The sequence below is a fragment of the Molothrus ater genome, chromosome 10 (assembly GCF_012460135.2).
Source record: "Molothrus ater isolate BHLD 08-10-18 breed brown headed cowbird chromosome 10, BPBGC_Mater_1.1, whole genome shotgun sequence".
NCBI classification, from domain to species: domain Eukaryota; kingdom Metazoa; phylum Chordata; class Aves; order Passeriformes; family Icteridae; genus Molothrus; species Molothrus ater.
This window is the reverse complement of record NC_050487.2, coordinates 2,712,706-2,855,912: the sequence shown is the minus strand read 5'-3', so window position 1 is coordinate 2,855,912 and position 143,207 is coordinate 2,712,706. Positions and strand designations below refer to the sequence as shown.

Genomic DNA, 143,207 nt, shown 5'->3' with positions numbered 1-143,207 from the left:
TTTTTTGGCTTTAAGTGTAATGGAGATCTGCTAGTCTGGTTCAAATTAAGGGTACAAAAATTTGAAAATATTTCTAGCAGCTAAAAATGCTTTTGACTAATTCATGATCATAAGACTTATTAGAATAAATTGCATATTCAAATTATTACTTCCTTTTTTTTTCCTTTCTGCTAGCAGGGTGTTTGTGGGTTTGACATTAATTTAATTGTTAGATTAATCACATTGTGCAGTGGGAATGTGGTGCTGTAGTATTTGAAGGCAGTAAAAAATAGTGTGATTATTTAGGTATTTCTGCACAGAAAGTTGGTGCAGCTTTTACACCAAATACAAATTGCTGATTTTCTCATTTGGTCAATAACATTATATTGTGTTTTACTTTTTTTAGATCACATTGAGGTCATCTCGTGGAATCTTCTGAAAAAACAAGAGTAATAGGAAGAAAATGTTTAATAAAAGTATCTTCTCTACACAGTCAAACTGAAACAGGGAAGGTTCATTGGAGTAAGTAGTACAGGACTGGGGTTTTCTGGGGTTGTTTTCTATTGGCTTTTGCTTGTAAAGTCAGCATGATTGTTAGGCTTTTATTGTATTTAACTTTGTTGTAGTTACATTAAAAATATAAATGGGTGACTCTGTACTCATTTCAGTTGATCAGCTGGTAATGGACTCATGGATTCTCACTGAACTATCTTCCCTCTTGGAAGTACTTGTATCTTGTGAGGTTGGGATGGGTTTCAGGTTTTTCTCTTGGCTGCTGTGTATGCTGCCTGTGGTTTTGAGCAGAGGGTTGTCTGGTATAGATGTCATTACATATAAGCCCCTATTTGCTGGAAAAAGTTAAAGCACTGCTTGTATTTTCCAGGGAATTTGAAAATACACTTGTTTTTTTTTTTGGCCTGTAACTATCCAGTCATGGCCCTTATGACTGACTTTATTTTGTTGTGTGTATTATTTGTCCTGTATTGCAGTTCCATCATTCATCAAACTTGCTTAGGTTTTCAGTTTCTGAATATCAGAGACATCTTTCCTTCACTGTTTGTAGTTCACTTCCAGCTTTTGTGAATTCTGGGCTGACACATGTGTGTCTCATTTCTGATAAAAGGAGCTTCTCTACCTAATGCAGGTACTGTGGATGGCACTTTTTGCTACCAGATAAATAAACATTTGTATCCTGATATAGTGTAATTCTTAATTTCTGTATCCTTCATGTGCTTGAGATGAGAAATGTAATCATTTCTCTGCCACTTTGCATTGGATTGTCAGATGTTTAAACATATTCTCTTTAGAAACTGGGAAAAAGCTGTATTTGTCTGATGCATTTTAAATGCATATGTCTGATGTAAAATGTAATATGCAAAATGCATGTGTCTGATGTAAAATGTAATATGCAAAATGCACGTGTCTGATGCATTTTCCTCCTGCTGTGTGGTTGTGTGAATGTAACTCTGCAGGAGTCACTGGGAATAGTCCTGAATGCCTGGCTGGGAGTGAAAAAGATCTGGCCATTAGAACTGAGAAGGGTGAGAAGTCATTTTACTTTACAAGAAGTATATTTTTGCATTTTACTCTTATTACCAAGAGGAAATGACTCCTCTTAGCTTCTTCTTTGAACACAGATGTGTAGGGGGTGTCATAATTTGGGTAGAACAATGTTTGTGGAACCTAATCAGACAAGAAAAGCTTTTCATCCTTGGTGTTTTTAACAAAGTGTGTTTAACTGACAGAATAACGTTTGGATTGATTGATTTCCTGCCTTAAAGAAAAAAATTCGATAAAATTTTCATTTCAGTGTGGATTTAAAGAAGTTGATGTGCATTAGTTCCCTTTCTCTAGGTACTTGAAAGAAATGCTACAATTTTTAGTCAGCACATTTAAATTTCATCAGTTCCTGATCTAGGCCAAATGTCAAGTGACTGGTAAATACTGATATGCAACATTCTTGTGGCACCTGACTCTGAATTCTGACCCCTGAAGTGTTCAGGAGCTGTGTTATGTGGAGTTATTTGTCTTTTACTGCCTTATTAGATGACACAGAGGAAACACAGGCACCTGTTCACAAGGTCCCAGTACAAACAATAAACCAACCTATTTGCCAGCTGCACACTCAGTTTGACAAGTTAATTCTTGACTCTGGTAATCAAGTTACTAAAACAGATAAACAATAAAGTTACAGCTGAGCTCCCCAAATAAATAAAATGAAGAATGTCCACTTTAGTCATTTTAAATCACTGTTCTTAGGCCTGTGCCAGACACAAAACTTGCTCAGGTGTTCAGTAGTCAGTAAACTTGTGTTTCTTCCCTCCCTCCCACCCTTTTTGTTTTTTTGTTGTTTTTTTGTTTTAAGAGACTCAGAGAATTCCATTGTTACAACTTAAAATTAATTCAGATTTTTCCTTTTTGGAGAAATGTTTTGCAACCCGTTTGTTTGTTTGTTTGTTTTTAGTTGGAGTTCGTGTGCTTGTGTGTGTTTGGATCATCACAAGGTATTTTGCAATTGGACTTTTTAAATTCCAATTAGCATTAAAATAAAGTGCTCTCAGCATCTCTATTCACAGTTAAAAAGCCAGATGGAGTTCTTGTGAAGTCTTAGAAGCAGATGCTGACTCTCACAGCTGGGGAAGAGTAACCCCAGGAGCAGCCAGGCCCTGCTGAAGGGATGCTGAAGGCTCCAAGGGCTGCTCTGTTTCTGGGCCACTGAGCCTCCATCCATGGAGAATTGCAAAATTATGTGTGCAGACCCTAAGCAAGGTGCTTTAACTTCAGTGCTGGAGCTGAGCTTGGAACCAGCTGACTCCCAGGGGTACCTTTCAGGCCAAATAATCTGTAATTCCTACTTAATCTGAAATATTTTTTGGTGCTTGTGATGAATGGCCAGGGCTACTTTTGGCTTTATTACCTTTATCTTCATGACAAAAAGGGTTTGTAGAATTGTGTTTTTCTACCAAATGGCATTGTATTTCAACTTGTCTTTATAAGTAAGTTTTATGAAAAATATATATAAAATATATCTAAATATTTGCATTAGAGTTGAGTTGTTTGATTTCCTTCAGTGTTTGCTCAGTCCTTGACCAGTCCTGTCCATGTAACAAATGGCTCTGAGCAGCCACCTCTGAATCTGTGGTGGGGGCATTGAAACTGGTGTAGGAAGAAAAATAACTGCAAAAATCCAGATTATGTAAGAAACAGACCCCATCAGGAAGGATGCCTGGTCAGATGAAACATGTAAAATCTATATTTTTTTTTCCATTAAAACTCATCTTTCTACTTTGTAGGATGCATGGCATCTCTGTATGAGACTTAAGCACAAGCTGCTTGTGTGTTATGGGCTGTGTGCCCTCCTTGTAGGTGAAAATTTCACTCCTCCTTGATCCTCAACTGCTTTTTATTTCACTGGTTCACCTCCCTCTGTAGATACAAGCAATCTGTCTGCTGGAGACTAAATCCCCTTTCCTAGAGGTTTTGATCAAAATCCCAGAATTAATTAAAAGGTGAATCTTTTAGTCCCTGTGTGACAAGGTGTCCATCCACTTAGAGAAAACCTCAGTTTCTGTTTTTAACTTTTTTTTACAGTAGAATGTTATCTAGATGTAACATCTTAATAGCCAGCTCCTGGTGAGATTTGGTGCTCTAGGTTCATTTGTACAATTCCAAAGGAGAGGAAATATGAACTATTTATATATTTATATGTCTTATAAGTGGAATGTTAAGGAAATCCCAGAGAGCAGAACTAATCCTGGTTTATTATTTCCTAGTTTTGTTGTTGGACTGTTAAGAAGTCAGGTACAATTCTTGTTGAGCAATGGGATGACAGGGCCTCTACAGTTTACTTAACAAAGAACTTTTATTTACAGTTTACTTAGTACAATAAAGTAATAAAAGCTCAGATTATTAATGCATCTTTTCAGATTCACGACAGACACTGCAGAGTAGTTTAATAATAGCTTGGGCTCTTAGAAAGCCAGGTCCTTAGGCTGTGGTTTTGCCTACAATTTGTAATGATCTTAAGAGCTGTCAAGTGGCCAGGCAGCCCCGAGGCTGCGAGGAGCTGTCCCTGTGCCACTCCTGTGCCACTCCTGTGCCACTCCTGTGCCACTCCTGTGCCACTCCTCTGCACTCCTCTTGCTTCTCCCTGCACCCTCCCTGTGCTGGCACCCGCACTGGTGCTGCTTTAGAGGAACACCTGACTGCCTGGCCTCAAATCACGTCTTTACTCTGCTTCAGCTCCTCCTCCTCCTCCTTTCCCATTCAGTCTGACTGTCCAGTCCCCCTCCTGCCCCCTCCATTCACCTGTTTTGTTAAGCTTGGTTTTGTTTGTTTGTTTAAAATATCCAAGTGAGTGTGCCATCATTTCAATGTTTGGTCTATTCTTGGAACTCAACATACCCTAACATGTCATGCTGGCCTCCTGATGCTGTCTGGTTTTTGCCTTTTTTTCTTTTCTTTTTTTTTTCATGATTTTTTAACATGATCTCTCCATAACTGCCCCTGAAGGCCTTCAAATAAAGATCTACTCTTATGTTACCTCCTTACTAAAATTATTTCAAGTTTCATTTCCAGGCTGGGAAAAAGGCAGCACTCCCTCTAGTTCATGAAGTATCTCCAGTGCAGGGTCAAAAGGGCTGAGAACTCACCAGCTCTGATCTGTTCCCAAATCTTCAGTCTCTCCTTTCTGCACAGGAACAGCATCTGCAGATGCATTGCCCCTCGTGCCAGGGCCCACTCTGCCCGCTGCTGTTGAAGTTTTCCAAAATATCTAAGAGAGCTGGTTAGAAATGCCTCTAAAGGTGATTTCTACCAGATGTTTTCTCACAGCCCAATTGATATAGAATCCTGAATAACTGGCCTGGGCTTTTTTCTTTTGAGCTTTTCTCCTTTTTCTCTCCCTGACTCTGTTGGTGAAGGTGTCAAATGAACTGTTCCTCATATGACAGTGCTTTTCTGAGCTGCTGTTTTCTTCCATTCCTTTATACTCCTTCCTTCTCAACCATGCAGAACTGCATTCCAGCCAGCTGAAAGGGAATGTTTTCCCATAGTGTCCCAGCTTGTGTGTGATCTGGTGATTGGATGCTTCTAAAGACAGTTTCACATGGCAATATGGAAATGTGAAAGGAGTTTTTCTTCTCCTTGTAGCTCAGTCTACTTGCACAATTCAAAAGGATGGCCTGAACCTGTTCCTATTTCCATGTGACTGTGCAGTGATTTCAGGGTAGAGCAGAGGATGCCTGTGAATTGGCTGTGAGAAGCTGCTGTGTTCCTGTTTGCTGTTCCAGAATAACCTCCTGCCTGGCCATTGGCAGAAGTCTGTCTGAAACTGGGACTGAAGTTTTATTCACTTGTTCAGTTCCTCCTGGATATTCTTCAGAGGGTGCAGCAGATGTGTGTGCTTGCCTAAATATAAAGTAACAGGAAGTAAGATTTTCCTTCTTGTGCCAGCCAAGTCCATAAGTTCCTCTGAGTCTGGAATACCATTTTAGTAGTGTTCTTCTCTATATGTAGACTTGTTTTCCAGGAAAAAAAAATCTGAAGACAGTCTTATTCACAGTTATAATTGAATATAGTTGAATATATATTTAATGAATATATACTGAATATATGAATGAATATATTCAATATATATATATATAATATATATATGAACATATATAATGAATATATGAATATATATATATAAAATTGAATATATGTTGAATATTCAATGACACAGTTGTCATTGAATTGTAAAATAACTTTTGTAAAAAGGGATGACTACAGGTAATCTCATCTAACCATCTGTTCAAATGAAGTTACTTAAATTAAATTTTAATTTGTAACCACTTAACATGTTTGCATTTTTTTCATATCTCTGAGTCCTGTGTAAGTCAATTGCAAATTTAGGTGGTCAGCATTTCTTGAAAACTGGGCCACTTTTATTTAGAGGCATTAATATTTGAGTAGAAACTGCATTCATTGTTTAAAAGCCTTAATTTAATCCGGGGTTTAAAATCCTGATTTCAGTTTTTAAAACTTGGGGCATAATGTTATGGGCACGCCAGAGGAATAACGCTACAGGAGATGAGCAGGCAAAATAATCAGGGACCTGGGATAAAAAAAACTCAAATGAAATTATCTTTGTTTGTGGAAAATTAGCTGTATTTCATGAGGAAAATGAGACAATCTAGGCTTGATGGCTGAGAGACCATTCTTGGTACCAGTGTGAGCACTGTGAGGGAAGGAGGCCTTTGAGAAAGGCCTTTTATGTTTTCTGTACATAGATATTTTTATTCTGATTTCTGGAGAAACCCTGACTAAATGGACATTTAATTTTCCATTCCATAGGGCCAGCTCATGTGGCAGTTGAACTAAACTGCTGGGAAATATTTATAGTACCACATGATCTTTAAAAATAACTTTCCAGTCTACTTTGTAGATGTCTTGAATTCTTAAAACCTTTGGTATTGTAGGTAGATACCTGTGATATTTGTGGAGTGGAAATATCTCTGCTTTGCTGATTTAGGCATTTGTATTTATGATCAAGTTGCTTGTATTTTATTTTTAGATTTGGAAGCAGTTTGGCTGAAAATTCACCCATGCAGCTGTAGAAGGCCAGAACCTTGAGTGGGTTCACTGTAGGGCTAAATGAGAATTGCCATAGAGGGTCTGCAGGGTTTCCATGGTCTGCAGTGGTGCACATGTGACTGTGTTCACAGGGGTCCAAGGATGACTCCGTGTTTCAGAAGGCTTGATTTATTATTTTATGATCTATATTATATTAAAACTATACTAAAAGAATAGAAGAAAGGATTTCATCAGAAGGCTGGCTAAGAATAGAAAAAGAAGGAATGATAACAGAAGCTTGTGTCTGGGACAGAGAGTCCAAGCCAGCTGACTGTGATTGGCCATGAATTAGAAACAACCCCATGAGCCCAATCCCAGCTGCACCTGTTGCATTCCACAGCAGCAGATAACCATTGGGTACATTTTGTTCCTGAGGCCTCTCAGCTTCTCAGGAGGAAAAATCCTACGGAAAGGATTTTCAGAAAATATCATGGCTACACTCACTCACTGCTGGAATAGGCAGTGCTGCTTTAAACTTTTAAATCAAACTCCCCTGCAGCTCGCTCTCTGCAGCTCCTGAAATGAAAGGAGGCTGTGCCCAGGCGGGCTCGGGCTCTTTCTCCAGGTGACAAATGACGTAGCCAGAGGTCACAGTCTCAAGTTGTGCCAAGGGAAATATTGGTTGGATGGTAGGGAAAAGTTCTTTACAGAAAGGGTGATAAAGCACTGGAATGGCTGCCCAGGGAGGTGCGGAGTCACCACCCCTGGATGTGTTTAACAAAGCCTGGATGTGGCACTGGGTGCCAGGGTTGAGTTGAGGTGTTGGGGCTGGGTTGGATCTGATGGTCTGAAGGTCTCTTCCAGCCTGGTTATTCTGTGATTACTGTTACCCTTGGTGTCACCCCGTGCCCCTTCCGTGGGTGAGGCCCGCGCCCTCACCGCGCCCCGCTGCACGCCCAGCCTGCCGCGGCAGGGCGAGGCCACTCGGGCTGTGCCTGTGCCCGGTGTTAGCGCTGTGTGCCCGGTGTTAGCGCTGTGTGCCCGGTGTTAACATTGTGTGCTCCGTGTTAGCGCTGTGTGCCCGGTGTTAGCGCTGTGTGCCCGGTGTTAACATTGTGTGCTCGGTGTTAACACTGTGTGCCCGGTGTTAGCACTGTGTGCTCCGTGTTAGCGCTGTGTGCCCGGTGTTAGCCCTGTGTGCCCGGTGTTAGCACTGTGTGCTCCGTGTTAGCGCTGTGTGCCCGGTGTTAGCGCTGTGTGCCCGGTGTTAGCACTGTGTGCTCCGTGTTAGCGCAGTGTGCCCGGTGTTAGCGCTGTGTGCCCGGTGTTAGCGCTGTGTGCCCGGTGTTAACGTTGTGTGCTCCGTGTTAGCGCTGTGTGCCCGGTGTTAGCACTGTGTGCCCCGTGTTAGCACTGTGTGCCCGGTGTTAGCGCTGTGTGCTCCGTGTTAGCGCTGTGTGCCCGGTGTTAGCCCTGTGTGCCCGGTGTTAGCGCTGTGTGCTCCGTGTTAGCGCTGTGTGCCCGGTGTTAGCGCTGTGTGCCCGGTGTTAGCCCTGTGTGCCCGGTGTTAGCGCTGTGTGCCCGGTGTTAGCGCTGTGTGCTCCGTGTTAGCGCTGTGTGCTCCATGTTAGCGCTGTGTGCTCCGTGTTAACACTGTGTGCCCGGTGTTAGCGCTGTGTGCCCGGTGTTAGCGCTGTGTGCCCAGTGTTAACATTGTGTGCCCCGTGTTAGCGCTGTGTGCCCACGGCGGGACGGAGGGGACGGCAGGAACGGGGAAAGCTGAACAGCGCTGCGGGCTGCCCTCAGGGAGAGCTGCCCTCAGGGTGGGGGAACAGGAGCCATGAGGGGAGGGACGGGACTGGAGCGATGAGGGGATGGAACGGGAGCGGTGAGGGGAGGGAACAGAACTAATGAGATGAAATGGGGGCGATGGGGGAGAGGGAACGGGAGCGATGAGGGGATGGAACTGATGAGGGGATGGGACAGGGCGGCTGAGGAGATGGAATGGGACTGATGAGGGGAAGGATGGAACGGGACTAATGAGAGGATGGAACAGAGGTGATGAGGAGAGGGAATGGGAGTGATGAAGGGAGTGAAACAGGAGCATGGAACGAGGACATGAAACGGGAATGATGGGGGCAGGGGATAGGAGCCGATGAGATGGAACAGGAGTGATGAGGGGATAGAACAGGAGTGATGAGGCCATGGAGCAGGAGTGATGAGAGGAGAGGGTCAAGCAGGTGCCCAGAGTGCCCCTGTCACAGCCTGTGGCAGTCCCAGGCAGCTCTCGGGCACTGCCCTGGGCTGCAGAGCAGCTCCCAGGAATTTGGTACAGATTGAGGAACAGAAGAGAATGTAGTTCTACAGAGCTGTGAACTGCCCCTCATCTAATGCATATATTTGTCTTTAGTGTCTTCAGAAGAAATCAGACTTTTTTAATCTTATTTAAAAACTTTTTTCTAAAGGCCTTCTAAGTTTCATAGGACACAAGTCTTCCTGCATAGTCAGACTCCTTTTCCATCATTCTACTAGGTTCTTTTCCCTTGTTTCTTCTCAGCTATTTCATTTATAGCTTGCTCATCCTTTTATAGTACTAGATGTTTACATGGTTAGAAAAACGATTACAATGGTTGTGTTGTGTGAGTGCTTAGTGTTTCTCCTACTTAGACTACGTGATGTGCTGCTGCCATTTCCTAGAAAAAGACTGTGGTCAGATTGTCATCTCGTCTGTTCTGGACAGTGAGATACTGTTCAAACACTGTTCTTGTGTGTCTGCATGGGCTGGCCCTTTTCACTACTGCAAGACTTCTGGTTTTTTTTAGCCCCTTGACTGCCACATGACAGAGCAAGCAGTAGATAAAGAGCCGTATTGATCACAGTGATGATTGTCTTGGATGTGATGCTCAACAGTTGTAACAACTTATTGCATAAAGCAAAAATGTGGATAAGCAGAGTGCCCTTAGTTTTTATCCAAAACAAGTTTGCTTCTGATACTCGTCCTTTATGTCAATATTCATAGGTTTAGTGAAAAAGAAGAACAAATCCAGCTTTATATTTAACTTGAAGAGCTGTAGATATTTATGTGCCCTTAAAATGCACCTGAGTTTCAAAGAGGTGGTGTAAAGGAAACTTAGGGAAAGTTACTTTTCAATATATAAATGATCCTCCCCTCCAACTTTTTGCCATCTGTTTGGGATGATAGCACACTGATTTCATGCTGAGAGAACTGACCACATTTCAGGGCTGGGTGACATCATTTCAGATGGAAGATAGCTCTTCTAAAGACTTCCAAAGACTTGGTGCTCAGGAGAATAAATACTACGAGAGATAACAGGGCATCAAAATTTTCCTCTGGCACTGCATTATATGCGTGTTTATAATTACCACCTTCTTTGCAGCTTCTTTTACTTCTGTTTGATTAGTATTCTTCTGGATTATAGTTCAAGATAAAACATTGAACATTACATTGGTTTTTATGTTGGTATTCTTTTAACAACAGAAAAACATCTCAGAGGATGAGTGATAGGGGATTTGTGGTGAGTTCAGAAGTAAAGGATTTAATGACACAGTGTGAATTTTCATAATTGCTGCATTCTTCAAAAAGTTGGTTTTGGAAGAACTTATCTGACTCAGATAAATGTTGAGTGTTGATGACAAAGTGGATTTGGTACTTTTTAATGTCTAAGTCTTTTGCTGATATGATAAATTATTTTCAAAGGAGAGTTCATTGCAGTTATTCCATGTCTCATTTTTTGCAGTGCTCCAGACAGGCTCACTGTGAGCATGTTCTTGGGCAGCTCTTAATTTCAGGGTACCCTTACAAACTCCCTCCCATACTTGTCCTTTGTATCTCCTTGGTCAGCACTCTTTGATATTTGCACCTTTTAGATTTAATTCCTGTACATGTGCAAGTTAACTCCCCAGCCCAGGTACAATTGATTTAATTCCTGTATGTGTGCAAGTTAACTACCCAGCACAGGTTAAATTGATTTATTCCTGTATGTGTGCAAGTTACCTACCCAGCCCAGGTTAAATTGATTTAATTCTTGTATGTGTGCAAGTTAACTCCCCAGCCCAGGTACAATTGATTTAATTCCTGTATGTGTGCAAGTTAACTCCCCAGCCCAGGTACAATTGATTTAATCCTGTACATGTGCAAGTTAACTCCCCAGCCCAGGTACAATTGATTTAATCCTGTATGTGTGCAAGTTAACTCCCCAGCCCAGGTACAATTGATTTAATCCTGTATGTGTGCAAGTTAACTCCCCAGTACAGGTACAATTGATTTAATCCTGTACATGTGCAAGTTAACTCCCCAGCCCAGGTACAATTGATTTAATCCTGTATGTGTGCAAGTTAACTCCCCAGCCCAGGTACAATTGATTTAATCCTGTATGTGTGCAAGTTAACTCCCCAGCCCAGGTACAATTGATTTAATCCTGTATGTGTGCAAGTTAACTCCCCAGCACAGGTTAAATTGATTTAATTCCTGTATGTGTGCAAGTTAACTCCCCAGCACAGGTACAATTGATTTAATCCTGTACATGTGCAAGTTAACTCCCCAGCCCAGGTACAATTGATTTAATCCTGTATGTGTGCAAGTTAACTGCCCAGTACAGGTACAATTGATTTAATCCTGTAGGTGTGCAAGTTAACTCCCCAGCACAGGTACAATTGATTTAATCCTGTAGGTGTGCAAGTTAACTCCCCAGCCCAGGTACAGTTGATTTAATCCTGTACATGTGCAAGTTAACTCCCCAGCCCAGGTACAGTTGATTTCTCCAGCTCTGGCTGCAGTGGTGGGAGGCCCTTGGAGCTGGGTGCTCCTGGGCTCCCAGCAATGTCCTGAAGGAGTCACGATGGATTTGAGTTTGGCACAGGATGGTCTTGCCTGCCTTCAGGAGAATGGGTGGGTGGTTTGGAAAGAGAGCACAGCCCCAGTGTGTAACCACAGCCTCTGAAATCCTGCTGAGCCTTTGGTCTGAAGAATTGGTCTGAAACTCCTGGGGATGTTCTGAATGTCTGGGTCTCGTTAACTGGTACTGTGCAATGTTCCACTGCTTCTGCTGGTGGCCAACACTTGCTGGAAGTGTTGCCAACTTTTTTTTTTTTCCAAACTGGTTTTTTACCTGCTCTGTATAACCTGGACATATGATTTTAGTTCTGTTATGATTAGGGAGAAAACATGATGGGGCTGCAATTCCCATAAAAATATCTGCAGCTTCCTTTGGACTGTGTCTGTCCTTAAAGTAGAAGCAGCCTGCTTCTGGTAGCTCTTTTTTTTCTTTGTTTGTTTTTTTTCCATTTTCCTTTCCAAGTGGTCTTGTTGATTAAATGAGGAGATGTACTTTTGTTGGGAGGTGAGGGAAAAGCTGTAAGGTCTCCTGGATTCTGGAATGAGGCTGTTAGCACCAGAGCAAATTCTTTTGTCTGCCTAGAGATGGAAAGTCCTTTAAAAACCACAACAGCAACACCCAATTGAGTAATCCTGTTTTAGGGCTTCTTCTTTGTGTACATTAAATAAATGAGTGATAAATTTCCTTCTTCTGCAGATGTTCTACTCATCTGTATTCCATTTCTTCCCATTAGTATAAGCAGCTCTGGCAGAACTGCTGGTACATTAAAATACAAATTGATTAGGAGGGAGACACATTTGTGGGCACACACAAATCTATGAATCTGAAATCTGCAGGTTAAAGCTTAGAGAAAATTTACACTTAGATGGGAAGGTTTGAATGCTGTCAGAACTACCTGTACCTTAGAAAGGCGTTTTGTAGTGGGCTTTGCTCCTGTGAAATTCCAAGTCATTGATTAGACACTTGAGGAGCCAAGGTTAAGTGCTGCTTTAATTACTTCCTTCTTTTGTGAGTGAGGTTGTTGTTACTGTGGCAGTGGGCAGGAATAGCTATGAGGTTAACAGCCTGAAATAGCTTTTTATTATTATTTGAATTGTTGGTTTTTTCCTTTAGCTGGAAGTTGTTTAAAATGTCTCTGCTGCTGGTACTCCCAATCCAGATGGCTTTTTGCCTTTGTTTCAGTTCCTAGATGTGATATTGAGAGTTAGTCACCACACATGGCCCAGCTGGGGCCGTGACTCATCCCCAGAGCTGCTGTGGGTTGGCAGTGCTGAGTTTCTCAGGATAAAACCTGCTTCTCTCAGCCTGTGATGTCAGCTCTTGGGGCAGGAGGGGTGCTGCCTGCAGAGCACACTGACCTGCTTCCTTGAGGAAGGAAATGTTAAGTAAGTGCCTGCAGGCAAGAATAGCTCCTCAGCATGCCCAGATTGGTCAGATGGCTTCTCTTCCCTTTTTAGCTGAAAATGCAAATGGAATTGTAAAAGATTCTGGTGTCTGTGCTGGGAATCTGTAATTATAAACAAGTATCTTACAAGAACTTTATAACTCTCTGCTGTGGTGTTTGGGCTCCAGGATATGGAGCAGCATTTTTAAGTCATGTTTCTTTGAAGATTTTAAACTCTTGTTGATGCACTAAAGTGTTTTCCACAACTGCAACTGTGGAAAACATCTGAAAGAGGATGAAAATAGAAAAGATACACTGAATTAAAGCAGGAATGAACTATATACAAAATAACTACATAAACCAGATTTTCTTGCTGCTGTACCTGTCCAAGTAACACTTTGTAATGGAAATACCTCTTTATTTTACCCTCATGACCACAGAAAATAACTGCAAATGTGAGTATCCAAATATGAAAAATGTACAGTATTAGTATTTTTTACTGACTGCTAATTTCAGTTCCAACAGAATTGCAGCCAGCATTTTATGAGTGCCAGTAACTGGATGGAGGAAAACAAATAGTTTCCCATTAAACAGCAGCTTGTGGAAAATATACTGATTGGTAATGAGGAATTAGACATTTTGTCTGGGTTGGTTTTTTAGGTAGATGTTGTGTTATTCCAATAACATAGTTTGTGCTGGGTGTAATGGGGGTGGGGTAATATTTTATTGCTTTCCTTTAGACAGCTTAGAGCTCACACACCATGCATGTCCAGTGATGAGTGGATGGATTTGTAAACTGTGGTAATTCAAATAAAATATCTTCATATCTGAGTTGTTATTTTTACCATACTACCACCTCTAATTATGTTCAGTGTAGTGGATTTTTTTTTTGGAATGAAAATGTGCACATAATGGTGGTAAAACTATTTTAGATAGCAATGATGGTAGAAGCTCCCTAATTATTGCTTCTATTGAGAAAAAAAAGTTTTTCCTTATGTACTTACGCTTTCTGAAATTTAAAGGTGTTTTATTTGGCATTAATGAAAACTCTGCTATATTTTATCTAGTACAAGTGAAATGTGAAATGATCCATGCATGAATGTGGTTACAAGATGTGTTGGCAGCGTGTGCTGGTCCTCACAGCTTTGCTAAGGCCAGGTGGAAAGGTGTTGGAATGATCTGGCTTTTGTTTTTCAGTGTATTTATGTGGCACTTAGAGGTGGGACGGAGTGTGGTGTCAAATACTGAGGCAGCTTTGAACTGGCAAGTTGATTTTGTGCTGCTGGCATCATCTGTTATCCATTGTGGGGAAGGGAAGGACTAATTGAGATGTTGGAAAGCTGTGAGTGGAGTTGAACATTCTGACATTTTCTGTCCAACAAGAATTCAAAAGATGCAGGGGTAACTTGTCTGTTAAAGTGCTGTATTGTAGTGTTTCCCAATGCTCCCCATGCCTTTGGCAGCTGAGGAGCATTGTCTGGATGAGGAGGACGGTAAATGATTCAGTGAGCCGTGGCTGAAGGGAAAACTCAGCTTTAGAGAGTGGTAATCACAAAAGAAGCCTCGGAATGCCAGAAAAACCAGTGGCAGCAATCACAGTAAATAGGAATGTGCTGAAATACAGAGGACAGGCAGCAGGAGGGCAGAGGAGTGAGCCACAGAGATCATGGGCAGGGTTTCCTCCTACCCTGCAGGGATGCACTTCCTCCATGGGTGGAGTTCAGTGCTCCTTCTCTGAGGGTGAGAACCAATTGAGATAAGTGTCTGCAGAGGAAAATGGCACTTTCTACTGCTGCAGGGTGTACTAGAGTCAAAGAAACTTTTCCTGCTATTAATACAGACTTTCAGGTTGAATGTCACTGGCCACATTCTTGGACAGCTAAGAGGAAACTTGCAGAAAATAAAATAATGGAACTGATCATGAGTTTTCATATGAAATATTGCCACTCTTCATCCGTGAAGTTTGTTTTGGTTGTGTTTTATGCAGGGAAAGTTTTAGAGAGAATTGAAATGAATTTCTAACTTTATTTCAGCTAACCTCTAATTAGTTTTTTCTCTTATTACTTAGTTTTAATGATATAAACATCTCAACAATAGTGCTTTGCCAGGCAAATACTTTTATTGTATTAAATAACATTAATGAGTAAAAATATGCTTATGTGTTTGCAATACTGGCATTTGAGACCTCAGAGTTGTAAGCTGAGCTGTACAAAGCAGGCTTATGTAAACCTTCCAAAGACTTTAAAATGTGTGTCTAATTATAGAAGGTTAAGTATACTGAATTTTAGGGTTTTTTTTTCTCCCCTAAGGCCATGTGGTTATGATATTATTGAGATTCCATAATGCCTCCTGCCGTGACAGACAGCCTTGACATCTGGGCAGTGGATTCACAGATTGGTGCTGATGGCTCAATATCTGTGGACTTCCTGTTGCCCACTGGAATCTACATCAACCTGGATGTCCCTCGAGATGCCACCATATCTCAGATTAAACAGGTAACACCAAATGGGCAGTTAGCTGAGGTTTGGAATGAGGGCTGGTTCTGATTTTGACCTGCCCTCTGGCAAATCAAGTCATGAAGTTTAGCAGGCATAGAAATGAGGTACTGAAGGCACGTGCCCAGCAGATTGAGTGATAAAGGAGTGTGTCTGGGGGGTTAGCACTGGGTTTGGGCAGATGGCAAGGTTTGGAAAGTGGCTTCTTGCTGATAGTTGTACTTGAGCAGAGGTGATTCTCATAGCTCTATATTAATATTAATACTGTACTGCTACTCTGAACCTTTTCCTAGCACACTGACAGTCCGTTGTTTGCTGAGCTAGCATTGCCCTGGTTAGATTTTTAGTGCAGAAGTCACAGATTGGGCTCCTGCTTCTGTTGACTGGCACCAAAGAGAATTGCTTTAAAAACTGCATCTGCCTCTTCTGAAAGGTTTTGTACAAATTGGAGCATCACTTCAAACACGATGGAATGTCCAGACACAGGGAAGGGGAGGATGTGAGGAAGTGACCACAGACACTAAAAAGCAATCTAGTGACCTTTGATCAGATAATGGCCATGTGAGGACATTGCCTAATTCCTCAGTAACTTTTCCCAGTGAATGAAATACAACACAGACTAACCTACTCCTAATATATCAAATGATTTCAAGTGATAAAGATTTTGAAAACAAATGTGTAAGTGACAGCAATAAGGGATTGGAACTGAACTGTCTGGTTGCCTTGCTGCTTGTGGCACATGGAAACTTGACATGCCATCAATATATGCTGTTGATGTTTAGCTGTTTCCCAAAGGAGAGGAATGCTGATGCCAACTCCAGAGGTCTGTCCTGGAAATCACTCAGGATAGAGGCTAGAAGTGAGACAAAGTAAACATACAGTGATTTATAGTGGTAAAATTTAAAGAAGTTAGCAAACATACTTATTTTTTATTTTTTGGGGAACATAAATGGAAATGAATGTTACCTTCAGTACTTTAAGATCTGTCGCTATTTTCTGTTTTTGGGGTTTTTTCATTAATTTCTTTGTTTTCATTGCAGCTATTATGGAAGCAGGCACATTCCTACCCACTCTTTCATCTCCTCATGGAGATTGACTCTTACATGTTCTCATGTGTGAATCAGACTGCTGTACATGAAGAATTAGAGGATGAAACACGGAGACTTTGTGATGTTAGACCCTTTCTTCCTGTCCTTAAACTAGTGACAAGGAACTGTGATCCAGGAGAAAAGTTGGATTCCAAAATAGGTGTCCTTATAGGCAAAGGTAATTCCATTTATTGTTTTGAGAAATGAGGTTCAACTTTGTTGTGTATGAGGCTCTTAATTGGGCAGGTAGGAGTGGATTTAAAGAAAAAACTGTTAAAAAGTCAGTATTTCCCTTTGTCAAACAAGTACTGATATAATTGGAAAGAATTTAAGTACTCAACATGAAGCACATGCAAGTTATTTAAAGCTACTTTCTGTATTGCATTTCAGCATTGTATTACTACATCAATCAGGAACAAATTTTATTTTGTAGATGAGGAGAAAATAGATACTATTATTAAGTGAAGAACAGCATAATCCTTGAAAAATGTTATCATAAATAACCTACCAAAAAACTGGATACTCAGAAGGAACTAGAAATTATTATGATTTTAATATATGTGGTGTCTGAGTTGGTTAACAATGATTCTTGGTTTTGCTCTCAATTGTGACACTAATTTTCATCAAACAATGAAATGCTATTTTTAAAGGTTTCACAGTAACTTATTCTTGATGTTATTTCAGAATTTTCAGCTTTTAAATCTACTCTGCATGGCTATACAATCAAGATTGACAGGGTCATATGAGGTCATACCTCTTGTTTTAAAACAATGAGCCATTGTTAGGTCTCTTATAAAGACTGCAGGTTTTGTTTAGATTTCAGCAGTACACTGTCTGCCTATTTGTTAGAGCTGACAATGGGAACAGTTGGTCAGTTTAGCCATTCAGACAGATCCTGACAGATTCTGAGAGGTTCACATTCTGTGATTGAATATTTGGTTTATCAGAGCTGTGTGAGATCCTGCCTTAAGCAGCTCCTATTCTGTACCTTAGCAGGGAAAAAAACCTGTTCCTGTCCGAGCTTCTAAACTTAGTGCTTTGTTCTCAGAAGGTGCTGGGTGCTTTGTGTGATTTGGACGATGTCCTTCAAAGTTCACAAATAAAGACATTTGCAGGCTCTACATGCCCTGGAGTACCAAAAAGTCACAGCTTTCCATTGTACCATAGGAACATGGGATGGTTTGGGTTGAAAGGGACCTTTTAAAGGTCATCTCATTCCACCACCCTGCTGTGGGCAGGGACACATTGAACTGGACCAGGCTGCTCAGAGCCTGTCCAGTCTGACCTTGACTGTGTCCAAGATGGGGCACCCACCACCTCTCTGGGCAACTGGTGCCAGTGTCTCACTACCCTCCTTGTAAAAAATTTCTTCTTTACATATAATCTAAACCTACCCTCTCTTAATTTAAGAACTCCCCAGAGCTTGGTTTTCTCCAGGCTCTCTCAGCCTGTCTCCATTGCAGAGGTGCTCCAGCCCTCTGAGCCTCTTTGTGGCCTCCTCTGGAGTCTCTCCAGCAGGTCCCTGTCCCCCTGTGCTGCAGGTGGGGTCTCACCAGAGCAGAAGAGAGGGGCAGAATCTCCTGCCCTGCCCACCTGCCTTCAGTGCTTGTGATGCAGCCCAAGACACGTTTGGCTTTCTGGGCTCTGGGTGCTCATGGCCAGCTCATGGCCAGCTCATCCACCAGCATCCCCAAATCCTTCTGGGTAGGGCTGCTCCCCATCTGCTCATCCCCCAGCCTGTGTTGATCCTGGGGTTGCTGTGACCCCGGTGCAGGACCTTGCATTTGGTCTTGTTGAAGCTCAGTGAGATTCCCATGTGCCCTCCTCTTGAGCTTGTCCAGGTTGCTGTGGCTGGCATCCCCTCCTTTGGGTGTGTCACCAGAGCCCTCAGCTTGGTGTCATCTGCAGCTCTGCTGAGGGTGCCCTCAGTGCCTCTGTCCATGTCATTAATGAAGCTAGTTAATAACATTGGTGACCCTGAGGGACACTGCTTGTCACTCATGTCCACTGGGACTCTGAGCTGGTGACTGTGACCCTCTGGGTGTGCCCATCTGACCAATTTCACACCCACTGAGCAGTCCCCCATCAAATTCATCTCTTTCCAGTTTAGAGATGAGTCCATGTCCAAGGCCTTACAGAAGTCCACATCCACAGCCGTCCCCTTGTCCTCTGATGTCACTCAGTCACAGAGGGCCCCCAAGTTGGTCAGGCAGGACTTGCCCTGTGTATTTGTTCTTTACATGTTTTGGAAAAGGAACTTTGCTGGTCTTGGATTGGTAGAAATTTCAGTCACGTCATTTTGACTTGAGTAGAGGATTTTCTTTTTTGACTTTTAAACAAAATTTAAAAGGATGATGTCATCTTTCTGGGCAATTAAAAAACTCCTATAGCTTGAAAGCACTTCTGCTCTGTGGTCTTTATGATGCATTTACTGTGCTTTTTAAAATTTGTTCTTGTGAGGAGAGACTTAAAACTTTCAAACTACCTTGAATTCAGAGTAAGGTTGGATTTTCTGCTTCTAGTACCTAGGACATACATTGGTTCTTGTTTAAAATCAGCACTCATGCCAGGTTGCATGGGATTTGTGCAAGCAACTTTGAAGAACACTGATGTACAGGACAATGTAGAACCCAGCTCAGCTTTGAGCATCCATTTTGGATGGGATGTCTGAAGGAAACCACCTGTGCCACCTTAACTTAAAGTTTAAATGGGACTGGCAATGTTTTTACAGCTGTGTATCCTTTTGCTTCCTTGGATTCTTTCAGGTCTCCATGAGTTTGATGCCTTACAAGATCCTGAAGTGAATGACTTCCGAGCTAAAATGAGGAGAATCAGTGAGGAAAAGATTCAGTCACTTGTGGGTCTCTCCTGGATGGACTGGTTGAAGCACACTTACCCACCAGAGCAGGAGCCTGTTATCCCAGAGAGCTTCCAAGATAAGCTCTACAGTGGAAACCTTGTAGTGGCTGTTCATTTTGATAACTGCCAGGTAGGAATGGCTGTTCATGTTTCTTTCACTAGCTGTTCTTGGTCCAGGTCTGAATTGGCATGGATTGCTCAAGGGTATAAATGAAATAGAGTACTTACATTGTGGTGGTTGCAAAGTCTCTCAGCAGGATCCTTGACTCTTGAAAGAAAGTGAGGATGTGAGCCCATGGTTGAGAATTGAACTTCTAATTACAGTTCAGCTTCTAGAGGCAAAATGTGCAATTGTATCTTCTGTATTACTTCACATTTGTTTAAATGTAAAAGTAGTTCAAAGCTGTCAGGACTTGTTTTGCCAACTGTTCCTGTGTTGCTTCACTTACATTCAGTTTTAAGCTCAGTTCATCAGAGATTGCTGGTAATTGGTAGGCATCATATTCAACACACTTGTCTCTGTGTGTGCCTCACTGAACATCTTTGAGGTTGATCTGCTAATTAGATTGAGAAATAATTGAAAAAAAAATGAAAAGAATAATAATTCAATAATTTTTTTTCAATAATTTGAAAAAAAAATTAAAAAGAAGAATTAGTTTTTCCTTTACTAGAAATGCATGTAGAAAATCAAAACACTGAGGCTTAGCTTTTCATTAAGGCTAGCAAAACTATAGTTTATTTTTGAAATAAAAACCCCTTTAGCTTCTACCAGGAAAGCCTGAAATGTTTTAGCATGAGTTTTTATGATGTTACAGTTGCTCTGACTGTGCTTCAATCCAGTATTCCCATTACCCTTTTTTGCACTCTGCTCCTTTGGATAACCATGAATGATCAGCATTGGAAACCTTAAAAATCTTACAAGTGTGTAAATACATCAGGCTAGATTTGGTGTCCATTTTGACCCAGGTGCAAGAGGCTGATTTTCTAATGATTCAGATTATTTTAGTTACAAAGCTGAATTATTTCTAGCACTAACCTTTTAAACTTTAAAGGTTTAAAGTGGTACACACATCTGCCTCTGCAGACACTTAAGGTAGAGGCAAAAGCTAAATTTGGTCACCAGTAACCCCAGCTGATGTTGGATACATAGGTGTTTTATGACAAAACATTTTCCAGTCCTCTTCAGCTTAAGAGAGAATTTGTGTTGTCCAGGAGTGAGATTATCTTCAGCCCTTGATTAAATACTGCATCTATATGCCTATGCTGACAGGACAAAAGCAGTGCAAAAGTTCTTGCTGCTGCAGAATGTATTTGCCTGCCACTATAATAGCTTAGGCTGCTGACATTTCAAATGTTTCAAATGCTTCTGCTGCCAGCTCTGACCTTCAGAGCTATGAACAGTTCAAATCTGAGCTGCTTTTAGAGCAGTAAACTTCCAGACTTTACTGCTTGCACTGAGCACTGGAGTCATCCCAGGAGAGTAAGAGAGGAAGGTGTGGGCACTGTTCTGTCAATTCTTGCAGCTGCAAGATTGAGAGAAGGAAATATTGAAGCAGTTTTTGTCTGGAAGGTGTGGGTGAGCTGTAAGGGCTTCCTGGTTGTCTCTGGAGCAGGAGAGACTGCTCCCCATCTCCAGGACATGTCTGTAAGATCATCTGGGGAGCAAGGCAGCTGTCAGAGAGCTTCCTGTGAAGAAAAAGTGTTACCCCCTGGCTGCCACCAGCAGTTATGGCAGGAGGAGAAAGCCTTCACATTGGGGCAGCTTTCTGAAAGGGGGAAGCTGGTGTGAACCAGGCAGAAACTGAGAAAACACAGAATTAATTTGCTGTGACTCTGCAGGGTTTGCTTGTTCCATTGGGGGCAGCTTGGCTCCTTACCAGTCTATAGAAATAAAGCACAAGTCAAAAGAATCTAAGCAGACAACACTGAGAACACATTTGTCAATAACTGGGTTTAGGGTGCTCACATCTTCAGAATTGGGCATGTAAATAAAAAAATAAAAAAACTTGAAAACACAAAACAACAAAACCCCAGTACCTCCTGAATCAACCTTTGCAAATAAACCTGTATAAAGCATAATGTGGTAGATGAAGGGAGATGAAAGATTCCATAGAAGATCTTGTACTTTAGGAACTTGAAATTAATTTAAACCTCCTTTTTAATTTACAAAAGGGAGTACCTTCTTACCTTTATCTTCTTAGAACACATTAAAAGTAGAGATACTTTGGAAATAGGTTGATAGCCTCTAAGGGTTTTAATTAAAAACTTTCTTAAAAAAATGCAGTCTTTGCACGTTGTGTTCAGAATGCTGCAGGTATTGGCCACTACTCCTCTTTTCTGCTCTCCTCCCAGTCTGGTGGTGGTTTTCTACATAAATTACATTCACAGTTTCTTCTGCTTTCTTACTTGAAGCTTTTTCTTCTGAGTTCAGTGGTACTTAGAAAAAGGATAACTTGCTAGTGGCCAGAAAGATGAAAAATTAACCCCTCTAGTACTGCTAAATACTTGGAAATGCATCATGACTTATGGTCTCCCTCATTCAACATTCCAAAATACAACCTTCTAGATCAATAGTTGCTCTAGCAGTCTTCAATTCACTGCTAAATCAAATAAAGGCCTGTGTTTTAAAAAGTACTTCTGACAATATAAAACTAGGAATTACCATCTTACAGCTTTTAGGGTGTTTGTGATTTTGATTGCCCTAAACATACAGACTCTTAACTGTTAAAATAGTCTGGATTTAACAGTTATTATTTCTATCTCTTTTATTATGTGTGCTACAATTTTAGCCTTGTTTGTCTGCCTAAGACAACTTTGACCTTTATTATCCCTGCTTGTGTTTTGTTAGGATGTATTTAGTTTCCAGGTGTCTCCTAACATGAATCCCATCAAGCTGAACGAGCTGGCAATCCGAAAACGTTTGACTATCCATGGAAAAGAAGATGAGGAAGTTGATCCTGCTGATTATGTGCTGCAAGTCAGTGGAAGGCTGGAATATGTCTTTGGTGATCACCCATTAATTCAGTTCCAGGTACACAGAGTTTTTTGGAACTTGATGTAAGAACTCCCTGCTGCCTTGGCCAAAGGTGCTTCCTCCCATCCCTCCTATCCCATTACTGAACATCAACGTCCCCCTCCTCGTGTCTGCAGCCCTCTGCAGTGGTAAAACCTATGAGCAGCATTCCCTTTGTAGCTCTGGAATGCATTCTTTGTTTCTGTGGTTTGGAAGTTGCTGTAGGAATATTCTGCTGCCTGCTAAAATCTGCTTTCCCTGGGCTTCCAGTATATCCGCAACTGTGTGATGAGCAGGACCCTTCCCCAGCTGACCCTGGTGGAGTGCTGCACCATAAAGAAGATGTGTGAGCAGGAGATGATTGCCATAGAAGCTGCCATAAACCGAAAATCCTCCAGCCTTCCTCTTCCTCTGCCACCAAAAAAAAGAGCAACAACTGTGAGTTGGTGGGGAGAATGTCTGATACCCAAAGGGAGCAGTGACTCGTGGCCCATAAATCACAGTGCCTGGGGTTTGTGCTGTGGCTGCTGTGCTCCAGTGGAGGTCACCTGGGTCAGCTCAGAGCCTCCTCTTGCTTGGCAGATTTACCTCAGAAACATAAATGTGGACAGGTCTTTGCTCTGTTACACACTCTGCAGTTATTCAGAATGAACAATACATTTTGAATTGTCAGGATGTAGTACATGATGTATGTTCTCACCCCCAGCTCTCTTCTAGCTGAGTCTTTACTTCGTCTCCTCTTGTAGGAGGAGCCAATGATGACCATGATGACCAATTTATCTTTGAAGATTTCAGATTTTTATTTTTAGCTGCACTTTTTTTCCTTTGTATTTGATATTTTTGCTTAAAATGCTTGGCTTACAAAATAGATCTCAATGTTACAGTAGTGAAGAGTGAACTTGTATCTTTGTTTCTCTTCTCAGAGTGTGTGGGATATTTCCAACCCTTTCAAGATTATTCTATTAAAGGGCAATAAACTAAACACAGAAGAAAATGCCAAAGTAAGTAACTGGGTCTGGTGTCAGAAGACATTCTGTTCATTGTTTTAATTTTTTTTTAATGCTAAGTGAACTCAAAATCATACAGATTTCAGCATTTTTAATTATTCCCAATTGCATTGGTAGCATTGGTCAAAATCTGGCTTTATTGCTAAAATATTCCTTCATTGTCTGAAGCTGGATATGTGCATTGGAACATTGCAATCATTGTGGCAGTGTGACATAAGTGTTCATTGGTATTTGATTTTTTTAAAACATGGTTTCTCTAAAATGCTGACAGTGGTGTGAAATGAGCTCATTTTAAAGAGATTGTCATAAACACCTTGCACGAGTAAATTAAATATTAAATGTTTTAAAGTGCAACATGGCATTTTAGTAGTCCTGAATATATTCTATATGTCTAAACTTGGACTGTGTGCTTCTATACAATCTGTCTTTTATTTTCTACACATGAGGAACACAAAGAAAGAAAGCTGGAGTATCATTTCCTGTAAAAATATACATGACTGGGCTACTGACTGCTCTACAGACCACAAGTTGTTAACACGTGGGAATTTATTGCTCAACTACTTTAATGCCTTACAACACACTTGCCTGTGAGGTAGAGCAACATGAAACTCCTTTATTTTGTTCAGAAATCAGTGAATTGTGTAGCCAGTCCTGTAGACAAGGAAGATACCTAGTTAACCATTGATATTTTCTGTTCTCATCTTATGTTCAGGTACTTAGTGCATTTTTTTCTTTCAAAACTGTTGTTACAACCTCCTTGGAAATTAACAATCCTACATTTTGGTCAAGACCAAAAAGAAGTTCTGCATTACAGATAAATGAGCCATAGTTACATTTTAATACCTGAGACACTGTGATTGTGGAAGTTGATGGCTACAAAAGCAGATGTTTTCCTCTTTTTTGTCTAAACCATTATTTAGCTAGTTCCAGTATCTTCTTAACCCTCCTCTGTAGACCCTTAAGTTTTTAAAAGGAAAGCTGAAAGAGCTGGTGGATTCTGGAAGGAACATAGCTGTCAGGAGTTTCTAGGGTGGGTTTTTTCATGCTTAGAAAAGTGACTTTTGGTTCATTTCAGTATGCTTTTAGGGGAAAAACAATCAAAGTATTTTCTCAGCTTGGGAAGAAACAGGAAAAATGGGCAGTTCTTTCATACTGGCACCTGTGGGCACCATCTAAATGTTATTTCCTATTTTGAATGCTTTTCAGTCTTGAAAAATTACAAGTCCTGTGGGTAACCTAGGACAGGAATAAATGCAGTGACCCTGCAAACCTGTGCATGCTTCCCTGCCTTTGTCTACAGTGTTACACTCTCAATAGTGACAATTTTCAATTTGTTTTCCAGTGCTGATTCTAAGGCTGTTTAATTCACTGCCATTGTTCCTTTAGCCCCACTGTGCTGTGGATAAGCCAATATTCATCCATTTCTGCTGAACCCACCACCAAGGTTCACAAATGCAGTGTTTGTAGTGGGGAACAAAACATTTGTCAGCAGGGTAGCGCTGCCCCAGTGTGAGCTGGGTTGGGGACATCTACCTAGGGCACAGGTGACCTCACCCAGCAGTCCAACACCCCATTTTCCAAATACATGACATTGAAAATTGCTTTTCTTTGCTCTTGGTCTTTGGCCACCCCATCCGTATACACCATCTCATTCAAAAAGGGGCATGTTGGAATGAAAAGAAAAAAATTGGGGTTCAAACCCTTACATTAACAGGATCAGAAGTCACAGAATTAAAGAGGTGAATTATTTTTTTACCCAAAGCCACTATCAAATTTAATATCTCTCTCTTTGCCTTGCAGTGCTCAGCAATAATATTAAAGCTTAAAGGGAATGTGGGGAGGGTTGATTGAGGAGCAGAGGGAACCTGAAACATCAGATTTCTTTTACATATTTAACATTGAGGATTTCTTTTTGGTGTTGAGCCAAAAGATTACATTTGGGGGTTTTTCTCTCTCTGTGTCTCTCTCACTGATATTTTGGAAGGCCACCTGAAAGAAGTTGGCACATTTCACTCTGCAGTTTTCTGTGTATGTATGTTACGGAACAGAAATGTAGAAATGAAACAGAAAAATGGAGAAAGAACAGAAAAACATCTTAGCATTGACATGTAATGAGTTTAATTTCAGTGCCAGTAACTCCAGCTTCTTTGTCTAGTTGTCCTTCTCCTTTCCTGACCTTTATTTTAATTGTTCAAGCTACCTGGTTTTGTTGGTTCCTGGGTACAAAAGGCAAAACAAACCCTGGAAATCTTGTGCATTGTTATTATTACTACAGGTGACTCCTGATGTTAGGGTCAGCAGTGTTCCCTCTGTACATTTTTAGAAATAGTTTAAATAAAAAGCGAGTTTTTTCTTAAGCTGAAAAAAAACCCCAAACATTTCTCATTTAGAAGCACAAATTGGTTCTACCTGGAGATTTTAATTTGTATTCAGAAAATCAGACTTAACTTCTTCACTGTGCTTAGTTGTTTGTTTGATGGAATTAATATGGGTGTATGTTCTGTATATTATCCTATGCAGAATTCTGTGGGTTCTGTGACCATCTTAAAATCTCTCCTTTCTTTATGGCAGGTTCATGTTAGGGCTGGTCTTTTCCATGGCACAGAGCTCCTTTGTAAAACAATTGTGAGCACAGAAATATCTGGGAGAAGCGACCACGTTTGGAATGAAGTGCTGGAGTTTGAAATCAATGTCTGTGATCTGCCAAGGATGGCAAGGCTCTGCTTTGCTGTTTATGCTGTCATGGATAAGATGAAAACTAAGAAGTCCACCAAGGCAATGAATCCTTCCAAATACCAAACCATTAGGAAAGCAGGAAAAGTGGTAATTATCTCATTTGTTTTTCTTGAGTGACCTCCTAATTATATCAAAATGAGCATCCAGAAATCTTTCCTTGTCCTCACTTGGGCTCAAGAATGCAAAATGAAAAGATATTAAAAGCAGTGTATGTATTAAGAATTGCACATCTTGGTATGAAAACTTTTGATATTTCTCAGTGATTAATTTCTTTTTTGAAAGGTATTACCATTTGAAAAAAACTCCAAGCCATCCTCTCAATTTTATGTATTTGCAGTGTTTTCTGTATAGTAACATTTGCTGGCATCTTCATTTCCATATAACAATTCTTTCCTTTGGCAGCATTATCCTGTAGCCTGGGTAAACACCATGGTGTTTGATTATAAAGGACACTTGAGGAATGGAGAACTGGTACTGCACAGCTGGTCATCATTTCCTGGTAAACCTCAGCTTTTCAGATTTGGACTTTGGCTGTGGGAAAGAGTGGGTCCAGTAACAGAATATTTACTGTATGCATGTTCAGATCTCTTGTAAGAATCTCTTTATACTTGTCATTTTTATGTGGATATATATGCAACATTTTAATCTCTTTCCTGAAAGTCTTGTTTAGCAGGAAAGAGGAAGAGCAAGAAGTAGTGTTCTAAAAGTTTCATCTTTAATATTTCCTTCCATAACATTATCCATAATGAGCATAATGTTATGGAAGGAAAACCATATAAAATAGATGCATGTTTATATCTGTATTTTAAGGTACAGTTTAGGTTTCATTTGGTCCCTGTGCCTTGCACCCCAAATTGAATAGATCAATTATAATGTAAGTGGTAATATTTACATCAGCAAAAATTGTAAATGGGAATTTTGTCTTGTTCCCTGATACTGGGATCAGTTAGTGGGAGTGTGTGGAGCCTCATGTCACTGAGGAACGCTGTCCCAGCCTGCCTGGCCTGAAGCTCTGCTCTCCATTTGATCCAGAGCATGTGTCCTGCTCTGCAGAAGCTGCAGATCTCCCTGGGATTTGTTTCAGCTCAGCTTCCCTGGACTGTTATGTTTCCTTAAGGCAATCAGTTTCTCATGGGGTGATAATCCAACATTGGGGAATGCAGGAGGTGGTTTATGTTGGAAATACATAGAGTTTATGAGCATTGCACTGAATAGGTTGGAAATACATAGAGTTTATGAGCATTGCACTGAGCATAGGTTTATGTTGGAAATACATACACTTTCAGAGCATTGCACTGAAAGTGCTGTGCAGCAGAACATGCTCTGTCCATTTTATAAGAAGGGATTTCTTACTGCATGCTGGCCTGTTCTGTTTGTGTTTCAGATGAACTTGAAGAAATGTTGAATCCCATGGGAACCGTCCAGACCAACCCTTACACTGAAAATGCAACAGCTTTGCACATTAGATTTCAGGAATATTCAAAACAGCCCATTAATTACCCTCCCTTTGATAAGGTAAGGGATGACCTAAAGAGCAGTCATGAATGCTTATGTGGAAATAGCTGGTTTTTCTTTCCTTTCAACACTGCCTTTTCCAGTGAATTCCCCTTTTCCTGCCTTTTAGTCACTGTACTGCAGTTTGTTAAACTTGCACTGCATGAGTGGCAGTGCTTGACTTCAGGGTCTATTTTGAAGATGTACACTTTTAAAAGTGGTCTGTACATGGTCTTCTGAAGGTCAAAAGCAAATCAGTTTCCCATATGAAGGGTTTTACAAAAAGCTAAATTTATCAGCTATTCTGGAAACCTTCAAACTGTTCTTGCCTGTGATCTATAAAGATCTGTTCTCTCTTGGTACAAATGTGTGTTAGGCACTCTTTGGGACACTGCCCTGTGAGCTCAAGTCCTTTAAAGGATAAATGGACTCTTAACACTGTGTGCAAAGGGATTTCTGAAGTGTGCTCTTGGACTAAATCCACTGAAGTGGCTCTGCAGTTTTCTACAGATGAAGATAAGAATCTGTCTAGAAAGGAAGTGTATATTTGGAATACACATGGTTATTTCTGTAGTGTGAAGGATAGATGGAAAATCGTTTAGAAACTAGCAAAAAAGGCTAAGTCCTGGAAACAAGTAATGAAATAAGTTTTAAAACAGACTGCTAATTATACATTATAAAAGTCAGGCTTAACTCATGTACACATTAGTCTGAATTTTGGTTTGGGGAAAGTCAGTAACAACCTAGAGAAATTGCTTCTTTCTTTTTGGTGGATTTTGCACCTTCAGGAGGCGTGAACAAAAAGACTGAAATTACCAAGTTTTGTCATCTTGTTCAGAGGCAGATTTGGGATTTTAGGTTCACAAAAAAGAAATGAAATAACAAGATAGCATTTCTTTTGTTTCAGTTGGGGTTAATAGTGTTTCCCCTCCTTGTCATCACAGTACTTTTTCTTTTCTTCAAACAGCATTGGAAATGCACTAAGAGCTAAACCAGTACTGAGCAATTGCTGTTTATTTATGGCTGACCAGTTAATGCTTCATAGTGGACATATTTTATCCAGTTTTGGTGTTGCTTTAAGTTTTTTACTCATTACACTTATGGGTATTTAATTTTTAAAGGAAAAAAAAAGAATGTACATATTAGACAGACTAAGTAAAAAAGTGTCTCTTTAGTAATCACATATTTGTTCTGGCTCTGGTGTTTCTTTTCTTTGTCCCTGCAATACCAAGTTCTCAGGAAGTTAAAACCCTGGGCTGAACACAGCCAATAGATTTTCCTGGGTGAGACAGAGTGTAGTGACATTAAGGTAGTGTCCAATGGTCTTCATCCCTTGTGACTTTCAGCTTCATTCAACTCAATCTCCTAAAGATTCTCTTGGTGGAGGTTCTGTTGAATGAGGAGTGATGTTGCAGCTGCTGGAATTACATCAGCTGAGGATCTGTCTCTTACAATGCTCCAGCTGAGACTTGCTTGTTCTATGGCTGCTTCTCATTTTCCCAGTGTTGTTGCTGGTTTCTGCCAAGAAAACAAAGAATGAGATGCCAGATTTGTGTTTTGAGAAACATAATGTGCAAAAATAGATGAATCTTTTCAATCATCTCATCAACCTGCTCGCACAGCGAGCTGTGCAATGCTGCTTGCACAGTGAGGAGCTTTTTGGGGGCTGAAGGAGCAAAAGAGCCTGGAGCAGGGATGAGAAACTTGTCTGAGACAAGAGCCATGTGTGGGGCTGGGCCATGGCCAGTGCTGCAGGCACATCATGGGGCTCGGGTTCACGCGAACAAAGCTGGACTTGCAAAGACTTTGAAAATTTATTTGCACCCAGAGAAACTCTGCAAAGCAGGGGGAAGAGAGAATCAAACATAGAATTAGGACACTGGGGTTTTGTTTATGCATGTTTTCACACACAGTATGTAAAGAAGCTTTGTAGCCAAGTAGCAGATGTAATACATGATATTAATGAGAGTTTCATACAGAGAAAAGAAATAAAACAAGTTAGGATGCCTTTCTAGGGATTTTAGCTGCTGGGTATTTATGCTCTGATTATTGCAGTCTTTTGTTGTTTCTTGTGTTGTCTGAGTAAAGACAGCACAAGTCTTGATGGGCCTGTGACTCCCAGACCAGCTGGGCTGCTGTTGTATTCCTGAGTGACAGGAGAGGCAGAGCTCTCAGGGAAATGAGATGCTGGAGTTCCTTAGACTTTTGTCTTCATTGAGATTTTATTTCATGATTTGTTCCTTGAAGCAGCAGCATCTGACAGCTGTAGACAGACATACCTGGCCAGTTCAGCATTGTAACACCTGGCTTGGTTGCAGTAATGTGCAGAATGCACTTTGAAGAGCTGCATTTACTTCTAGAACTTAATTCTCCATTATGGGTTATTGCCTGAACTTCAAAAACCAAGTCAAATGTTCAAAAGGAAAAAAAAACAGGAGAGGATATCCAAGATCTAGAGAAGTACATGGACACACTGCCTGAGATCATATGGCAGTCTGAGAGCATGGTGAAAGGACTGGGCTTGTGGGTTCTTACTGGGATTGAGGGCTAGGAGCATGGATCCATGGGCATGGAAACAGTGCCCTTGGAAACTGCACAAGTAGGGGTGAGAAAGCAAAGGGTAAGTTAGAGCTGAGGAACTGATTTTCTGTGACGAAAAATAAGGAGAAAATGCAGAAACAGAAAGCAAGATATCATCAGGAAGGCTGTTTAATTTAGCCCAGGAGTGATGAAAAAGGAAATAATGGAGGTCATCCTAAGCACTGCTGTTCCCTATGTCCCTAGTCCTGCAGGTGAGAAAGGGGACACTGCACTCAAGTCCATGTTATACCACTGGATATACAAAACTACCTAAAAGATAGCAACATTTCCTTAGCTGCTTCGTTTCTGTAATGCTTATTCTAGCAATGTGGTCACATTTGGGGTTAAATCTAATGTATTTAAAACCAACTTCTTGCAGATACTTGAAAAGGCAGCTGAGATTGCAAGAAACAGTGACAATGCTGCAATGGCGGTGAGCATCATCTAAAGACTATTTTGAAATTAATTTTCTGGGTTTATTTGGCTCTTATCTTCTGCATCAGTCTAGAAATAAATAAGTGAGCTGCTCAAATAGCAATTCTACTGGCTCTGTTTTCTTATATAATTCACTTTGATAAACTGCTTTAAAATTCAGATATATATCTGCTTTTCCCAATATATTTTGGACTTGTCCATATTTTGTCAAAAAGCTTTACATACTCTGGATTTGGAGGACAGCTAAGATTTACATTAGAGCTGAAAAACAGTTTAGAACTAGAAGACCAAAATAAATGTATATCTACTTGGCAAATGTGTTTTCTTCTGATTGTTGCAAAAGTATTTTGTTATTGCTAATGAGAAGAAATTATTGTATTTATCTAAATTTGCTCACTTGAAAAACAGAAGAAGAAAGTTTATGCATCCTAAACGAGAGTGCTCCATGTTGGAGTTGGAAAACAGAAATATTGCCATCTAGCGTCCTTAACTCTAAAGTTGAGTTATTTTTTCAGAAAGTTCTGCACACTGCATTTGGAATCTGTTCCTTACAGTGTCTACAGGAAGGAATCTGAAAGAAAGGCACATTTCCAAAGGCACATGACCAACGTGGTCATTTCCCTGTGTTTCATGAGTTTTTAGCTGATGTTCTTTCTGCTGTAGGGTTGCTGGTATTTGAGGTACCACACCAGACTCTCACTGAATTTATCACCTCATACATGTCTCATTTCCTAGGGTCGAGGTGGTAAGAAGTTTTATGTTGTGCTAAAAGATATCATGGAAAGAGATCCTTTGTCTCAGCTTTGTGAAAATGAAATGGATCTCATTTGGACTTTGCGATACGACTGTCGTGAAAATTTCCCACAATCGTTGCCAAAACTGCTGCTCTCTTTAAAGTGGAACAAACTTGAAGACGTTGCTCAGGTAAGGGAAAAGACAGCGTTGGTGGGGAAAAAAAGCTTCAATTAAATCATCAGAAAATAGGATTTCTTTCCCAAGTGTAGCCAGTTTGAAATGGTGCTGTTGTGCAAGCTGGAGCTCATTGTCTAACTTCTGCAGCCTGGACACGTAAAGAACTTATTCTCTCAAAAAAAGCTCCATAAACCAAAACCAAAATGCATTTCAGGGTTCCTCTGAATGACAAGAAAAGCACATTGGATATTTACACAGGCTGATGTTAAAACCTTGTGCTCAGATTTGATGCTAAAAGCAAGAATTTCCCAGACTCATCCAGTGCAGCCCTATGCTCCAGCACTCCCCTGAGCTGGGCTGTGTCCAGCTGAGTTGGGAGCACCCCCACCAGTGGAGACTCCACAGGCTCTGGGTAAAAACTCCAGTGCTTGACCACCCTCACAGCAAGAATGTTTTTTATAAGGCTGTTCTAAAAAAAAAACTTTGTAAATCAAGATCTGAAACAAAACTTCTTGTGAAAATTGTTAAGCTGCTCAAATACTATAAAATTTAGATCTCAGACTGGGTAATTAAAACTCACCAAGGCAGACAGATGGCTTTTCAAAGAGATATGAGACCCACCAGTGCTACTAAACACATCATTCCCATCCTGTCTCTTTGACCAAATAGTCTCTTTAGAATAACTTTTAAGGACATGAGGCTGGTGCTGTGATACAAAGTGCATTTTCAGTAAAATTGGTTCATTTGTTTGCTGCACAGATGTGCAAGGTTATTTCATTACACTGTAAAGAAGTTGGTGTTGCTGACTTTTGCTGTATTTACTCAAATAGAATCCAACTCTTGGGGCACTTTTTGAGAATAGGTTGAACTTTAATACAGGAAAAATTATATGAGCTCATAGTAAGACCATCCCTGCTTGATAGACTGGTTTTAAAAACAATAAAGTAACAGGTTTCTGGATTGGAATGGAAAGGTTTTAGTCCGATTGTGTACAGTGAAGTTTGAGCCAGACTATGAGGTCTGGCCCAAGTTAGCAAGCACTGATGTTGTTCTGGTCTTCCTGACAGAATTCAGATGAAATGATGCTCACCTTCTTGCAGACCACTACACTGAGATCTTCATGTCTTTCCCCAAGTCTCATTTTAAAAATTTTCAACTACCTTTTTTGATTTTATAAACTTAGAGCTAAAAAGCATTTGCTGGGAAGGATTATGACTGATGGTAGAAAACTCTATCGCCCTTTAGTTTTCTTACCTTCACCTGTTACAAGCTGTGTGTTTTTGGAAGAAAAGGCAGCCACTCCATGAAAATCCATCTTCTGTCTATCCATTATCTGATTTTTGTGATTATCCGGTCAGGCTCTTAGTGTGCTCCAGCAGAGAGTTCATTTTCTGCCACATCCTTCCTCCCAGCTAGATGTGTAAGTTTTGTGAACTTCTGAAAAGAAATGAATTTCATCCCAGCTCCTTGTCTGTGCCATGAACACTACACTAACAAAATGGAGCACCCACACATTCTTTGCTCACTTGTGTTCTTTCATGTGCAAGAATCCCATTCCTTAGTAGTTCCATTACTTCTCAATTTATTATTCATCATTCCAAGTTATCTGGAAATCAAAACTGTAGAAATACAAGCAGGCACTTGTTTGCACCTTAAAATATGTGAAGGAAAAAGCATTCTGAGTTCTGAGGCTTTAAAATATGGCCCTTAGCTTTGACAACTTCCTTGGAGTATGGATATTAGCTGACAGCTCAAAGTCCTTTACACTGGGAAACATTAAATATTATATTTGCATAAAACCTTTTATTTAAACAGATGGCTGAAAATATATTGTTGTCTTGTTGCTGTGTACTTTCTGGAAGGAATATAGTATTTATGTTTGCTTATCTATAGACAATAGTGCAGTTTTATCATAATATTGGTTTTGGCTGCATTGAGAATCTCTGAAAAACGAGATCTTACCTTAAACATGCTGAATATTTCTGTAATACATAGACATGTCAGTACTCCTAATGATTTCCCTTTTCAGGTAAGGCAAGACAGCCTCATTCATTTTAGGAATTCCAAAATGATCAGGGTTTTCATTTACTTCCCCTTAAAATTAAATACTTGCTGTAGTAGCTGTAGTTGTCTGCTACAATGTGCACGCTGTTGTACCAAAAGTTGTTTTAATGCCCATTTTTAGATGTATTTCAGTAAAAGAAGTTCAAGAAACCCCTAACACAATAAAACAAAGCAACAAAACTCAAAGAAGCAATCAAACAACAGCTGTTTGTAAGCAAATGGACTAATAACTATATTCCTGTTTTTATTTAATGCAGCTTAAAAATAGTAAGGCTCTTTTAGAAGTGGACTCTCTTGTATTTGATTGTAATTATCTTTAATCTGTTAGTTCAGTGGTCCCTGAAGTTATGTTCAGTGGATTCAAGCAGCTTTCCTGAATTATTTACCATTATTTACCAAGCCCTCGTTGGATTTGCAGGATTTTAGCAGAATGGTTGCACTGCAGGAATTGCTCATACTGCTGCCTTAACCTCCCTGCTCAGCAGAGTAGCAGAGTGGCAAAACTTGTTATGAGAATTCTCAGGCAGTAGTTATTCTCAAAGCAGAATTAAAACAAAAAAATTGAAATATTTTTTTAAAATCCATTTGCTTTCAGTGAAGTGACACCATCATTAATGAGAAGTAGAGAAAGGACAACTGAAAAACTGAGAATAATTGGAATAAAAATACTGGCCTGTGCTTAATTGTATTGTCTAATACAGTCTTCTTAGGGAAGAAATTGTGGTTATTTCTTTACAGAAGAAAATATTGATACACCAAGGCTAAATTCAAGTTTTCTCTGAAACATGCATTGTTCATTCTCATTGTAACCCCCTGTGCAGTGATTTCAGCAAAGGCAGGAGCTCTGTATTTTCAGATCTTGATCCCAGTAAATGCACATGCTGTGGACCATGACTTTCACTGCCTGATGTATGAGGCATGTGGGGCCACGTGAGCTCCTCTTTTCAGGCTATTTCAGTTTCTCCATTTCAGTCATTTAGAATTAACAAAATAGCTCTACATTTTTGCTGGTTCTGCACCTGATTTACAGGAGATTGTGTAGAAATCCTGCTGGTTTTGTTTTGGAGTCTGTGACTGTCTGACAAGCAGAGCTGCTGTTTGCATTTTCAGTGTCTGCCTTGTGTATTAAATACGTGCTCAGGGTTAGTATTGCCTGCAGAGTTTCAGTGCCAGTGCTCCTGCTATGGAAATGTTGGTGGCTGCAGTCAGGACTGGCATCACTGATCCTTGTGGCTCAGTAGATTTTTGAGTGTATTTTTCTGTGGGAATGTGACATCTATGTTTAAAACAGCTTTAGTTTTACTTTACATCATGTGTCCATACCTGTATTTGCCCGTGGTTTAGTTGATTCTTGTGGAGTTTCAGCACAGCCCTGGCTTTGTGATGTGATTCATGCCCATTTCTTGCCTTCTAAATGTCACAAAAATGATGACTCAGTTCAGAATCTGCCCCCAAGGTGGATAAATGGTGTTATGAACATGCCTGTTAAATGTGGGCTGAGAGTGTGAACTCGTGTTTGTCCTACGGGAGCTGGAAGCAGGAGTTGATGGGTGACAGAGTAGAAATAAAGGTTTTTCACTGCTGTAAGTCATTATGAAATCAGGAGAAAAACAAGATCTTCTTAATTATTCAGCTTTTATAAGTTGCTGTTGAAATACAAAATAACCTGTATTCTCTAATTTGTAGGGAATGGTGTTATTATCATGACTTGTTCCTACAGAAAGAAACATCTTGTGCTGTTGATACACTGAATTTCTACTAATATGCATTTATATTAAAGTGTTTATTTGTATCTACAGTACTCTGTTTCAGTGATACAACTCTATACATATTGCTCTTAGCAGGTAGCTCTGAGCTTCATAACAATGCAATAAAATCAGTTTATTTTGTGAGGCCTCTAAATGTAGTTCTTTTTGGTAGTCCAAAGTTATGCATCACTGTATTTTGTAATTTGTTTTTTCCAGCACATTATTGCATCAGTCTAGAGATTCTTTATTTGTTTTAATACCTAACCTGACTATTTTTTTTCCAATTTAAGCTCATTAATATTCACAGTGAATGTTCAGAAAGGCTCCATCAGTTGAGGTTGTCAAATATTTTTGGTAAAGAAAGCTCTCTCTCAACAAAACCCTTTTTTTTTAATCCTTAGTAGAAAACTTTCGCTGTTAGCAAAATGGTTATATATTTATGAGAGCTTACAAAACCTCTTATTTTTATTGAATGGCTGTTTTTAAACCACACATATCAGGTGTTGCCTAATTTTCATTTACTGTGCATTGTGTCTACATGTGAAGAAATGGGTTTTTCAGACTAAAAATCATCTGCATCATTTTAAAGAGTAAGAAACATAATCAAAAGTGGGCCCAGTTACCCCAAATTATTTCTCTCCTTTTTACACCCCCCCATCCCATGGCAGCTGGTCACCATCTTCTGTTCATTTGAGTGCCTTTAGGAGCAGTGTGCCCCACCTGTGTCCTTACCTGTCACCTTTTTTTTGGAACAGCTCCAGGCCCTCCTGCAGATCTGGCCCAAGCTGCTGCCCAGGGAGGCTTTGGAGCTGCTGGATTTCAACTACCCTGACCAGTATGTCAGGGAATATGCAGTGGGCTGTTTGAGGCAGATGAGGTAGGTGAGGCTTTCTGGGGTACCAGACTTCATTCTTTTTGCTCACAGGACAAAAGAACCCCAAGATGGAAGAGCTGAATGCACTGCTTGCCATGAATGGGTGGCCAAATAAAGCAGTCTGATTGCTGGGTAGGCTCACTGGTGGCTAAATAAAACCACCTTATTCTGACACCTTGTAGGAAATTCGGATTATTTTCCATGTTGCAAGAGAACACCAGTGCACCTTTGTCCCAGAGAGGACTGGGTGTTCATCCCTTTCTTGGGCAAGGGGAGTGAGAAACTTTGAGTTTTAATAACAAAGGGAGAATATTCCTGAGTCAAGTACTGTAACACCTGGCACCCAGCCACCTCCACTCTGCTGTACCATTTCATAGGAATGGGAGCTGCAGCATGCAAGAAATAACCAGAGAATTACTGATTTGGTTTTGATTTACAGAGTTCTTCATTCTCTGCAGTTCTTCCATTATTGCATTTCATTTGCTTTCCTCTGTAACCTAGGGCAGGACTTGTGTAACATTATCATTACTGCACATTTCCTGTCCTTGAATTCTGAATTCTCTGTGGTGGATAGTTTAGTGAGTAATTTCTAATGGTCAAGGATAGACATTGGGGTAAAAAAATAAAATTATTTTGACTTCTTTCAAATCCAAACAAGGAATTTGGCTGCTTAGAATTCTATCCTAAGAATGCATCTGGAATGACTTCCATCTGGAAGTTACACTAAGCTCTGTGTGATGGAAAAACTGGGAGACTCTCTTGGTATTGAACCAAACCCTGTAATTCTTTTGTTTGTCACACGCACCTGAATTTCTGAAATACCACTAATCTAGCTCCTCTCTTACTAACTGCTCTTATGTACCTCATTCTAGTGATGAAGAGCTCTCTCAGTATCTTCTCCAACTTGTGCAAGTCCTGAAGTATGAGCCTTTTCTGGATTGTGCACTCTCCAGGTTTCTTCTGGAAAGAGCACTCGGCAATCGCAGAATAGGACAGATGTTGTTCTGGCACCTGAGGTAGGAGATTTTCCTTTCATCTTTCTGAAACTGTTGAGCCTGATTGGGCTTTCAAATATGATCTCTTGAGGATTTTTCTAAATGAGCCATTATCATAATGCCCACAACTCCATTTATTTATTTTTGGCATCTATGGATCAGACCTCTCATTAAAAATAAATTAGAGTGGTCTGTAATCTACCCTTGGATGAAACTATTCCAAACTGCATTTAGCTCTGACTACCTGAGGAGTTAGATTTGTCAATACCCCTAGTGTTTGTTTTGGCTGTGGGTGCAGTAAAAGCACAATATTTATACCTCACAGTTGGGAAAAATTATTATTGTTGCAAGCCTAACAGAAAGTAAAAGCTGTTCTGTGTATTCTTGCTACGTTTGATGAGCAGTTTCATAAATGGCAAAAACCTTTTAGAATGGACTGGAATAGGCTGGATAGGTTGATTCTGTCTTTAGAACACAATTAATTTTAGTATTTCTAGCTAAAAAGAGCAAGTGCTACATGAAATTGTTTTGGAGGATAATTGGCTCTGATACAAAGTTCAGTGGTTTGTTTCAAAGTGTTCTCCTTCAGGCAGATTGGGCTTTTCCCTTACAAAGGTTGGAGAATGTGTGGTTTAAAGTCAGCCCTTCAGTGACTTCTCAGAGCTGCTCTGAACAAAAGGGGGTCCTGAAGCAGATATTCAGTCACCACCTCTTGGCATGAGCCCTGCTGCCCCCAGAGCAGTCCTGGGCTGGAAACAAGGATCCTGCATCCAAACTGGCCTGTCCTTGTTGTCTCCAGCACAGAGGCCTTCTAGCATCTCCTAGGAAGTGTAGGGGGATAGAATACAAGTAAATAAAGGTAGTATAGAAAGTAATCTTACCCCCTAAAAGAGTTGCAGCTGGGTTAATTATTAAAGATTAGGAGCAGGCCTGACTATAACAGGCCACAGCTATAGCTGATAAGAAGGGTGTTATAACAGAGTGGATTGGGTGGTTGAGAGGAACTGCAGTCAGTTGGTGGCTGTGAGAAGAAGAGTCAGTGCTTAGAGGAGCTGCCTACAAGGAACATCAAGGAGGTGTGAAACTCTAGCAATATGGAACCCTTGCAATGTAATGACAATAGAACCTTTGTGCTATCATGACAACAAGGAAACCTGGCTAGTTTCAGCTACGTGCCCATGAGGTGTTTTAGTGTTTGATGTGCCCATGAGGTGTTTCACTGTTTGTTCTGGGGTTTGTGTTTGCTCTGGGTGTTTGAGTGGCTGGGAGGATGCAGTTGGGTGGGTGCTGTGCTCTGCTGAGCAGCTTTTCCCCGGCAGGTCGGAGGTTCACATCCCCGCCGTGTCGGTGCAGTTTGGGCTCATCCTGGAGGCTTACTGCAGGGGCAGCGTGGCTCACATGAAGGTGCTGGCTAAACAGGTAGGCACTGCCCTTCCCTTCCTGTCATCCTGACCCAGCCAAGCCTGCAACTCCCATCCTCACTCCATTGCTCCTGGGGGAGGGTAATGGCTGCCTTGACAAAGTTGGGCAGTGTGGAGGAGAAGGAGGCCTGAGTGAGACAGGGAATTAAAAGGGCCAAGTGATGGAGCAGCCTCCATGGCACAGAAGGCAGCCAGGGCTGTGGGGCCTCAGGGAGCTGGTTTTACAGTGCTCTAAGACCTGTGAGACACCTTCAGCACTGCCTGTGTATTCCTGGACACAAGAAACTCTGGATTAACTGAAGAAGAGCTTCTGTGCATTTCAAGTTTTTCTCCCTGTAAGGGTGGCTTGTTCTACATTTTACCTAGATAACTTCAGGACTACTTCCTGCAGCTTTTGCTTTTGTTAAAAGGTGTTGCAAATTACCCAAATACTCATTTTAGTGTTAATATAGGTCTTTCATTTACACACACACAAAAAGAGAGAACAAAGGAGAGATATGTTTACTTTTAAATACCCTAATAAGTACTAGAGGTTTGCTTTTGAAAGCACTAATAATTATATCACCAGCTCATTAAGGGACACTCACAAATCATGTTTGAAGTCTCTAATGTGGTTTTAGTGAGTTAATTTAGATTGTGATCTTAAAAATATTTGAAAATTCATCTCTCTTTGGAGTGAAAGTATCTACAGTATCAGGCCTCAGAGATCCACACAGTGGATGAGTAACTGATGGTGGTGTTTGTCTGCATTGAAACTGCTTTGGGAGCATTTGGAACAGGGATGTTCTGTTGTGCTCTTTATTGCTGCAGCTCACAGGACGTGGAGAAGACCATCTCTTCCATGTGTGCTCGTTAGCATTGTCAAAATCATAAAAAGAGTAGGTGGTGAAATGCTTTAAGCAATAGATGTAAGGTCAGTAAAGTTTTTGTGCACTTTACAGGAAGCAAATGTCAGTACAATCAAAGAAGGGGCAAAAAAATTCCCAACTGTGCAAACACGGAAGAAATTCAAAGTAGAAATACTTCAAAAAGTTCCTGTTTGTACAACACAGGTTCCATTTTGTTCCCTTGTCACTGATGTTTGTACAGCTCCTAGAATAGTGGAAAAGCAGAGCCCTTTTGGTTTTGACAGATGGCTGACCTGGCAGCTCTCCACTGCCCAGTTTTAGAATCAAACTCCATCCAATTTCCACAGCATCCTGCCTGGCAGGGTTCAGGCTGTGGGAGGGGTGAGTTTTGACTCAGCACCTTGTAAGTCAGCCTGAAGCTTCCTTGTATAGCAAAGAGCTTTCATAATTGTTACATTGCTGCTGTTTGTACAGAATCTGTGTATTGCTCAGCATCTTACAGCTGATTGTTAGAAGAGCTATTTGGTCAAAAAGTTGCTTAGATGTAGAAGTTGGATTTGCTGTATGTGCTATCTAGGTTTGTCAAAGGACTCTGCTCTGTCAGTGTTACACATTTACATCACCAATTTCCTTAGAGATTTTGGAACAGTACAAAACTTTGCAAAACAGAAGGGAAACAAGGAGTTTAGCCCACCTATATTATTGCAAATAATTGCCTTGACTTTTTACACACTTCTAAGGTAAAAACTTAGCTTAGTTGAGATGCTATGATTTTAAACACCTTAGCCAGTTAAAGCTTTTGTGTTCTGCCTGACTTCAGCAGGATTTTAATGACACACTTCTAAGACTTTGTTGTGTGAGAATTGTCTGCAAGTGGTCACAGGGCCATTCCTTGCTGGATTCAACTTAATGTGAACAATGAAGTATCTGCATCCACAGCTCATCTCCAGCAATGTCTGAGTTTGTTAGAGTATGAAATAATCAGTATTTCTGTTACTTCTGCATGTCTAGGGGGCACCTATGTTATGTGCTTTGTTGAAATAAGGAGCTAAAAATTGTACTTTGAAGAAGGAATTTGTGTTAATGTGTCATACATTAAAATGCCTCATTCATTTTTTTGGGAATGTTAAGTCATGCTTTTAAAAGTGACTCAAAGCTTAGGAGCTTTCATCTCATCAATGTCCCTCTCAGTCATGAAAATGCTATTTCTGAAGCATGGGCAACTTAATTTCCATCCATTATTTCTATTTTTAAAAGTTGTAGAATTATTTAATACTTGGTTTTGTTGTGAAATGGGATTTCACATTATCTTACATCTCAAATCAAAGCAGTAACTCTTAATGATAAAATATCTCTTTCAGGTGGAAGCCCTCAATAAAATGAAGACTTTAAATAGTCTAATTAAGCTGAATGCCATGAAGCAAAGCAAAGCAAAAGGCAAAGATGCAATGCATACATGTTTGAAACAAAATGCTTACAGAGAAGCTCTTTCTGACCTCCAGTCTCCTCTGAATCCTTCTGTGATACTCTCAGAGCTGCAGTAAGTAGAGAATGAGCACAATTTCACCATAGCTTTGCATGGAAGCAGCAGAGCAGGAACACATTTGTGTCTGAACTTCTCTGGCTGCGTTGTTCAGCACGTGCTGCCACAGGGAAGTTGTCCTGTACTGACAGAAGCTCTGCTGGGCATCTTCTGAGGTTAAGGCATCAGTTAAATTAGAAGACACTTGTGATCCACCATGGAACTTAATACTGTCTTAGTCAATGCGTTACCATGGCTACACATATTTAAATGTAAGCCTAAAAGTGAATTTGACTGCATTCTTGACTTCTGTTTTTAACAAGAAGCACAAAGGCCACTAAAACTTTCCACAGCACTTAAATATAAAGTCTAAACATTCATGGGAAAGGATATAAAGAAAACTATTTTCTCTGAAAATGAGGGTGCTTGATTTAAGAAGTAGAGATACATTCACCAGTCAGTATCAAATACATCCACGTGTAACAAATGCATTCATAGCTTGGTGGGTGCACATGACATAGCAGCAGAATGAAAGAGGACAGAGCATTTAGGAACTTCCAGACTGGAAGTCTACCTGTTCTCTTATGTTCTGAACCATGTTTAGATCTTTTCAGGTGAATTATTCCTGTTTGACTAAGACTTCTGTCATGTTTTCTTCCAGTGTTGAGAAGTGTAGATATATGGATTCTAAAATGAAGCCTCTCTGGATAGTGTACAACAACAAAATGTTTGGAGGAGATCTTGTAGGGATCATCTTTAAAAATGGTGATGGTAAGCAATGCTAGAAACTTTCATGTTTTCCTTTTCCTTTTCCACTGGCATGTTTGCACTTGAGTTATTTGTTTTTCTTCTGTATTGCCATCATGTAAACATGGATTACACCGACATCAGTAAACAAATTAAGCATCTTCTGACTGAGTTTCAAAGCATGGACACTGCCAGTCAGGATGTAATTATGATTAATACCACTTCAACCCTTAGGCTGAGTATTTTAGGTCCCTTTTTCTGCAGGGATGTGGAGGAAGTGCAAGGAGCTGAACAGTGGTGTCCCCTCTCGTTGCAGATCTCCGGCAGGACATGCTGACGCTGCAGATTCTGCGCTTGATGGACGTTCTGTGGAAAGAGGCTGGCCTGGATCTCCGGTAAGGAGCTCCTGAGGGCTGCTGCTTTGGGTGGAGGGGCTGCTTTGAGAAATAAAGCTTTCCTGCTTTTAGCACCTTCCCCACTGTCCTTTCTCCGCACATCTGTCAGGCTTTCCACAGGTTCCAGCTGTCATGGCCAAGGTGAGCAGGCTGTGTTACCTCTGCTCCTTCCTGCTGGGAGCAGAGCTCTCATTGCTGCTCACACCAGCACTTAGAGCCACTGGGACATCTGCAACTCTGAAGTCACTTGCTCTTGTTGCATTTTTCCAGCCAGAAATATCTTTGTATCTTCCAAAGTCTTTTGCAAAGTAGCTTTCTTGCTTATGTATCTTTGGTAGGGTAAACGTGATTTCTTTGAATGAATACTGGAGTATTCCTAAGAGCAACAGTATCAGTCATTGCTCAGTGTTATCACACAACCCTCTAGTACATGGGAAGCTTTTCCACCCAAATTTATGAACTAGGTTTAGGTAACATAATTCACAAATTCTAATTGCACTTTAGGAAAGTAGTCCTGAGGAAGGTACTGGGTATCATATTATTAGAAACCATTTTTAGCCATAAATTAAATTTTGTATGCCTGTTTCAAGACCTGTAATATTCTCTGTTTAAGTTTTGTTTACAAGTCTTGAAGTACTTATATTTAAATATTGCCTGAAGTACTTAATTTAGATTCTTGGAGCTGTTTTAAAATTTTTATGGTTCAAGTATAGTAGTGGGAACTACATAAGGCACATAACATCAGCATAGGTAAGTAAAATTATCAACTTGTTGCTTAGAATGCTTAAGGAAAGGTGGAAATGTGAATTACAAATTGTTTCTGGAAAGGTATAGTTGTGATGAGATGGTTGAGTGTGTGTGAAGTTGAACACTGACTTGAAGAACCCTTAGGTCATTTATGTCATTATAAATTGACTTTGAGGAGGCTGATACAGCATTTGGGGGCAAGGACAGCCTCAGGCAGCTGTGGAATCCCAGATGAGGCATTCCTCAGTAGCTGCCTTCCCAGAAGCTGTTTGTGGTTCCAGCCTGGGCCACACACCATGCCTAGCAAACAGGAATAGTGATGAGAGTCATCAAATATGCTTTTCCTGACTAAGCCTTTTTTTTTTTTAAAAAAAACACAACAAAGGAAAACAAAAAAGTAGCTCTGATGTCCAAGATTTTTCTTAAAACTCTGCGAAGAAAAAAAAGTAGAAAGGGGAAGTTCCTAGTGAGAATGGAAGTTCTATATTTGGCCTCTTCAATTTGTTTGCTTAACTGGGAGCATCTTCCTTCCATTCATCCTGTCATAGTTACCATTATGAAATAAAATCCTGGGATTGAGGCAGGGTTACAGTTCAGTGTCTGTCAAAGAGATTCATCGGGCACTTGCCAAGAGAAGGCTCTGAAATGACCTTCCTTGAGAACAGAACTGGCCAAAACAGCACTCAGAGCACCCAGAGCATGAGGGCACAACCAGGTGAGGCTTTGGCATCTCTGTGTTTGTAGCCTGCATCTCTCTCAAGAAGAGACAACTCGAGAATCCATGAGCCAGCAGTGGTGGAGTGAGTTCTTTGCCATGTTTGTGAGTCAGGAGTCAGTGGTTACTTTTTGCTTGGGTGAGAAGCATGGTCTCAGCTGAAAAAGTAGTGTCAAAGAGCTGCTTTCCTGAAAAACACAGTGCAACATGGCCATACCAAAGAGTGCAGTTCTTGCTTGTTGCCCTGTGTCATCATCCTTAGTTTCCCTGAAGTTGTTTCCATTTGTGGATGCACAATGGATTTTGCACTTTTCAACTTTTTTCCACTGTGGAGAGTCTGGTAACTCCATCCAAGTAAAAGCAGGGCTTCACCCATGGCAGCAGTGTCAGAGCAGCTCTGGCTGCTGCCACTCCCCATCAGTGATGTTTTGCCACAAGCAGATTGTCCAGTTTCCATGAGGCATGGATCAAATGGCAGCCAGTGCACCACTGAGCTGGGGACAGGATCAGTTCCCCTCTAATTGCACTGCAGTCCACACTCAGTTCTCTAGCAGTGATGGAAAATGAAAGCTAAGCTCAGTCTGTGTCTAAAGCAGGCACTTTATTCCTGGTGGGATTTCTCGGCTCTAGAGAGAAATGCCAAATACATATTGACTTTGAGAGCTGAAGGAGGAGAAATGTTTGCTTGTTTGTTTAACTGCCAACTAATTTGTCTTGTGGCTGCCAAACAGGGCAGGGGGTGTATCAGAGGGGACATTTGTGAGCAGGAGGATGGCACCATGTGCTCCTGTAAGTCCTTCATCCTGGGCTCTCCCTGTGTGGGCACAGTGAGGAAAGCCTGGGGTGTAGGGTGGATCTGCTTCCCAGAACAGGACCAGCAGCGAGACAAACACTGACACTGAGAGGACTCTGCCTTTGTCAGTCTACCTCAAACATCATCCAAGTAGCAGAGAGAAATGAACAAAGCAAAAAGTGTGTTTTTTAATTAATCCCCACACCCTAATTTCTAAGACAAACTTGTACCTGAACACTGAGCAGGAAGTAGATGGCCTGTTATAAATACATGGCACAGCAGAGGAGCACAACATCTGTCTTCCCAAGGATGCTGTGGGGCCTGTGGTGCTGCACCTCTCAGGAAAATCCTTGTGTTAGAAAGTGTTTGGGCTGCTTTAGCTGTGTTATAGCATCAAAGTTGTGTTAGTGGAGAAACTAGTAAAGCAACAGCAACAAAAATAATGAATTTGAGGAGTTTGATCTATGTCAAGTTGCCTTTGCTGTGGTAAATTGTCATAGAAGTATTTAATGTTTGGTTACTTTTTGACCAGATGCAGCACATTCTCCAAAACACTTTTTTGTTTCAGTGCCTGTATATAGTGGGCTCTCTTTTTTGTCTCCCTTACATGTGTGAGATCTGAGGTTACATGGCTGTGTATGAGTGAAATCAGAGTTCACATACATACTGGAAAATATATTTGTTACAACTCTTTAACATGCCATCATTTTTAAACTATTGGACCTGAAGTTACAGAGATTGTGTTGATAAATCACCAGTATTTTGTGTGTGTTTGGAAGGGCACTGGTTTGGTGAATTAAACACTTGAAATAAAGAACAGTTTTAAATGAGTGAAGAGAATTTTCTGTCCTACCCAGGATTTCAGTATTGATCTGTCCATGGCTTTAAAAAGCAGAGAGCATATCCTGCTGACAGATGCTGAAGTCAGAAAGACCAGGATGAGATGGAAAGGGCCCAGAGGATTTGTCCCTCACTTGACTCCTGTCAAACTGTCTCTCTGACAAGGATGTTTTTTCCTGCAGTTGTGAGCACACAGCCCTCCAGGGGCTGCAGGCTTTCATCATTGCCTGCTTTTGAAGGGGAACTTGTTGGCCGTGTGCCCGGCTCAGCCCGAGCGCGCTGGGCTGCGCTGCCGTGGGAGGAGGCCAGGGTGCACTTTAACCTGGCCAGCTTTGGCTGCTGCCATTTGGGCCGTGCTGATAAGGATGGGCAGAGCTTCCCCATGCCCAGGGGCAGTCCCAGCCACCCTCCTGCTCCTGGAGAGCCCTGCTCTGGGGACAGGGCTGGGACTGGGCAGGGCTCACAACAGAAACGGGAAGAACGTTCCAAGCCTGCACTTCTGCTGTATTTTGAAGTTGAGTCCACTTGAAATACCCTGCTGAATCTGGTTTTCAGTGCACTTTGTTGCCAGCAAGGAAGAATCCCAATCTATATCATTACTGTTTCTGATGCCTTAGGATTTTAGCTTTCATATTTTTCAGATCCTGTACTACATTAGTGCACAACTCTGAACTCCATACAGAGTGTGAGTTACTGTCTTCACAGTTTGGTCAGACAAAACAATCCCTCTGGGCCTGAAGCTCAAGGACACTTTACTGTCTCAGGCCCTGAAAGTACAAACAAAAGTGAATTGAGAGAAGCAAATGACTTTAGTACCTGAAGCTGTAATTGGAGAATTAACCCCTGATATGTAAATGGACCAAATTTATAATTGTCTGAAAAACTGGTGCCCATTGTCCAGCTTGGGTGTAGCCTCTGGGAGGCTGTGACTGCCCAAGGTGTGGCTGTTGAAGGCCTTTAATAAACACCCACTTTATTCTCTAAATCTTGTCTGGGCTCTGTTCTAGGGAGCCCCTCCAAGGCATCACTATTTGCACCACTTCAGTTGTGTTATCCCTTTGGTGGAGAACTGCTCAGTTCCCTGATAGCTATAAGGCAAAAACGTGTTTAATTTTGTAAGGAATTTTATTTATTTTTCTTCCATGGCTTGAGATAATAGGCTTGTCAGTTAAGAGACATGGTTATGCTTTGTAGCTATTAAATTTAATATCTTATATTAAACTTTATATATATATATAAATATAAAATATATATATAGTTTTATATATAAATACTAATGACAGTTTCATAAGCAGTAAAGCTTTATAAATAATATATATATATGTATGTATGTACCTTCAGACATCAATTTTCATGATCAATTTTCATTTGAAAATGGATCAAATTTTCACCTCAGTTTTCATGTCCTGCAGTTGCTTTATACAGCTCTATAAGTCAGTGAGTGCTGGTCTATACCTTGTGTGCTGCAGTGTAGATTTTTGTTGGTATTCATTCTCTTACCCATGGACCATGACCACAATTGAGATCATATGCTTGGCCTGAGCTGCCTGGCACAAGAGCAGACACCTCAATTTGTGATGCATCGCCTTTGAAAAGTTTGCTGTAAGTTTACCTTGCTGAGCTCCCATCTCACGGGGTGTTGCCATTCTGTTCAGCTTTTTAAGCATCTGAAGGGAGGAAATGTATTGGGAAAAGACACACTTACCTATTTATACACACCTCTCCTTGATTTTCATCTTGAACTGTGTCTCACTGTAATGCAGTGAGATGGTAACAGGTATTTTCACTGGTCAGAGTGTGTGAATGCACAGGTGTGTTCTGAGATACCAAGCCAGTTAAGAGATGTATTCCTGTTTTCCATTGGGTTTCTGTGCTTCCGTTTCGTATGAGCTGGAAAACATTATTTATGTTAATATTAAGAAGGATTTCTAGCATTTTCCTTTGAAGCAGGAAGATGGTGGAAAAGGATAAGATCCTCTTTTGCATTTCCAGCAATAATTTATGAGTAATGAACTGGAGCAGGTCAGGGTCTGTCCGGGCAGGAATTCACAAATGCAAGCACAGGGCTCCCTCTGTGGCTCATCTTGGGAAGTTACAAGAAACTGGGTTCCAGTAAAAAGGAAAAATTAGGCTTTTAAAGTGTTTCTCTTCTTTGCATCTGTATACAAGATAGGAAAAATGAACGTTTTAAATGTATTGCTGGTCTTTAACCTTTACAAACAACCCCTGTATATTGCCCCTTTAGAGTTTACTGTTCACATGAGCATTCAGCCATCTCCAAACATTGAATACATCAAAGAAGCACTTTGCTGGTTTAGGTTCTGACATGATTCTGTGTTTCCTTGCAGGATATTGCCCTATGGCTGTTTGGCAACTGGAGATCACTCTGGCCTCATTGAGGCTGTTTCTAGCTCAGAAACCATTGCTGACATTCAGTTAAACAGCAGCAACGTTGCTGCAGCTGCTGCCTTCAACAAGGACGCGCTCCTGAACTGGCTGAAGGAGTACAATTTAGGGTAATTTCTACACTTACTCTCTCAGCTATAGGATGAGCTACAAAATTCCTCTGAAATTTCTCTTTCAGTCTGGAGGAAGGGGTGGTTTCTTGCTAATTGTTTTTCTAGCATGTCAAATTCTGCCTGAGATTCATGCTACCCTTGGGCCTGGCACTTGCAGTATTTTGGCTGTGTGCTGTTGAGTAAGTTATATTAAATTTGGCAGCACAAACAAACCCAAGGAAACTACATGGGTCTCAAACCTTGATGTTGCCTTCCATACTGCTTGTTCTCCGCAGCTACCTTTACAGTATTTTTTTCTCAAGTAATTCTGGTTTTGCAGCATCCTAATGGACTTCTAGTTTAAACAAGTAAAAATCTTTTTTGAGGCCAAAACATGAAATAAATTCCATCAGTGTGAACTAATACAATTTTCTCTGTGGTTGCAGAGAGGACTTGGATCGAGCCATTGAAGAATTTACTCTGTCTTGTGCTGGCTACTGTGTAGCTACATATGTGCTGGGAATTGGTGACAGACACAGTGACAATATCATGGTCAGGAAAAATGGGCAGGTAAAAAAACCTTCTGTAGGCAGAATGCTTTTGGTGACCTTGGAGTGCAAGGGTTCTCTTGAGAACTTGTCATTTCTTTGGTGCCATGATGAAAGGAAGGGCACACATGGGTAGAACTGATGTCTGTGGTTCACTGAGGGTTGGAGAGAGCTTCAAGGAAAGGAAATGTAATGCTGGGGGAAGGACAGCACAGCCTGGTCCATCAGCAGTTCTGTATTGAGAGAGGCTGTTCTGCAGAGCTTTTACAGAATATCCAAGAGGCTTTCTAGTGGTTTAGATTCATTGAATAAAAGTGGTCTTAGGGTATCTTGCAAAAGACCACCCTTAAAAATCCATGAACTGCATTTTGGAGCAGTGTGGTTTCCCTGAAGTGAGTCTGTGCAGCTCAGCCCTGCAGAAATGCTCAGAGTGGAACCCAGCACCAGCACAATGCTGTGCACTCAGAACCTGGGGGAGCTCCTAGACATCTGCTTTCTTAATTGTTACCCTGTAATGTAACTTGTCTGATTTAATTGAAATTACTCTTCTAGAAAATCAGCAAGGGTTATAAAATTGAGAGCTTTACAGATATTTACAGTATTCTTTTTAAGTTTGTACTTCCTGGAAGAAAGCTGCCATGCCCTTAACCTCAATTCTAACATGGGGAGCTGCCACAGGGTCCTTCAGATTAACTCAGCTCTGCTCCCTTTGCCTCTGTCCTTGTGTGGGAAGGCCTTGGATGTGATGATGTTGATCCTTGTGGGCTCATCCTTGGGCTCATTCTTGTCTGATGCTGCCACCAAGCTGTCTGTGGCAGCAGCAGCTTCAACCTGAGAGAATCTTTTGCTGCAGTGGTCACTCAGAAGTGTATGGATGTTATTACTGGCTTTAAATCTTGAAGTGGTTTAGAACCAAATTCTCCCAAAGGGTTGAAACCACAGGTTTTGGAGAGTCATGTTAGGAGTTAACTGTTCTTAATACCTGTAGAGATATTAGAAAAGTGACACATTTCACTGGAGAGATTATTTTTCACTTGTTTTTTTTTTTTTTTTTTTTGTTCTGGTTTGGTTTTTTTAGCTCTTTCACATAGATTTTGGGCATATTCTTGGAAACTTCAAGTCCAAGTTTGGAATTAAAAGGGAACGGGTACCTTTCATACTCACCTATGATTTCATTCATGTCATTCAACAAGGAAAAACAGGGAACACTGAAAAATTTGGTCGGTGAGTGTTATTTTGATCTATTTGTAATTGAGATAACTTCCAGCATACCAGAACTTACCTGGGGTTGGTTTCCTCATTTGCACTTGTGTGGAAGTGTGCCAGCATGCATTTACAGGGCTATCTACTGCTCTCCCTGAGCTGGAATGCCCACAGATGACTGCAGAACCAGAACAGCAGGAGGTGGCAGATTCTGCTGGGCTCAGCTCTGCCTGCAGCAGCTCTGGGCTCCAGGCAGGGCTGCCAGGCTGCTGTTCAAGCACTGCCTTAGGAAGAGGCTCCCTCCTGCCCTTCCTGTCCATCAGGGCATGTTCGTTGTGCTGGCCCTGCTTGGATGCTTGGCCATGAGGAGCCATGTGCTCCTGATCCACCAGCCCTGGGAGCTGGCTCAGTTTTGACCACAGAAGGAATTAGAAATGGCAGAGATTGGAGGGATTGCAATAGAGCTTTGGCTGTTCCACTGTAGCCCACCCTATAGGATCATCAGGGCATTTCACCTAACGAATTCTCAGGGAGATGGGACCATGAGCTCTGGCACTTTTGTTCTTTCTGAAGAGCAGCTGGTGGTGTTTTGTACTGAGGGCTCGCTGGGGAGACATGGGATGTGTCTGTGTGTCCTGGTTCAGGGCAAATTTGGGAGAGACCCCCAAAGGGGCTCCTCTAGGAAAGCAGATTCATTTGGCCCCTCCTGCCAACCGGTCCGGGAGAAAATACCTCCTTGGAGAAAAGTGGAAAAAACCTGTTTATTAAACAATAAAACCTAAACAATATTAAACAATAAAACCCCTTGTTGCTCCAAAAGAGATGACAAACTGAGGAAGTCCCTCCCCAGGTTGCAGCTCAGCTCACTCAGTCTCTGATCAGTCCCTCAGTGCTGGAAATGTCACAGGCCAGGCCCGGCCCAGTGGCCACAGGTGGAGCTGCCTGTGCTCTGCTGGGTGTTCAGTCCAGAGCAGGTTTGAACAGCTCCAAAGAAAGGGAAAAAACCACAGTCCAGGGAACTTCTTTGCCTCAGCTAGCTACAACTAACTAAAGCAAAGGACAGCTCTGTCCTGCTGTCTGTCCATCCGCAGACAGCACAGTCCAGGAGCAGGAGTGTGGAGGAGTGAGTGCAGAAAACAAACTGCTGCTTCTTCTCTCCCCCCTTCACTCTCTGGAACAAGTCCTAAAGGTGCAAAACTTATTATTCAGCATAAACAGAGCAGACAACTGGGGCTAAAAGCATCATATAGTCAACCTAGGACACTGTGGGGATGCACAAACAGGTTCTGCAGGCATCTCTGTCTCTGTGCTGTGTCCCACAGTGTGTGTTTGTCAGACAGGTCCCAGATTGCAGATCCCAGATACAGAGCTAGTGTGTGATCCCAGAGCCATTTGCAGTGTGTGACTGGCCTGTTGTGCTCCCTGCCCGTGCCCAGGTTCCGGCAGTACTGTGAGGAAGCCTACCTGATCCTGCGCAAGCACGGCAACCTATTTATTACCCTCTTTGCACTGATGCTGACTGCAGGGCTGCCAGAGCTCACCTCTGTCAAGGACATCCAGTATCTCAAGGTACAGTAAGAGCTACAGCTCAGCAGGACTCAGCATTTTTCCAGGATGTGATTTTTTGATTCCAAGATTAATAAGTTTTCATTGTTTTTCATTTCTGTGAAGATTTCCACACAGTCCTTGAAGTTTTCTTTTTCAGCTCTATAGGACAAGGTCTGTAGTCAGGCCTAGTGCTCAGAGAATGAGTTCAGGATCTGTGCATCTTAAATGGAGTCATCTCAGGGGTATTTCACATCTTGGCTCATGCACAGGCACAGACCTGGAAAGGTGAAAATGATTTGCTTCATTCTCTTTCAGTTTTATCTTTAAACCCAGGAAGATTTATTACTTAAAACCAATTGATGTATTGCTCAATGAGTAGTAAGCAGAAAAAGTGTCAAAGGAGAACAAAACACACTGTGGCTTGTGTTGAAAGGTGAAGGAGCCTTTCACTGTGCATTTTAAGATTCCTAACAGTCCTTGTTTCCCTGTTGCCTTAGGACTCCCTGGCCTTAGGGAAGAGTGAGGAAGAAGCACTAAAACAGTTCAAGCAAAAGTTTGATGAAGCTCTGCGGGAAAGTTGGACTACTAAAGTGAACTGGATGGCTCACACTGTCAGAAAGGACTACAGGTCCTAGGAGATGCTCACATTTGCACTAAGCTGAAGGTTACCTTGATAAGTGTTTGTAAAGAGTTTCTGTGGTATGGACCAACAAAACTTCAGGAAGCACTGGGACAATGCTCTCAGGCACAGGGAGGTTCTTGGGGAGCCCCACACAGGGCCAGCAGTTGGACTCTGATCCTGATGGGTCCCTTCCAGCTCAGCACATTCTGTGATTCTATGAAATGATCCAAACTAAGAGAGGAAACGACAGTGAGAAGAAATGGACTGAAATAATTCCTGAGTCTTTTGCACTCTGCTTCTGAATGCTTGATTCCAAGACTGTCTCTACAGTTAGTGAACATCCTGGATAATCAGTTCCTGCTGACTTTGCACGCTGAGAGCTACTAGGCATTTTTAAAAATTCTTTGGTACTTCATGGAGGTGTAAATATTTGTTTTTATACGTTAGGGTAATGTGCTCTAACATATCCTCAGGAGGTTTGAAGACCTCTGGCAGAACTGTTCTTCGTTTAAAGTTAGGACTTGAAGAGTAATTTTTTTTTTTATATCCTAATCTGGCTAAAAATGAGTGTATTGTGTATATTTTTCATATGACCTCTGCCCTACTGGCACAGATGCATTAATTCTACTGTAAATAGCAACCATGGTATCACTGTACTGCAGGGAGCTGCTTCGTGTCTGTGCTGCTGCTGAAGGAAGGGTGGGGGAGACCTGACAGATGTGATGCAGCATCCAGATGTTCAGGGTTGCACAGCTTTGTTCCTCTGACTTAACACACAAAGGAAGCCCTTCAGAAGGAGGAAGGTTAGGCCAATTCCAAACGTGCCTGAGAATCCCTCGTTGGTCACAGTCTCCCACTCAGCCTCTGGGGCTTTGCCTGCAGCTCCCAGAGAGGCACAGTTTGGTTTGGTTCCAGCAAGAAGCTCCTTCCAGCCTTACGCTGCAATTCCTATCTCAGATCAGTCCTTCCCTGTGAAATGTACTGACCTATGTAAGGGATGTTCTCATTAAATAAACAACACAAAGTGATTTTTAAAGCATACATACCAAAAACCCCAACTGGTTGGAGAAGCAAGAGTTGATGGGGAAAGATCATTCCACAGAACACCAATGCAGTTGCTGATCTTCTCTCTCTATTTATTAAAAGCTTGCAGGAATGTTGCTTTACTGAGATATATATGTTGAAGATGGTTGCTGAAGAAACTGGATTTGTTTTAATTTATTTAGTGAGGTACCAGGCTTTTAGGTGCTTAAATGGAGAGCAAACTTGTTATGTGCAATAGGGGACTGCTGGTTAAAAGATGTAACAAACTTTCCTGGACATCAGCAAGAGAGGTTTAACTACTGCCTGTTCTCCAAGGAACACTGGTAGCTCTTGATTCTTGTGGACATTTGAAAGAGATTAAACATATATATTTACTTTTTGACTAAACAGTTGTTCTGCATAGAAATGTTGGATGATGTATGAATTTAATTAAAGTAGGTTTTACTTTGTTGAGAGTGTTTTGCTTTTGTTGTTTTGGGGTTTCTGTGTTTATTTTAAAGGTTAAGAACTTACCTGGAGTCAGTTCTGTGTAGGGCATTGATTCTCTTCTCCTCACCCTAGGGGTTATCTCTCTGAAAAGACTTCTACTTCTAGAATATTCTAAAAGTAAAACTGTTATGTGGGTTGGTTTTGTGTTTAGGGCTGGTTTTTTTAATATACAGCATAGTAGCATTTCAAGTGTGCCATGTCCTTTTTTAATTTATTATTTCTACAGCAGATAGCAAGAAAGTTAAAAAGAAACAACATTGCAGGTGACAGCTCTGAAAAAAGTGATGGCATCTTCCGGTAATTCACAGCACGTGACTGTGCATGAGGAGCTGTTCCTGGACACATTCTGTTTTTCTGTGGGACAGAGCACTGGGACAGAGCCCTTGGACATCTCTGGGCTTGCTGAGGGAGGCATCAGCTTTTCCAGGACTGTGAGGTGAAGTTGGCACCCCCTTGGCTGCCTGGGGCTGGTGTGGATGGACTCTGGCAGGAGGGAGCACAGAGGCATCTCCATTTCCTTTGTTTCCTTAGCTCCGAGGGCAGCCGGGTTCCTGTCCCACCCCAGGTGTCCCGTGGGATTCGGGCAGGCGGCTCCAGGCTGTGCCTCAGGCTCCTCTCTGTACTCCCCTCTATGCTCCCCTCTGTGCCTCAGGCTCCCTCTGCTCCCCTGTGCGCCTCAGGCTCCCCTCTGTGCCTCAGGCTCCCTTTGCTCCCCTCTCTGCTCCCCTCTGTGCCTCAGGTTCCCCTCTGTGCTCCCCTCTATGCCTCAGGCTCCCCTCTGTGCTCCCCTCTGTGCTCCCCTCTGTGCTCCCCTCTGTGCTCCCCTCTGTGCTCCCCTCTGTGCTCCCCTCTGTGCTCCCCTCTGTGCTCCCCTCTGTGCTCCCCTCTGTGCTCCCCTCTGTGCTCCCCTCTGTGCTCCCCTCTGTGCTCCCCTCTGTGCCTCAGGTTCCCCTCTGTGCTCCCCTCTGTGCCTCAGGCTCCTCTCTGTGCTCCCCTCTGTGCCTCAGGCTCTCCTCTGTGCTCCCCTCTGTGCCTCAGGCTCCCCTCTCTGCTCCCCTCTCTGCTCCCCTGTGCGCCTCAGGCTCCTCTCTGCTCCCCTCTGTGCCTCAGGCTCCCCCCTGCTCCCCTCTGCTCCCCTCTGCTCCCCCCTGCTCCCCCCTGCTCCCCCCTGCTCCCCCCTGCTCCCCCCTGCTCCCCTCTGCTCCCCTTTGCTCCCCTCTGCTCCCCTGCAGGTGAGAGCTGTGAGCTGCAGGTGCACGAACACTTCCCTGCCTCCAGCACCGCGGGGCACTGCACTGAGTCCAGAGGGGATTTTGGATGCGACTTTAATGCAGGTTATAAAAGTACTTGAGATGGTGAGACAATCCCATCGCCTCTGTTCCTTGAGGAGTGTTTAGAAGTGATTAGGAAATTCTGCTTCTGCTCAGTGTTTGTGTGGGTTAATAGCCCTTCAATGGCTGTGTCGTGTTTGCTTGTCTTTACCTTCTCTGTGTTTACTCTTGGCAATTAATTAACAAGGATGGGAAAAGAAAGTTAGAGCCGAGTTAAATGGTCTATTTTTGTGTTTGGCAGCAAAGACAATGAAGCGTTTTCCTCCTGTGAATTGATCTTCAAATAGCTGAGAAGAGATCCCATCCCACAGCAATGCTTCCCAGGCTGACCTCTCAGGGCTGAACCTGGCAGGAGGCAGCACTTACCAGGTCACCAAGGCTGATTTTGTGATACCTTCATGGTAAGTTTTGAGCAGAGTCCTGGTGTGTGAATTGTATTAGTAAAAAATCACCACTTCCCCTGGTTTTCATCATACTTGCTACAACCTGTGGCATACAGACTTTCATTCAGAAAACAAATAAATAAATGAAGTGCTTTGTGAAAAGTCAAAGGAGACTTTGACACTGTTTGTCATCCAAGAGAAGACTGGATTTTGGCACAACAGTCCATTGATTGTTTCTGTACTTTCCTCACAATATCCAGCTCCAATACTAAATTGGTAAGTTAATTTGGGCTGATTTGAACATATTGATTTAGATCAGTTTCTGAATTCACAAGACATCAAATGGTTAGATTATAATAAGAGAATTTAAAGAGTTTGTGTTGAATCTTCAGTTCACATGGTCTCATGTTAAATGCCTTTCTTTGTATATGTCCACTGGAAAAACGACTTTTCCTTCTCAAGGCCTTCATTGTATCTGGCAGAGGGGAAAGCTGCCTGGGCTGCTTTAAAAACCACAGCTGAAATTGGGTATATGCAGTGTGTAAATGATCTTTATTTGTTCTGGTTTATTACTGATTGCGTGATTACTTGATGGGTTTGCTTTCTACCTTGAATCTTTTTATTTTTGTGACAGACAGTGACAGCTGCTGCTTTCACACTCCTGCTCCTCCTGTCTTGCATTTCCAGGGAAGGAACTCCCATGGATTTGCCCCTCAGCTGTGGAGCTGCTTCCTTTCCCTCTCGTGCTTGTATTGGTTGTTTTGGCAGTGGGGTGTTGGTTCTCAGTCACTCACTCACATTCCAGCAAATGCCTTGGACAGAGCCCATTCCTGTATTTCACAGAAAAGGGTCCAATATTCCTCTTTAATCTCCCAGAGCTATTGAAATCAGATAATTAAATAGTAGAGGCTCTTAATAATTGGTATGTCAGGCTATATTGTAGCTTTATTCTGTAGGATGGTTTCAAGCCTACATCTTTTAAATGTGTAATCAGTATTTCTATTATTATTCTTTCACAATATAGTGTATTAGTGTAATTATGTGTCTGAGCCAGCTTTAAAATCTAAGCCTGAAATCCTCTACCAAGATGTAATAATTTTTAAAAATGACTTGTCTGGCATGACAGTCCAAGAGCTGAGGGGGCAGAGCTGTTCTGGTGCACAAGTGTCAGTAGGTGCTGCCATGTGAGGGCTCAGTGCCCTGCTGCTGCTGCTGGGCCTCACTGTTTGCACGGGGCTTTGGGGATTTTGGAGACAGAAGGGGCTGGCTGTGGTGTGGCCGATGAGATGAAAGCCAGGCTAAACTCAAGGTGTGGCTCTATTGGCTGGCCTCAGTGGACACACATTAACCTGGGTGTGGGAGGAGCAAACAGCACCAAGCACATCTCTGCAGCAGGTGTTGGTAGCCAGTGCAGGCAAGGAGCAGTAGTTCACCAGCTGCTGAGAAATCAAGGACAAAACTGTTGGTGCTGCCTCAGTGCATGACAGAAATGTTGCAGTTACTCTCCCCAGGCATGCCTGCATGCCTGATGGAGGAGAGGAAGGGGCTCCTGCCAGGAGCATTGTTCACCCTGGTGTTGGCAGCTGTCCTTCAGCCAGCCCAGCCCAGCAGCATCCATGGGGACAGGAGAGAGCTGAGCTCTGTTTGCACACTGCTGCTCCTGCTCAGGTGCCTTTCCAGCCTCATGACCCACATGAGGAGCTGCTTGTGTCCTTCAGCAAGCCACACAGGAAATCCTCCCAGGCAGATGCTGAGAGAACTTCCCTTGCTCTGTCCCCTCTGGAACACTTGGATGAAGGCTCAATTGTGACCTATTTGAACTGATTTCACTGCATGGCACTGAAGGATTAAAATAATGCTGTTGTGATGAGCTAGTCCTCCATCCTTTCAGTCTGTCACCTTGCTCTTCCTCGGGTGATTGTCTGGAGAAGTCTCCTCTGGATTGCTTGATTATGAGGAATGGGGTTGAATTTATATTTCCTAAAGTAATGGTATGGCTTACAAAGCAATGGTATGGCTTACAAAGCAATGGTATGGCTTACAAAGCAATGGTATGGCTTACAAAGCAATGGTATGGCTTACAAAGCAATGGTATGGCTTACAAAGCAATGGTATGGCTTACAAAGTAATGGTATGGCTTACAAAGTAATGGTATGGCTTACAAAGCAATGGTATGGCTTACAAAGTAATGGTATGGCTTACAAAGCAATGGTATGGCTTACAAAGTAATGGTATGGCTTACAAAGCAATGGTATGGCTTACAAAGTAATGGTATGGCTTACAAAGTAATGGTATGGCTTACTCTTGGGAGAGCTGTAAGGGGTCCCAGTTTAGGAATAGCAGTCCCAAAGAAATGTGAAAGGTTAATTTTGGTTCGCCAGGCCCTGGTTGGCTTTTGAAAATGACAATCAAGCACCATGGAAATGTGGGTTTGGAAGGATTAAGGCCCCTGTAGCACAAGGGTGTTGTAAGATCTCATTTCTGGCTTTAGAAGTCTGCATTTGGGCAGGAAGTCTGGGCACTTGCTGGCAATGGGCAGAACCAGTGAAGTCTGGGCAGAAAGGAGGAACCTGGCAGTGCTTCATTCCAGCTTGTGAGTCCTGCCTAAGGCTTTCTCCTACATGGAATTCCTAATGGGCTCTGCCCTGGGAGCTCTCAGCAGCTCAGTCTGGTTTCTGAAATGATCTCTGTACTCTTGCATGAGCAGCATTGAGTGTCACACATTCCACAAGGGAGCTGAGCACTGTTCAAGGTACTCTGGAGCACAGAATGTTGTAAATGTGGCTCTGAACTCCTCCTGCTGAAACCCTTTTCCTGGGGGGCTGGAAACAAAACACAAGAATAGCTGTCATAGCCCAGTCCAAGTATTCCCTAGGGATGGAAAAAAATCTGGATTCCAGTCACCTTACCAGACATTCATTTGAACAGAAATGGAACAGCTCCAAAAGAGGAGTGGGAAGGACAGAAAGTCCTTTTCCCTATGGACTTGTTACTTTGGAATTTAGGAAAAGAGGAGATTAAACAAAGGTCCAAACATCCCAGCCTGTGTTCTTTTGCTTGGCTAAATAAAAGAAGCCTCAACATTAACGGCTGTGGGAGACTAAGTCTGTTTAGCCTGTTCCCTACCAAAGAGCAAGGAATTAATCCTGCACATAGATGTGTGCCCCTTGGCATGGGAGGAAAAGGTGCATGCTGCTAGACTGGGAACCTTCTGTTCCTGAGGCTACTTCCACCCCTCACCTCTGCTTGGGAATTCCACGGTGGTAAAGTCTTTGTACACCTGGAGCTTAATGCCACCCACCCCTGGCCCAGAGCCTTGGCCTGGTGTCTGCAGCTGTACTACACTGTCTGAAAATTTGCTTAAAAATACAGGTCAGGCTTTAAGAGCTCAAAGAAGGCTTAAATACTTGGTGAGTTGTGATTGTTGTTGCTCCTTCTACGGCAAGGTGCAGGATCACAAGTGAGATATCGAGTTTGGAAATTCTAAGAGGGAATTGGGATGTGAGCTCCAATCCTTGTGGCCAGGACAGCTTTTAGAAGCCCCTTTCCCCAATAAAGTTGCTTCTCAGAGGTAGTTAATTTAGAAATAAAACTTTTAATATTCCAGACCACAAACAACACTGAAGCAAACAAAGGCATTGCAAGTGGCTCTGCATGTAATCGTCACACTCGAGTTTGCAGCCCAATGGGATAATCTTTGTTTCCTTGAGAGGAGAATGAAGGCTCTGGAGAATATTTGTGAAACAATTCCCTGTCCTTAACAGCTGAGAAATGTTTAGGTTACAGCTCTGTTTACCGGGTTTGTGCTGGTTAAATGAGTGGTGGGTACAGACTGAACCGCGGGGCGGCTGCAGCTGCACGGAGCCATCATCCTGATGGATCCAGCTCTGGGTTTGGGACATGCTTAGGGCCCTCAGAGCCTCCATGCCAGGATCTGTCATCCTGATGGATCCAGCTCTGGGTTTGGGATGCTCTCAGGGCCCTCAGAGCCTCCATGCCAGGATCTGTCATCCTGATGGATCCAGCTCTGGGTTTGGGATGCTCTCAGGGCCCTCAGAGCCTCCATGCCAGGATCTGTCATCCTGATGGATCCAGCTCTGGGTTTGGGATGCTCTCAGGGCCCCCAGAGCCTCCATGCCAGGATCTGTCATCCTGATGGATCCCGCTCTGGGTTTGGGATGCTCTCAGGGCCCTCAGAGCCTCCATGCCAGGATCTGTCATCCTGATGGATCCCGCTCTGGGTTTGGGATGCTCTCAGGGCCCCCAGAGCTTCCATGGCGGGATCCATCATCCTGATGGATCCAGCCCTGGGTTTGGGATGTGCTTAGGGCCCCCAGAGCTTCCATGCCAGGATCTGTCATCCTGATGGATCCAGCTTCAGGTTTGGGATGTGCTTAGGGCCCCCAGAGCCTCCATCCTGGCAGAGCACTCAGTGTTATGAATAGAACAGCTGCCCATTTTTTAAAAAGGTTGCAGAGTTCACAGGTTGGGCCAATTGCTGCCAGGGTGGAGTTCTAGCTGTTTGTTGTTGTAATCACCTGTCATTTTCGTTAACTACCTGTTGTTGATAGTCAGCATGCGAATGACATCGGATCCAGAATGGAACGGGAGGGACCCCTCACCAAACCCAGCCAAAAACCCCTAAAACAACGAGCCAACACAAAATTGATGAATCAAAGTGTGACTAGACATGAGGAACAGAATCCAGTATCCGCCAAGACCTTTTTACCCCTCACCCTAACCTCAAAAGATGTCGGCTAGACAGAGAACCTCGAATGTTGACCCAAAATGAAAGGAATTTCCTGATGCTCTCGTGAGGATGGAGCCCCCATCTCTGCCTGCAAACCAGTGCCCAAAGCTGAGCTCCCTCGTCCTCCTTCTCCGAGTCGCTCCTGGGAGCAGCGGCAGCGTGAGCACGGATCTGTTGGTCCTCCCCACCCGAGCAGATCACTTTTAACAAAAGCATTAAAGAGGAGAAAGGTCTGCTGCCCGTGTCGGTGTCGCTCAGCAGGGCAGGGCAGCGCTGTCGTAGTGGTCCAGCAGGCTGTGTGCGATGAAGGCGCGCTGCGAGTGCAGGGTCCCGCAGGGCCGGCAGAGCAGGATCTCGCAGCTCGGGCACATCCTCCCGGAGCGCCGCGGGGCCCCGAGCTGCGGCAGCGGGCACGGCTCCTCCTGCGGCCGCCGGCTGCCCCTCCTGTGCCAGCACCTCCGCGCGTCCTCTGCCAGCGGGCTCCTTCCCTGCGGGCTGCGAGCGGCACACACACACACACACACACACAGAGGTGACAAACAGCCCCTGGATGCACTGGGGAGAAGGATTCGTGAGTGCATGAATCGTTCGATTTATCAGCCCTTCCAGAACCCGTGCCTGTGACACCCTACGAGTGGGTGCCGCGTGTGGCCACCTGGGAAAGCAGGGATGGACAGCAAAAGGGAGAGTCTGGCTCTGGGCTGCGGTGGCAGTGACAAGCTGATAGTTTTAGAGCACAGAATTATTGAATGATTTTCATCATTTAAACAAAACCATAAGGGTGGCATCAGCTACGGGTAGGAGCTGATGCTCACCTGTACTCCTAATGGGGTAGGAGCTTCAATGTGCAACTCTTCTGTGCATGATTGTGGCATGAGCTGCGTGTGTTTGCATGAAAACAAACTCCACAGAGCTCTGTCCTACACATGCTGTCCACATCCTCCCCGTGCTGTCCTACACATCACAAAGATTCTTGTCCCACTTGTGTGCGCCAGCAATGCACCCCAATGTGGCCAATAAAGCCAGCACTGGCCAGTATTGCACTGGCCTTGGCCAGAGATGGAAGAGCTGAAAGGAAAGCTCTCCTGATCAAATTATACACCCTTCTGTTCTACCTACACAACCCCTGACAGAGCTCATGAATCAGTGCTGACTGCAGAGATGATCTGGCTTGGCTGCACCACTGGGAAAGCTCTGTAAGCTCTGGTGGCTCAAATGCATTTAAAACCCATTGCCATGCAGTGTGTCTGTAGGAGTGGATCCAGTAAAGTCTGAAGGCTGACTCTCTCTCCATTAACATGAGAGTACCATGGGAGGTTACTAGATTACTGTTCAATTTTTAATTTTTTTTTCTTTTAGCTCAAACAGAGCAAAATCCGTATTTATCACTTACAAATAAGGATGAATGTTCAGAAAACAAGATTTTACTGCTTCAGTTGTATTTGTCTGCCTCCTGAATGCGCTCTTCAGTGAAATTATGAACAACAGACAACATTTCACAGCAGTAATTCACTTCTTGGATGTTTGACTATGTTTCTAGTCCAGTTCCTCAGCAGAAAAATCCCAAAACCAAGCCCTTGGTATTAATTGTGCTGCAATTAGATCAGAGAGAAAAATCTGGCTCTCAGGTTCATTTCTTGCTAGTGTATTTTAATCTTCTGTGGAGCCTGCAACCAGCTGCTGTGGCTATCAAGGCTAATGCAGTTAGCTGAGTAATTGTGGAGACTTGCGTGCACTTCCTGCTAAGACGGTAATTTCATGATAATTACCAAAGGCAGACTCTTGTTAGGAGATCTGTAGGGAAAACAGCTCTTGGATGAGAAAAGACACTTTTTGGAAACCCCTCCTTGATCTTAGCATACACTCAGTATACTTCATGTTAAGGAAGAATAATACCAGGGAGAAAGAGCCAAGAAAAGAATTTCAAGAATGAAATGTAAGAATGTACCTGCCCAGGTACCTGTAAGAATGACTATAATAACTCAAAACTAATACATTCACAAAGCAGTAAGCTCTAAGTAATTTTTACCTTTGCTTGCTTTGGTTAATAAAATGAATTGTTATTATTTGTTTGTCTTTTTGTTTCGTTTCCCTTTTTCTCCTTTTAACTGGAAAGAATAAGTATAAAGGCACTATTACAGGAACACAGGCATTAATTATGAATTTTCAGAAATTTAGTATCATTAACGTTGTTGAACAGTTATTTTTGCTGCTGCCCATGCATTGACATTTTCCATTGCACCCCGGAGTTACTGCTCTGGTGTAACAACGTCATTTTTTTTTCTTTTAAAGTTACTGCTGGAAACGGTGGGGTTGTCCCAGTGGCAGTGCTGGTGTGTCTACCTGGAGAAACAGAGATGCTGCCCCTGCTAATCTCTTGCTCGAGGCATAGGGAAATGGGTATTAGATAAACACACAGACACACAAGACTTGGAGAAGTTAATTTCATCTCTAGTGCTGCCAGAGACTTAATAGTTTTTAGCTCAAGTTGTTCAATTAGCCTCTGTTTCCTTGTTTGTGAAACAGTTAATCCGATGGAGGTGACAAAGTGTCTGTGACTCTTCCAAAGCTGCTCTGGAAATGCTCACAAAATTTCTTGTTCGAAAATTTTGTGCAAAATGCAAAATATAATCTTGGGTGTACTTACAATTTATTTTTGGGAGACCCAGAGAAGAGGCTCAGTCGAGAAAATCTCTTCTTGAAGAGCCGCTCTCGCTTTTTCCGGCCGTGCTTCCCCTCTCCTGTGCTTTCTTCCGTCAGCTCCTTCTTTCCTTTGTGCCAGCTCATTTTATCTGTCATACCAGCAGCACCTGGAAGCAGAAGTCTGAGTCTGAAAACCTCAGCTTTGCTGGGTTGTACCTGGTGAAGTCTGGATCTGCTGCTCTACAGACCTGAGAGGGTCCCGGGCACGCAGGAGCTCAGTGGAGATCACTGAGCAGCTGCTCTCCATCAGATGAAGAAAATACCTGCTCTGAAAAATCCTGCAGGCACAAAGTGACTCTGGATAGTCTTGCTCTATTCCAGATAATCATGGGAAGTAGGCTTGGACATTAAATAGAATGAATATTTCCTTCTGCTGGCTCCTTTTCATGGCTGAGGAGTTCCTTAAACCGGGAGCAGAGGCGGATCATTGGACACGAGCGAGGAGCAGGAGCCAGGGCAACAGCTCTGTGCAGGGACCAGGAGCAGTGAAACAAATGTGAGATGGAACAAACGCTGCTAGGCAAAAAACAGACCCCTGAAAAGATGAAGAACCAACTGGGGATTTCGGTTAAGGCTTGGAAATGGTTTCCTTTTTCTTTTGATAAAGCAGTTGATTAGCCCGCATTTCCGTGTTGCAATGCTTTGTCTCCGAGAATCATCCCTTTGGCCTCTCTGATCGAATTAGTGCCTCTGCTCCACATTTCATATTTGGTAATTGCATTAACTTTTGGTTGCTTGACTTGGAGGGTCATGCCCCCCCCTCCTCTGTCTGTTGTCTTGTTCCTGCCTGCTACAAATATTTCCCACAAATCTTCTAAATCAAACCACACAAAGCTCGTATGCTTAAAAACAAAATTTGCAACCATTTTTAACGTTTCTTCTTTTACTCTTCTTCTCCTCCCTCCTCAGCCCCTCACAGACTTTTAAGCAGAGTTCCCTGTGCCCACTTTTTACCACAGGGACACACACAGGCAGGAGGGACTGGGCCTCACTGTGCAAATGCTTGGCAGCATCACAGCTGCAAAGTTTTCAAATTTATCCATTAATACACATTAACAAGGAACTGTACATCCCTTGAAGGAGCACAGAGCATCACACCTTGCTACTCAGGCTTGGTAATGAGCCACCCAGGGTTTTAACAGAGCCCAGGTAAGCTGGACCTGGATCTTTCAGAGAAATGGCAGAAAAGACAATTTATGAGAGAAATTACAAATGCTTCACTGACCTGTAAAAGGAAATTATCACTACAGCACTAATTTGCTGTGAAGGAATGAATAGAAGTTGTGAGTGAAAGAAAATTACACACCCCACAAATTTGTCACAAATTAAAACCTCAACCCCACAGACTTGAGGTTTTAATTTGTGACAAAATAATCTGCACATGCAAGACCCATTTTAGGCAAGCAGTGGTGCTGAGGTGAAGCTCTGCAGAACAGAGCAGCTGTGGCTAATAAAGGCAGCAGCTGGGCAGGTACCATCTGCCTTACTTCTGAGAGGTGAGCTGCAAGGGCTGGGTCATTCCCTACCAATTCCACTTTTCCAAAAAGTCAAGAGAAGAAAACAAGCCATTTAAAATAAACATGTAGAACTTGGTGGCAAATGTTTGAACATACTTAGAACAGATATTTTCTTAATTCTTTCAGGCAATAGTTTCTGAAAAATTGTACTTTGCACATGTATAGTGTTTCATTTCTCTTTTAAAGATGAATTTGTCTGACTTTGCTGAGTTTCCTGAAATGATTTAGGGGGAATTCCTCCTACATTTTGTTTAAGTGCATTGCCAGATCAGAAGATGTGAAAATGCAGCATTTGAATAATTGATTTATTTGCCTTGCTTTTCTTCTCTGCTTAAATCTTGTGAAACTTAATTACCATTGCTTTCTACAAACCAATTAACTGCTCTCACCTTTCTTATTTGGCACTAATGGTGTTTTGTTTTGTGAGCCAAAGTAACCAGTACCAGTGTTACTGTGGCTGGCCCTGAGATTTACTCTATTTTATGGGTGCTCCATAAACCTATAGACTACATGATGACTCTTCTGAGTGGGGATCCTGCTTGCAGATCTAGGAGAAAATGTGTTTCCCTCAGCTGAAGATCACGTAAGAGCAGCACAGAACATTGTTGGGAGCCTCAGGGTTCTATCTCCAGGCTGTCCCATGATAGTTAGAAGCAAGCTCTAGCACGTACAGGACTCCAGATGCAGAATTGATTTCCACTGCTGATGGTTGTTGGTGGCTTTCATTCTGGAACATCCTCAGCAGTGTATTGGTGGCTCTGAAACTGCCCTCATAGGCAAAATTATGCTTCAGGACAAAATACAAATTCTGGATGGGGTAAAACCCCAACAGTTTGCAAAGCACACTGATGGTTTTCCATAGCCAGGAGGAACAGGCTGAAGATGTAGGAAGTTATTTTCCAAAAGTGGAGCATTTCCATAGCCATCCCTCCAAGTGCCCAGCCCTGATCCTGCTGTTGTTATCACACCAAACAGAATAAGAGGGAAAATCTCTGTGGCAGTGCAAACAGACAGAGCAAAAGATGCCAGACAGGAAAGGAGGTCTGGAGAGAGGAAAGTACCTGAACAGCAATTGGGGGACAATTTCTGATTCAGTTCTGTGACTAAAATGCAGTTGAAGCTGTTTGAACTCATTCTGGTGGTATTGGCTTTGCCACCACAGGGTGTCTCTGCATCTCTTCTAAGGCCAGAGGCTGTGGTGGCCTTTAATGGCAGCCTGCAGGCTCCAGGGAACGTGGGGCTAAGGGAAATGTCCCCCAGGTCAGCTGGGGATTTTCCTCAGGATCATGAGACTTCTTGGACTGGAATGGTGATGCCTTCATTAGCTGGTAGGAAATTCTATTTTTAGCAGCTGCAGTGCAATGAGGTTGTTTAATTTGGTTTAGAGAACTCTCTGGTGCTGCTCTGGAGGAAGCCATGGCCCGGTGATGTGGGGCACTGGCAGCTTCAGCTGATTCTGCACTGTGCTCACAAGGGCTGAGGTGTTTTCCCTCTAGTGGAACACTTCTGCTAATTTCTGATTTCCAATTTTCCTGGCTGCCATTTCACCTTTATGCTTGAGTGGATATTTTCTGTTCCCCTTCAATCAGGATAAAGCTGCCATGGGGTCAGCACAAACACTGTACCATTTGCTCTGGATAGTTTGTATACTAAAACATTTCAATAGGTTGGGTTTGGACTCTTCCAGGTTTTTGGTTTGGGGTTTTTTGGGGTTTGTTTTGTTTTTGTTTTTTTTTTTCTTTTTTGAGACCCGTGAGCTTTGGTCTAGCACCACCACTTGTTCCACCCTGCATGTAATAATGACTGGAAGTGAGACCACAGGAAGGGCAGGAAGGGCTGGTGTAAGGTCTCTCTGTCCCAGAGGCTCCATGACTTGTCACTTTCTCAATATTCAGGTGTGGCTTGGGTTTGAAGATGAAGGTCAGGATGTCCCTGGCAGCAGGAGGTGCCTGTGTTTGGTGCCAGCCTGAGTGTGGGTGCTGCTGTGGCACCACACAAATAATCATATAAATGTATCATATAAACGATCATATATATAAAGTATGATACAAATGTATCTTTGTCTAGGATATCTGAAAAGTAAACTCTCCTTGGGAGGGAATAGTTATGGAGGAATTCCAGATGAGAAGTGCTGAGCTGAGTAATCTGTGGGTGGATGAAGCTTGAAGGTAGCTGGGAATCTCCTGATTGTCATCAGGGTGTGCCTAATGGTTGAAACTCCATCTTTACATAGAGAAAATGCAGTTTGAAGTGTTTTCTACTTCCATCAGGAAAAGTTTCTATGGCCAGGCTCTCATGAGTGTGATATGAGAGCAGAAACCTAAGGCTGGAAGTGCTGCCCAAAGTGACATTTTTTTCTTCATTCATGCAGATAATTGGCTCCAGCACAAGAGACAGAGTGCAGTGGCAGGAGGTGTGAGGAGTCTCCAGTGCAGTGACCAAACTCTCAGGCAGCAGAGAAGGAGAGGGGTTCCTGTGACTGTCACTGGGAGAGTTCCCTGGTTCCCCAAGGAGCTGGATCCCTTCAGAGCTGGCAGCCCATGGCTCACGTCTGAGTCAGTGACACCACATCTGTGGTGACAGCTGAGCCCAGATTTGGGCAGTAGCTGTGTCCTGATGTCTGGGCTGGGGCTGATGTCACATTCCTGGCTACATTCTGCATGAAAACACTCAGCTGGTTGATAACAAGCTGAGAAATGGGGATTGATGCCTTGCTCACCCCCAGTAGCTCTGCTGCCTTTGCCTCTTGCTTTGAGGAACTATTCATCTTTTCTTAGATTTCCACATCAGAAAACATAGATTTGATCTGATGACACTGCTGCCCTTTATTCCCAACAGGCACCCCAAGATTTGAGGTCCAGGCACTTAGCAAAGCTACTTGCCTTACCCCAACACCTGGTTTGAATGGCCAGTGCTGGCTGCCACTGACACCCACGGAAAATTAGTGAAGGCAGCAAGAGGTGAAGCCTCTTTTTATAAGTGAACAAGGTATCATTGGGGCAGCAGTGTTAAATGCCACTTCTCGAAAAACCATGCTGACTTTCTTATTCCTTCACCTCTGTTTAGAGCATGTGAAGGCCCTGGTTTGGATGCAGAGGAGCCTGTGCTGTTTCAGAGTTTCAGTTCTGCACAGGGGAATGGATGGGCATGCCAGGGAGGTGCTGGTGTTCATGGAGGGTGAGGCTGGATGGGTCGAGGGTGGGAGCACGGTCTGTACCTCCTCTGAGACCCAGCCTTTCCAGAATCAGTGCCTGACCTGGTAGCTTATCTGTCTCTGGACGTGCTCTGTGGGTGAAATGACACGCACGACAGCGTGGGATCGAACGGCAGCACCTTCCGTCGTTCTTCTCCTTTTCAAGGATGTTTCTTTCTGGCGAGGAGAGGCAGAGGGAGGGTGGTCAGACAGACACCCAGCGCTGTCCATCTGTCCCCCAGGCCGCAGCGAGCCCACCCCGGTGCCACACCCGGCGCTGTCCCCGCTGCCGGCTCCGGGCAGGAGGGTGTGGAGGGGCGCTCCGAGCCTCGCCCCGCTCCCGGGCTGTGATGCGAGGCGCAGGCATGCTCAGTAGCCGGTGCCTACCCCTCCTCTCCCAACAACACAGCCTGCAACAGTAGGAGCCGGCTGGCAGCAGGCGCGGAGCCGAAAGCCATCTTTGCTGGAGAGGGAGCAGCGCAGCCCGCAGCCCCCGCTCGCCATGTGAGTACCGGGCAGCCGGGCACACGGCCGGCACCGCACCGGGGCTGGGCTGGCCGGGGCTGCACACATGGCAAGGATGGACACGGGTCGGGGCTGGACACGGACCGGGGGTGGACAAGGGCCGGGGATGGACAAGGATCGGGGGTGGACACATGGCAAAGGACAGACACGGGTCGGGGATGAACAAGGACCCGGGATGGACACACGGCAAGGATCGACAGGGGCCGGGGATGGACACACGGCAAGGATGGACACGGGTCGGGGATGGACACACGGCAAGGATGGACACGGGTCGGGGGTGGACACACGGCAAGGATGGACACGGGTCGGGGGTGGACAGGGGCCGGGCGGGGATGGACAAGGACCCGGGATGGACAAGGACCGGGAATGGACACGGCCGGGGCTGGACAAGGATCGGGGGTGGACACATGGCAAGGACGGACACGGGTCGGGGATGGACAAGGACTGGGGATGGACACACGGCAAGGATGGACACGGGTCGGGGATGGACAAGGACCGGGGATGGACACACGGCAAGGATGGACAGGGGCCGGGCGGGGATGAACAAGGACTGGGGATGGACACACGGCAAGGATGGACACGGACCGGGGATGGACAAGGACTGGGGATGGACACGGACCGGGGATGGACACGGCCGGGGCTGGGGCGGCTGCCAGGGCGGGGGCTCGGCAGGTGCCGCGCTCGGAGCTGCGGCAGCACCGCCCGTCGGACCCGCTGCTGCTGCTGCTGCTGCTGCACCTGAGCGCACGGATGGGCTCTCCCCGTGTTTATCCAGCAGCCCGGGGGTTACTGGCACGTTTCTGGTCGGATTCATGCTGAAAAGGGAAGGCTGGGCCAAGATCCTCAACAGGTTCGAGCCAGGGTGGTTCAATAGCATGAGTCACCGGCGCTGCTGCTCCCGGCACACGGGTCCTGTTTGCTTGCCGTGTCTAATGAAACGCTCTCTCGCAGACGGGAGCTGTCTGATCAGGCCAGCCTCACCTTCTCCAGTGCCTATGGCTTCCTGTCAGCAGTGCTTGGTAGTAATCTGTTCCTTCTTGTTCCCATCTCTCAAAATACCTGCTCCAAGTTTTTACATGGAGCATTAATGGAAGCGTTAGCGTTCTCTGGTAGGCAGCGATGAAACCCCCAAAGTCCCTTCTGAAATCAGAACTGTGCTGAGGTAGAGAGGAATTGATCAGACCCCTCTTCATTCACAAAAGGATTCAGGCAGCTGAGTGCATCATTTTACTATTGCCTCAATTCATGGCTCATTCCCAGTGACCTTAAGGGAGAGCCCAGGAAGATGTCTCAAACAAACAGTCACTTGTGCTGGTACTGGGTGATCCTGCAAGGAGCTTGGTTGATTCAGAGAACATGAGGAGTGCAGACTGCCTTGGGAATCTGTGATTAAATTGCTTTAAAAATATTTCCAATAACCAACTGTTCTTCAGGAGGCATTTTCAAAATAGAGTCTGCAATGGCATATTCTGAAATGTTAGCTTTTGTCTTTAATGCTGTCTCCTAGATAATATCTCAGACAAGAAGCTTTTGTCCAAAATATTTCTAAAGCAAGGAACTCCTTGGAATTCAAAAAACCACTTTCTAATAGAAGATTCCTTATGCAAACACTGAAGCCTGTCAGTTAAAGCCAGTTCATTGTAGGCTCCTGTTGCCTGGCTGGGTTTCTGTTGAGCCAGATGATGACATCAAACACTTTTATTTGTACGTGAGCTGTTCTTCAATGATTAATATATGAGTTTGCTGCTGCAGTTTTGTACAACCTGAGCTGTTCTGACACTAAGCAATAATCAGATGATGTTTAACATAACCTGTATGTGTTTCAGTCTCAGTGTATGTAGGTTTTCATGAGAGTATTTGTAAATTAAGTAGAAAGGGTGGTACTGATATAACTTGGTCATACTTCTTCTGTAGGTGCTTTACATCAGACTTCTGACAAAAATTAGAGGAAAATGGGAAGGCAGTTTTTGTCTAATTTAGCCAAATGGCCTTTCAGTTTGATAATTGAAAGAAAACCAAGGCAAATAAGCACCTTGTCATTGAGAGTGTCAGCTAGCTTCTGTTTCACTGCCAGATGTTGCAATGAAACCTTTCCTTTGAACATCTCCATGGGTGTCATGTCCCTGGAGCTGCTGCTGAGCCCCAGAGGTGAGGGTGGGCTGGCTCCTGCCTTGCAGCAGCAGCTGGAGCTGCCTGGCCATCAGAGGCAGCTGCTCTCCGAGGCCCCTCGTGCTGCTGTGCCAGCTGTGGCAGTGCTGGGCTCCTCCTGTGCCTGCCCAGCCCTGCGCTGACACCCAGGGTGCTCTGACTCCACTGCTGGGGTAAAGATCTGCCCTGGGCCAGGTGCCAGCCCCACCCAGCCCCTGTGCTGTCCCCTGCAGCAGCTTGCAGGGTTTGCTCAGGAAGGTACAGGGCTGTGCTGAGCTATTCCCAGAACGCTTTCCCAGTTTCCAGCTCAGGAAAAAGTCTCCAGCTTGGGGAGTGTCTGAACCTCGGGGGAGTTCTTTGTATTTCATGTTTCTTTGTATTTCATTCTCCTGGTGGGTTTTGTTCCCTCAGTAAGGTGTCAGGTGCTCAGTTTGTGGTGTCCTGGCTGAGGAGCTCTGCAGTGTGTGGCAGCAGCTCCCTGTTGGTTTGGAGCTGACACGGAGCAGGCTCTGCCTGATCTCGCCCTTGTTTTGGAAACCAGAGAACAGTGTTCCTTATTCACCGTGTTTTCTGGGACCCGTGGCTGTGTGTCACCCCAGCAGAGCTGCATGGTCCACATCAGGTGGGAATCTGTGCCTGTGGCCTCTCACAGTGAGCACAACCCAGGGCAGGTGGGATCCATCCAGGTAACAGAACTTTCACCTTTACGCAGGCAGAGGAGGGGAAGCTGTAAAATCAATGAAATGAAAGGAGAAGGACATAAAAGGTGTTTAAAGCAAGAACAGGGAAAGGTCAGACCTGCCAGCAGAGCTGGGAAAGTTGTTCCAGGTGTGAGGAAGAGCACACAAACTCATTTGGAGGAGATGTGAGGAGCAGTGAAGGACAAAATGGTGCTCAGAGCTGAGGTGCTCCTGGGCTTTGTTCCTGGCTGGAAAACAGGACAGGAGCAGCAGGTGAAGTGGTGGTTTTGTCTCCTTTGCAATGGCCACAGCTTGTGAAAAACGCCAATCACTTGTTTTTAACATTTTAAAAGTGTAATAGTAATAAAATTGTTATAAAAATAGTAATACAATTAGAGTAATAGTAATTTGGACAATTTGAATTAGGACAATATGAGACAATAGAAACAAAGAGTTACGGATGTCTGGGTACCTTTTCTGGGCAGCACAAGCCTGAAAAAGGACCCAGGTTAACAGAGGATTAACCCTTAAAAACAATAACCTGTTGCATATTCATACACCTCATCCATGATGCATAAATTCCATTCAAACACAGGATTCTGTCTGGGCAGTGTCAGCTTCTTCCTCTGAATCCTAAAAGTGCCTTTGAGGTGGGAAGAAGTTCATTTCTTCTGATAATGGGGCAATAAATTCTCTTTCTCTGAAAGATTCAGGTGTCCTGGGGCTGCTGTCTCACTGCCACTCCTTTCTTTAAAGAAAGTATCCTACATAGCATAGTTTCTATTTTAACTTTTTTTATAACCTAAAACTATATTTAACGCACTACTTAAGAGAATTAATACAGCATTACTTTCTAACACAACACATATAATATTCATTTTAATATTTGCATCAAGCCAATCATAAAATACATGCATTTTTCACGCAGCTCAATGGGCAATCCCATACCATAGCAGCTGGAGGCATGGGGCCATCAGGCAGCTCAGTGGCCAGGCTGCCTCTGGCTGCATTAGTGCAGCACCATGGCAGGGACACCTTCTGTGAGACAGCAAAAGCACCTGGGGCAAAGTCCTACCTCATTCCCCAGGCAGCAGTTCGAGCTTCTTAAAAAAATTATTCTTGTGCTTGTTTTAGAGCAGCAAGGAGGGGATGGTGGGGTTAAAATGGCTCCAGCAGCAGAGCGAGTCTGTTCTGGTTGAGTGTCTGTTCAGTTTCTCTGAGGACAATGTCGTGACTATTGTCTCCTGTTGTTTGCAGAGCAGTGCTTAGCCCTGCTTTTGTGGCCATAATTTTATAAAACTTGTCAAAATCTCCCTGCCCTTTTCTTGTACTAATCAGCAGAGACAAACAATTCAGTATAATCCTCTTCACAGTCCTGATCCACTGCTTGCAGGGAGTTCAGTGCCTTACAGGAGTGCATTCAGCCAGGGCATGTCCTGGGCAGGTCCAGCAAGCAGGAGATGGAGGGAGACACGTTCAGAGGGATGCAGCTGTGTCTGTGCTCCCTCAGAAATGTCTTCCACAAGGGCTCTGTAGAGCCAGGGTGCAGGAAGATGGGAGCCCCCTGGAGCTCTCAGGGTTTCATACCTGGTGGCCCGTGCTCATTCCCAGCCAGCCCAGGTCAGGGGTGACATTTGCTGCCATTCTGCCCCTCCTGCAGCCAGCCAGAGATGATGGCTTGGGCTGGCTTACACAGCCATGGCTGTGGAGCTGCTCTTCTCATCTAGGGCCTGTAATGGAGCTTGTAGTGAAAATAACCAGGCTGAGCTCAGAGCAGCAGGGCTGTGGACATTGGAAAGGATGCTGAGGAGTGGGAAGAGCCCAACTTTCAGCACAGCTCTGTCCTGACCCCTGTGCTGGTTCTGAGGCTCACAGCTCTTTGTAAGAGCCTTTAAGGAGAAGGAGCTGCTGCCTGGAGACATCACCAGGGGGATTCAGGTGCTTTATTCACTGTTGGCTTCCCCTGACTTGCTCCCTTGTGGCATCATGCAGACACAGATCAGCTCCATGTACTGCAATAGAAATAAATGCTTCCAGCTCACATGAGGTGCTGTTCCTCATACACTCACCTTGCTCTTGGAAGTAAGGGTGGCCCAAGTAGGTCATAAATCTTTTGGATATTTGGGTGATGAGTGCTTGCAAGTGTGGAGATCAAACCGTGTGGTGTCTTGAGGGCCTCAGCCAAGGAAGTAATCTCAGAAAGGAGCTAATGGGAAGGATATGTGACAAGTGCAGGCAAAGATTGTGTCCTAATAAACATTCTTCCAAACTGGCTAATGTGAAATAGATGAAACCCAAATGCATGAAACCCAAATACATGTAGTTTGGAGATCCCTTTCCTTGTGACTTAGCTCTCCCTTGTTCTGCTGTGCATCACCACAGCTTGTTCCCCTTGACTCCCAGCATTTTTCACAGATAGCTCCAGCTGTGGAGTGACTCACAGGACACTGAGAGTGGCTGCAGCAGCAGATGAATTGGTCTGGCAAAGGAACATTTCTCCTTCTTCGGGAACTATTTCTGTAATTAATGTCTTCCTGATCAGGCTGTAGAGCCCCAGGCAGAGCCACATTTGTGTGCAGGGGTGTGGAGAATGTTCCTGGGTGGGGGATGAACAGGCAGGGCTGAGGGCAGGAATGGGTTCCATGTTCTCCCTCTCCTTGACTGCCACTGGGCTTTCTACCAAGTGGGAAGAAGGGTGGAAGGCAGGAAAAAAGAGCTGTTGGGGTCTCTGGCTGCTCACAGTGACCCCAAGAAGAGTTCCAAAGTCTCTTTTCCCAGCCCAGCGCTCAAAGGAGTCAGGGCTCTTCATTTCTCGGTCTCAAGGTTGTTCATTGTTTCTTATCTATAAAATTCTTTCTCCTGCCCTGCCGAGGTCCATCCAGCAGGACAGTTCCAGGCACTCTGCCTGCCCCTGGGGTGGGGTTATGTCTTTATACTAAAAACTACAATGTGTACAATGTTTACAGTTACTTCCCAATACCCATCACCTGTGTTAGACAGTGAGCTTCTACTCTAAACCAATCCCAAAGTGCCAACATCACAGCAGAAGATGGAGGCCAAGAAGAAGAAGGAGAAAGGCTGGACACACCCAGTTCCCTCCATCTTGCCCCCTGAACCCCCATACCAAAAACCCCAAAATCTACTTTTCCACCCCGTGATAACTTCACTATTATTCTACCTAAACTGTTGTGGCTTGCTGATCTTCATATGAGGTTGGTAATTTGCTCCATGGGTCACAATCAAACCCAGAGGTGTTTTGGGCTCCATGCCAGGGTCTCTGAGCCCCCTGGCAGGGTCTGGGCTGCTCAGGACAGCCAGAGGGATGTGCTGGGTCCTGGCAAAGAGGGAGCAACCAGTCCAACAAAGCATCAGCTCTGTGCATTCGAGTCGTTAACCACCAGACAGAGAAATCAGAAATACTGAACCCCACTGTGCTCCTCTGCCAGTCCGTGGGTGCAGAGCCCCTGGAGCTGCTCCCTGCCAGCCCAACCTGCCCAGCTCCAGCAGCACAGACAGGCACCAGTGAGCTCAGGCTGACCAAACTGTTTGTTTGAAGCAGCTCCAGCTCAGAGGGACAATATTGCCTCTCCTACTCTCCTACGTCACTGAGCACTCTCTGCTGTCATTATTCATGGCCATTACCTGCAATTAACCGGCCTGGGTTTCTGGAATGATGCAATTCCTTTTCCCTGCCTGTGGCTGAGCACTCGAAACCCTTTTGCATTATTCACTGCAGAAGCATCAAGTGATTGCAAGGTGGGGTTTTTTAACTGCTCAGCTATGACAACCTCATGTTTTTTCAGTGTAAATTAGTGAGTAACTCATTGAAATAGAGCTGTCTGTACCTTTGCAAGTGTTTTGTTGGTTGCAGTTATATTGCTGCCTCTGTGCTTGGTTATATATTTAGAATGGAGGTTTCTGACCAAATAATCTGAATTACATGATCCAGTTCCTTGATCTTTTTGGATGAAAAATTTAATAAGTAAAATAAAAGTATTTCTATTTCAGAATAAATGAGAGAAAAATTTAATTTATCTGTGTTTTAAATTACACCTGGACTCAGTATCACAGCATCAAAAGAGAACTCTTCTGGAAAGCAGAGATTCTCCTATGACAACCTTTTAGAAGATAAACCCCATAACGTTTCAGGGGTTGTGTTTTGTTTAGTTTGGGGTTTTTTGGGGTTTTTTTTGAAGTACATTCTCATCTTTCTCATCTCTCTCACTGCATTGCAGTGCACTTCCAGTGTGAACCAGTAGATGGATGGTCATGGTTTCCAAAATGTGGGCGCTGCACGTTTGGAAGCACCAGAGAGCTGAAAGTTTGTGTTTGTGAGGGGTCTGTGCTGTGACCCTCAGTGGAAATTCATTGTTTTGGAGCCTGTGGAAAGCACAGGGAACTGCAGCAGCCCTTGCAAGCAGCTGGAGACAGAGGCAGAGCTGCTGCGTGGTGGGAACAGCCCAGAGGCTCTGGTGGGTCCTGTCCCATCCAGTGGTCCCTAAAAAGAATGAGGCTCCATGGGCTGGAGCCTGAGCAGGCAGAAATGTGTCCCCAGAGTTTCCAGAACTCCCTATGTGATCTGGAAAAGAGCTGAAAAGAGGAAACACACAGTGATGAGTGTTGAATTGAGCTCTTCTTACTGCTTGGTACTGGAGAGGTGCTGGTTTTCTTTTAAGATGTGATCTTACACAAGATCCAGGTGGGAATTTGTATATTGAAATTTTACATTTTTAATTAGTAATTGAAATTTGAAAAGCAAACAGTATTAAAAATGCAGTCATTGTAGCAAGAGTGTTTTTTTCTTATTTCCTATTCTGGAAAATGTGTCATTACAGAATTATCAAAACACTTTTTTGCATTCAAGGAAATGAAGTTGGAAAATTTGGTTTGAAGTAACTTCTTGAAGGACTTCTTGCAGTGCTTGTGTTGAGGAGAGATGTTTGGAAAATTGTTTTGGGAGATAATGAAAGGTTTGACTGGATGGTGTCCTGAGCAAGTCCATGTGATGGGCTCTGCTTTGAGCAGATGGTTGCACTAGATAATCTCCAGAGGCTGCTTCCAGCCTCGGTGCTTCTCTGGCTCTCTTTGAAAAGGTCACTCATAATTGAGTATGTTGGAGTTAATTAAACTAACATTTGGCCGTTTCCCAAACATTCAAGATCCTGACGTTTCATCCATGATAACTTTGATTTTCAACCCACTGGCAGTGGATGCCACAGAAATCCCTGTGATAGAATGGGCAAACATATGGTATTCAGGAAGGGAGGGAATGGAGCAGCTTGGAAAAATGCAGATCATTGGAATGCATTATTAAATTTGTCTTGGATGCAAAAGTTTGTGTTCTTCCCACAGAGAACAAAACCCAGGTTCTCTGCAGGTGAGCTTCACCTTCAGCACAGGCTGCCCCAGCCTGGTGCCAGCTCCCAGCTCCCTGCAAGGGTCACAGGGCCCTGGGGGTCTGGGGGCAGCCTTGGAGCTGCTCCTGGAAGTGCTGCCCCAGCAGAGCACAGTGGTCACTTCAATAAAACCAAATGTGTTGGTCCCAAGTGGGGTGTGCAGGCCACAGCAGAGGAGAAGGAAAATCCCTGCCCCTGCAGCATGGAGAGGGGTCAGCCACAGCAGGCAGGGAGTGCCCCTGGCCTGGGCACCAGGGGATGCCTTGCAGGGGCTGCCTAGAGCAGAGTTCAAATAATAAAGTGGGGATTTATTGAAGGCCTTCAACAGCCACCCCCCATTCACTTTTGTTTGTCCTTTTTGGGTTCTGAGGCTGTGGGGTGTCCTTGGGTTCCAGGCCTGGAGAGGAATTGTTTTGTCTGAATAAAAGGGAGAACAGCAGCTGACAGGTTATGGAGTTTATAGTGAGTTTAGAGTTATGCACTGATGCAGTACAGGATGTGAAAAATATAAAAGATAAAATCCTGAGGAATCTCTCTCTCTGACCAGGCTGTCCCATCCACATTCAACAGCCAGAGGCTACAGAGGCTTCTCCCAGAGGCTACACCCAAGCTGGACAATGGGCACCAGTGTTTCAGACAATTATAAATTTGGTCCATTCACATATCAGGGGTTAATTCTCCAATTACAGCTTCAGCTAATGAAGTCATTTACCCCCAGTTTGCTCCCCCCATTCACTTTTGTTTGTCCTTTTTGCAGCCTGAGGCTGTGGGGTGTCCTTGGGTTCCAGGCCTGGAGAGGAATTGTTTTGTCTGAATAAAAGGGAGAACAGCAGCTGACAGGTTATGGAGTTTATAGTGAGTTTAGAGTTATGCACTGATGCAGTACAGGATGTGAAAAATATAAAAGATAAAATCCTGAGGAATCTCTCTCTCTGACCAGGCTGTCCCATCCACATTCAACAGCCAGAGGCTACAGAGGCTTCTCCCAGAGGCTACACCCAAGCTGGACAATGGGCACCAGTTTTTCAGACAATTATAAGTTTGGTCCATTCACATATCAGGGGTTAATTCTCCAATTAAAGCTTAATCTAATGAAGTCATTGACCCCCAGTTTGCTCCCCCCATTCACCTTTGTTTGTACTTTTTGGGTCCTGAGGCTGTGGGGTGTCCATGGATCTCAGGCCCAGAGGGATTGTTTTGTGTGACCAAACTGTGAGGACAGGAACTCACACTCTGTGTGGAGTTTGGAGTGATGCACTGATGCACTACAGGATCTGAAACATATAAAAGCTGACATCCTAAGGCACCACCAAAAGTTGGATGGATCCCTAGCCCAGCACCTTCCCTGCCTCTCAGATCTCCCTCCTCACTGTAGATTTTGTGTACCTCTGGAGGAGGTGAGCAGTGAGTTTCCCATGCCAACTGCATTTCTTGCTGGAATCAATCTCTGAACCCTCCCAGGCAGTGATCCACCCAAAGTGCTCAGCTCACAGCATGGAGCCTGTGGGAGGGCAGCTGTGCATCCATCAGGGAAAGGTCCTGGGACCTGGCCTGGGCTTCTCAGCACCCCCTGCACACACAGAAACCTCTGGGAGCTGGGGGTGCTGTGATGCACTCAGTGCTTTTCACACACTGAAGTCTGGGGTCGTGTGATGTGTCAGCGTTTTAGAAATGTAAGGATCCTGATAAAGCTTTCCTAGAAATTATGAAAATTATTAATTATCCCTAAACCCACTTGTTATCTACTACAGGAGGTCAATGGTTAGAAATTGCATTTGTTCATTTGGATTCACATCCAAGAATAGCTCCTCTCTATCTGCTGGTGACTGCCCTGTGCAGGGCCTGAATTCCAGTGTGCTGCAGCAAGGCAGAGGGCACAGACCTGCTCTGCTGGCCCCACCAGCTGGTGCCACAGACTGCTGCAGGGGTCAGTGTTCTGTGCATTATTTTGGAGTTTAAGGGGCATTCTGTGCCTGTACATTCCTTACTGCTGTCAGTGATCTGAGCAACACTGAAAAAAGAGACAAAACTCTCTCATCCCCTCTCCCCCTCACTCTTTTTAGGCTGACTTGTGGGAACTGAATCGAACTTGTTTCTGAATTGAACTTGTTTCTGAACTCAACCTGTTTCTGAACTGAACCTGTTTCTGAACTGCAGCTGGGTTTGCTGATAGCTCTGACAGATTCCCCTCACACATCTGCAGCAGAATCACTTCCAGGTGTGCCCAGAGACAGCACCTGGTGCCAGCAGCTGCCACCCTGTGACAGCTGAGGTGGGGAAAGGGGAAGGGAAGCAGAGGAACAAAGAGCTTGAATCAATAGCAGCAAAAACATCCCAAGGGCGCTGAGTGACAGAGCAGCCCTTCCAGGAGGCTCTGGCTGCTGGGCTGATTCCTGCACCTCAGAAGGTGATGGGGTTTGGGGTTTGGGGTTTGGGGTTTGGGGTTTGGTGGTGACCTCTGTCCCACTGGCTCACCCAGGGTGTGAAGGCAGAATTTGCTGAGCTGGTGTCAGAGCTGTGCTGGGAGCGTTTCTGCTGATTGGCACCTGGGACAGCTCCCTTGGGGTGGGCAGTGCCAGCATGAATCAGCAGATATCCACCCTCCTGGAGGCCACTGCCAGCCTGGATATCCCAAGTGTTCAGCAGAGATCCCAGCAGGCTATAAAAGTCTGCTTGTGAAATGTTTGACTTCTTCTTTCCAGCAGGGAGCTGTACAGTCATTCCCTGACAGCTGAGCTGGTCTCCCACACACATGTGAAGATCACACAATGACATTTTTCAGCAACTTTGTTTACTAGATGATACAAATACAAAAATATTTCAAGTCACTTAACACCTTGATGCTTTTTTCTTTGCATTGAACATTTTAGGGAGATGGGGGAGGGAATGGGAAGGCAGAATGTGCCCCACACCTCTTGGCATGCTGGCAGGAATGACATTTCCACATCAGCCTCATTGCTGCATGCACATGAGGTGATGTGCTCTCTTGTGTTTCATCTCTGTGCCTGATCTGTGGCTTCAGCAGCAGCAATGTTCCAGCACAGACCTTTCCATCAGCATCTTCATTGCCCTTGCAGTGACAATCACCCTTATGCACTTGACTCTGGGGGAGAATGAGCAGATTTGAGTAAGTTCTGTGCAGACTGAGATGTCTTAGCAGTAGGATGATCTCCTAACAGAAATCACAGCTGACAGGTCCTTTTCCTGTTCAACCCCACCTGGCCAAGCCAGTCAGGCACTCTGCATTTGGTGCTTTCCTTGGTGCTGACTCCCAGAGAGCTGCTTGCTCAAGAGCTCCTTCACCAGCACAGCTTTGGGGACAAATCCTGCTCAGTCCTGATGTGCCTGTGGCAGCCCAGCCCTTCCTGCTCCAGGAGCAGCCTGGATGCTGAAACCTGTCCTGCAGAAAGGACTTGGAGTAAAACACAACAATTGGAGTCAAACACCAAATATTGGGGCAGAAGGAAGAACAACTCTGAGTGTTGGTGTGTGTGAACCAAGAGAGGGCCTGCACCTTGGAGAGGGAGAGAGGGACCCCACAGAGCAAAACTCCTCTGAAAAACCTTGGAAAAGGAGACAAGGAACCCACAGAGCAAAATTCCTCTGAAAAACCTTGGAGAGGAAAACAAGGAACCCACAAAGCAAAATTCCTCTGGAAAACCTTGGAAAAGGAGACAAGGAACCCACAGAGCAGAGCTCCTCTCTGGAACCCTGGAGAGAGAAAAAAGGAACCCACAGAGCAGAGTTCTTCTGTAAAACCGTGGAGAGGGAAACAGGGACCCCAGAGAGCAAAATTTGTCTCTAGAACCTTGGAAAAGGAAACAAGGAACCCACAGAGCAAAATTCCTCTGAAAAACCTTGGGAAAGGAAACAGGGACCCCAGAGAGCAGAGCTCCTCCTGGAATCCCCCGTTCCTGTGTGCTGGCAAGGACCAAGGGGCACCAGGGTTTCTCAGTAACTCTCTGTGGTCCTGGAGGAACCTGCAGGTCCTGCTCCAGGGGGGGAACCAGCACTCACACATCTGGTGGCACTGAGGGGCTGCAAGGCCTGAAGGCCCTGAGGAGATGAGTGCTAAGCAGCAAAGGGAAAAGGGGTGCAGAAGGTCAGATCTGGGTGGGGAGGCAAACCCAGAAGCCTCAGAACGTGGCTGCTGACTGGATCAGGCTCAGCTCAGAGCCAAATCCTCCTGTACCAGGGGCTTTCCCTCTGAGGCACTGCGGGAGCACTGCACAGTGTGAAGGGAAACATGAAAAAAGTAGCCAAAAGTAGTTTAGAAGGTAACTCCCAATGAACTGAGCAGTACTTTTGCTGAGTGAACATGAAAAATCCCTAAATATTGCAAAATATTAGACATTTAACAAAACCTCAATGTGACTGACCAAGTGTTTGTTTAATTTAAAACTTCACTTTTTTTTTTTTTTTTTTTTTGGTTTGGTGGGGTTTTTTGTTGTGTTTTTTTTTTCCCTTGATTTTTTGGGGGTTTTTTTTGGGTTTTTTTTTGTCCTTTGGTGCTGGTGCCTGTCTCTGGGTCTGTTCTGGTACTTTTTGTGTGTTTACAGCAAAGGCAGCTCTTTCCTCAAAGTGGAGCAGAGTGTTTGTGCTTCACTGTTTGGGCACATGTAACCATTTGTAAAACCCCTCCAGTGGAAGGGATTTTCTGCAGTGGCTGAGGTTGATTTCTGTTGTCTTTGTTTTGCTTTGAAACTGATGGTGCAGTTTGCTGAAGGGATTTTGCAGGTAAATGAGGAAGGAGTAGCAACAGAAACACATCCAACAGCCTGTCAGTGGTGACAGCAGACAGGATTGCAGTAATTCCTTTGTGTTGTCAGATGAACAAAGGGAATCCCTCTGCTCTGAGCTACAATTTCCTTCAATTTGGTCAAAGTAGAATAATCTGCGTTTATTCTTCTTGGCTGTCTCTTGGAGAGAACAAACTAGGCAAACTCTGCTCATTCTTTCATAACAGAACAGACTGGGTGTGGGCTGGGGTCAGAAGAAAATTAATTTAGAATATGTGAGGGATTGAGGTGAGGGCCTCGACTCTTTCTTACAGAACTTTTGAATTTCTCTAAAGCCTTTGCATTTTCTGTTCTGACAAGCTCCTACCTGGTGGATCCTTTTTTTGGGAGCAGCACAGAAAACTGAGAATTGTCATGATGGACAAAGTGAGGAGGGCACAAGGACAGCCTGGCTGGGATCACTCTGCCTCTCTGTTGTGCAGAGAATGAAATTACTGCTGTCTCTGCCTCTGGTCTGCAAAGCACAACAAAGGAAAGAAGAAGAAAAAAGAAAAGGACTTTGTTTGGTTATCTTCAATTATTAAACCATTGCCCAAGTAGTGGGGGCTTGTTTGGAACTGGGAACTCCTTATACCCAAAGCAGGGTTCTTCTTGAGAGGCCTTTACTTTTCCTTAAAGCCTTTACTTTACTTGTGGTGTATTTTGTATTTCTAAATACCTATGTGATTTTTTTTTACATAGATTTTACACAGAATTTGCTCTTAGGTGTGTCCAGATAAACGCTCAGGGTGCATAGCTCAGACATCACAAAGACAAGTTGACCTTGCAAGGATTAAGGGAAGATATTAACACTCCCCAAGAAGTGTGAGATTTAAGGTGAGAAGATATTCAGCACAGGAACAAACACCTCTGCCTGGGAGCATGCAGATGTTTTTTTTCAAATTGCTGCTATTTATAAAGACAGTTGCTTTGTGCAAATGTGTATAAAGAAAGATCAGTTCAGAATTTTCCATGATGCTGTGCAAGAGCTGTTTTACATATGAACATTATGATTTCAAGCATGTTCTGTTTGACAGTTCAGTGTTTTGTTCTGTCTTTAGAAGTCAAGCTCTGAGAGGCTGCTGGTTTTTCTATGGTGGTGTGTGCATTAGATGCCTTGGTTTGGGATGGGAAATTTGTTCTGTTTGTTGTTCAGAATATCTACAATGGAGAAGTTACTTGACAAATTTAAATGCTGGAATTTAACATTTTGTTTTTGGGGTCCAGTGCACTGGGGTGGCTCCTGTCCAGGCTGGGGATCTGGCTTTGCAGAGCTCTTGTTTCTTGTCACTTTGCTGTACCCAGGATGTGCTGCTGGTGCTCACCCTCTCCACATGGAGGTATCATTTGTAATAAGCCTAATGACAACAAACCAGGAACAATTATTTTAAGCTTGTGCCTACAGCATCAGAGAAGTGGAGAATTTATTTCACAGAAGGACAATGGGTGACCCCTGCCTGCACAGGAACTGGCCCTGTTCATAGAAGAAGAAAATCCTGGGCTATAGTAATACAATACCCTACCAGGTGGAAGAGGATGCATCCAGCATCTTTCTCCTGCCTGTTTGTCCCCAGTCTGTCATGTACATGGTAAGGAAAGCAAATTGATTCTTGCAATGCTGGCAACCTCAGCACTGCACAGATTTACACAACACAAACATTGACAAATGAACCAAAGAAGAATTAAAATCTCCTTGGAAAACTAAGGCAAATGTAGCTGTATAGAATATATTTTCTGGATTATTTTCCTTCAGAATAACAACTGTTGGTCTAGGACTGACCTTTGAATATCTTTGCTCTCCTGTAACTATTTTGCCTCACAAAACCTTCTGTGGAGTGAATTTGCTCCAGCAGTGTGTACACAACGTGTACGTCTTTTAGATTTTTCATCAGAGGCCACTTCTTGTGTCATCAGGAATAAACTTGCCTGGCTTGGTTCTAATTTGAAAGTTGAGTTCTTAAATGTTCATAAATTAAAAAAATATTTTTTAAAAAAAGCAGGGAAAAATAAGCATCCTGCTGGGATATCTGAATGGAACAGAGCCTGTGGAGTGAGGAAAATATCTTCTGACTAGAAAAGATCTTTGAAGAGAGAAAATAAATTCTCTATGGAAAGATCAAAGCATATGAAGGTAATGGATTATGACAAGGTAAAAAAACACCTGGAGAAAATAGTTAGTTCAAACATAAAAGAGGGGAATAGGAAGGAGTAGGGTTTTTTGTTGGAGATAAAGGGTAGTTAGATGGCTGGCTAAGTACTTGAGATTATATGTTGTAGCTAAAGGGTTATTAGTGGGAATTGGGGCTTTTTTCCTGTCTGGTGCAGCCTCCACTTCTGTGGTGTCAAAATAACCTTGGAGCTGTAGTCCTAAATTCCCGCCCCATTGCAGTGCCCTGTGCGGTGACCGCAGCCTGATGCACCCTGCAAACAGATCCTGACAGACTGACAAGAGACTGACATAATTGCAATTCATCTTAAAAAGTCACTTTAATAGTCTGAGCAGGTCCTGCCAGGGTCAGAAACAGCATGGAGCTTATCCCAGAAAGAAAGGCAGAAATGCATCTGGTGAGCTAGGAAATCTTCATGGGTGGAGAGCTCTGGGAAAAAGCTTTGGTTCAGGTTATGTCAGCAGAGATCCCCTGCCCTGCTGGGTCCCTGTTGTCTTCTATATCAAGAGTTCTATTATCATTATAGTGCAAGGATTCCGTATCACCAGAGTTTCATAGCTCCCCGACGTTCCTCACAGGCATCTCCTCTAAACACTGACTGTTCCTGGTCCTTGCAGTAACCCTCTGACTCTGTGACTCCAGCTCCCACCAATCCACTCTTTTATGCCACTGTTCTTATTGGCTACAGCTGTGGCCTGTTAACATCAGGCCTGCTCCTAATTTTTCGTAATTGGTTCAGCTGCAACTTGATGGGGGATAAGATTGTATTCTATATTACCTTCATTTACCCATACTGTGTCCCCCTACAATTCCCCCTTTTTCTTTTAACCACAGAGTTGCAGCATTTCCAGAAGTACATATTCAAATAAATCCATATATTTCATTTAGAACTAAGAGTTATACAAAGGTTCAAACAGCATATTATAGTACATATATATATGTATTCTTCTAAATGTTAGTTCAGTTTTATAGCTTTTCCCAGTTTACAAAGCACTTATCTTCAAGGTCTTTTACACTCATATTTAACAAACACCAATAGCTGTAATTGATATATTTTGCCAATAGTTTAGTATTCAAATCCTATTTCCCCGAATCCATGGGTCATCCCGAATCCATGGGACAATATAGTTTAGTCCCAAATCCACGGGTCATCCTGAATCCACAGGGCAATACAGTTTAGTCCCAAATCACACTGGGGTCACCATTCCTTGTCTTATATACCAACAGTTCTATTATCATTACAGTGCAAGGATTCCATATTGGCAGAGTTTCGTGCCTCCTCGATGTTCCTCGTGGGCAGCTCCTCTAAGCACTGACTGTTCCTGGTCCTTGCAGCAATCCTTTGACTCCAGTTCCCACCAATCCACTCTTTTATGCCACTGTTCTGATTGGCTACAGCTGTGGCCTGTTAACATCAGGCCTGCTCCTAAATTTTCGTAATTGGTTCAGCTGCAACTCACTGGGGGATAAGATTGCATTCTATATTATTTACCCATACTGTGTCCCCCTACAGATCCCTTGCCCTGCTGGAGGTGCCCAGCCTCACTCACTGCTGCAGTTCTCCTCTGTCACAGCCACAGCAGCTAAAGCTGAGCAGCAGAGACAGGTCTCAAGGATGTCCCCGTCAGTGGCACATCAGGGGGAATCAGGCTTTGCCAAGCCTCCAGGAGCTGAGATCAGTGACTCTGTCCAAGGCTGGGCCCAACAGAGCTGCACCTCATTGTCCTGTTCCTATGCCATCCCTCCCTGAGCCTCAGCACAAAGCAGCAGTGCCAGGGTTTGTGCCAGGCTTCACCTGAGCCAGGAGTTCAGCTGCCCTAAGCACAGAGTGCTGGATGTCCTGAGAGCCCCTCAGAGCCACCTGCAGGTGCTGCTGCTGGTCCCTCTGGTTTATTGCTCCAATGTTAGAGCATCCCAGAAACCTGCTGCTTGTTTGCTTCATTGCCATCCTACCTAAACAACACTCAGTGCCCCTCAGCAGCACCTGCCTGCCCTCTCTCCTGGGTCACCCGCTCCTTTGCCTTTTCAGTTTTTAAGGAACAACCTGCCTCTCTTGTCTTTGTCTGCAGAAGCTCATTTGGGTAAAGGCAGCAGATTTGTATAGTGACCTGTGAAAAATGCATGTATTTTATGATTGGCTTTCACAAATATTAAAATGAATATTATATGCGTAGTGTTAGAAAGTAATGCTGTATTAATTCTCTTAAGTAGTGCATTAAATATAGTTTTAAAAAAGGTTATAAAAATGTTAAAATAGAAACTCTGCTATGTAGGATACTTTTCTTTAAAGAAAGGACTGGCAGTGAGACAGCAGCCACAGGACACCTGAATCTTTCAGAGAAAGAGAATTTATTGCTCCCTTATCAGAAGAAATGAACTTCTGCCTGCCTCAAAGGCGCTGTTAGGATTCAGAGGAAGAAGCTGACACTGCCCAGACAGAATCCTATGTTTGAATGGAATTTATGCATCATGGATGAGGTGTATGAATATCCAACAGGTTATTGTTTTTAATAATCCTCTGTTAATCCTCTGTTAACCTGGGTCCTTTTTCAGGCTTGTGCTGCCCAGAAAAGGTACCCGGATGTCTGTAACTCTGTTTCTATTCTCTCATATTGTCCTAATCCAAATTGTCCAAATTATTATTACTGTACTTGTAGTACTATTTTTATAACCATTTCATTACTATTAAGCTTTTAAAATTTTTAAAACAAGTGATTGGCATTTTTCACAGACCCTAAGGAAGGGTCACTGCAAATTTATTTATGTGTGTCACCTCTGTGTTGCTGCTCTGATGGAGAGCTGAGCAATCCTGGGGTGCACTTCAGCACATCCCATTGGAGCCGTGCCTGTGGCCATTGCTGTGGGAGGGGTGTTGGTACCAGATGGGGACAGAGGGAAATGGAAGCCCTGGAAAATCCCAGCTATGAGAAATAGCTACTCACTTTTCATAGTTTAGGAAGGTTTATTAAACCTTATCAAAAATACAACAGATGACTGAATAAAGAAAAAAGGTTACAGTGAGGGAAGCAAAAGATTTTCCCCGCCATGTGCTCAGCCCCCTCACCATGGAGGTTTTCCCTGTTTAACCCTTTAACCCCTCCCAAAGTTCTGTCCATCAGCCCCTTCTTCGCTGTCCAGTGGTGGAGATCTCCTCCTCAAATCCTCATTGGAGCTCAGGTGTTCCATAGTGACAAGCCAGCCCTCCCAGGTGTCCCTTGATAACCAGGCGAGGGGGTAAAACATAACCATAAATCTATAAAACTTTTCTTAGCCTATATACATGATATTTGTCTGTTAATTGTGAGAGTCAATCATTGCATTACTCATCTGTCACACAGCCCTGGCCCCTCCTTAGCACTGCCTGTGCTTTGTGGGTGCTCCTCTGCTCTTCTAAGAAGTGCCTAAATTGATGTAGTCATTTGTTGCTTCCAGCTCACAAGTAACCTGGAATGAAAAAAATTTGACTAAATTAAAAATAAAATTCTAAGCTTTTCTTTTGGTTAGACAGTTTTACTTTAAACTAGCAATTTTCCCTTATATTAAAGCAAGAGTGACTGCAAGAGCAATCTCTCATCTGTCTCCCCGATCAGAAGGAATTAGAGAAAGGAATTGATCTCAGTGGGTGCATGGTCCAGAAGGAATGGAGCAACATGAGTGCAAAATTCAGCCTTCAATAGCAAAGCACTGCTGTCTTCTCTTCTCTCAAGATCTTGTTTAGCTTGGCAAAGTATAAACAAACCCCAAGAAGTTACGGGAAGTAGATGCAGCAAGACTGGGTTGGATAGAACAAATGGTTTTGATGAGAGATGTTATTGCTCTGGAAATGAGAAGGTAAGAGACCTTGAGGTGAATATTTGATATTCAGAATTCTTGATAGCTGGATGCCAACAGAATTTCACATGAGTGATTGGCCAGGGCCACAGGGTGACTGAGGCAGGATGTCAAGAACTGTCACAGTGTCGAGGCCTTTGCCAGCTCCCCGAGTGAGGCCATGTGTTCCCACCTTTTCTGGGATGCTCTGCTATAGTCCTTCCTGTGTCACGAGAAAATTGCTCACTTTGCTGTGTCTGGCACCACTTTTTCATTGTGTTTTGGGGGTTTGTTTTTGCTATCTTAGTTCCCAGCTAAGCTTAGATACCAGCCCTAAAATTTCAGTTTTCCACCCTTAAGGGTTTTAACCTTTATTTTACCCTGGTGCACCTGTGCAGAGCAGCAGTGACAGGGCAGCCCTTGGCACTGTGTCCCTGCCAGGCCCAGAGCAGCAGGAACAAGGGAGTGCTGCTCCCAAAGATGCAGTGACTCCTCCTGTTTCACTCAGCTCTGAGGGGTGAGTTTGCTTTTGGGTCACTTTTGGTCACATCAGTCACGTCCATGGCAGTGTGGAGGGTGCAAGGTGACAGCACACACAGTGCTGCTGCAAGAGGTGTCAGAAAATAAAGGTGGGATAAAAGCAAGAATTAGCTGTGGACATATTGAAAAATCATCATTCCTGTCTCACATCGTTGTTCCACTGCGAACAACACATTTGGCCACCTTGGCTTCTTCTCTTCTCATAGTTGGGAAGAAAACATATGGGATTAAGAAGCAACAGCAGCTCAGTTTTCATTTGAGGAAGGAAATAGAGTGATTCATTCTGAAGCCATAGGCTCCAAGGGAGGAAAATCTGAATTATTAACAGCATACTTAAACATGACGGGTGCTGACACCTTCATCTCATTTTTACTGCCATGGATTTTCTTCACATGCAGTGAGAGAATTTACACTATAGGAACTGTGAATGATTTCATGCTTCCTACCCGTTTTTAGCTGCTTAATTTATGGAAAGCCATTACTAGGTGAGTCACTGCTTTCACAGGATTAGTGTGGTTGAGATAGAGCTTTGGGTGTTCCTTTAATTTCCATATTTGCTTGAAAGGAGCATCAGACCCACATTAAAACTGTTATTGTTTGGTATAACAGGGGAGCTCAGAGTCTCTGCTCTCCTTGATCATGTGCAAATACTGAGGAGATGCTCCCTGTCCTTACAAGGAGCTGAATAAACAAGAGGTTTTTATCTGCACTCTAGATACTCTGAGTCAGGGTGGCTCATTGCTCAGAACTTGTGCCTAATTGGATGGGAATTCAGTAATTCCAAAGATTACAAACCAAGCAATACTGGGAATCTCACTATACATCTCACTTTAAAGAACTAATTGCAGAAGCACATTTACTGTCTGGTTGATCTTGTTGAGAAGTAGACATTCACAAGTTGAAAATGTAATGTGCAAGCCTTACACAGGGTGTGGGGTGAGGGTTTTCCCCTCATAAAAATTGAATTGTGCAGGGAAATACATTTGGGCTGTCTGGATCAGGAATGAAACAGAAGAAAATGCTGAGTGTGAAATACTCAAGTGATGAATAAAGGGCAGATTTCATAGCCAATACTCTTTGTAATAAATAACTTAGAAATATTTGTTCAGTTTAGACAACAGACTCCAGCAGGCAGCAATAGATAAAATTTAAAGGAAATCCTGAATTGATTTTTTAAAGCTAATTTACTCATCTGTAAAACTCCAAAGATGTTGCAAAAGGCACCTGTTACTTACCTTTCACCCAATTACAAGCTCTGGAAAAAACCACAAAACTCTTCATAACAGTGCTTGAAGATTGGTATTTTTGCTGGATAAATTCTGAGGCAGATCCTCAGCTGCTACAAAGAGAAGTGACTCTGAAGCCCCAGCTTTTCTTTTTTTCTAATGAAAGACCTAATGAGCTACCCACTTCCTTTTTCCCTAGGGATTTTAAAATGTTTAAGAGATTTTAAAAACCAATGGAAACAAGTACAATAGTGACTGATGTGCATAAAGTTGGAAGAAAATCAGTGATCAGTTAATGCTAAATTACAGAAACTAAAGACCCATCGTGTTAATCAGCTGGTGTCTGTACATGTTTTCATGTGTACCCCCAAGTGTGTGATTTTGAAAGAGTTGTTAGAAAATTAATTCAAAATTAAATTCTTAAAACCTGTCATCAAACTGATCACAAGAGCGTGTACTTGCCTACTTATTAACCAATAAACATTTTTTGTCTTCTTTTTTACTGTGTGAGCCTGTGGTGGAAATTGAACTCCTTGGCATTGACTTCTGTAAGGAGATTCACAGGACTTGGAGTGTTTATTTAGAATTGAATTGTTCCATTGTGCTTTTCCAGTAGGATCTTTCTTAATGGAAATGGCTTTGGTCTACACATTCAGTAGCCATACAGCTGGATTTTCAGGCAAGCATTTTTAATTTTCTTCTGAACTGAGATCAATACATACACTTGTGGTGGCTTCTTTTATTTGTACTTTCCAAGCACCCCACATTTTTCATGTTGCTTCATTCAGGGCAGCTGAGTGACTGAACGCAGAAGAAAAGCAGAGCAACAGCATTCCTTGGAAGCTGAATGATTGCTGCTCATGTCTTACACCACTTTTATGTAAAATGAACAGTGTCCTCCCCTGGGAGCCACTGGTGTGGCTGAGGTGGAAAACTGAGGAGCAAAAGCAGAGGCTAAAAAGAGACACATGCAAGGGTTTTAAATGGGGCTGGCTTTGGCCAGTTTGTGTGATTGTCCTTTTACCATGCTGCTGAACTCCATGGAGTGGGGAAAAGCTCAGAGATGTAGAGTCCAGATTCCTGTGGGAAATCAGTAGGCAGGTAGGAAATCAATCAGTAGCCAGGTGGAAAATCAGTAGGTGTTGTCATTACATTGCAAGGGTTCCATATTGCCAGAGTTTTGTACCTCTTTGATGTTTCTTGTGGGCAGCTCCTCTGGGCACTGACTCTTCCTTGTCCTCACAGCAGCCAAGTGACTCCAGTTCCCACCAATCCACTCTTTTATAACACTCTGCTGACTGGCTACAGCTGTGGCCTGTTAACATCAGGCCTGCTCCTAATCCTTAATAATTGGCTCAGCTGCAACTCTTTAGGGGATAAGATTACATTCTACACCACCTTCATTTACCCATACTGTATTCCCCTACAGTAGGCAGGTGGGAAATCAGCAGTAGCCAGGTGGAAATCAGTAGCTAGGTGCAAAATCTGTAGGCAGGTGGGAAATCAGTAGCCAGATGGAAAATCAATCAATCAATCAATCAATCAATCAATCAATCAATCAATCAGTAGGCAGGTGGGAAATTCAGTAGGCAGGTGGAGGAGAGGCCCAGGGAGTGGTGGCAGCTGAGAGGAGAGGGCAGGAGCAGCTCAGAGCCTCTCCCTGCTGCTGCAGCCGTGCTGGGACCTCACCTGAGCTGTGCTGGTGCTCCCTGCAGGGAGAGGCTGGAGCAGGAACTGCAGGAGTTGCAGGTGAGCAAGTCCTGTAACAGAGGTGAGCTGAAGGTGTTTGGTGGGATGTAGAATTTGGGGATGTAGCCAGGCTTTCTTGGTTTAGTTCCTCCTGGAACAGCTCATAATGCAGCAACAAAAGTTCTTTTTGCTGACAATTATAACATCATAAAGCAGGGGATAAATGGAGTAATTCTCATGTTTTAGACCAGGAGAAGGGATAAGGCTCAGTATCAATAACAGCTCCTAGGGGAGCCCAACCACAAAAAAAAGGCAGAAATTGATGCAAAGTGAAAAAGTGTGATAATATACCATGAGTTTGTTCTATAAATAAATAAGCCAGTGGATGGGGTATTTGTCCTGCTTTGATGCATTTCATTTCCAAGCAAACTAACATACAAATGATAATCAAATGGAAATATTCTTTCCTTTTGCACACTGACTGTTGTCTGCAGTTGCACCAGAGGAAGCTGAAGGGCTGAGATGGAGCTAAAAGCCCCTTGGACATTGCCTGATAGACTTTGGAGCAGTGACAGTAATATTTTACTATAATTGCTTTCTTAAGGAGATGACAGGCTGCTGAAATTGCTGTCACTTCTTCTGTGTGAGTTAAACCAAAGATGTGTGATTCAGGCCTGCTCACTGACAGAATGCTCTGAATTTACATGATTGGAAAGTTCTTCAGATTAAAAGCAATTCATCAAGGCATTTCTCAGCAGGAAAATACCTGTGTCAGATTAGCCCCTTTCCCTCTATGATGGGAGGACAGTAATCCTGCTGAATTCAAGCAAAATCTCTGAACTACCTGCACAAACCATCAGGTGGGGAGTTGCATAATGCCTGTAATTAATCCCTGATGTAAAACTCTGCAAGTTCAAGATTGGAGGCTGAGTTGAAGTTCTTTCAAAACAAAACAACCAGAAAAAAACCCAAAAAACCAAAAAACAAACAAAAAAAAAATCCAAAACAGAAAGAAAAAAAACCTTAAAAACCCCCAAACAAAAAAACCCAGTACAAAGTGGGGTACTACAAACTCCTGGAAAAGAATATTTTTAAGAAAACTGGGCCATTAAAATCTCTTAGATCCTATTAAATGTAAGTAAAAATCCTCATTAAAAATGTTTAAAGGTGTTAGAAAAGGTGTCAGAAGGTTCTTTGTCGTTCTGGAGCTGCTCAGCAAGGCTGTGCATGGAAACAAGCACAGGGAGCTGCCATAAAAGATTCTTATGGGGTGTCAAAATATCAAAACCCACTTCCAAACTGTTCTTTTATTCTGGTTGGCAGCTCCTGGAAGTGTTGCTGTAAATCCACATGGGCAGGGGGCGCATTGCACCTGGTGCTGCTGGGATGGAGTGCAACAAAATCATTGCAACTGGAAAGAACTTGCATTTGTTGTTAAAAAGCTGTGATGCTGTGCAGTCACTTCTAATATTTCTAATATTTGTTCCAATATTTGTGAGGTCCTGATTCCTCAGGAGACTGCCTGGGGGAAAACTGGGAGTTTGGGACAGCTTTATCCAGAGCAGAGTGCAGGAGAGGAGAAACTGCAGAGTTTTTCCATTGATAAAACAAGTTGGATCCCATTTTTCCCCCCATATTTGCTCCCTGTGTGAGCACAGAGTAAAAGATAATTTAGCCCTGCTTGGTTGGATGGTATTGGTGAGACTGTGGGGATTATTGGCTCATTCTGGACAGGGAATGCTGCTCTTTTCACTCCTAAAGGATTCGGTAGTGCTCAGTGACTGAATAAACAGCGTGTGAGCAAAACAAAGCCTTCAGAATCAGCAACAACCCAGAAGGTGAGATTGTCAACAAAATTGGGTTTTTTCTGCAAGTTACAGATTACAATTCATATACTTGAATAACCTGGACGTAGCAAGGTGGAGAGAGTAGCATAATCACCAAATATATACTTCATCTGAATTTAATTTAACAGCTATTGATAGAAATCAAATTGTTTCAGCTAGAAATTGATTTTTTTTTCAAAGGAACTGCAGCTTGGAACACAGTCTAAGGCCAAAATGCCATTAAATCCTGATTTATTGTGTTGTGTAGATAGATTATTCCACAGTCTAGTTTTTTTTTAAGCCACTATAACTTTTTTGAATTACAGCAGGGACCAGTGTGTTGATGTTCAATTTTTTTTAAAATTGAAATTTAGCCTTCATTTAACCATTTAAATTGATAACCCACTAATCCTGGATCATTGTGGCTTTGTTGGCTAGATTGGAGAATAATCTAATGTCTGACATCTCCCTGAGCTCTGGTGGTTTCAGGTTTTGAGGTACACATGCACATATATCCATGCTTACATATTTGTGGGATTCCTTCAGGTTCCTAAGTGGCATAACAAACTCTTGTGCTAGTAACCTCTGTGATTTTGAAGTGAATACCTCACAGTTTATTATTTAAATTTTCAATTCAGAATTGCCTATGAGAAGTTTGATAATCTAATTTTTTTTTTTAATCGTTTGGAAGTAATCTCTGGGAACTTCTATTCAGTGGATTACTCAGAAGCTGTTGGTTGTTTTTATTTAAAATTATTAAATTTATTTAATAATTAAAAATTACTAAAAATTTATTTAAATTTTTATTGTAAAATGGAAATGTGGTCTGTTCATCTAGGCTGGACTAGTTCTGTTATTTTCTCCTCCATTTCAATGCTGGGATGCAACTTCAAAATCTTTTTTCCCAATGACTCTGTAGTTTGTATTTCTGATAATATTTGCCTTAGTTAAATAATTTAAATAGTCACAGGCAGCAGGTCACAGACTGCAAATTTCAACATTTTGATGAGTATATTATTAAATTATTTTTAACAAGTTAGTTCTGATTAAGACCAGGGAATTGAATCAAAGCTATAAAGATGTAAAGAGATCTAGATATATAGAATCAAAGCTATAAAGATATAAAGAGAGGGGGCACAGAACAGGGTAAAATGTACTTTGCCAGTGATTTCATAGACACTTCTCCAGAATAGGTGTGGTTTCTATCAAGGTACAACTTTATCCAGGGAAGATTAGGAAAGGAAAGATTATCCAAGGAAATTTTAGCAGGGAAAATTACTCCTATTCATTTCTGTACTGAATTCCTCTATGGATATTCAGCCACTCTAGGGCTTCATGGATAAAATAAAGAGCTTGATTTTAAGGTTTTCATGCAGGCACCAGGATTTCCTTGTACTCACAAGTCAAAATTCTTTCTTTTCTGGGTGCTGTGTTCTCCCAGCTGATTCCTGCTTGCAGGGGCTGAAATGCTGCAGGTGCATTTTGGGGACCCTGAGCACTGCAGAGCATCCCTGCAAGGGTTAGAAGTGCTCAGAGAGCCCCAGAATGTCCAACACAAATCCTGCTGGGGAGGGCACGGGCAAAGCTGGGGCAGATGTGAAGCAGCACTCACTCAGCCCTGGAGACAAGGGGTGGTCAGGGTGGCCTCTCCAGTCCTTTTTCACATCAATTTTCTCTTTTCCATTGTTGTCTTAGGGGGAGTAAAAAAAAAAAAGAAATTAAAACCTCATTCAGAAGGGAATTTCCTGCCAGAAACACTCCCAGTTATGTCAAAATCAGTTGTTCACTTTGGGAACTGACTGACCTTGTGTGGACAGTTCCCATGATTTTTACTATCATTCCAAAGCCTAATGATTCCCTATTGTCATTCAAATAAAATCTAGGGTTTGGTTTTTTTTTTACTATTCCAACACTAATCTATTGTTTAATTAACTTCAAGATGCCTTATTGGTGTGAAATGCTTGCTGCCATGTGTCAGCAATCTGCAGGGAGCAGTCCCTGCCCAGGCCAGCACCATCAGTGTGACAGAGCTCAAGGTGGGGCTTAAACTGCATCCTTCTAAAGCAGGGCTGGTTCCTGAGCTTGTCTGCATTCAGGGATCCTGCTGGATTTCTGGGAGCACTGGGCTGAGCACTGACAGGTGGCTGAGCTCCACACACAGAAAATCAGCCACAGGGCAGTGACTCAGCTCTGCAGAGCTCCTGCTGCTCAGGAGCTGCTTGAGATGGGAGAGGTGGGGAAGCCATGGGGAGGGAAGGGGAGCAGAGTGCTCCTGCCTGCCTGCAAGTGATGCCTCAGGATTTCAGCTTTTGTGTTTTTCAGATCCTGTAGTGCATCAGTGCATCGCTCCAAACTCCACACAGAGTGTGAGTTCCTGTCCTCACATTTTGTCAGACAAAACAATCCCTCTGGGCCTGAGATCCATGGACACCCCACAGCCTCAGAACCCAAAAAGTACAAACAAAAGTGAATGGGGGGAGCAAACTGGGGGTCAATGACTTCATTAGCTGAAGCTGTAATTGGAGAATTAACCCCTGATATGTAAATGGACCAAACTTAGAATTGTCTGAAAAACTGGTGCCCATTGTCCAGCTTGGGTGTAGCCTCTGGGAGGCTGTGGCTGCTCAAGGTGTGGCTGTTGAATGTGGCTGTGACAGCCTGGTCAGAGAGAGAGAGAGAAAACCAAATAAGTTTTCCCAGAATTAGCCTGAGAGACTTTAGGGAGTTAAAAATAAACAATAATAGCTTATTGTAGGGGGATACAGTATGGATAAATGAAGGTGGTGTAGGATGTAATCTTAGCCCCCAATGAGTTGCAGCTGAACCAATTACTAAGGATTAGGAGCAGGCCTGATGTTAACAGGCCACACCTGTAGCCAATCAGAACAGTGGCATAAAAGAGTGGATTGGTGGCATCTGGAGTCAGCTGGTTGCTGCAAGGACCAGGAACAGTCAGTGCTTAGAGGAGCTGCCCACGAGGAACATCAAGGAGGTGAGAAACTCTTGATATGGGTGATATGGAACCCTTGCACTATAATGGTAATAGAACTCTTGATATATAAGACAACAGCTTATTATTATAAATAGCCCACAGGTGTTGTTTTCCTATTCTCCATTTTCTTGTTTTCCTCAAAGATTTTTTTATAAGAAAAGCATCTTGTTAAATAACCAATCAAGTAAAATGTGTTAACTAAATAACCAATCACATCCACCTCGCTCAAAGCAACTTATAAAAAAGAACAAATCCAAATATACAACATGTTATACCAGTCACCCTTCTAGTAAGTCTGTATCATTTCCTACTCAATAACAACAATTGAAGGCCTTCAATAAATCCCCACTTTATTCTCTCAATCTTGTCTAGCCTCTGTTCTAGGTAGCCACCTCCAGGCATCACAAGGAGCTTGTGAATGAGGGTATTATGTAACCATTTCAGTGGGGAGAATTTTGTCTGGTTCTTCACAGATTGATGAATTTCCATGTTCTGCCCCTCCATTGTCCATGGTATCTAGGAAAGTTAGTCATGTGTGTGGGCCTTTATTGTGTGCATTTATTTACTTATCACCACTTTCCCTTTTAAAACATCTCTTGGTTACCTAGGGAACTGGCTCCAGCCCTGCTCATTCCTTCCTCTGTTTGCCTGTCAGGTGTGCCAGCTGATGCCTTGGAGGGGCTGCCTAGAGCAGGATAGACAAGGTTCAGAGAATAAAGTGTGTGTTTATTAAAGGCCTTCAATAAATACAATTTGGGCAGTGCAGAAGCCTCCCAGAGGCTACACCCAAGCTGGACAATGGGCACCAGTTTTTCAGACAATTATAAATTTGGTCCATTTACATACCAGGGGTTAATTCTCCAATTACAGCTTCATCTAATGAAGTCATTTACCCCCAGTTTGCTCCCCCCTGATTCACTTTTGTTTGTACTTTTTGGGGCCTGAGGCTGTGGGGTGTCCTTGGGTTCCAGGCCCAGAGGGATTGTTTTGTCTGACCAAAATGTGAAGAGAGTAGTTAACACTTTATATGACATTTAGAGTTATGCACTAATGCAGCACAGGATTTGAAAAATATGAAAGCTGAAATCCTGAGGCTTTCTACAAGGCATCCATCCCATCCACAGGGCTCCAGCAGCACTGGAGCCTGGATGCCACAGCCCAGCACTGCCCCAGAGCGATGACTGCACTGCACAAGGACACAGAGGCCAAAAATAGTAATAAAATGCAATAACTCTGTTAGTGCATGGAATCTTGCTGTAGGTAGGCTGAATTTGTTGTGGATAGGTGGATGTAATTCCCAATATTCAGCTGGGCTAGCAGTAGAAAGTTATTTATTTTTATGGAAAAAAAATGCATGAATAACATTAACTTTTAAAGTTTGTATCTGTATCAGAATTGTAGTAGCAGCAGGTAATCCTTTGCCCTTCAAATGATGTAGCAGATGGAAAGACTGAGAGAGCCTGAAGAGCAGCTTTGAGGGCAGGGAGTGCCAACTATGGGAATGTTCCAGTCAGCTGATTTCTGCTCTATTTATATCAACAGGAGTTTATGGCTGATTGGAAATGTGTTGTTTTGTCCCAGGTATGATTGTCACCAGTTCTTCTTGTCACTTGAATAACATGGGCAATTCAAATTTTTATTGAGTCTTTGACTTTTAAAGCATAAATTCAAACCTCTCAATTCCAAGGAGTTTTTATTTCCAAAGAAGGACATGAGAAACCAGTGATTACTTTTGAAGTATTGTAGAAGTAATTAACCTGCAAGTTTCAGAGGAATGGAAAGTAAAGTAGAAATGCTCCCTCAGCAGACAGGGAGGAGACTCTTTCCACTTACCCAGAGAGCCCCAAGGGCTGATGGAATGCTGCAAATCACTGGGGATTTTCAGGCAGGAAAATGTTTGGGCATTTTCACAAATAGCAAGAGGTAGAATGTACCAAACCTGAAAGATACAACCAGAGTAAACTGGTCTCTACTGAATTAGTAGATGTTCATAGATTTATTGGGGAAGAAAAGCAAAATTGAAGTTGAGTTTCTGGCCTGTGGCATTTTGCAGATGTTCACAGCACTGATCCACAGAGTGTGGCTGTGAGCTCCAGAAACCACACCAGGGCTCTGGAAATGGGATTTAAACATGGGCTCTGTGTAATGCAAAGAGGATCTTTAAAAATCAGAGTTGGAGGGCAAGAGAGATGGTAAAATAAAAGTGGGAGCTTAGCCCAAGGAGAAACCACAGGGCTCTTGGGCATCCCATGAGGATGGGGAGCTCAGGAGAGGTGGCTGTCATGCCATAGACCAATCTTACTTGGCATATTTGAAGTTTCAATATAGTTCATAGTTTTCTGTATTTAATGAATTTATGTTAGTTTACCAAGCAATTTATTTGGCCAAATAATCTCAAAAATCTTTTTAAAAAGATCTTTAAAGCTCTGGCTTTGTTTTATTCAAAATATCCTGTGGTTTTGGAGAGGTTTTTTCAATTCAATGAAAATTTGAGGTGAGAAGTTATCCTTTATTGGTTCAATGTATTTCATTGGTTAAATGGAATCCAGTATTAGGAATTGATGGCTGTTGAAACTGGGAAGAAGGGATATTATGTGTGAATATATCACTGTGGGAAGGTGCAGCCCCTGTGACAGACACTTGTAAATGATAGCTGCACTTCATGGAAGCTCTTCAGGAACTGAGTGTGACCTTTTGGGAGCAATGAGGGTGAGAGTTTGGCTCTCTGTACAGATCCCTGTGCTGTTCTCTGACACTTGCACAGGCTGCTATTTAAGTAATGAATAGGTGGGATAAAATATTCACTGCAGTTTGCTTGGCCAAGTAGCTAGACAAGATTTCAACTTAACAAGCCTCCTGATAATTAAGATTTAAGCAGAGGTGGTAATTACCCTGTGAAGTTTAGCTGTGATGAAACTGCCACTGAATAGCAGTGGCAAATACATAGGCTACAAAAACTCTTCACTGCTGAAGGAAATGTGACTTTCTTTCAGCTGCTTTGTTGTTTCTGGGACTTTAAAAACAAACAAACAAAAAACATGTTAAGAGTTGATTTACTTCTAAAATGCAGAAATTCTAAAATTATTTCACTCTAAAATTTACTTCTAAATCAGCAACGCTGGGAAGTGATGTACAGAAAAATGGGAAGCCCCAAAGCCTCCTGGGTTTGGATCTGAAATACATACAGTTAGTGGGCAGCTGAACTGAAAAGCAAATTACCCCTCTGAGAGCATCTCAGAAGTGGGAGGGGATGGTCTCCAGCCAGGGCTGTCTTTTGGAGAGTCCTCTCACCCTGCAGGCAGAGAACATCATTGCCCATTTGTGAGAGGAATGAGAGCCTGAAGAACACTTAATTTTATGGGGGTGCTAGAAGTCTCTCTGGGTTTTAATCTGAGTCTCTTAAACAACAGGCAGAAAAACCATCCTTCACTCTTAAGGAAATACTGCTTAAAAGCAAGGAAAGCTTATCAGCCTCAGCAGTGCTTTGAGAGCCTTCCTTGCTGCTGTGTCAGAGTTCCCTTTTCCCTGGCTGCAGCTCCCAGGTTTCTGTGCTTGGGATGACCCCTGAGGTATTAAAAGGTCTTTTTTCCCAGCCCTGTGACTGAAGAAGTCATCGAGATTCATTGGTTCTGTTTTTCAAGGTTGTTTATTTTCTCTTATCTGTTCCATTCCTTCTCTGACCTGCTGAGGTCTGTCCAGCAGGTTGGTTTGTGGCACACTGACTGCCCTTGGGGTGGTGTTGGCTTTTTATACTGAGAGCTACGTGTACTTTATTGACAATAATTTTCCAGTGCCTATCCCCTATGTTAGACAGTCTGTCTCTACTCTAAACCAATCTAGAAGTGCCACCATCCCAGCAGAAGATGGAGGGTGAGAAGAAGGTCAGGACATGCCCAGATTCCTCCATTTTGCCTCTTGAACCCCCATTCTAAATCCCCAAAATTCTACTTTTTCACCCTGTGACAAATTCACTGTCATTTTACTCAAACCCTTGTGGCTTGTAACTCTTCACACAAAGTTGGGAATTGTTTCCATGGGCTAAAATCAAAGGCACAGGTGTTTGTGACTCCATGCCAGGGTCTCTGAACCTCCTGCCAGGGTCTGGAGTCCTCCAGGGCAGCCAGAGGAATGTCCTGGGTTCTGACATCTCCCCCTCCTGTTTGCACTAAGAACACCTCCTTTGCAGCCCTGTTCGTGGCCCATCACATGCACTGAAAAACTCATGGCAAAAGGAGCAGAAGAATTACGAGCTCTACTAAAATGTAAAAAAGCTGTGTTCAAAAGTTCCTTCCACGATGGTGAAAGGTCAGAGAAATCAAACACACCATTTAGCCAAGATCCAGTAACTTCTCCAAGTTTGGCCATATCTTCTTGCAATTGCTTTATGTTTTCTTGAATTGACTTTGAGTGATCAGACAAGTTCATGCAGCACATTCCTTCAAACTCTTCACACCTGTGCCCATGTGCCAGCAATAAATAATCAATTGCTGCCCTGTTTTGAAGAGGGGCTCCTCTCACACTCTTGATGTCTGTTAACCTGTTCCTCAGTGCAAGAGAGCTGGCACGAGCCTGCTTGCTCTGCCAACAACCCATGTGATCCAGCTGGGCCAGGGCTGCTCCTGACGCTGCCTGAGGTGAGAATATTGCACCTGCAATTCTCTGAGCCTTGCTCCATGTGTCAACAGTGCCATCACAAGCTGGATCATACTGTTTGACCAATCTTTTCCCTCTATTTTTCTGCTCTTTTAAAAATGTCAGCAGCAGCCCATGAGTCAGGAGCAGGGGGTGCTGAGCCAAGGCTGCCCTGCTCCTCCTCTCCAGCCCTGCCCAGCTGCTCCCTGGGTACTCCTTGGAGTAACCCCCATGGAGCTGGAAGCAGGGGCTGCTCTCACTGCTCTGCACAGGTGATCTCCAACCCTGGGGTGGCACATCAAAAAGAGGAACTTTTTAGGTAACACCTGTAACACCTGCCCAGAAACAGGAACTTTGCTTAGAGCTGACCTGTGTTGTCTGGGACTGCTCTGGTGCTTTGTCTTGGTTTCAAAAGACAGATGTTTGCTAAGGAGGGCAGGAGCCTCCCCTGAAATTGAATATGTAACACATCCCCTGAAATTGAAAATGTAACAAACTGAATTGTTATAAATTTTAAATTAAGGGGCTCTCAGGCAAAAATATGGGAGCAGGAATAACAGTTCTTTAATAGGGAAGAAAATAAAAAGATAAAAATGCAGTAGACTGGAACAACACTGCCAGAGTCAGAACCCAGCCTGACACCCTGTGGGTCAGGGTGCTGGCAGCAGTGCCATTGGAATTGTGGCTCAGCCCTCCTGCAGTGTCAGGGCTGGTTCTGCTGGAGCAGGGATCCTGGAGAAAGGTGCAGTCTCTGCCTCTGAAGATCCAGGGCAAGAGGCAGCTGCTGTTCCTCTGGGCAATCCTGTGGAGAAGCCGTGCTGGTGTTCCAGAATCTCCAGATTATATCCAGGTAGGAATGCTTGGCTCCTCCCTCTGGGCTCACACCTCCCAATGGGATGCTGTAGTTCTTATCAGCCATGCAGTGACATTCAACAGCTGTTATCAGCAGATGTCTCCCCAGTTGTGGAAGAGATAAGGAAAACTGCCCCCTGAACAGAACACAACTGCCATACAGATGGCAAATAGAACACAATTTGCTTGACAATCCAGGACAAGCTTCTCCTTCCAGGTTTGTGAGTCTGGAACTCTGCCAGACCATGCCAGGGTGTTCAACCTCACTGGGCTTCTTCAAATCTGCTCCAGCTTTGGAGTCCTGAATTTTGGAGACGTTTCTCTAGCAACGTGTTTGCTATTTATGTCTTTGCCCTATAGTTTGCTATGGAGGCAGATTGCATTTCTTAGCTTCCAGTAAGAAATGGCAGCAGTGACAGTGACTCATTTATTGTTTTGTTCTTGCTTTGTTTCAGATGTGTCTCACCAAGGCTCTGAGTAAAGCTTTGTTCTGTTAGGCTTCCTCTCACTCTGTACTGCTGTACTTTGGTGATTTATGCTCCAATCCAGCGTTGTGTGTTTGCAATCACCTTTTTCTTTCCCTAATTTCACATCAGTAACTTAGGGCAAGAAAAAGAGGCTTTGTGTTATCCAGGATTTATTCATTTATTTTATTTATTTATTTTACTTTTATTTATCCAGTGTTATCCAGGATCTGACTTCTCTGCTGATTCTCTTCTTTGTTTTGGTTTGTTGGGGTTTTGTCACTGTAGCTGAGGGGGGTTGTGTCTTCTTATGCCCAGTAAAAGCACTTTCCTATTTATAAACTAAAATTCCTTTAATAAAGTTTTCTGGGGAGAAAAGTGCACCTCTTCCTGTGATGGTCAGAATTTGGGTTCTCTTTCCAGGAGTGTAACCTCAGTGTGCAGGACAGAGCTGAAGGTGCTGAAAGGGATTTAAGGGCCACTTCAGCTCAAACGAACCCCACTAACATAACTGATGGGGCTAATGGAGCATAAGGAACCTTGGTAAAAGAAAATTCTGGTAGTTTTTTGTAACTGTGTGTCCATTTACATACACTAGATTTCATCTGTATTGAAATAGTAACTGTTTTGAGAGAAAAGGAGATCACAGAGCTGATCTTTGTGCCAGTTTTATTGCCTTTAGCCCACATCTTCACCCAGATAACTCAAGGTTAACAAGATGAAAAGCATGAAAAAAATTAAAAAGGAGAAAAAAAGAAGTTTTGTGTTCTTTCAGCTGGTGAAGAGAAATTACTACAGGACCCTGCAGCCTGGCAATTCTGAAACCTTGTAAGAATTAATAGAAGGTGCAATCAATACTACCTAGGAACTAGAGATAACACTTCCTTCTGAAAGCTGACTTTAGTGCAATACAGTGTTTTGGTGTTCTTCTCTGTAGACATTGCACTGAAGATAGATTTTATTTTTAACTATTATGAACATATCACAGAAATTATTTTCCATATGTTTTACTAAACAAATTTCTGTCTGAAAGCTGCCTGATGGAAATTAAGCAAATTATGAATTTAAACAAGCAAAATGTAGAAAACCATAAATGACATTTGTCTCCTTTTACAATATAATGTTAATATCTGTATAAATATTAAGAGAAAGGTTTTTTATTATTATTATTATACACCTGTATTTGCTTTCATTCCCTAATGAAAATAAATCTCATTTAGTATAAAAATTACAATTAGTTTCATACCAGCCAATGAGAATTAAACCTTTTCTAAGAAAAAGCACATAGTATGGGACTAAAATTGGTTGAAGTCACAGGTCAGTCTGTGGAAATTACCACATAAGGAGATTTACTTTAGAGCTAGTTTGGGTTTTTTTTCATTGTTCTGCATGTGAGTATATAAATTTGCAGATGTGAAGATGGGACTGGGCAAGTGGGATCTAAAGGCATGGCTGAAAGTCCCCATCAGTCACCTGCATCAATTCTGTACTGCTGAACCATGTGGACAGAGACTGAGATCTGCCTTGTTATTGTATCCAGCAGCAAAGTGTCCAGAAATTGAAGTGTTTCTAAATGAATACGATGTTATAGATGCTAGAAATGAAGATGTGCCAAATAAAAATATTTCTCTGTTCTTGGTAGGAAAGGAAACACAAAAACCTCACAGTCATAACACAGGGAGCAAATAGTGTTTATGAAAAAAATTTCAAGGTGCAGGTATGTAAATCCAAGGGCTTCAAATGATGAAAGAATGTTCTTAAAAATATCACTGTAGATCAGAATTTCCTCTAATCCTTCAAGTTAGTAAGCAACATTCATTTGGCTTGAGTAGAAGATACTGGAGAGGATAAATTATTCGGTCATCACTAACCTAACAAACATTGATCAAATTAAAGATGATGTCTTAGGGTTCCTCTCCTTTTCCTCTGTGTGCATATTTAGTACACCAGATGGTTAATGCAGTCATAATAAACTAGTGGGAATATTTAATTAAGTGTGTTCCCAGGACATTAAATGCAGAGCATTATTCTTTGGCTGGTGATCAGAGTAAATATTTGGTAATAAGGGAGAGTCCTTGTAGAATATTGTTGGTAATACATGAAAAGCACATTTGAGAACAGAGCTGTGTTCAAAGCAGAACTTTCTTCCCAAAATGAAGACATCTCAAATGCTAATAATTATTTATACCTGGGGTTTTGTTCTACCACCAATTCACTATTAATCATGACACAGTTATTACAAAAAACATGAGGAATAATTTGAACCTTGATAGTCCCGGACTGGAATTAGTCCAAGCTTGTAGCCATTTACCTGTCAATAGTCACATTTTTACTGATTACTGAAGGGCTCAGATGGAAAAAAAGACAATGAAGAGCAATCTCTGCTCTCTTGTAGGTGAAGGGAGCCTCTTTGCTCTTGTTGGGAGCTAGTTCTAGAGATCTCAGAGGGCTGAAATCATCTTCCTGTAGTCTGAAAATCCCTGCAGATGGCCACCAGCCCAGCAGTGATATTCCTCTGTCAATCAGCTCTTATCTCCTCAGCCTAACCAGTTTTATGATATCATGGCTTTTTTACTCCCCTTGAGCAGCTTTTGTTTGCTCCCCTGCAGCAGTGAGAGGAGTAGAATGCAAACAAGGAGAAACCTGGCTTATTAAAATAGGCTGGGCAGTAACTGGGGGGGGAAGATGGGCTAGAAATCTGGAATACATACAGCTGAACTGAAAAGCAAATTACCCCTCTGAGAGCATCTCAGAAGTGGGAGGGGATGGTCTCCAGCCAGGGCTGTCCTTGGAGAGTCCTCTCACCCTGCAGGCAGAGAACTTCCTTAACTACCTGTAAGAGGAATGAGAGCCTGAAGAACACTTCATTTTATGGGGGTGCTGGAAGTCTCTCTGCACCTCTCCTGACAGAATTAGTGTGTGGTTTTCAAAGAGTAGCAGGACCTGCCATTTGACATTATCCCATTTCACTGTGGCAAAGCAAAAACACATTGGTGGGAGGTGCTGGGGTGGATAAGGAATGTCTTTTTCCTGGACACAAGGAGAAACAGGACTGTCCTCCCACAGCTGTGGTGGGCCCATGCTGATGTTGAGCTCGGTTCTGAGTCTGAAGGCTCAGAATCTTAAGGAGTTTAAATATCAATTCTTTGAGAGGTGACACCTGAATAGAGGAGCACAGAATTTGAGTCTGCTCTGTTTGTCAGGCTGGGTTTTGTTAGGGTTGTGCCAAACCTCACGTGGCCACGCTGATTGGGAAGAAAGATTTTTGAGCTAGGCTTGGCTAAACTGACCCCATGCAGAAATAAAATCCCATGTGGGATTAACACATCTAGAAAGCTGCAAATTCCCCCAGGATGCAGAAATCTCCAAGCACAGGCAGTAAAAGTCCCTCCCTGCAAACCAGCAGTGGAAAAATTGGTTTAGCTGTTACTGCATAGGGATAAACAAGGCAAGCCCAAAACTAACAGCAAACCCCCAGGGCTGTGGAGCTCCTTTATTTCTTTAGAGACCCTTGTGCCTCAAAGCATCCCAATTCCCAGATGAACATTCCTGCAGCAGGGACAATTGGAGATGGGTTTGTTTCTGCAGCTGCTCCTTGGGCCAGAACCTTCACTGACATGCACTAAAATAGTGTATAAATGTGCATTTGTAGCTAATTTTAGTAATTATTTTAGAGTTAAATCTTAAGAGTACAAAGCTATGGAAGTGTTCTGATTTACTTTACAGTTGAACAAAGGGGTGTTTGTGGTGTATTTTTCAAGTGCCTTTGAAACCACAGACTGTCAGACTCTGCTCCCACAGCAAAGCCCAGATGGGTGGGTGCCTTTTGAAGGGGTCCATGTGGAAAAAGTGTCTTAAATATGTGTAAGTTACAGCAGTAAATATGTACTACACAAAAAAAAAGTAATAAAAAAGGGGAGAGAGGCAGTTCAATTTTCTTTTATTTGAACAACAGGGAAAGAGTTTGAGGAAAGAGGACTCAGACTGGGGTTCTTAAAAAATTCTTTTCATTTTTGGTAGGGATCATGGGTCAGATGTGCTGCACTGGTGCAGTCAGTGCCCCTCCCCTGGGCTGTGCCACTGACACCCCTGGAGCTGCCTGATGGGATTCTCACTTCCCATGGGCACAGCCTCAGCTTTTCTCACTGCTTGAGTCTGAGGGGTAGAAAATAACTCCTGCTGCTAGAAATAGGTTGTGAGCTCTGCCTGGAGTCAGAGGGGAGAGGAGCAGGAGGAGGACAGTGAGGAGGCTGCTCTGCCCCAGCTTTCTGTGCCAGGGAGAAGCCCCTTCATCCCTGTACCTGTTCCTGGCATGTGTGGGATAGCAGCTGCTCCTTAGCTCAGTGCCTGTTGTCAGGATAAAGCCTTTGAAGGATTAGGTCCTGCAGCTGAAGGCTTTAAGAAGCACTTTGGATAGATAAAAGAAGATGCTGAAAGCAGCCTTGGAGGTCCTCATGTGAACTGTACCAAGGCCTGGCATCCTCCTGGTATTTGCCTCTCCCTTCCCTATCCTGACTAAGGGAAAAATTCTGCTCTGTAGCTCACACATATGAACAAAAATGAAAGTGTGTGTCAGAAGGTTTGCCAAAATATTAGATACACAATCATCCTTAATGTTCTTTCAGCCAGTGCTGAAATGCAAACCAGTAACACTGGGTATCTCCAATTCTCTCTTAAGTAAGAGTTGCAGCTGCCTTTCACTGTCAGATCCAAACAGCAAGTTGTTTCCAAAACACCTCAGTGAGATGACAAAACCTCTCAGGCATGGATTTGACCCCCCAGTTCCAGGCCCAGCTGGGAGAGCTGAGCATGTCTGAGTCAGCTGAGCCCATTTTGCTGAATCACTCAGAGAATCCCTGGACGTTTCTCCCAAGGTGGCTGCAAACACAGAGCCTGCAGTGCTCCCAGTTTGCTGACTGACCCACACCTCCTGGTGCTCTGATGGCACAGGCTGGCTGCCATTCAAGCGTATTTCCTAGGGATTCGTAGCCTTTTTCACCAACAATAGCAGAATTTTATTCCTCTTTCAAAAATAATTTGACTTGTTCTTGGGAATGGCAGTTCTCAGCACCAATGGTAATTTCTTTTCTTTTCCTAAAAAAAATGTACACAAGTCTGATGGTAGGGGTCTAGTGAATGGAGCTTTTATATGGATTTTGCATTCTTTGTAGCTCCCCAAAATCATGCCAGACCATGAGAAATTATACTTTAAAGTTGTGTTGCTTCATGTATTTCAAAAGGAAGCTTCTACAACACAGTGCTAATATTTTTGCATAAATTTCTTTGACTAACACTTCTGAGAAATTAGAAGCTGATATGACATGGTCCAGAGACAATAATAGAAGAATTATGTAAATGCAGGAAGAATGATGTAAATGTAGGCTGGACTTTAATTCCAGCTTTAATTTTTGCTCTGTGATATTGCAGAGAATGTCTGTGCTTTCAAGTGATGCAGGCCTTCAGTTCCCTTCTTTACCAGAAAGCTTGGATTAGATTTTAGGTAATTAATTAGGATGGGCATGTTAATTACAAGCTTGCTGTGCCTGAGCATAAAGATTGTCACCTCTCTTTGGTGGCTGCAGCGATTCCTGCTGTCACTGTCATATTTTCTGAAAAATCCTCTTTGCCCAGGATTTTCTCCTGGGAAGATGAGAAGCCTCAGAGAGGAATGAAAACAATAATGATCTGACTGCTGCTCCTGTGTTTGCTGCTTTGGAATGTGGCTTGGACATTGTTTACCAACAGGTGAATGTTTGATTGGTTCCATGTGAATTGTTTTTAATTAATGACCAATCCCAGCCAGCTGTGTCAGACTCTCTGAGTCAGTCTTGGGTTTTTATTATTCATTCTTGTTAAGCCTCCTGATGTATCCTTTCTCTTTCTTTAGTGTAGTTTTAGTATAGCATAATGTAATATAATGTAATATAATGTAATGTAATATAATGTAATATAATAATATAATATAATATAATATAATATAATATAATATAATATAATATAATATAATATAATATAATATAATATAATATAATATAATATAATATAATATAATATAATATCAGCCTTTTGAGAACTTGGAGTCAGATTCTCATCTCTCACCTTGTCCTGGGGACCCTCACAGCTCCACATCCTGCAACTCCTGCAGCTGTAAACCCACCCATCCTTCCCATCATCTCCTGCCTTGTGCAGGGAGCAGAGAAGCTCAGAAAATGCAGCTGAAACCAAATTAGATGGCAGCAAGAATGCTGGAAGAGAACAACCTTGAAAGTATCTACTGTATGTCTAGTCATTTTAAGGACAGCTTGGGAGCTGCAAAAAACAGATGAGAATTGCTAGGCAGAAAAGGTGCTTGGCAGAGCTCCAAATGTGGAGTTATCTCATAGCTCTGACCATGAACATCACTGAATTTATAAGCTCTGCTTACAGCAAAACATGTGGCAGGGAAAAACTCTTCTCACATGCTGCTCTTCTGTGGTCTCTGGGATTCCAACAGTGCATAACTCAAGAGAGGAGCTCTCCTGACGTTTGTAGTAGTGACACAGTGTTTCCACAGGAGAAAATCTGCTTGTGCTGATCGGGAAAATGCCTATTTGCTTCCTTAACTGCAAAGAAGTTTAACAATTTTAATTTTAGCTCTGTTGTTGTGGCAGGATCTCCTTTGAGGCTGCTGATGCTCCAGGGAGATCTTGTGTTGTGTTGTGGGTGATGTGTGTTATAGTCAGATTTTGATCCTTTGTGGCAACTCAAAATAAATCCTGTTGGGATGTGGCCATGGATGGAGTGGTTCCCTGGCAGGTGGCAGCAGCCCCTGGTTTTAATGGTTTTAGGAGTCGCTGTGAGGTCCTCAAAGGATGGGCAAGGTTCAGTTTCTGCTCTTTCAGCTCAAGCCCCAGTGAAAGGGTGAGGTGTGAGCCCCAGCAGGGCTGCAAACACTCTGGGAGCTTCTGGAGCCACTGCTGCCCACAGGGATCCCAGCCCTCAGGCAACACTGCCAGACTGAATTTGCAGCCAAAGGCACCTTTGGGGAGCCAACTTCAGTGCCCCAGGCATTTTGACAGTGCATTAATGAGGCCATAATTCCAGCAGCATTAATCAGAGCCCAGGATGTAGAAGGGAATGATTCACAGAGAAACGCTGTGTTCTCTCAGTCTGTCACTGTGGGAAGGCATTGGTGATGCATGAGTGGGATTTGTGATATTTTTCAGTTCACATGCTCAGGGATTTCCTCTGCAGCTTGAGGAAGGGTTTATTTCCCTGTGGGGAGCAGTGAGGGGTCCCTTGCAAGGAGAGCTGAGGTTCCACAGGATGGAGTGTGGGTGTGACTGGCTGAGGCTCAGGGACTCTGCTGAGGCTGGGGGGCAGATTTGAGTGCACAAACTCACACTCTGAGACAGAGCAGATCTGCTCTTGGGTTTTCAGGACATTTGTTTTGTCCTTTGTTGCAGAGCAGCCTGGAGGAGGGCAGTGCTGGAGGTTGGGAGCTGCTGTGCAGGAGGTCAGGGCTCTGACCTCCTCCTCCAGGGCTGTGGAGATGCTGGAGCTGCTCTGGGGGCATTTGGGGACCAAATGGGGAAGGTCATCATTGCAGGGCTCTGACCTCCTCCTCCAGGGCTGTGGAGATGCTGGAGCTGCTCTGGGGGCATTTGGGGACCAAATGGGGAAGGTCATCATTGCAGGGCTCTGACCTTCTCCTCCAGGGCTGTGGAGATGCTGGAGCTGCTCTGGGGAGCATTTGGGGACCAAATGGGGAGGGTCAGCAGCGCTGGTGCCAGAGTGACTGACCCCATGATGTGTGCAATTCTCACCCCCATTTCCTCCTCTGTTCTCGGGATTTGCTGTTTATTGCAGCCCCGAGACACGGGAAAAGTCTCTGTTTCGGCCTGCACGTTCGAAGAATGAGCCAGAGTTCTTCAGTTCTCGCTCTCAGAGTTGTTTATTGTATCTTATCTATAAAATTTTTCTCCTGTCCAGCCAAGGTGCGCTCAGCAGGACAGACAGCGGCGCTCTGCCCGCCCCCGGGGCGGTGTTATCTCTTTATACTACAAACTACAGATAACATGTTTACAATTGCTTTCCTATACCTATCACCTGTGTTAGACAGTGAGCTTCTACTCTAGACCAATCCAAAAGTGCCACCATCACAGCAGAAGATGGAGATAGAGAAGAAGAAGAAAGGCTGGACATGCCCAAGTCCCTCCATCTTGTCCCCAAAACCCCCATTCTAAAAACCCCAAAATCCACCCCTTCACCCAGTGATAATTTTATTATTACACTATTTAAACTTCTCTGGCTTTCAGGTCTTCATCCAAAGCTGGTAATTTGCTCCATGGGTCATAATCAAACCCCCAGGTGTTCTGGGCTGTGTGCCAGGGTCTCTGAGCCCCTGGCAGGGGTCCCAGCAGCTCTGGACACCCAGAGGGATGCACTGAGTTCTGACACTCTGTTTTCTCCTCTCTTCTGTTTGTGATGGATGTGATCTCCTCCTGTTTCAGATTGTTTCCTTCTGTTTCTCTTGGCTTGGTGAGCTCCAAACAGGAGGAGCAGGGCAGAGCTTTATCAGCTCACTGAGAGGGTCACAGCCCATCCCCTCCTGCAGTAACACAGAGTGCCCAGAGCACAGGGGGTTCCCTTGTAGCCACGGAAGCTCTGCCCTGCTACTCAGGCCTGTGGTCACTTTGGCCATTGGCCTAACTTAGGGTAGATAACTTGAATTGTTTGCCATTTAAAAAAGTAGCAAGGGAGGTGGAAGAGTTTGAGAAAGTCCCATCAAGAAATAGTGTAAAAACTGATTGTGGTATGAGAAGGAATAGTGTGAGAGGTAGATTTGTAGAAAATTTTCAAAACTTGACAGCAGGTTCACATAGCATGCCTCTGTATATAAACCTTGAGATAAGAAATGCTGATTTAGAAATGCCATGGAATAGGACAGGAATTGTTGAGAGAGAAATGGAACTAGAAACAAGTTTCAAAGGATGGCCTTATAAAAAAGACTGGATACTTTGGAGAAATAGAAGTATGAAAGATGCACTGTAGTAGGACCCATGAGGGCTTTTTAAATTATTTGCTTTAAGGCATCTGCAGCAGGGTATGGCTAAAAGCTGATAAGCCAAGAAAGGCTTATAGTGTTTTGTAATTAAAAAATAGTTGGCTTCTGATTGTGATGGTGTGAATTGTAACATCTGTATTGTCTCACCCTTCCCATGAGACTGAAAATGGAATAAAAGTGTATAAAATGCCATCTCTGGGTCAGAAAATAGTATTGTCTGACAGAATGGAACAGTAGGGTTTTGATCCAGGAATGGAAAACATGGATTGAAATAATGGAAAAGGTCTTTGAAGAAAAAGAAAGTGCTTTGAAACTTCACAAGTTCTTTGAAGAGAAAGGTACATTTTATGAGTTCCAGAAAAGGGGTTGTGAGCCAGTCAGGATGGTTTGGTCACTCAGGTTCTCTGGTTTTGCCCTAGGTCTGTTCCAGCATCTGCCCAGGGTCCTGCAGGGGCTGCAGGGGCTGCAGGGCCCCCTCCTGCCACCAACGTGTCCAGCAACAAGAGGCTGCAGCAGACACAAGCCCAGGTGGACGAGGTGAGTGCTCAGCACCAGGTACTCCTGTGCTTGGTCCCCCCTTGTGCAGCTCCTGCTCATCTGAAGGATCCAGAACTTGAGATTTACCAGAGGAGGCAGAGAGTAAAGAGAGATCCTGGATAGAAACATCCCTGCACCAGGAACAGCTCTGCAGATTAAATGTGGGCATGAATGCCATGCAGGAGTGTCAGGGGCAGGATGGTGGGGGATGGACGGAGAGCAGAGATCTCTGCAGCCAGGTCAGGAACTTGGGGCTCATTGCAAAGGGCCTGGGTGCAGGGCCCTGCTGGGAGCTGCCAGGCACAGCTCAGAGCAGGCTCCAAAGAGGGAGAGAGAAGTAAAGAGAGAGAAGGCAAGAGTGTGGTAAAGAGAAAATGAGAGAGCGAGGAAGAGTAAAAGAGGATGGATGAGAGAGCAAGGTTCCCGTTCTAATACCATAAATCTTCTGTGTTGAATATTCTGATTCTCACTAACCAATCTAGTACAAGATACAAATCCTATAGCATTTCCATACAGCCTATAAGAATCACTACATTACCATACTGTGTTACATTTTAAACCCTAAAAACTCCTCTTTGGGCCCCTTCTGCCAAGCTGGCAAGGTCTGCTCTGCCCCTTGGGCCTGTCTGCAAGCAGAGGGAATTGTTCCATCAAAAGGGGATTACCTTCAGCCAGCCATGCCATTGTTTTCCAGTTGTTCAGTAACTTAAGTATCTCAAAGCTTGCTTTCATTTCAATCTCACTTATAGTTTCTATATTCTCAAAATCTTTTGCCAGGCAATCATATTTACAAAGCTTTCCTGTTTCATCTTCCCCAACACTGCCAGTTCAGCAGTTCCTCCCAGTCTGCTCAGGAGGAGATGTCATAGTGGAAGCAGCTCTTGTAGTGTGTTCTGCACTCCTAAAGGTTAGATGCTAATTTCTCAGACTGTGTCACAGAGACAGAAGAGCATCAGCTTCTCTCAGATAGATTAAAACCACCAAACTGAGCCACTGAGGGTGGTGTTCATTAGCAGGAGCTCTATTAATTAATCATCCCAATTTATTCCCAAAGAAAGGCACCCACACATGATGTCATAACAGCATCTCTTAACAAATCCCCACTCATTTTCTTGCTCTTGGGGGGCCATGTGCCTGTTCCAGCACATTCTTAAATTCTTGTCTTGGCTGTAATGCCAGAGTCCCTCCAGCTGCAGTGGGAATGGGAACAGTGAGCACACCACTGCTCCTGGGTGCAGCAGGAGGAAGCAGCAGCTGTAGCATCCTTACACACCTATAGGGGCCTTTGTGTGCTGGCTATTGAGGAAAGAATATTGTTCAACCCCTCCAAAGGCTGAAGTAACTCATGCTTACTGTCTGTGGCGAAGTGCACGGAGCTTGTGTGATTCTTAAAAGCTAATCTGATAAAATACACATTAGAAAATATGTACTTACTGTGGTGTTCATATTTTCTGAAAAAACCCCTTTGCCCAGGATTTCTCTCCTGGGAAGCTGAGAATCCTCAGAGAAAAGGAAAACAATTCTGATCTCATTTGCTTCTCCTGTGTTGTGCTCATGTGGAATGTGTTTGGAGATTGGTTACCCACAGGTGATTGTTCCATTGCATTCTGCTGGGAGTTGTTGTCGCTCTTTGCCCAATCAGGGCCAAGCTGTGTCAGGGCTCTGGAGAGAGTCAGGAGTTTTCATTATTATCTTTTTAGCATTCTGTAAGTATCCTTGCTGTATTCTTTAGTATAGTTTAGTACAGTATTCTTTAATATAATATAGTACCATAAAATAATTAATTAGCCTTCTGAGAACGTGGAGTCAGATTCATCAATCCTTCCTGCCACAGGGCACCCTGCAAATACAATAACTTACATGCCTAAAAGCCTCTATTTTCAAAAGCTTTGGGCACGCTTTAAAGATAGTAGAGAAGACCTCAAAATATCCAACTCAAATGAATTTCTTAAGATGAATTAAATACACCTGTCAAAATGGGCCATGTCTTTTTGAGAAGCTTTTCTTTGTTGAAAATCTGGAACAGTGACTTTCTGGTCTTCCCATTGTTGGTGCTCAGATGTGTTCACAACATCCTCTGGCTGCAGAAATGCCTGCAGAAATGTCTAGACTAGGTTCTCTCTTAACCTCTTTATTTCCTCTTCCAGTGGGGAAAGGAATGTTACATTTACTTTGTCTTTGGTCAGAATAAGGAAATAAATTTCTTGTCCTCAACATGTTCCATCATGAAGGCCCTGTAATTGTTTATGTGAATGACAGCAAAAGTAACTATCCCTAAAAGATGATAAAAATTGCCTTTTATTATCTTAAAATGAGTGATGCCTGTCAGATACATAGGGCTCTCAAGTAGATCAGTAGAGATGGCATCAGTGAGGGTAGTGAACCCTTGCTTTGTGTTTAAGACACTCTGTATTCTGATTCTTTTCACTCAGACCCATGAAGATCTGTCTTTTTGTGGAGATGAGGAGATAGTTTTGGATGTTACTCTTGCCCAGGATGGGGGACAATGAGTAGTCCTTGGATTTGAGGATTACGTTGGTGAAATCCAGGATTCGTGGGGGTTTTGCTGCCATTTGAGAGAGAGGCTGCTGCTGTCACAGAACCACAGACTGATCTGGGTTGGAAAAGAACTTTAAGGTCATCTAGTCCAACCTGTGCCCTGACACCTCCTCACCAAGCAAACCATGGCACTGAGTGCCCCATCCAGGCTTTGTTAAACACTCCAGGGATGGTGACACCACCCCCTCCCCGGGCAGACACTTCCAGTGCCCAACCACTCTTTCTGTGAAGAATTGTTCACAGGTTTGGAGCTGGTAGCACGTGGTCAGCAGGTCCTTTTTAGCAGGGAAATCACAATATAAGAATTGCCAAGGGAGGAAAGCTGGCACTTCCAGCACTGTGAGGTTGCTGGAGTGATGCTGGTTTGTAACACCAAGGGATGCAGTGTGGGATGCCATGATGGGTTTTTTACTTTTTATTTTATATGCCTTTTATGCATTCTCAATACCCTTAACAAGCTTGTTTGTAACTTTTTAAACTTAATGTCTTAACATAGTCCTGGTATTTTGCTAGGCCAGAAGGCCAAACATCTTAAAAGCCCTGCAGTGGGGACTGGAAAGCCTCACACTATCCTGAGATACCAAGGCCCCCTCTAAAACTCTAAAATATCTTGTAAACTAAAATTAGGCCCCTCTGGGGGGGAATACTTTAGAATAGGGAGGTGTCAGGCCATTCATTTAAGCCTCTCATTGAGGCATCTTTGTTAGACATGCTAATTTGCAAGGTCTGTACATTTACATACATGATCTCCTGTGTGTGTGCATTTCAGCACATTGCACCTTGGTGAATTGTTGTACTGATGCCTTGGAGGGGCTCCCTAGAACAGAGGCTGGACAAGATTTAGAGAATAAAGTGGGGATTTATTGAAGGCCTTCAACAGCCACACCTTGGGCAGCCACAGCCTCCCAGAGGCTACACCCAAGCTGGACAATGGGCACCAGTTTTTCAGACAATTCTAAGTTTGGTCCATTCACATATCAGGGGTTAATTCTCCAATTACAGCTTCAGCTAATGAAGTCATTTACCCCCAGTTTGCTCCCCCCATTCACTTTTGTTTGTCCTTTTTGCAGCCTGAGGCTGTGGGGTGTCCTTGGGTTCCAGGCCTGGAGAGGAATTGTTTTGTCTGAATAAAAGGGAGAACAGCAGCTGACAGGTTATGGAGTTTATAGTGAGTTTAGAGTTCTGCACAGATCCAGTACAGGATGTGAAAAATATAAAAGCTAAAATCCTGAGGCATCACTACTGTGAACAACGCTAACCACTTGTTTTTAAAATTTTACAAGTTTAATAGTAATGAAATGGTTATAAAATAGAGTAATAATAATTGGGACAATTTGGATTAGGAAAATATGAGACAATAAAAACAAGAGTTACGGATGTCTGGGTACCTTTTCTGAGCAACATAAGCCTGAAAAAGGACCCAGGTTAACAAAGGATTAACCCTTAAAAACAATAACCTGTTGCATATTCTTACACCTCATCCATGATGCATAAATTCCATTCCAACACAGGATTCTGTCTGGGCAGTGTCAGCTTCTTCCTCTGAATCCTGACAGTGTCTCCAGGGCTGAGCAGGCAGGAAGAAGTTCCTTTCTTCTGATAAGGGAGCAATAAATTCTCTTTCTCTGAAAGATTCAGGTGTCCTGTGGCTGCTGTGTTGCTGCGAGTCCTTTCTTTAAAGAAAGTATCCTACATAGCATAGTTTCTATTTTAACATTTTTTATAACCTAAAACTCTATTTAACACACTACTTAAGAGAATTAACACAGCATAACTTTCTAACACAACACATAATATTCATTTCAATATTTGCGAAAAGCCACTCATAAAATACATGCATTTTTCACAACTACAACAACGATACTCATGAAATACCGAAGTCAAACCCCTTTTATCCCTCACCTGTGGCTTTGTCCCGGCTCTTTTCCCTCCGTGCCGCCCGCAGGTGGCGGCAGAGCTCCGGGCTGGGGAATCTCCGGTGCTGGTGATGCTGCACCAGTGCCCGGGGATGGGTTCAGCTGTTCCTCTATTGGGGTTCCCCCCCGGTTCCTCTAGACACCGTAAGGCTTATTTTCTAAGGCCCAGACAAACATTTATCTATTTGCCAAAAATGAAATCCCACCTGGGTGAGTGCTCACTGCAGCCAGGGTCAATTCAAGAAGTAGTTCTAGGGAAACAAACAAACAAACAAAACAAACACAGAACCAAAAAACAAAACTAAGCAAAAAAAAACCCAAAAAACAAAACAAACAAACAAAAAAAAAGCCAAAAAAAACCCCAGGAAAACTAAAACAAAAAAAGAAACCCCCCAAAAAACCCAAACCAAAACAAAGCAACCCAAAAACCCCAAAAACAACACAAAAACCCCAACAACAAAAAAACCAAACCAACCAAAACCAAACCAACCAAAAAAACAGCCAGCCAAACAAAACAAAGCAAGAACCCCAAAAAACCAAGCAAACAAAAAAACCACAAACAAACAAAAAAGCCCAACCAAAACCCCCCAAAAATGAAGATAACGGGTAGGAAATAGCAAAGTATTTTGTATCAGCATTTTAAAATAGTTTATAATTTTCACTCCAAATCGTTGTAGCAAGACAGAATTCAACTAATTACTAGCTGAGAAATCAATAATTAAAAAAATTAGCATTGTTTTATATGAACATAAGTGCTTGGAAGGTTTTGGTTTGGAAAAGCAAGTATGAAAATTTGGATTGAGCAAAATATTTCATTTTGGTTTAGGTTTGGTAGACAAGTGAAACAAATCTTTTGAGACCTTCTCCAGTCCTGTTAAAGATTCTTTCACTATCAATTTCCTCTCGCTGTATTTGAATAATGTATCCTTTAAATAATTCTGGATTTTTGCAGGTAATAGTTAAATTGTATTAAATATGTATAACATGGAATTCCTTATTATAGAGTGTGAGAATTAACAGACCATCAGCCTCATTCACTGCTAGAAAAATTGGACCCAACTTTACAGAGATTGTGATGCTGTCTGACATTTGCATTAGTGGTGAATTTCTGCAGGATTCCTATTTAGTTATTGGCTTGCTAGAAGAGGATTTTCACCTTGGCCAATGTATAAAATCCAGGCATGAGCAGCCCTTGCCTGTTGCAGCCTGGCTCTCTGCTGCTCTTTGGGTGAATTTGCTCAGGTGAAACGTTCTCCTCCTCCACTTCCAAGCAGGACTTCAGATCATGGCTGAGAAGTCATCTTGCCCAAAAGATCTGCAGAATGAGGAAATGCTTTGGTAAGGAAATGCACACAGTTCCCTTTAGAGTGGCTTTTGTCTGTCTGCTTTCTCTACTTCAGGTGAGGAAGGTATTAAATGTACAAGGAAAACAATGGCTTGTTCTTAGTGATGTCAACCAAAGTGTGCTGTAGAGATCTTCATCAGGTCTTTGTAGCTGTATAAAAGAAGACAAAAACTTTAATCAAACTAAATGTGCTGTTTCATGAGGTCTGTTTATTTTCTCCCTTAAAGACACGAGCAGTGTAGCTCACTGAGGGTATTTCCACAGGCTGGGGTTTTGAGGCAGTGCTCAGGGAATGCCATCACACACCACATGGCAAAAGGCTGGGCATCACTGTTGCTGCTTTTAATGAAGGATGGAACTGTTTTGGGGCTGAGAATGATTTATTGCTCAGATAAACATCGGTCTCAGAGGCTGTGAGATTTTAGAGGAGCAAGCAGTCAGCCATAGCTCCAAGCAGTCACAAGTTCTTCATTACAAGGCAATATAGAACCTTCTGATCCAATGGACAGTTGCCACTGGGTTTATTTTGCTTTTCTAACCTATCACCTTTACTCACTTCTACTGCACTGCAGATACATTTATCCAATGGGCTATTATCACACATACACACAAATGCTTCTGTTATAACCTCTAAACTCTGAGCTGCTCTACACAATTATACCCCTATATTATAACCCTTCACCATCTTATCAATGCAGTTTCTCACTTACTTCAGGCATACCCTTACTTACAACTATAGAAACATAAGTTTATGATTTTTCTGCTTAATATCTGTGTATTATATTTTTACATCAATCCAGGCTTCTCCCAAGGCTGCAGATCAAACCCTCCTGTGTCTGTGGAATTTTCTGTGTCTCAGATTCCCACAGCTGGGTTTAGGATGAGGTGTGACACTCCAGGGTGTGACCAGGCTCTCATCTCTGCCTGTGGGAGGGGTCTCAGGTGTGTCTGTGCCTTCACAGGTGGTGGACATCATGAGGATGAACGTGGACAAGGTGCTGGAAAGGGACCAGAAGCTGTCAGAGCTCGACAACCGGGCAGATGCATTGCAAGCAGGTGCCTCACAGTTTGAGACCAGTGCAGCCAAGCTGAAGAGGAAATACTGGTGGAAAAATTGCAAGGTAAGAAATATAAACCCTTGTTTGGAATCACTTCATGGCAGGAATTGCTTTCACCTGCATTTAGTGGGACTTTGCCTGCAGTATGGCACCTCTGACTCATCTCTTCTCGTCAAGGTGAGAAGGAGGTGCCTTGACCTCAAGGCTCCAGATGTCAAGCAACTCTGATCTTTACCAGAACCCATAATTTCTGCAGTATATAAAATGTAGATACAACGTTTAATGCTTCCCCAGTGCCTTCAAATAGGGATGGGAAACCATTCCATGTTAATTCATGTCAGTTCTCTGTGGGAATCACAAAACCTGATCAGGTGCAGGGAAATCTAGCAGTGGGAGAAAAGAAGTTTTTTCCTTGTGGGGATCATTGATCTGATTTTTCTTCAGGATGGTAAACCATAAAAAATACCCAAAACTGGGTTCTGCAAACTGCTGTGAGAAGGGATAAAATGACAGTCTCTTATGAAGAGGGGCTGGTTAGGACAGAGCAGGACTTTGATCAACCAGCTGCCTTCTCTGCTGTCTCCAAAGTCTAATCCTTCCCCAAGAGCAGAGGGAGCCTCACTCTCCTTTGCTTTTTCAGGCCTTCTCCAATATTTGTGGATTTTGGACCCAGAAACTTCATCTTCTCTTGCTCTTCTAAGACTCATGTCTTTGCTTCTTCCTGCTCATGCACCACCACCACCACAAACCCTGTGCCAAAAGCTCAGCTTGATTTCCATTTCTCAACACCAACTTTCCTGCTGACCACTTATGTCCACCCAAATCAAACCAGCTGTTCCCAAGGGGGAATCCCACATGTGTCCCTCACTGGGCTGTTCTCTGCTTTGTCTCTTCAATCCACAGTGCTATGAAATGTAGAGCAAGACAAAATATTCTGGGTAAAATACATGTAAAAACACTCCAGAAATAAAAGGATCTGCATTAGAAATTTAGCTTAGCAGGTCCTCTGGGCCTCTTTTAGCTGTTGCCCAACTGATAAATCCAGAAGTGCAGGAAGCAGGGCTTTGGGAGCTACAAGCACAGGTTTGAGTTAGGTTCACCCATGTGCCTGCAGTCACCACAGTGAGCTGCACTACCTTCAAACCTGCCCTCATTCTCCTTTCCTGCTTTCTCCTGCCAAACCATCCCCCTGTCCCTCCTCGGGCTCCCAAACTCTGCAAAGAGAGGGAAGAGATTTAAAAAGGATCTCCTGCAAGCCAGTGGCTGCCTCTGTCCTCGTGTTGGGAGGAATGAAGGCTTTGATTTGACATTCCCATGTTCGTTGTTTTTCCCATCCTTTCTGCTCTCTGGGCTAATAATGGCCACTGGGCTGCAGCCTCCCTGGAGGGCTCCTCAGCTCTCAGGGGGCTCTGGGCAGCTCTGGGCTGTGCACAGCTGCCTCTGCTCTGCTTGGCACCCACCTGTTTCTGGCCAGCTCTGACAAGAGGCTCTGCTCATTGTTGATTTTAAAACCAGCAATAAATCTGGGGCCTTAGCAACTCTGTTGGAGTAAGTCTTTACAGAGTTAAAAGTATGAGGATTGAGTCATTAAGTAAAAGAAAAAAAAAATTGAGGGGTTAATGTTTCTCACGTGGAAACCTGACTTTCTCTTTTTCTTTCTCATATCTTCTCTTTTTATAGATGATGATCATCCTCGGTGTAGTATGTGCAGTCATTCTCATTATAATTATAAGTGAGTAATTCATTTTCTCTTTTATTTATGTTCTCAATAGCTTGTGACTTAAGAATGGCTGATACATTAAAAACAAAGCAACAAAAAAAATGGATATAAAATATTTAAACTGATTAATTTGTGAAATTTCCCTTCTAGTGTTATGCTTTTATAGTGAGAATTACTGCAAACTCCCTGGACACATATTGGCAGAATTTGTTGACATTTAATGTTTTTAACATTAGCATGTTACATAACTTTCCCTAGGATTAAAAGCTCTCCCTTTTTATGTTTTAAATAAATTTTTATGCAGTCTCAGAGATCTTCCTTTCAGTATGATGATGACTGCCACAGTGCCAGTGTTTTCTGCTAAGAACAGTAATTCTTGAAATACCTCATGCCTATAAAAAGAGGGTGAAGGCAAACAGGCATCTGATGAATTTTTTAAAAGCATATAGGTGCCTGGTTTCTGCCACATCAGCTAGAATTTGAGATGTCAGTGTTTCTGAAGATCCTTTTTCACCTCAAATGCTGAAATGTTGTTAAAAGATGGCCCAAAGTCTCACTGCCTTCTTTTCTCAAAAGATCATCTCGTTCCACACAGTTGTGTAGGGAAGGTAGCTATGAATGAATAATAGCAGTCCTGCTGGTTGGGACTCAGGGACCTTGTAATGACAGGAACTGAACATTTCATTTATGTAACCCTGTGTTAGCAACAGCTCTTAGGTGACATAACTGTAATATGGCATTAACTCCTAAAAGGGAGATTCTTCAGATACACAATGCAGGTGGTAACCCAGAAGAGATTCAGCAGAAGGCCAGACTGTGGATGTGAGTTAATTCCCAGCTCTCAAGTTACATGCCTGATACTCAGCATGTTTCCATTTTCCTCTGTTGCTCCTGTAAAGAAAGCTTGCAGGATCACCTGTAAACATGACTAAAAGGAATGAGATACATGTGACAGTTTATTAGCCCTATGAATGCTGGCACCAGAGCGACCCAGAATAATTCCAGGGTTTCGTAACACTGATACAGTAAGCATGGGAAATGCTTAGATATTAATTAACTATATTAACTCAAGAGAAAGATCAGCCCTTGTGCAGCAACTGGACAAAAGAAGATGTGCAGCCATTGAACTAATTGCTGGGTACATATTCCTCATTGAGCATTGTGTGAGTCTTAAGAACATAAAATGTGGTCAAGATAGCTCATATCAACCTCCATGGAAGTTTAGGCTGAAACATATACAAGTAAGAACATTGTTTCACTCCTGGTTTAAAATGCTGAATGCCTGTTCTGCTAAATTAAAAAAAAAAAAAAAAACCAGAAGAAAATGGCCAGTGCAGGTTTGATGTGGGTTAGGTTGAGTTAGGGTATTTAATCACAAACTTGAATGTCACATTATTCAACCCAGGCTGTAGCTCACCACAGTGAGATCCAGTACCAGGTCAGTGAGATTTGAGTGTACCTGTTGTTCAAATTATTTTCCCAGTTTATTTGATTCCTCTGTAATAAGTTGCATCTAAAGGTTGCAGCTTCACGAAGGACCTTGTGTATTTAACTCAATGCTGTGTTTATTTACAGTAGCTCTCAAGTATATGTTTAAATGCCATAGACATCAAGCCTCCAGGTGCTGTCAGACAAGGCCTGCATGGCTTTTCCAGTCTGATTTGAGTGGGAACAAGGCCATCCCCTCCACGGGGGTGGCTGTGGGTACAGACAAATGGAGCCATTCCTCTCAGCCTGCCATGGGTGCTGCCTGCAGGAGGATGCAGTACAGCACACGGCTTTGCTGTACTGGGGACAGCAGATAACATCACTGCCAGACCTTGCCCTTTCTGCCTTCTGAGCCACAGTCTCCCCTGCTTTCTACCCCAGTTTCCCCTCCAAATTCCCCTGGGCACAGGAGGAGCATCCCTGTGTCTGCCACGCACCACGCTCCTTCAGCTGGGATGTGCTACGGGTGTTTGCAGTCCTCACACACTGCTGTGAGACAAAGCACTACAGTAACTGTAATAACTCCTGGGTTTTGTCTTTTTTTTTAATCTTTCTTTCCTTCTGCTTCATTTCCCAGTTTATTTCTCCACTTGAAAAAGCAGAGAAGGAAGACTTGGCACACCTTTGTTCATATCAACCGACGATATCAGTGTTCCTTTGTTGAACTCCGCTTTTTAATTCCCGCTGTCTTGGGATTTTTGCTTGTAATAACCCATAAGCATTCAGTGTGGTGTATTTTGGAATTCTGTTGTTTCCACAAGAAACTGTACCAGCTAAATACTGCCAAGTAGTTCCATACACTGTCTAATCACTGTGTCTTAAGATGTGTACGCACTGACCTTCAGAAACTGTAGTATATGAAAAGCATCCTAAACCATCTCAGAATCAGAGAATGCAGCTGTGGAGAAGCTCCTGTTTTAAAGGGACACTGCCAGGTGGATTGGACCCAAATCTAAGGTTGCAGCAAACATTAGGACCAAAATTCTCAATCTGAGCTTCTAAAGTTGGATGGCAAAATCCATTGTCAGAGATGTATCTGCTACTCCCATTGAAGAGAGTGATACCTCTAAGTATTCATGTAAGATATCATGTTTCAGTTTAGCCAACCAAACACAGATTTCTTTGAGCTTAGATGTAGAATCCAAGTCTAAAAACCTTGTCTGCAGTAAAATAAATAAAGACTGGTTTATCACCTTTTATGGATTTAATCTTTTTCCTCATGGAAAACACCTCTCGGTGTTCTAAACAAGCAAGATGGCCTCAATATGAAAGCCAGAAAGGAAAAAAAACCCTGTGTGACAGCCAAAAAGCATTAGCTAGCACAGTCCTGAAAAAGCCAAGGGAAATGCAGAAGTGGTGATGCAAGCATCACAAATGGCTCAGGTGCAGTCTCTTGCTGAACACTCAAGGTCCCATTTGTCAGGTTCCATGAGACATCTCTTGGATGCCAATCCCCAATAACTGGGCCCTGACCTGAGGCCCATGAGCAGCGTTGGTGATGTCTGAGGTTGGCTGGTGATGTCTGCCCAGCTCTGGGGAGGAAGCTGCCTCTGCAGCAGTTTGCAGAAATGGTCCCCACTGCCAGGATGGTTCAAAAATCAGGAAGGAGGCAGGGGGGAACAGTGGGGAGAGGCTGAGAAAGGGAAGGGTGCCTAGCAAAGCTTTCCTGGAGAAGAGGAAAGAACAGAAACACTGTTGAAAGTAGGGGTGTTAATAGGCTTTAAAAAGATATATTTTGATTTGTGCATGTGGATAGTTCATAGACTATTCTGTCATCTTTGTAAAGTGCTCAGCTGAGATACCTATTATACTCAATTAATTTAAACTAACATTTGATGTAATTAAAAGAAATTATATATTGTGGCTTGAAAGGAAGGTCTTTATGCTTTGGTGAATTTCTTGTTTTTCTTTTTAAAACAGTGAATAGTTTAATCATCCTTAACCAAACTAAAAATGAATTAATCAAATTTTGAGCCAGGAAATTCAGGAAAATGTCTTTTTAGGATAACTCCTTCAGAATTTCTAAAAAGAATTCATAGAAATAAAAAAAATTAATTTGATGGGTTGGGGTTTTTTGTCTGCAATTTAATTAGGGAATAGAAACAGTGATAATAGTAGTGTAATTATTCCCACTGAGAAGTATTTCTCTTAACATAGTTTTAGAGTAAAAAAAATTGAGAGCCTGACCAGTTTGTTGCTGTGGATCTGCATATAAACTGTGCTGAAGTAGAATTTTGCAGAGAGAATAAGTAATGATCAATTGAAAGGTTCCAGTTGCATTTTTCCCTAAATATTTATCACTTTCCAGTCATGTGTACTACTTCATATCATTAAGAGTCAAAAGTGCCCCAGGCTTAATGAAGCTGAATATTCAAAGTTACTAATGTGATACTGGACTCCCTGGTATGCCCTGATCATTCAGTCCTTCACTGGGTGAGAACCCAAACAATTCAGAAATCCTCCTGGGCTGGACAAAAACGTAGCAGGGATGAAAGACCTGACTCTGTGAGGTGACACAACTGTGTATACATGAGCTTTCACTGGGAGAGGAATGAGCCATCCAACTTCAGGAGCCTTGTTAAACTGCTAAGGTTATCTGACATCTGATCTGAAGGAATTATCTGCTGATAGTGGGACCCTGCCACCCACACCTGTTATTCATATTGATAATTGATATTATCAATATCAATATTCTTATTGATACTGATATTGATATTGATATTGAGCGTGGTGTCCTCCCAGGGCTTCTCTGCTGAACACACTCATGAGATGGGGACAGCTTTTGCTGGAGGTGGTGCAATCAGGAAGGGGAAATGCTGATACTGAGCCTTAATACAGATGTTCCTTCTCCTCTGGGAGGCTGAACTGATACTCAGCTGATAGGAGTGCAAATACACATCAAAGAGTTTGAATCCTCTAGCTGCAAACACGCAAAGCTCCCACATGAAACTGCAGTGGAAGTGCTACAAGGATGCAAAGCTCACATTCTCCCAGCTAATGTAGTTCAAGCAAGTTAATAATCAAAATAAAATCTCACCTTTAGGTGAGAGTGGAGAACAGAAACTGCTCTTTGTGGAATGTGGACCTATTCTCTCTCAAAATTGTAACTAATGGGGATGACTGCTAAATATAAGTGAGAATTTGCAAGGAAGAGTTAAGAAACCTACCTTCTAGTGGCTTGTAGAATGTTTCCTCCTGACTATTTCCTCCTGTGTGGTGATGAAGTATGGTAAATTAACGTGTTTAACTTTTCAAAGTCATTGACCCATGGTGTGCTCTTGAATGCTCAATGTTTGCTACTGCTTGTGCTGTGTGGTTGGCTGTCATTGGTGAGATAAGCCTTGTAATCTTTCTAATTCTGCCCAGGGAGCATGAACAAATGTGTCTGATGCACAGAACTCAGCTGCTCTTGCAGAGGGTTAAACCTTGAGCAAGGAGAACATGGTGATGGAGGACTGTTCAGGGTCATAGATTGTGCAACAGCATCTCTCCCATCCGTGCAGGCTGGTGCAGGGCACAATCTATAGAAACACAGTTGGAGCTCTCATTTGTGGGGGAGCCAGGATTGATTGCCTTCCACTCTGCGTTTGAAATGTCTGGGCAGTTACAACTGCCTGCCTGTGAATGTCCATGAAATGGTTAAGTCATTCTTGTTCAGTCACCACCAATCAGAATTTCAGCTCCTGCTCTGTGCCACTGATACTGCCTGGGCTCTTCCCCTGGGCTGGTAAAACAAAAGGTCACAAAAGGGCTTCCTTCAGTGACCCCAGGCACACCCCCAGGGGATGCAGGGCCATGGCTTTCTGACTGCCACCTTGGGGACCAAACTGAGGCCTCTTCTGCCTGGAAGCAATGCTCTTGGTAGCTTTATCCAGAATTAGACACTGTTTGAGACCTGCACATTCCATCCTGTCCAGAAGCTCCTCCTCTGCTGTCTGGAGCACGGCTGTTCATGAGAGAGGCTGTACAGCAGGAGATGCCCTTCACAGGGAGCATGCTGAAAGGAAGGGGTTAACAGCTGCTCAGAGCCTGCACCACGGCTGCTGCTGGGCTTCTCAGTGATCTTGTCAATGATCCCACATCTGCTTCTGAGCTTGAGCAAGTGTTGCTTGCACCCACTATCAACAGGCGACTGAGGTCCTGCTTGGGCACTGCACTTTCAAATTTAGCTCATGTTGCAGTGACACAGATGTGGATTTAAACCCAAAACACAGGTGTGGCTTTAAACCCAAAACACAGGTGTGGCTTTAAACCCAAAACCAGTGTAGCACAGAACTTGGCAGGAAAACTTAGTGTGGAAGCCCTAACAAGGTACTTGACCTGATTTTCACTTGACAGCATTACATAACAGCACAGTCAATCCAACAGAGTCAAACCTAATCCAATACTATTAGAAGGAGGATGGGAGAATCTGATAAAGATTCTGAATGTAACCTAGGGTCTGTAAGACAAGGGGTGATTTAGAAATGTAGCCAGTTGGACTTCTAAAGCTGGCACTTTCATTCAGTTGGAACCTGCATGATGTTACCCCCAGGAACAATTCAGGCAAGTAAAATATTTGGCTTTTTTTCTTTTTATGTAGTGATCTTCAATAAGAGACCTAAACAGTGATGGAAGATCAGGACATTATTGACTGCAAGGAACTAATTAGAACAGCCTCAATCTGCTATGCTTTTGTCTGAGTAGCAAGACCTTTTAAAATTCCACAGTTTCTGTCACTGCTCCTGTGACAAGGTTTCACCTAACTTTAATTTTATGAGCAGCTGCACTACTTCTTGTCTGAATACAATGGATTTTAGCTCTTAAGACCAACTTCTTGACTTGACATTGATAGTAGAGCATATCTGCAAGATGGCAATGTCTGATTCCCAGAAGGGCATTGACCATGGGAGACTCAAACTTGAGGAACTTCCAGAAGCTCCATCTCAGCTCTTTCCTGCTTTCACAGAGTGAATTTTCTCTATTCCGTGGGAGATTATCCACACAGAAGGAATATGCATGATCTGTTATTTTTTTTTAAGAGAGCACCTTGATTGCATGTTGGTGGAGGACCGTCCCAAATAACCTCGGGAGCACTTGGGTATGATCCAGGATTTGCCTCTCAGCCCTGCTCCTCCTGCCCTTTAAACAGGGAAGGGGCTGAACCAGCAGCCATATAAGGCACTGGGCTCCCTCCCAATGTACACAGTGAGTATTAGAGAAAGGCCTCAAAGTCTCTTTGATCTGGATTTACATCCTGACCTGAACTTTAGACCTGTAACAGAACCTAACCTTTGGGCCCTCTATCTCGTCAGAAGACTGAGATGCTCTTCCAGCCAGTTCTTCCTTATCTGATTTAGGTCCCTGTTGCTAGACAAGATACATTTGAGCCAGAGAAAGCATAAGCACTATCAAATTAACTTCTTTAAAGGAAAAATCAAAAGGCTGAAGAAGGTAGTTAGGAAAAAATTAGTTTTAGAGAAATTATTGGCTGAAGCTTTCTCAAACTGTTACATTTTTGTCAGGAGGGATACTAGATTGGGATGTATGAAACAACCAAACCAGAACCTCACACCAGTTGTTCTTTCTCCATCTGGTCTACTTCAGAAATACTTCAGGAAAGGATTTTGTTTTCCTCTCCAGTTAATTTCCCTTCCTCAGCTGATTAATGTGTGTCTCAATTGATGTGCTCAGTAGTTTTTATTCTCCATTGAGAACCCTAAGACTCTCTGCCTTTAAACACATGCATAAAAAGAGATCTGAGCCACCCAAGGAGTTTACCTTCCTTCCTGGTGCACTGACATTTAAAAGCTACATCTCGGAATAAAGCAGGAAAACTGTGGCAGTCTGGTTACATGCAGTTTTGGTGGAGTAAACACTTGATTATTCAACAATGAGTCACTCCTGCAATAACCTCATTCTGTCATGAGTGTATCACATCTGCTAACTCTCCAAAGCAAAAACCAGAACCTGCACCTCTTCAAAACATCAATACAGCCTCGTGGCTTGCATGTAACACTCCATTCAACCAAAGCCATGTACCATAAGTTTAAAAGGGCAAAGTACTTGTTCTCAAAGAGAAAATATAGAGAACAACAAAGACAATTAGGAAAAAACCCTTCTCCACTCTTTAGCTCTTCTCACAGTGTCTGGCTTATCCATTATTCTTCAAGCCTCTTAGAAAGCTGTTGTGCTTTTGGAGCGTAGTGTATTTGGAGCACAGAATTTTGGGGCTGTTCTGCCCCTGGGCTGACTCCCTGCCTTTTGCCACGCTGCCACTGCTGCTCGCAGCCAGAGCTCAGGTGAGGCTTGGCTGAAGCAGAACCTCCTCCCACAACACCCAGCTCTCCTCAAGCCTCCCTCCCTGCTCAGCCACACCTGAGGGCAGAATATGGCTCCTGGGCCTCCACTTGCTTCAAAATCAGGGGATACAAAAGAAAGCTAAACAACAGCATTTTTGCTACGCAACCTTAAATTGTAACACTGGAGTTTTAATTAAATATACTTAACAGTTCTTGTAACAGTAACTTCATTCCTTTTGCTGGAAAGAGAGGAAACAGTAAATAAGGATATTGTGGTAGTCACAATATCATAAATTGGGAAATGGTGCAAGTGAAATATCACTAACATTCAGTAAAATCCTTTTTGTAAGTGGCTCTACCTAAGAGAACCCTTTTTATATTAAAATTACGCAGTGCTTGTCTATTGGATTCAAATGCTTACAATGAACTCTGAGAGATGGTAGTGTTTCTCCTGGACAATGCAGGAAGGATGGTGCAGCATTCCTTGCAGAGAGCACCTTTGGGGTGTTCTAGCCCCAGACATGGGGCCGCTGGCAGCTGCAGCAGTGCTCAAGGACTTCGGTCAAATTAGGATTTCAGAGTGCCTGGGGCAGTAAAGATGCAGCCTGAATGTCCCCTTTGTCCTAGAGCACTTTGGGCTCAGTAATGGAATCTTTTTGGCACAGCACAATTATTTTGGTTACTCTTGATCCACTCCAGTACCTGTGCTTGACCACCTGTAGATGGCCTAAGGTGAGGATAAAAATCCCTTTGTTGAATCCCTTACCTTCCTGTCATATATATGTGAACACATGCTGGTGGTCTGAGCTTTTTGTGAGGAAAAGTTTGAAAGAATTAAATCAGTTTCTACCCCTGATACATTGCAGGTTTGTTTAAAGTAAAACTAAATAATGGCAGCTGCAGTTATTTTCTTTCAAAGATCAAGGATTGAGCGAGTGCATATAATGGACCTACAAATTCATACATGCACAATGCATAATTTTTTTTGGAAGTTTAGCTGTTAATATTTATAGTATTGATCTGAAAGTTTGCTAAAATTTCTTATTAATGAAGGTAGTCTTGGCTGGAACTGAACATTGAGTGATTGGAGTGACTACCATGCCACTAGCAAGCTGCTAAATAATGCAAGTTCAGCCTCTCATGAAACCCAAAGGGAAAAAATATTCTGAATAAAAGTAGAAGTGTATGGTAAAGACTATGGGTATAAAGTTTACTCATTACTTATTTATGTATTATTTAAGCAACTAGCAGCTATAAAATAGTCAAATAGTTAGTTTCCAAAGCTTAACTATAGATGAAAGAACATTTTTTTCTCATTGGAAAAGCTAATTTCAGTCTATGTTCCATCTACTTTTTCCCCAGACAATAAAATGCCAATAATGCTATGACACACTCACAGGTCTGCACAATAAAATGTTACAGATAGCTCACTACTTGTCACGAAAAACATCATTATTTTTGTAAATGAAACATCCTCCCTCTCCCAAACACAAACGTGCTAAGATATTACTCAGTCTTTTACTAAGATATTATGAGGTTTATCAGCATCACTGAAAGATTAGGAATTAGCACCTCCCACTCAAGAGCAGGACTTAAAAACATGCTTTGTCTGTTGCAAAAATACATTCTGAGGGGGATGCACCAAGTGTGTAGAGGTTTTATTTGACAAGTCCTATTCTTTTTTCCTTCCCCTTTCCAAAGGAAGTGCTTATATATGTAGACAGGCATTTGCCATTTGGATGAGAGGTTCTCCTTCCAAGTAGGACAGAGATGAAACAGCCACTGTCTACTGTGAGCAACCTTTAGTTTGCTTTGCAGCATAAAAAGTCCTCTAAGTGGCAATATATGAACTCTTATTATAAACTTGTTATGCTCATTGCAGGAAATGAGTTCATAGCCAGCTAATTAGTATTTTCCTTAATGACTTGTGCTTGAGTGTTAGCACAGCAGAGCAGCCTCTGGAGGGGTTTGTGTCATCAGTTCAGCACTGCAGTGTCTCACACTCGCCTGCCTGGAGTGAGGAGCAAGGCATGGCCAGGCCTGGAAGTGACTTCAACCTGTGCCTAAGCATACAGTGAATTTCTGTTTTCTGTTTGACACAGCGAAAAACCCTCATTTGTCCTTGCTAAATCCAGGCCTGGCACGGAATCTGTGCCATGTTCCAATTCAGAGGAGGAAAAACCTTTCCTTTGAATGATAAAAAATGAGGGATAAAAGGATTGCTGGGGTTGCCTGGTCCCATGTCCTGCTGGAGGCAGGGCTGCCTTTGGGGCTGGGGAAGGTTGCAGGGGCTTTGTCTCCATGAGGTGTGACAACCTCCAAGGCCCATGGCTCCACAACAAATTCTGTCTTTGGCTCTGTTCAATGCCCTACCAAGGCTGAGAAAGGTGCAGGAAACACCTTTGTGAGTGCATGTGGTTTATGGTTTTGCCTTTTTGCTCTGTTGTGCACCGATCTGATGGGAATCAAATTCAGATCTAGTGGAATTAAGTGCAACCCCCCTTTTTTCAAAGAACTTCCAGTGACATCAAGAAATTTTCTTTCTTTCTTGTTGCCATTGGACCGAGGCAGATGTGATCATGCTGAGGACATCAGAGCATTCTCTCCCCTGTGTGTGTGTGTGAGGCCTTCTTCTCTGGCACTGAAACTGGAATAGGCACAGAATCAGAGTCAGGACATCTGCTGAAGTCTTGTTCTCTATTATCTGAGGTCAGTGACAAAATCTTGAGTGGCTGCTAAGTTAGACTGGCACCAAAGAAAGAAGAGGATTTACTGAGGTTACCCTTTCTCCTCACAAGTATCCTTGGCAATGCCACACCTGTTCCAAGTGCTGATGGAATGGCAATGCAAAATAAAAACCTTTCTTCTACCTCTTTCCTTGTGATTCTTCAAGCTTTACTTCCTGTAATGGGAACAATCAGAAATAAGTTTTCAGTTGCCCTTTTAAAAGCCCAAACTCCAGACCAAATCTCTAGTTGCATTCTTTTACAGGCCACACAGGGGTGTTAAGCTCTGTAGTAACACACTCAGAAAGGGCCTGAAAGTCTGTGCTGAGAACAGCATCTCTCACCTCATAGACTCAGCTGTACTGAGCAAGGAGCTGTGATTCGTGCCTCTACAGAAAACAACCCATTTGCACCTTATTGGAACTATCTGGAGAGGAAAAAATAACCTTGTGGAGACCAGGACATTTCTTAAAGTGCTTTACCTGGAGGTCAGTGGAATTTCATTTATAAATGATAAAATGCATGTATTTTGATGCTGAAATTGTGATGACTTACAAAGTTTGATATTACTGTACTTTTTCTGTGAACAGTGATTTTTTTGAGGTGGTGAACATATTTTCCAAGAGTATCGTAGACATTTGTAACATGTATGTTTGTGCCAATAAATCTTGTTTTAAGAAGTTTGAGTTTGTATCATTCTCTTCCCAATACACACAGTTTAAGGACAGTTAAGCAGCTGCAGCTTTCATTCCCTCTCTATTTTAAGTACTAGAGACCTCTAGAAATGAAGATTTTCGAATTCACGCTGAGTTTTTACATGTTCGGTGTAACAGAAAAGAAAAAAAAGCTTTTCTGTGGTATAAACAGTAATGAACCCTGTACAAAAATATACAGACATTAACAAATGGTGAATAGGAGGAGATGAGAAAATGTATTTCGTGCATTTGACCATGTTCTATTCTTAATGGTAACATGGGTTTTCATTTGAACAGGGCATGGTGAACTTGGGGAACTCAGTGCTATGAAATACTGACAGTTCACATTTTGGTCTACATTGGACAGATTTTGGTTGAAAAAAGAAGGATTTTCAGCGAGGGGAATAGAGGCTCTTGCAGGGTCCTCTGCTGCCTTAACTTGAAGCAGCTGGTGCTGGCCACTTGTGTGATGGATTAATGGGGCATGGCAACTGTTGCCATGGTTATTCCTAATGAGCAATTAAGCCCTTTGAAGGGACAAGGGTTGGAAGCTGCTCTTCTCCCCTTCCTAGCGCCTACACCTAAATGTTCAATTGCATAAGCATCACAGTAACTCCCAGGTAGCTCCACACCTTCAATGCATTGGGGGCATTGTTCAATACCTTCTCTAATTTTGTTGCAAATGATCTCAGAACACATAAAAGGCACATTATTATCTCCCCCCACCCCAATCCCAGGTAATGTCAAGATGCCTTTTTAAATGAAGGTTCTTTATTAGCAAAACTATAGATTTGTCCTTGGTAACTCAGTGCACCTGGCAATCAACTGGGGACACTTCTGAGTCTAAAAGGAGACAAAGCAATCACTGATTTCATACACTGCACATTCTGGTCTGTGTGAAATAGCAAATAAGGATGAAGAGAGAAAGTGAATTATGTTGACTGGTGCACGTGAACATGATATTAAAGGACACAGGAAGCTTATTAAGGCAGTACAATGGGCTGATGCTCCACTAGCTCTCTTACAGCAAGGTTACGTAATTAGCTCAGCTTTATCGAAAAAAAATCCCAATTTCTGACTATTGAGCTTACATAGAATTCTAGCAGATGATAAAACCAAGTGAAAATGAACTTATGTTTAAAATGATGGAGATATTTAGATGGATATGGAAGAATCAGTAAGATTATATGAAAAATCTATCTTTCATTGTGGTCAGATAGATTTGCATAATTCATGGCAGTTTGGGGAGCAGAAAGAAGAACTGATTCCTAGGGATTATTAAATTGAGGGGGGTGATGAGCTCTTGGGAGATGCACATGCTTTGGAAAGTTAATACAAGACAGTTCCAAGACAAAACAATTCTTGAAGTGACTGCCTGCACACTTTGCTTTGTAAGCTGAAGCACCAGAAGGTAAGTGAATGAATAAGTGATTTTAAGTGTTCCTGACAGTTTTAAATTTTTTCCAAAAAAAGTCTCACATGACTAAAGATGGTCAAAACTGCAATATGAGAAGAAATGTTGGTAAACTGCTCAAGTTCCATAAGAAAGAGGGCAAGACAGTGGTAACTACTGTAGAGCTGAGGCAGCTTTTTTTGCTTTCCCAGGAGTTTCTAATCTAGAGGAACAAAACCTTGTAAAACTGCCTGTGGTTGGGCAGCTATCATCAAGAGCTCTTGCCAGGCTGTGGTAACCATAACCAGTACATTTTACTAGGGGAATTTCCTGGCACTGAGCTATTACGCTTTTAAGGGGCAGTTTTTGGAATTATTCTGCAGAAATAACACCCTTGTCTTCTCCCTTATCATTTGAACAGTGTAATTAGAATTTAACAGCTGTTGGCTGACTGCTTTACAAAGGCAAGGAAGGCCTGGTGTTTCTACATCCTGTTGGCCATAATGCAGATTTACTTTGCATTATGTAGAATGTAGTCAGTGGGTTGGATAATTTGACTTCTAGTACTTATCTAATGACTGGCAGGTTGTTCTTTTTACCAGAAAATGTACAATACAGCATCAAGCTATTTACACCTTCCCTGGTTCAGCCTAGAAAACGCCTGTTCCAAAGCCCAGTTACAGCAGGAGCTGGAAAGGCTCCCCAGTACCATCCAGTGCATGCTCCTGTGATATAATCTGTAATAATCCATTTAGGCTGGAAGAGCTGCCTAGATCAGGGCTGTTGCCAGCACCATACAGCCTTGCACCCATCCAGGTTTTGTTAAACTTCCTCTCTAATGACCCAAGAAAGGTACAGAAGAGAGAAAACCAAAAATTCTCACTAGTCTGAGTCAAACGACCAGGGAGACAAGAAGGAATTGCTTCTCTCAGATCAGACTGTCCAGTAAACCAGTTCAGTTTTGGATAGGATGCAGAAAGGAAGCATCTGAAACTGTCCTGCCCCAAGGAGCACTGGGGTTAATAGTGATTGAAATATAAACCAGTAATTACAATGTACACCTTGCCCTGGCAAAGAATACTTTTAATCTGCTTTTAATGTCTGACTCTGAAGACACCTAAAAGTTTCAGTGGCAAAGTTCAATCATGTTATCACCAGGAAGTGTCTGGATTAGTTTTGCTATCCTTTTACCTGCTTATCAGCCATCATTTCATAACCACACACACTCTTGGCATGCTTCAGTCCTCTAGAAAGCTCGATTTGAGTTGGGTCAAAACCTCTTTTTATTGTTCTGCATCCTATCTGGCCACAATGTATAGTTCTTACTCTTCTGTTTGCTGTTTTCCTTCAGTTCAACTGCCCATGTCCTCCTTGAGCATCCTGAGAGTCCCTCCCTGCACATTTGCCAGTTCCATCTCTTCTGACCATTGCAGTTCTCTGCTCTGTGCCCTGAGTAAAGGTTTGCCAAATGCTGTACGTGGTGGAACAAAATGTTCTGCTGTCTGCATTGAAAAAACCTGAAATATCTTACTACCACCATAGAATTTCTCACAGCTGCCTTTCCCCTTCAGCCTCCATGGCAGTCATCCTCATCATCCTGTTACACCTGCTGGGTCTTTTAATCTCTTTTTCTTACCTCTATAGTTTAGTGTGACTGATGTCCACAGGGGTCTGAGGATGAGGGAAGAGGTGAGGGTTTGATTCTATGTTTTAGAAGGCTTGATTTATTATTTTATGATATATATTACATTAAAACTATACTGTAAGAATAGAAGAAAGGATTTCATCAGAAGGCTGGCTAAGAATAGAAAAAGAAGGAATGAATAACAAAGGTTTGTGTCTCAGAGTCCGAGCCAGCTGGACTGTGATTGGCCATTAATTAGAAACAACCCCATGAGCCCAATCCCAGCTGCACCTGTTGCATTCCACAGCAGCAGATAACCATTGGTTACATTTTGTTCCTGAGGCCTCTCAGCTTCTCAGGAGGAAAAATCCTAAGGAAAGGATTTTTCATGAAAAGATGTCTATGACAGTTTAGGACCAACAAAATTATCGTTGTTGAATCAATAGTAAGCGATAGCCTCAACAATGAATTTGATCCAAATTCTCCTGCCTTTATCACCAAAACAAATCCTATTGATAGATGCAGTGCCCAGGCAGATGGCAGCCAGGTGACCTGAGACACTGCCTATCAAATCACCTAACAGCTTCATTTCAGTCTTTTCTTTTACTCAAAACTCTCACCTTACATGACATTTTCTTCCCACAGAGGTTTTTTATACCAAAAGTAAAACCTGCCTACTGCACTCACTAGCTGGGCATTTCTTGACTACTCAGGCATCTCTGTTCTCTTTGAATGCCTGTTGAAATACTGTTCTTTCAGGATGCCTAGGGTTGGCAGCTAGATGAAAAAACCACAGTCTTTGTTAAGGAGAAAAGGCATCTTTGGATAGCTCAAGTAAGCACAAGTATCCTCAAGGCCTGTCTTTAGCACAGACAGAGCCAGCCCACATCTTCTGCAGCTGAGCCTGCAATTTGAAACTGTCTGGAGTGAGAAAGCCAAGCCTGGCTGTGTAAGTGGAGGTGCTGGGCCCATTATGGGCTTCTCTTGCCTATATGGAGATTTATCAGCTCTCATGTAGGGTATTGAAGTGTCTTCTGATGCCATTAGGACAAGGTATCCCTGTGTCTGGGCTTGGTTAAAAATGGCCTTTGTGTAGATCATTGATACCCAGTTAAGTGCAGCTGAACACTTCTCCAGCCGTGTAGAACACATCATGGTGTGAGCCTGGAACAGAGAGGAAGCAAAAGGCACATAATCATTAAAAAGAACCTCATCAGCATAAAACCTGTCTGCTCCTATTTGGCCCAGACAGGAGGGGGCAGTCAAAATTCAATCCACTCAAACCAGCACCTTCTTCTCCTGATTGTTTTCTCTTTGCAGCCCACAGCACAATCTTTGGGAGCCTTCTGGAGGCATCTGCAGAACCATCTCTGCCCCTCAAAATTCCCTGACAAGGGTGTGCACATCACTATATATCTGCAATGCCAGAAAGCAGGCTGTCTTTAAGCTTTCTTCTCCCATAGATAAATAAGTAAATATTTAAAAAGAAATGTTGTCTTGATTTTAAAACTGCCTCAATGGAGGGAAAAGCCCCAAAGAACAAAAAGGCCCATGTTTATTGGTTTCAGCTGTCCAGCAGTGCAGCCAGCTGCCTGCTGCAGCTCCCTGAAGTGATTCTGCTGCAGTCAGGAGGCACCCAGAGGGCAGAGCCACGACCACACCATGGTGCCAGCCTGGGAATGCCAAACAGGGGCAGTCAGTGCAGGCAGCACTGCTCTGTGACAGCAGGGGCTCTGCCAGTCACTGCTCCCTGCTCCAGGGAGTTTATTTCACAAATAATGCCAGCATAGGCTAAGAGGGTCAGACTCAATCTCAAATGCAGAATTTATTTGGTCACAATTTGTCTGTATGGGATTAAAGGGCATTGTCCACGTCATGGGTGAGCCATTCTGCTGTAACTGGCATTCACTTAAAAAGTTTTTCAGAACTCTTTTTCATCTCTTGTACATGAGTTTCTTTAGCCAAGGCTTCAAATTTCTCAAGTGTTTTCAAACATAACTGCATTTTTGTGGGTTTGTCATTGTCTCATTCTTCCTCTTTGCTTCATCCCACCTGTTCTCTGTTTCATGGTGCTGAATGAAATATTGTTCTCCTCTTGTCTTCAACAGCTATTACTTCTCAAGTAAGTTCATTAACTCTTAAATTCCCCACTTTCTCCATGGAAAAAAGTAATCAGATTATTTGTGTCTAACTACAAAAGTTGCATACTTTGCCTAAGCCATGCATTATCCTGATGCTTCCAGAGCTGCTTCCTACACATTGACATTCTCTGTTTTGGCATTGCTCAAGTTGACTGATCATGTTGTCTTGTTTGTCATTAACAGAATCTTTCAACTCTTGTTTAAAAACAAGTATAAAATATAAACGCACCTTGATCTTCAAATGAAAGGCTGTGAGTTTCTTGTGTTTTGGGCCTGTCCTGTGCTCTTGCAAGCATCAGAAAACTCTGCACTGACATTAAGTGCCTGTTGATCCCTTCATCAGCACCTCTCTGAAAAACGCCAATAACTTGTTTTTAAAATTTTAGAAGTTTAATAGTAATAAAATGGTTATAAAAATAGTAATACAATGAAAGTAATAATAATTTGGACAATTTGGATTAGGACAATATGAGACAATAGAGACAAAGAGTTACAGACAGTCCAGGTACCTTTTTCTGGGCAGCATGAGCCCCAAAAAGGATCCAGGTTAACAAAGGATTAACCCTTAAAAACAATAACCTGTTGCATATTCATACACCTCATACAGGATGCATAAATTCCATTCAAACACAGGATTCTGTTTGGTCATCATCAACTTCTTCCTTCTAATCCTAACAGCACCTTCAAGGTGGGAAGAAGTTCATTTCTTCTGATAAGAGGGCAATAAATTCTTTTTCTCTGAAAGATTCAGGTGTCCTGTGGCTGCTGTCTGGTGCAAGTGCTTTCTTTAAAAAAAGTATCCTACATAGCATCGTTTCTATTTTAACATTTTTTATAACCTAAAACTATATTTAACACACTACTTAAGAGAATTAATACAGCATTACTTTCTAACACAACACATACAATATTCATTTTAATATTTGCTAAAAGCCAATCATAAAACACATGCACTTTTCACAACCTCCAAGGTCAGGAGCCAACGTGAAGCATGTTGCCTGCAGCTGTACAAAGGCTCCCTGTGTCATGTGCTGCATGGGAATGAGCTCACCAGCTGAATGGAGCTACTCAACCAGTTGTGGATGCAGTCTGACAGTCACAGAACAAACATGATTCATTTAAGAACATTCCCTTCCCTACCTTCCTTTTTAATAATTGGTTTCTCCAAAGTCAGTAAAGTAGAACTGAAGGGAGGACAGAGAGTTCTCCAGCGAGCTCTGCACAGTGTTCTCACACACCCCTTCCTGTGCTGCAGGAGCACGTTTGAAACCAGAGCTCCACAACAATTCCCTCTTCTCTGGTGGTGTCCCAGCCCTCACACTGCAATCACCTCCACAGCAGATATGGGCATGCCAATACTGACAACAGCAATGGATGGTTCTGCGTTCTGGATCTAAAACCAAAAAGCTTTAACAAAACTAAATGCTGGTGTGCTGCAGAGACCATCATCCATGTTTATGATAACGATGGTGTTGAGATGAGAACAGGATTCTGAAAATGAGGAGATTTGTGTCTAATTTGACCATCAAAGCTTGGTTGTGTAGCTTCACGTACAAGAGTGTTCAACTTTCACACTTAGTTTTCTTAACAATGAGCTAAGAAATTAATTCCTGGTATACTTTTGCCTTTCCACCTTGCAGTAAATCAATTATCACTTTGATAAAAGTTTTTTACAAAGTAGACAATAGAAATTACAATATATCAGGGTAAACTTTGAGAATTAGAGCTTTATTTGTAAAATATTTTTGGTATTATAAAATCTTAACTCCACCAGTACCATTGACAACAGAGAAAAAAATCTTGATTATAAAAGGGGAACTGAGGCTTTGTTTCAGATGAAGCTAATAAAGTATGCAAATAGTAGCATGATTTTTGAATGTGGAATACACAAGTCCTCATACTAGTTCTTCTCCTGTTGTTTCCCTTTGATTGTAGTGGACTGATAGTACAGGATTGCTGTGGCATCCCAAATGGAAAACAAGGGAATGCACTCACCTCAGGAGCAGTGGCTGTGCTTGGATGGGCCCAGGGCAATTTTCAAGTATAGTTTGTTAATAGTCTCCCTATAAAATTCATTGTACTGTCATCCAACGTGTGGCTGGGAAAAACTTCATTCAGATTGATTTGGCTGCTGTAACCAACATTTGACATTAACTCAGTGTGAATTGCAAGTTCTCCAGCTCACAATTTGAGGTGTGGTGTAAGGGCCTCATGATGTGGCAAGTGACAGGTCTCTGGTCTTGGGCACTGATTTGTACTTCTGAGGGACCTGAGTCCAAGTGCTAATGATCAAGTTTATAGTGAGGTAATAGCTTATAGATAGGGACATAATGAGCTTTAATTGCATTTTAGAACTTGAGGAGATGTTTTCTCAGTAGTAAGTCAGTATATGACAAGAAAAGTTGATTCATTGGTTATTGGGTTCCAGTGAAGTCTAAAATCTGTCATTTTAAAAATTCATCTATCATTTTAAAAATTCCCTTTTTCAGTTTGCTTTCTGAAGTGCCTTAAAGAGTAGGACAGCATCCTCTCTGACTAGGCCAAAGCACAGCTGAAGTAGATTAGCCCAGTCTTTAAATACGAGCTGTGAAGTTTACTCAAAACACCTGTTTGCTTTTAACCCTCCTCTAACGTGAGTTAGGTAACCCTTGAGAGGGAATCCCAGATGGGACTAGAGGGAAACCAACAGAGTGAAGGTACAAAGTCTTTCAGCAGAGGAAAATTCTCCTCATTCTAGCAGTGCCATGAGTGGGGGAGCACATGAGGAAACACTTCAAGGCACCAAGAGTTAGGGGGGCAGCAGCAGCATCACATCTGCAGCCTGCCCACACTGCTGTGAGTTGTTCCCAGCTGGAGCAGGGCTCTGGCACCACAGGCTCCATGATCCAGCACTCCTTGGGTCCTTGGGTGGGCTTTCCACCCACTCAGCTCTGTGCCTGTCCAGGGAGTGCCATTGCTTCAAAGCTGACTTGGGTCTGCCCTCTCAGGCTGCCACTACAATGCAGATGTGCTCTAAGGCTGCCCCAAGTGTTCCTGGCACTGTGTTCACTTCACAAAGACCAAGAATGCCATCACTGCATGAGAGGAATCAGCCTCCCAACTAAGCACTGCTTTCTGCAGTGTTAAATGAAGGCAGCAAGAGCTACCAGTGCTGTTACCAACCACAGCTGGTGAGTAATGCACAGTAGGAGAGCAGGGCTGGGGAAACAAAGTGATAATTGTAAATTACCCATATCAATAAAAGGAATGAAAGGTGGCTGGATAAGTTTTTTAGACCCACTGGGAAGAAAGACACCCCAATGCTCACTTAGTTCTCTATCCAGACCCAAAGAAAACACGAGCAGCATTTTTATAAACGTGTATGGAAGGTATATCTCACAACTAGGCTTTTTTGGCAAGGTAAGATTTCTTTGATCTTTCTGTTTTGATCTGGCTACTCCGTTTTTCTCAAATATAGTTTCTTTGCTTTCACGTAGCACAGCCTTTCCTCTGAGGAACAACAAATAACTAATATTACTTAGGATTACTAATTCCTGCCTTCTTTAAAATGCCCTTTAACCATTCTCCTTTAAGAAATGTAAGGGTTCAGTTTAGTTTGGTTTGGGTTTTTATTCTTTCCATTTACTGACTTAAACTACTTTAATTTCTTTTATTGTGAAGTTACACAATAAAAGTATTGAATTCCAGAGTTCTTCTACTGCTAATGAAGTATGACATGTTATAAGTGGATAGAATATGTCTCATTATGGTAATGAGTACTATATTTTAGTTGGTTTCTGTGTAAAAAAGGCTCATGTGATCATTTTGATTTTGTCTGCTTGTTTGCATCTCCCCATTCACACGGTAATTTTAAATTTATTGTCTACTGACAGATAGGAAGAAATCCCAAGGATATTCCAGCCACATAATTCTCATAATTCTCAAGAAATTTTACACTCAGGAAAGGTGGTTGAGCATTTTGTCCCCAGAGCTGCTCTTAGTAAAGGACTGCAGTTAAGCTCATACCAATTAAATACCAGATAATCCACAAAGATGGGAAAGATTTCTGCCCCCTTTGGTTTAGTTACTCTCTTGAGCAATTGCCAAAGCTGTTTATATCAAAGGGATTTAGTCAAACACACTTTGTATCAATCCTTCGCCCCCTGGTTCTGTGTTTCAATGACAGTGTGCAAAGTGAGCTGTCCTTTCTCTTTTTCTTCTAATTGATTAGGATTAAACCAAAAGAATTTCTGATTGCTTATCAGAAACTTCTATTTATTGATAGCATCTGTAAAACTTTGTTCCTGAAGTCTCTCAGATTGACTTAGTACAAGGGACTTTTGCAATGCCTGATTATTAAAATCCCTGCTTTGTTTTCAGCAGTGTGCCAGGTACATCAGGTTTTCTTCCTGAAGCAAACTCAAGCAGTCACTGAACACAAAAAGTCCAGAAAACAAACCCAAGCTTCCTCTGACTTCAGTAGCAGCAACGAGCAGCTCAAAACAGCTCAAGTGTGAACAAAAGCCGGAAAATTAATTGACACAGAGGAGTAATGGGAAATCCAATCTGAAAATGAAGTGGTTTTAATTAAGAGACACTCTCCAGAATTATACAGAAAGACACTCTTTCCCATTTAAAATTTGGCTCTTCCTTCCTCAACAAGTACAAATCACCGGTCTATAATTAGTTCTGTTGTGGAAGGAATGGCTGAGAGTCTGGCTGGAGTCAGGCCTGGGACTGTGACAGGGAGGGCAGTTGCTGTGCTGCAACAATTCCAGCTAGTTTGCCACTTAGCATCCAGTTTCTTACAAGTGTTTCTGTTATAATCTGTTAATGTTATCATATTTGTTAAAAACAAAACCAAAGTAAGGAGGGAGAGTGCCTCAATTCCCAGTAGCTGAGAGCATGACTCCCTGGCACGGTGATGTCAGTTTACCTGTGAGCAGGTCCAGCTCCAATCCCATGCCAAGACCTAATCCAACACTTTATGTAATGATTATTTAATAAAAATTGCATAAATGCTCACTGGTGGGGAAGTCAGTACCCACATGTTGTCTCTCTACCCTTATTCTGTTTGTGAAGCAAGGTCTGTCTCTCACTGTGCTCCTGTAAGAGACTGATACATTTCACTCTGCAGCTGTGAGCCCAAGAGCAGATCACAAACACAATGGAGGGCAGTAAACTGACTCTGGTCAGCAAATGCAGAGCTGAAATCAATGCAAAGAGTGTGCAGTAGGAACCAGTGGGGAGGCAAGCGTTGGAATACAGCTCCAGTACCATGTCCTAGGCCTGGATGCTCAGGTGTCTGTTGAAGATTTGGGTGTCTCAAGAACAGCTGCTAAATATGGACACATTTAATCCAGAAAGGAGTGCACCTCAGGTATCAAAAGCTGTGGAAATATTTTCTGCAGTCTCATTGCCTTTAAAAGAGCTTTTCAATGCCCTGTCCATGGCATACCTGGACTTGGGAATGTACTTTCTCATCAAGGAATATTCAGCAGCTTACAGGCAGGAAACAAACCCAGGGATCTTTCTGGGAGATGAACCAATTGAACTGGCTCACTGAGGGGCCAAGGAAGTAGCAGAGTGGGAAAAGGAACAATTGAGGCCACACAGCCATGAGTACTTGGTGGCAGTGGTGCCAAGCCCTTGATGGAAGTGAAATGCTAGATCAGCTCAGAAACGCTGTGAAAGCTGTCTTTGGCATAAATGTCTGGATGCTTTTGAATGGTGAAGCCCAACCTGATGTAATCACTTTCTACCAGGGCAGCAGAGGATATATAAATCCAACACAGTAGGCAAGAATAAGGATGCACTTTCCTGCTTGGCATCTCTTATTAGCTCTCTTATGCTAATCTAATGGCATGCAAATTTCATTTTAAGTGCCTAACTCTGTAATTTGATGTTCCTCTTGGTCTCGGATCCTCGCTCCAGCTCAAAATACGTTCTTTGATCCTGTTTTGGTTTGGCTTTTGTGCTCCCACAGCTGTGATGTAATCCAACCAAAAACTTCTTTCATGGGATATTTTCAGTCAAGTTGGTTTCCTAACCTAACTAACAGTACAGTTGCATAATCACTGATTTTTAACTCAGTGGAGGTGGTGGGACTGTTCCTTTTGGTGGATGTGTAAGGACTTTGATCACCTGAGGCAGACTGTGAAATCACAAACTATCACTCTCTGAGTTATGCAGGAAGCTTTAAACCCCTTTTCAGCACTGTGAATTCAATTTCAAGCTCTCTTCATTCAGCTTTCTGTGAGGCTGACTGCAGAAAATGAGTTGCTAATACACACTAAACAGCAGGATCTCAGACCTGGAATGCTCTGAGCTGTCTGCTTCTAAAATCATGCTCATGAGCTTGGGGATGAGCACATGGAGGTACAGTGGGGAGATACACCCCTTCCATTTGTATCCTTCTCAAGAACAATTCAGGGCTCCTTCATGTGTCACTTTTCAAGATATTTGGAAGATAAAATTACACTGCATTTGCCAACAGAAACTGAATTTATTAAGAATAGATAGAAAACAGTAAGAATAGGGACAGAATGAAAACCTACATTCCCCAGAAGTTGTCTGCAAAGGTTTTCTGTCTGGCGACAAGCAGACACTTGTGCAAAGGACTTTTGAACTGCAGAATATTTCAGGAACTTGCTGCTTGAGTTGAAGTTCTTTATCGGGTTTCTTACATTCCTCTGCATTTTAATCAAAGCATTTTCAAAACTGTATGATATTGCTGTCTATTTGTTTGTAGTTTGTTCCTACACCCTCCAATTCTTTTAGAAAAACTTGTTCATATATTTACTGGTAATGGGCATAGTGGGTTTTTTCCTTTCCTCCTCCTTTGTCTGTATGGAGAGTAAGAGTGACGACTTTTGCTCATTAGCAAAAAAAGCCTTTCCGGATCTTTGCAAGAATCAATGACTGTCAGCGTCACTGTAAATGGTGAGTAATTAGACCTAGGAAATGAAGAATTAGACGTGGGCTCCAGCTGTAAAGTATTGATTTTTTTTTTAATAATATACAGTTCTGACAGCACTGCGGAGTATCTTGGAACAGGAGACTTCTACAAGTGGATAGGGAAGCACAGCTATTCAAAAAGAGGAGCCTTATTTCCTTAGCAAACCCAAGCAAGCAGTCCTCAGGTAGTTTTCCTAGTGGTCCCAAATTATTATTTTTCCATATTGAAAGACTTGGATTTTTTTCCCCTTTAAAAATGTAGATACCGTCAATACGTCGCTGCATACTGACTGAATCCTTTAGTTAAGCAAAAATTCTACTTTTTATGTATGCTGCGAAAAGGTTTGGCATTTGCATGTGTAGCTAAAACTCTACTGATAGAAGTGTGAGAAGCAGCGGGATTCCATAGGGAGTCCCACAGGAGCAGCATTTTCCCGGCGGGGCCGCACGAGGGAGCCGGGCAGAGTCCGGAGCTGTGCCCGGAGCTGTGCCCCGGCCCTGGGCAGTGCCCGGAGCTGTGCCCGGAGCTGTGCCCCGGCCCTGGGCAGAGCCGGAGCTGTGCCCGGAGCTGTGCCCCGGCCCTGGGCAGTGTCTGGAGCTGTGCCGGAGCTGTGCCCCGGCCCTGGGCAGTGTCTGGAGCTGTGCCCCGGCCCTGGGCAGTGTCTGAGCTGTGCCCCAGCCCTGGGCAATGTCCGAGCTGTGCCCGGAGCTGGGCCCCGGCCCTGGGCACTGTCCGAGCTGTGCCCCAGCCCTGGGCAGTGTCTGGAGCTGTGCCCCAGCCCTGGGCAGAGCCCGAGCTGTGCCCCAGCCCTGGGCAGTGTTCGAGGCTGTGCCCCAGCCCTGGGCAGTGTCCGGAGCTGTGCCCCAGCCCTGGGCAGTGTCTGAGCTGTGCCCCGGCCCTGGGCAGAGCCTGAGCTGTGCCCCAGCCCTGGGCAGTGTCCGAGCTGTGCCCCGGCCCTGGGCAGAGCCGGAGCTGTGCCCCAACCCGCCGGGCAGAGCCGAAGTTGTGGGGCAGCGCCACAAGGGGACCTGGTGTGCGAGGCACACAAAGGGCTCGCTGAACATAGCAGTGATTTGTTCTGCCA

At 43.1% G+C, this 143,207-nt stretch overlaps 2 protein-coding genes across 2 annotated transcripts in view; both read left to right on the top strand.

The window, feature by feature from the left end:
- The window catches only part of PIK3CB (phosphatidylinositol-4,5-bisphosphate 3-kinase catalytic subunit beta), a 68,101-nt gene extending 15,083 nt beyond the window's left edge, over positions 1 to 53,018 (top strand). Inside the window, exons 2-24 of the mRNA XM_036389175.1 lie at positions 386 to 501; positions 15,084 to 15,269; positions 16,310 to 16,535; positions 19,123 to 19,346; positions 22,065 to 22,247; positions 22,500 to 22,667; positions 23,153 to 23,230; positions 25,808 to 26,059; positions 26,375 to 26,471; positions 27,357 to 27,487; positions 30,426 to 30,479; positions 31,217 to 31,405; positions 35,961 to 36,082; positions 36,952 to 37,095; positions 38,394 to 38,493; positions 40,705 to 40,883; positions 41,527 to 41,636; positions 41,929 to 42,007; positions 47,451 to 47,618; positions 48,047 to 48,170; positions 49,227 to 49,372; positions 50,788 to 50,920; positions 51,397 to 53,018. Coding sequence (XP_036245068.1) covers positions 15,117 to 15,269; positions 16,310 to 16,535; positions 19,123 to 19,346; positions 22,065 to 22,247; positions 22,500 to 22,667; positions 23,153 to 23,230; positions 25,808 to 26,059; positions 26,375 to 26,471; positions 27,357 to 27,487; positions 30,426 to 30,479; positions 31,217 to 31,405; positions 35,961 to 36,082; positions 36,952 to 37,095; positions 38,394 to 38,493; positions 40,705 to 40,883; positions 41,527 to 41,636; positions 41,929 to 42,007; positions 47,451 to 47,618; positions 48,047 to 48,170; positions 49,227 to 49,372; positions 50,788 to 50,920; positions 51,397 to 51,534 — 3,198 coding nt within the window. The 5' untranslated portion in view covers positions 386 to 501; positions 15,084 to 15,116 and the 3' untranslated portion in view covers positions 51,535 to 53,018. The remainder of the gene's footprint in view (positions 1 to 385; positions 502 to 15,083; positions 15,270 to 16,309; positions 16,536 to 19,122; positions 19,347 to 22,064; positions 22,248 to 22,499; positions 22,668 to 23,152; positions 23,231 to 25,807; positions 26,060 to 26,374; positions 26,472 to 27,356; positions 27,488 to 30,425; positions 30,480 to 31,216; positions 31,406 to 35,960; positions 36,083 to 36,951; positions 37,096 to 38,393; positions 38,494 to 40,704; positions 40,884 to 41,526; positions 41,637 to 41,928; positions 42,008 to 47,450; positions 47,619 to 48,046; positions 48,171 to 49,226; positions 49,373 to 50,787; positions 50,921 to 51,396) is intronic.
- A 14,286-nt stretch (positions 53,019 to 67,304) lies between these two features.
- Positions 67,305 to 130,013, top strand: LOC118689948 (vesicle-associated membrane protein 2-like). The gene is made up of 5 exons (XM_036388439.2): positions 67,305 to 67,435; positions 110,123 to 110,240; positions 117,023 to 117,181; positions 118,799 to 118,850; positions 120,904 to 130,013. Coding segments are annotated over exons 1-5 (348 nt in total). The 5' UTR covers positions 67,305 to 67,433; the 3' UTR covers positions 120,921 to 130,013.
- The last annotated feature ends 13,194 nt before the right edge of the window (positions 130,014 to 143,207 follow it).

Excerpts from the sequence above, each read along its gene's own strand:
- LOC118689948 (XM_036388439.2), top strand. Across the intron at positions 110,241-117,022 it reads CACAAGCCCAGGTGGACGAG|GTGGTGGACATCATGAGGAT; the intron begins GTGAGTGCTCAG and ends GTGCCTTCACAG. Across the intron at positions 117,182-118,798 it reads ACTGGTGGAAAAATTGCAAG|ATGATGATCATCCTCGGTGT; the intron begins GTAAGAAATATA and ends CTCTTTTTATAG.